The sequence below is a fragment of the Globicephala melas genome, chromosome 19 (genome assembly GCF_963455315.2).
Source record: "Globicephala melas chromosome 19, mGloMel1.2, whole genome shotgun sequence".
Taxonomy (NCBI): Eukaryota; Metazoa; Chordata; class Mammalia; order Artiodactyla; family Delphinidae; genus Globicephala; species Globicephala melas.
This window is the reverse complement of record NC_083332.1, coordinates 27238230-27382408: the sequence shown is the minus strand read 5'-3', so window position 1 is coordinate 27382408 and position 144179 is coordinate 27238230. Positions and strand designations below refer to the sequence as shown.

Here is a 144179-nt window from a genome sequence, read left to right as displayed (position 1 = left end):
GCCCCCAAACAAGACTTGGGGGCTGCTGTCTGAAGAAGGAAGGAATACTGGGAAGGCACAAGAAAGACCATTCTTCAGAGTTCAATGTGCTTCTCTGGACCCGGTAATCCAGCTCTAACCATCCTTGGTCACTTGCTGTGTGGGGGGCAGACCACTCAATGGTCAAGGGTGCTTCTTGAACACTTCTCTCCCTCTCCTGAGGCAGGTTCAACCTGGACCCTTTTGACCACTGCACAGATGAGCAGATCTGGGATGCCTTGGAGAGGACGTCCTTGAGCGAGATGGTGAGTAGCGGCAAGTCTGAATTCTTGGTGTTAGCCTGATGGTCCTCTGGGCTCCGCTCATTCTGCGTGGATTAAATCATCTCACGGGAGGAGATGGTTTGGGATCCCTAGATAAAGCATAGAGGTTGATGACACCAGCAGTAAGCCAGGTATGTTCCAGCTCAGAGGGCATAGCAAGGGCAAGGTGGGTACGGCTTTGTCCTTCCGATGCTTGCATTCAGGAGAGACGCTTTCAGACAGAGGCAAGTGCTGTGTAGGTAGTGTTGAGACCTGCAGACTGCAGCGAGTGGCCAGGCAGGGCCTCTGTAAAGATGCACATTTAACTGAGACCAAATACTGAGGGGGCAGCTGGGCACCAATCTTTGAGGGAACATTCCAGGCACAGGAACTAGCAGATGCAAAGACCCTGAGAGGGGAGGGAGACAGGCACAGTTGAGGAAGAGAAAGGCCAGTGGCTGGAGTGTAGAGACAGACAGAGGGGGGTTTGGGGGAGTGTCAGAATGTGACAGGAGAGGTACGAGGAGATTGGTCAGGGCTCAGCCCACAGTGGTGCATGGGAATCTTCCCCAATATCACAGATCTCAAAGTTGCCGCAAGGCCTGCAGGCAGAAGTTGTGGAAAATGGCTCGAACTTCTCGGTGGGGTAGTGGCAGCTACTCTGCATCACCCGGGCCCTCCTCCGCAGCTCCAAGGTGAGAGCTGGCAAGGTGTGAGGGGTCCAGGGGATGCCTGGCATGGGAAACACACTGGCTCTTTCTCCCTCGGGCACATGGGACTCTGGGTGCCATGCTGGGTTCCGTCCACAAATCTGAGAAGGGTTTGCTGTGTCACTTTCTGCCATTCCATGCACACCTGCCTGGGGAGGGGGTAGCTTCCCCACCTGGGCCTCTGGATCCTGGCATCCCGACTGCCACAGCCAAGCCCCAACGCGCTTCTCCTACACGAAGCCACAAGGCTAGAAACGTATTCACTCAAAACTGCCCACTGTACTTTCCTTTTAAAACTTGGATGCAGGATACTCCCTCATCTTTATTAGAATTGAGAATCAGATGACAGCTGTTCTGGGGCAAAATGATATATATATTTAAAGTTTCATCTGACAGTGTTTCTTAAGGTTTCCCAAATATTTCACCTGTAATTTCAGGTACTACAGGGGCTAGTTAGGAGCCAACTTTCCCTGACAAGTGGGGTGATACGCACACACATACATACACACACTTCACACGCACACGTATGTACATACTTGCACACGTATACACATGCACATGCAACACACAACATGGTCAATTAATGAGCAATGCAAAAAATGTTGTTGCGGACTCTCAGAGCTGTGGGGAAGAGCAGGCAAAGCTCAACAGGGCCAGAAGCAGGGAGAAAGTTTCAGAGGAGGGAGGACTTGCCCCCTCTTGCTAAGACAGAGGGGTGACAGGACTTGCGGTATGTATGTAGCACTTTCTTCACCTCTCGGTTCCGTATTTCACAGTTACTTAGCCACTTGGCTTGAAAACTGCTTTCTCTATATAGTTTCCCAAATTTGAGTCATCACTTAATGGTTTTTGTCATATCTGCGTACCACCTACCCTATGATTTACTCGTGATGACTTCTTTTAAAAAACGGCCTCATCTCATACGGGAGCATTTGTAAAATCACACTTTCTGTGCCAGTTAGATTTTTCTAATGCATATTGTTAACGAAAGAAATACAAAAATGTTAAAGTAAAAAGTACCTTTATCCATATACTGGCTACACCATTTCCTGTGCCACCCAGAGTGTGTGCCTGGCCGCCCCCCACTTTGGGGAACATTGCTCTACGTTAATTCAGACAGACAGGAAGCTGGTTCATAAAACAAGAAGTTGCCACTGGCACATTTTCATTTTTAAGAACTTAATTTTCTGGTCACTAAAAAATAGTTAGCTCTTGGTTGAAACAACATTCTCTTCGTAATGTGATGATAACTTAGAACTCAAAGTCCGTTCTTTTTTTTTTTTTTTTTTTTTTTTTTGAGGTATGCGGGCCTCTCACTGTTGTGGCCTCTCCCGTTGCGGAGCACAGGCTCCGGACGTGCAGGCCCAACAGCTCCGCGGCATGTGGGATCTTCCCGGACCGGGGCACGCACCCGTGTCCCCTGCATGGGCAGGCGGACTCTCAACCACTGCGCCACCAGGGAAGCCCTCAAAGTGGGTTTTGAACCTAGTCCAAAGATCTCATTTTCCAGCTAAGGTACTTGGTGAACTAGTGGTAGACCCAGGACTAGACCCAGGTCTCGGCCAGAGGAGGCTGCCTTCACCCCCGTTTCGTACCATCACATCATCCTTATTGATGAGGCCCCAGCCTCCACTGACTTGGAGACGGACACCCTGATCCAGCGCACAACCCGTGAAGGCATCCGGGGCTGCACAGCGCTGACTATCGCACACCGCGTCACCACCATCCTCAACTGTGACCGCATCCTCGTCATGAGCAACGGGAAGGTGAGGGGACACCCCTGGGGCCACTGGGAGGGTGGCGCCCAGGCCGGTGCCACAAGAGGCCTTCAGGTCCCTCAGGACCAAGCTCAGCTGTGCCCCCGCCCCCTCCCCTCCTCTCTCCGCCTCCCAGGTGGTGGAGTTTGACAGGCCTGAGGTCCTGCAGAAGAAGCCCGGGTCCATGTCCGCAGCCCTGCTGGCAACAGCCAGTTCTTCGCTGAGCTCAGGAGAAGGGAGACCGCAGTGAAGGCTGGTAGCCGAACCCATCACGGTGCACAGGAGTTGCCTGGGAGGCTGCAGCCTGCGACCTCCTTGGCAGAGACAGCTGCTTCTCTGGAAAGCAGGGCTGGAACATGCTTGGGGTGCTGGTGATGGGAGGGAAAAGGACACTGAGGGAGCAAAGCCTAGAATAGGGTACCTTGTGGCTCCCCAAACCTGAGAACCCCTGCACCACTGAAGACCGTGGGGTCAAATGACCATGTGTCTCTTTTTAAGTGATACATTGAGGAATCTCGTAATAATGGTAAAGCTTATTAATAATAGTTTCCTGATCGGTGTTAAAAGTTTTGCAAATGATATACTGACGTTGTAAAAAAAATGAAAGAAAAAGTCACATTCTCAGTTCTGCTTTCTCTGTTAGCTGGTACTCATTCAGCTACAGGGAACAGAAACGCTCTTAAGTTTTCTGGTAAAAGGGACTTTATTAGCTCATGTAATGGAAAGTTCCAGAAAAAGTTCTGGGTTGAGTGCCAGTATCAAAATGATGTCTGCCTTGCAGACTCTGCCTTTCTTCTCTCAGCTCTACTTTTCTTTGCTTGGCTTCACTCTCTAGGCTTCTCTCCTCATGGTGACAGTATGGCTGCCAGCAGGTCTAGGCTCACGTCCCACCAGCTCAGTACTCCCGATCTTCTTTCTCCGGGGATTCCAGCAGAAGGTCCAGGGCTAAATCTCACTGGGCCAACTTGGGTCATGTACTAATCCCTGAACCAGTCACGTGCTAGGCTGCTGGAATACAGTGATGGGCCAGGCCTGAGTCACACGCTCACACCTGGGCCTGGGGATGGAGTCAGCTGCCCTGAATGAATCACATAGACAGAGAATGGAGGAGGTTGTTTCCCCAAAATAAAATTGGGGTGTTCTTACTACGGTAAGGGAGAATGGAAATAGATGCTGGACAGGCCCAAAACAGTAGCTGTCTACCATATGTTTGTTTACTAATTGGAGCATAGATGGGTGAAATAAAGAGTTAATTTATAACATATGCCAACTGGAAATAAGATTATTTGTCGCCCCTCCTGGTTATAGATATATATAACTAGAAAAGGTAATTATTTTCAATTTACTTCTAGAGAGGCCTCATTGTTCGGGGGGAGTATGTTTCAAAGCACTTTCCTTTTGTCTTCAGATTAGTGTCCGATTTTGCCATAAGAAAAATCAATTCCATAAACAAGTATTTCTGTTGCACTGGGGTGGGTGCTGGGGATGTAACGCCATGAGGTTCCTGCCCTCATATAACTTGCCCTCCAGAGAGTAAGTAAACAAGTAAACAGGAGGTTCCAGAACCAAGTGACAGGAGGCAAGGACAGGGTGCAGGAGATGGTGGCAGTCAGAGCAGGCTTCCTGGTGGAAGTGAGGTTGTGGTTTACTGAGACCTGAAAAATGAACAAACATTTGCTCAGATGAACGGGTTTAGGGCAAGGAGGACTGTCCCAGGCAGAGAGGACAGCAAACAAACCCCTGTGGGAATGAACTACCACAGGGCTGATGCAATCACTGGACCTGGAGCTAGTGACACGTGTGCATCACCTCTGTGCCCTTCCTGGTTCTTAGGCAGCACCCGCTTCTCTTCCCAGGGTGTTTCCCGGCTAAATGTCTTCTCTCTCTTAGGAATCCTTTTGTTTGGTTGATCCCCTCCCCCTTTGTCCTTGCATTTTCCTTCTTGGGCCATGAAGAGGGGCCCCTCCTGCTCCCAGCCTGGCTCAACTCTGCAGGCTTGCAGAGCCGCTCATCGGCAAGTTGAAGGTCACGCTACACTCCCTGCCCTGCCCCCTCCCAGAGCTGCCTTAGCGGCAGATGCCTGAGTCCTGTGTGAGAAAGTGGTCTGCACGCTCGCTCGGTGACCGATACTTGACTCCAGTGTCTTTCCTTAGGCCTAAGTTAGCTGCCTGTTTTCCTTCAGTGGACCAGCAGATGGCAGGCTCTTCCCAAAAATGTGGGGATGGCCTGCCGGCTCCAGATCTATTGGGTTGGCCAGAAAGTTCGTCCGGGGTTTTCAGTAAGTTAGTTGGCGTTTTTCCAGTAAGGTGTGATGGAACGACCGAACGAACTTTTTGGCCAACCCAGTAGATCCACTGAGAATCCCTTAGAGCAGGGGGTCCCCGACCCCCGGGGCCGGGGACTGGTACCGGTCCAATGGCCTGTAAGGCACTGGGCCGCACGGCAGGAGGTGAGCATGGCAACCAGCAAGAAGCTTCATCTGCCGCCCCCCATCGCTGGCATTAACGCCTGAACCGTCTCCCTGCCCCCCGCACCCCCCCCCCCCGCCCCGTCCAGGGAAAAATTGTCTTCCACGAAACTGGTCCCTGGTGCCAAAAAGGTCGGAGACCGCTGCCTTAGAGGACAAGAACTAGAGCCCATTTCCACTCGGGCTTCAGGGCCTCATCCCACCTTCCCCCCCAGCAGCCTCCCTTGGGGTGGGGGGAGGGAGTTCTCAGTCTTGGCAGCACGCTGGAGTCTCCCACAGTGTTTAAAACACCCTGATTGATGTCCACTCCTAGGTGCTTTGATTTCGTTGGTTTGGGGTAGAGACCATTGGGATTTTTAAAGGTGTAGGTGGATCTATTGTGCAGCAAAACTTGAGAACCATTGGCTCCAAGCAGCAATAAGGTAGAATTATTTGAAAAATCGTATATCGGGTTTTTTCAACAGTATTGGAAATATTTTATTCCTTAAGTTGAGTGATGACTATATATGAGTTTGGTTTCTTTAATTCTTTTTTTTTTTTTTTTTTTTTTTGCGGTACGTGGGCCTCTCACTGCTGTGGCCTCTCCCGTTGCGGAGCACAGGCTCCAGACGCGCAGGCTCAGCGGCCATGGCTCACCGGCCTAGCCGCTCCGCGGCATGTGGGATTTTCCCAGACCGGGGCACAAAGCCGTGTCCCCTGCATCGGCAGGCAGACTCTCAACCACTGCGCCACCAGGGAAGCCCTTCTTTAATTCTTTATATATTTGTGGGCATCTGAACTATGTTATAATAAAATTTTTAAAAATTGATATTTGATATTTCAAAAATAACATAAAAATAATTGTAATGAGAGAATGTAGCTCTACTTCCGTATACTTACTTAATGGTTTGCTATTACTCGTATTTTCAATTACATCCCTGTGGGGCTGGGGGAGTATTTTTAGTGTCCAGGGGTTCTAAAGGCTCCATCTGTCCTCAGGGCCTAGCCCCCCTCCTGGTTGAGTGCTGTGGGCAGACTTCAACACAAGCTATGTGATGCCGTGCAGTGACATCAGGCAGACGCAGACGTACAGATCAAAGGAGACAGTCGTCCTGCTGGCCCTGGCCCTGGCCTGCCCTCTGTCTCCAGCTCTGGACGCTATTTTAAGAGAAACACTATTAAATGGAGGCTCTTCAAAGGATGACCACTAGGGGTCCTGAGCCATAGTGTGAGAGGGACCAGGAAGGAAGAGGCAGTCTTCACTTTCCTGCAGGGCTTCTTCTAGAAGCAGCTCCAGAGGGCAGCCCCAGGCCAAGGGTCATGAACATTGTTGCATCAGAAATGTCTGGCTAGGGAGCTCCCCCTGGTCGGAAGCCTTTTCTGACTTGGACAGCTCTCCCCGTGTAGGGCGAGGGGCACTGTTGATATCCCCAGGCTAGGAGAGGGTTTCCGCAAGACTGAGTGCCGGCAGGGATTCTTTATGCCTGGGAAATCGGACTAGATAACTTCTAGGGGGTATATGACTCTGGGATGCCATGGTGAACGTAATAATGCCAATGGCAGGGGTTCTTAAGCTTGAATGAGCATCAGAATTGCCTGCAGGGCTAAACACAGCTTGCCAGGTCCCCTACCCCCCAATACCTTCTGATTCAGGAGGCCTGGGGTGGGCCTTGAGAATTTGCCTTTCTAACAAGTTCCCAGATGTTGCTGACGCTGGACCCAGCACCACACTCTTAGAACCCGGGGTTCAGCAAGATCACTCTGTCCCATATGCTCTAGACTGCAAAGGTTCAAACCCTCATTCTAATGTGTTCCCCAGAGTTTCTGTGCATTTCCAGAGCACTTTTATTTTTATGACCTTTTTTGGTTCAGACCTCTGGAGCAACTCACTGGGCCATACAGACTCTCCTTTTCTACACCACATTGACTCAGAAGGAGAACTCAGCACTTTCCCTTATTTCCTTTGTACGTGTAGATGACTTCAATGAAGGTTGGGCCAAAGGGGAGTTTCAATCCCAGTCTCCTCCGTGCTGCTCACCAGCACCCTCGGAGTTCTTTCTGCTTCCACCTCCCAGTCCCTGGCACGTGCTACACAGAGCAGTTTAGTTCTTGCTGTTGATGCCTTTTCCTCCCAAGCAAGTCCTCAGGGTGTCATAGCTTACCTCAAGAGACAGGTCAAGGCAGTTCTCTAAACAAAAATCAGTTTCCACCTTACAACAGGTGCCAGCTGTTAGGATAGTAACATTTCACCCCCATTATCTTAAACGTCCTATTCTATCCAAGTCTGTGGAATCCAGCTATTTCAGAGTCAGAAGCAACTTCAGAGATTGTCAGTTCAGATGTTCTTCGCCTGTGGTCCATGGAGTCCTTAGCTAGATTCAGGGGAGCCATGAATTTGGATGGGAGAAAAATGATGTCTTTATTTTTAATAACTGAAATTTTACTAACAGAAATTTCCGCTGATTATGAAGGAGGCAACAAACTATAACAGTGTCAGCACTACCTGTGACTCTTCGTCCTCAACGGAAATCACCTGTATTCTCAAATCTCATTTCCATTGTTTCAGATGCCTCAAAATATCATTCGTATGCATCACTGCTTTGAAATTATAGTAGTTATTCGACCCACTGCTAGATCTTGTTATTTAATGCATCAGTATAGAAGCATATATGTGACAATATCTGATTTTGACTTTTTACACGTAGTTTGATGACCATGTTTCAGTATAATTGCTTTTCACTGCACTCCTATGTATTTTAGTTTATACATTAGAAACACTATCCTGAGGGCACTAGAATGCCAAAGAGATCCATGGCACAAAAAGGGTTAAGAACCCTCATCTAGCTCCATGCTTGATTTTACAGAGGGAAACTGAGTCCAAGACAGAGAAGGTTTCTTGCCCACAAGTATGCCATTGGCTTTTAGCAGGCTGGCTTGGGACTCGAATCTAAAGTAGGGAGGAAAAGAAGGGACAGGAGAGCAGCAGGGGCTGGAGAGAAGGGTCTCACCCAATACCATGGCTGGGCACAGTCTGCTCAGAGCAGAGGGTGACCCATTCACACAAACTCTTGTGCTGCTGCCTAGCTGACCCTTCTCCAGTTCCTGCCATCATTGCAGCAGCTCTGAGCGGTATCAGGGCAAAACCATTTCTCATTACAGCAAAGAGGAGTATAATTTTCTGACTTAATAACAATGTTCCCTGGCCAGTCCTTGGGTCCTGGATGCTGTGCCATCTGTGCCGTGCTCTAGCAACAACTGACTGATCCAGAAGCTTCTCTTCCAATAGGAGAGTCCCAGTCTCACTCGGCATTCACTGGGATGTTCCCCACCCCTTCTGCCTACACCCATCAACATACTTCATGGTTCTGGGCTTTTGCCTGATTCATGATTTAGAGCTTACAGAGCACGTCCACACATATCAGTTCACACAAAATGCACACCATAAGATTGTGCACCATTGCTAGAGTGGGCTAAGAGTTTTCACTTTGAGTTCCTTAACAGTTAGCACGAAGAAGGAAGTACGATGTGTTACCAGATCTTCATGACCCAACCTTTTAAAGAAAAAATGTGGTTGTTCACAATAAGCAGAGGTTTCCTGGTCTTGAGAATGGAGGGTCATCTTTTCTACATGTGGGGCAACTTGGTATTCTCAGGTTCATCTCTCTAAAGATGTGCTCAGATCTTTAAGCTCTGAGTGGTAGAGCTGAGCCAGAACACAGGTTTTCTGTCCAAGAACTTGTTTTGTGCTTTCCTAGAGGTTTGCTCTCTAATTGCTATATGCATGCATTTCTGGTTCACTCATTTATGTTTCTTCAACTTCCTGTTTTAAAAGCCCATCCAAATTCCAAAGTAGTTTCCAAAATCATTTGACATCAACTTTGTTTGCTCTTCCCCCGTATCTCTCTCCATAGTTCACAGGCAAAAAAACAAAAATGAGAACCCCAAACCCCTTCCTTTAGCAGATATTTTGTGTCCTTCCAACAGCAGCCCAGGAGGTGGAATTCTTATTTCCTGTAAGATCCTGCTAATTAAAAAATTATTGTTCACAAATAATAGCTACTGTTTATTGAGTGTTTGCCATGTGTAAGACACTGTGTTAAGCACCTACATTATCTAATCCCCAATTAATTTACAATGTCTGGAAGTTAGTATTCTCATTTTGTAGCTGGAGAAATTGAAATTTAGAGACTTTGAGCTCAGATCTGATTCCAGAGTTCCTATTCTTAACTGCTACATGCTGTTGATTCTGTGCAACTCCACTCGCTGATCTCCGTGTGCTTCCTGGGGCATTCGAGCCAGGTCTCTCTGTCTGTCTGCCTCTGTTTCTGTGTCTCTCTATGTCTCTATCTCTTTCTCCCTCTATTATATCTCCCCCCTCCCTTCTTTCTTTCCTTCCTTCTTTCCTTCCTCTCTCTCTCCTCAAACACACATACATGTTTTTAAAAAATTATTAAACAATTTTTTGAGGTTGATTGAGTTCATGCCTTTTATGCTTTACTGCTGAAGGGCAGGAATAGGGAGGATTTCAGAGACTGACTTTGGAATAAAGGCCTCACACAACCTCAGAACTGGAAGATCCTCCAGAGGAGTGGTCCTGAAACTTTGCACCAAGCACGGCATCACAGACTCCTAATACAGGCATGTACGTTTATTTACAATGATGTACGGCATATATGTGTATGTCGCTGGACTAACATATCTGTACACACAGAAAGTAGAATTTTTATAAGGATGAGGACAAATTTAGAAAGGATTTCTAATATTTTTATTAGAAACAATAAAATTATTATTAATTTTATATAAATAATATTTATATATTATTACTCCCCCACCTTCCATGAGTGTACGCACCGCCTGGACAGGAGCTTGTCTACCCTTCTCCTAAGGTGGAGTTTCCCTTGGGTGGAGACTGCACAAGCCCTCTCCATCATCCCATGCCACAGTCTTCTGCTCAATAGGCCAAATGATCTTCTTGATGTAGTACGCAAAACTGTCTTGGTAGAAATCCACCGCTGCCAGACCTTCGGCGGACATGGAAGAAAGCTGCCCATTGATCTTCCATAAACCCGACAGCTTTTGAATCCGTTTGGAACTTGTGAACCTGAGTCTGTGCTGTGGTTCTGAGACCTCCCGGGGTTGTTGTGAAGATCAAGTGATAAAAGGATGCAGAAGTTCCTGATACACAAAGGGCCCTGCAAATGTCAAGTAATATTATTAGCTGTGATTTGCATTTATGGAGGAAGGAATGGAGCAAGTAAAACAAGACCCCTTAGACTCGCATAGCGAAAGCCTCTGGGGGCCCAGCCCACCCTGAGGCCAGGGAAGCTTCCTCACGGGAAGGTTTTCCTATAGGGCACCCGTCTACAGACCCTCCCCATTTCCCACCTCCCTTTCAGGCATGAAGAGTGAGGGCAGCCTCCTCTGTGAATTTTTTAAAATTTATTTTACTGAAGTGTAATTGATTTACAATGTTGTGTTAATTTCTGCTGTATAGCAAAGTGATTCAGTTATACATATATACCTACATTCTTTTTCATATTCTTTTCCATTATGGTTTATGACAGGATATCAAATATAGTTCTCTGCACTCTGCAGTAGGACCTTGCTGTTTGTCCAACCTACATACAACTGTTTGCATCTGCTAATCCCACACTCCCAATCCATCCCTCCCACCCCCCACCCTCCTTGGCAACCTCAAGTCTTTTCTCTCTGTCTGTGCCTCCTCTGTGAATTATACCCCCAGGACATGGAGAAGTCAGCCAGCAGGGGGGGAAATTGACCAGGGCAAGACTAGGAAGAGGCCTTGGCAGGCTTGAAATACTACAGTGAAATTTGTCATAAAATCCATGTGAGTCAGATGAAGAAGGTCTTCTAAGGTGTGTAAATAATTCTTAAAAATGAATCAAGATTTGCTATTTATGGATTTAGAGATGTGGCTCCCTCCCAACCATTCACTGGCCACTGTGGAATCCTTGAGCCACCTGTGGGCTTGGCACGTGTTCTGAGCAAGGCACTGAGGCCAGTCATGAGGACTCAAGAAATTGGAAAAGACCTGTGTCACAGAGTTTGCAAGCATGAAGTGAGATAAACAGGAACATTTTATATGCAAGAGTGCCAGTGCCAGACTTACCTTTCGTTTAATTCAGGAAGAAAAATTAAGCTCAAATGGCATTTTATTTTTGGTTAAATAAATGGGGAATGAATGAATGAAATTTTCTCTGTTTTGAAGATTGGATTCCCTCCATCCCTTGACCTCAGAGTTGCTTCATCTTTGTAGGAACATAGAGGGAGAAATGCTTGCCTTCTGAGAGTCAGGCGACTTGTCTACTGGTCTGAGCCTTGCCCCAAGCCAGTCATGGAAAGCCCTCTGTGCTATGGTCTCCTCGTCTGTGGAATGGGACCTGGGGGAGGATTTTCTCATCTTATATCAAGCAGTGATGTGATGGACTGGGGAGGGGGTGGCTGTGTAAGCACATCCCATGAGCTTGGACTGTCACCGAAGGAGTGGGACCGTGTCAAAGGCCCGTCCTGGGAGGGGGCAGTGCCCTTTAATGTGGGCAGAGGGAATGTTGGTCCCCCAGGGTTCCCCCCACAAGTGTAGTGGGAGCAGCAGTTGAATGGGGCAGTTGGAGAGGGGGGCTCCAGGCAGGAGGGACAGGAAGCCCAACCTGAGGCCCGAGGACAGAAGGAGACCCAGGCAACAGCAGGGCCACCCTCTGAGCCCCATGACTTCTGACCCCGCCTCCTCTCCTTCCTGTCCTCAGGACGACAGCGTTGCCTGCCCAGGTAAAGCTCCTCTCTAGAGGGATCAGCCGCCAGTTAGTGTTGGGGGCCCTTGTCTCCACCCTGGAGACAGGCTGTGATGGGAAACACTGCGTCAAACGTGGCTGCCCACGTGGGAGGGAGCAGAGACCTGGGGCCCCCAGAGCACAAGGGCAGCCTGGGGTAGTGCCATTTGGCAGTCCCCTGGTGTTGCTGAAAAAAAAGAGTAGAAATGCCAAGACAGGATCTCCAAATCTGATACACAAAAGCCTACAAGAATAAATGAAGCCCTTTAACACACACACACACACACACACACACACACACAGAGTACTGTTCGCAATTTAGTCACGGGGTTTATTTTTTAAAAGACCTCGAATTCATGGTACCCTTTGTGTGGTTCACACAGGTGTATGGGAGTTCTCATCTCTCTTCAGTCTCATCAGAGCATCTCTGTAACTGAGCAGACGCCCTCACCTGGAGCCCCATCACAGGTGACCTTTTAGGGCCATCTGGGAATGAGAGGATGTGAGCAAAGCCCCTCCCCTTCCTGCACCCCAGGCTATGTGTTCTCTCACCTGCCCGTGCTTCCTTTTGCCCTCTCTTCCCCTCCATCCTCCCTCTCCAACACCAGCCCTAGGTCTGGCTGACCCCATGGATACTAGGGACACCTGGACTGGACAGACAGGAGAGCGGAGGGGAAGGGGCTGAGGAAAGCTTCCCAGATCTTCTCCTCTGAGCTGAAAGATAGTTAGGGGCTGGAGGAAGGGGCTGTGGGATTTGCAGGGGAGGGCATGAGACCATCAGATGTTGGTAATTTTGATGGCTTTAAATTAAGAATGGAGTTGTTAAGAGAGGGACAGGGGCCATAATCTCATATCTGGGAAGGATTTTATGATTAAAAGTGTATCTGCATTTGACTGATGCAGGGGAGTCCGAAGGAAGGATTTCCAATATGGGCACCAAGGGAAACTGAGAATCCAGTTCTCAATCAAGATATCGTTAATTGTTAATTTTCTGGGTTAGAGAGGCAGAAATGGATCATAATGGAGTAAAATGGGTAGGTGCGGAAAATGTTTCTTCTTGAAATGCAGGTATCTTTTGGCTTCCGTCTTTGGAGAGAGATAAGGATAGAGAAAAATGAATCCACTGTAAGGAGAATGGCAGTGCAAATGTGATGATAAATGATAAGTCACCCAGACCCCAGAGTCAGGGAGACATTAAGGAGTGGTGGAGACTGTGGCAAACTAAAGCACGTGTGCCCTGCCAAAAAAGGATTGACGCTGCTCTGTGTGAGTTGACTATAGCTCATGAGTATACAGAGCTCCTCATTTTTTGACAAAAGACAGAGGTCTTTTTTCTCTTAATGAGATTATCTGTTAATTTTTAAATGTTTTCCACAAGTTCAAAAAATTTTAAAAACTGTGCAGGCCAAATAAAACAGACTTGCAAGTTGTATGCAGTCCATGATCTATGAGTTTGTGTCCTCTGCTCTAAAATGAGAACTTCCTGCTTCTGCCTCTTCTGGTCTATTGAAGTCAGGTTAGGAATACCCCACCAGCAAGCAAAGGGATACACCAGGAACACTTTTCCATCTCCTGCCATCTCGCAGATGCTCTGAGTGGAAAATGGCAAGCCAGGGACAGAGTCACGATGGTCGCAGGCGCCCTGGCTTGTGGGTGAGGCTCATCAGCGCCCCCCACCCAACCCACCCCCCACCCCATGACTGCCAGCAAGCAGATTTCTTGCTCCAGGCAGCTCCTCACTCCTGGCAGAGGATGGCACGACAGATGGGGATAGAGACGTTAGCCAAAGCAGCCTTCCTGATTTTAAAAGTCTCATTTTCCCCCTGGGGCTGCCAAATTTAGCAAAGTGCCATTCCAGCTGCAGTGTTTCCAAGTGGTCTTAGGTAATAATAACTCTGCCTTCCCTGTGCAGCGCTCAAGGAGGTTACCTCCCAGCCCTAATTTCCTACACACCCTGATTACCCAAACCCAGCCAGGGAGGCCTGGTGTCCTGCGTTTGGCATCTTGGAGTCCAGACCCCTTAAGACAAGCTGATGACAGCTTGCTGCCAGGCCTCTTTGCCATTAGAGAAGTGAGGACAATAATAGAAGTGATAGGAGGGTTCTCCACAGATGGGGAGGCCCAGCCTCTCAGAAGGAGGATCAGAATTGGAGGCACTGGGGACGTTTAGCCTGCACAAGAGAGGAATCGCACATGGGTTGCTGGGGGTGAGCAGAGGGACACGGCTATTGTCTTCACGTATGTGAGGGCACATAAAGAGGGCATAAATGTGATCTGCATGGACCCTGAGGGCAGAGCAACTGTGGCACGCAAATCGCTTTCAGTTCCACAGAAGGAAAACAATTCATCCCCTGTAGGGCTATTTCTTTAAAAAAGGTTTAACTTTTTATTTTGAAATGATTTCAAATGTATAAAAAGTAATAAGAATGATGCTAAGAAATCCTAACTACTCTTCACTCTGATTTGCAAATTAACATTTTGCCACATTTGCCTTAACATTCTCTCTACGCATAATCATTATTTTTCTGAAAAATGTGAGAGTAAATTGCAGACATTTTGCTCTATTACCTCTAAATACTTCAATATGTATTTCCTCAGAATAAGGATGTTCTCTTACATAATCATAATCATCAAAATTATCAATTATAAAATTGTACAATTATCAACATCAGGAAATTTTACTCTGACATAATAATCTTAGGTAACCTACGGTCCATCTTCAAATTTCAATTGTCCCAATAACATCCTAACTTTTTTCCTGGTCCAATACAAGACTGCATATTGCTTTTAGCTGTCATGTCTCTTGAGTTGCCTTTATCCTAGAATGTCTCCTTGCCTTTCTATGTCTTTCATGTTGCTGACAGCTTCAAAAAGCACAGCCAGTGGTTTCGGTTTTGTAGAACGTCCCTTTGGATTTGTCTGATATGTCCTCGTGACCAGATTCAGGTTATCCATTGTTTGCAGAAATACTGCATGAAGGCCGTCTTGAAAAGAATGACTGGGGTCTGTTGCCAAGCTTGTTGAACCACAGTCTGCTTGGCCAGAAGGAAATTCTCACTCAGGACACTGAGTTTGTCATGTCTGATGTCTTCTTGAATTTTTAAAATTCTCGGATTCTGTGATTCTCTCTCCCCCAAACATTTTCAGAACTTGTAGTGAGCTCTTTCTTCATCAGCTGATCGGCTTTCCTACCTCTGCTCTGCTCACTCTAAACTTCTGTGCAGACCTCAGGGCACTGCAGGCAGGGAAGTGGCCCAGAGGCCATGGGAAGCTGTGGGCAGGTGTCTGGGCCCACAGCGTGGCTGTTCATGACCCATGCTGTGGCAGGAACAGGGAGGATGGGGATTCTCTGCATACAAGAGCATCCCGAGAAACTCTGCATCCAAGGCTGTGCCTGTGAGCCGATTTCCCTCCTCCAGCTTCTCTGGCCAGACATGGATTGCACGTATTCAGGGAGCCAATGAGCCATCCAAGGGTGAGAGGCCAATTTCTTTACTTTTTTCAGTCGGAGCGTCCCTGCAGAAGCAGGTATCAGCCCCCCTGGCCCTCCCCCCACTGTCTTCCTGCAGCAAAGCCCGAGAAGCCAGGAGAGCATGGTGCTTTGGTTACAGAAGCTGTGAAGGGCTTTCTGGTAAACAGACAATCAAAGTCTTGTGGGAGAGGCTCCTGGGGGACTTTGACCCACGGTTGGGCCTGTGCAGGGGTCAGCAGGCTGCTGTCCACATAAGCAGGAGCAGATCTAAAGCCCTTCACTGCTGTTCCCAGCCTTGTCGCTCTTGACTCTTGCCCAAACCTCATGCACGTGGTTCCCTTAAGAGTCTCACTACGCCCACACCACGCACCCAATCTCAGCAGAACGTCCCACCTGGGCTTTCCCTCAAACTCTCCTTCTCTTCTCTCCTCCGCTTCTAACCACCCAGCTCTAGCCTCACTTCCAATTAGAAGTCCTCCCTAAACCCATCCTCTTCCCAGACCGTCCTGATCATTCCTTTCGCAGAACTTGGGTAGCACAGGGGATCTGTATTACTCTGTGATGCTGAGTACAGACAGCCCAGTCCCAGGGTTTATATTCTTAAATACATGATTAAATATCACAATGTCATGGGATAATCCCCGCATGACCTCTTGGTCCCATTCCTTTACCTCCCATAGGTAACCAGCATCTTGAAATCGGTGTGTATCTTTCTAATTCATTTTTAAAAAAATAAACTTTATTTTTAAAAACAGTATTGTATTTACAGGAAAATTGCAGAAATAGTACAGAGTGTTCCCCCTCTTATTAACATCTTATATTAGTATGGTGTATGTGTTATGATTCCATATATGTTACTATTCAACAGTAAAAATGAATGAACTAAGTCCACACATCAACCTATGTGAATATCGTAAATCAAGAGAGAAAAAAAGCAGGTTGCAGGAAAATTTATTTACTCTGATAACCATATGTTAAAGTTCACATACTTGCAAAACAGTAATATATTCGTTTACTGTTAAATATGTTTGTAGTAAAATCCCATTTCTCCAAATAGCCCTGATTCCTTTTACTGGGGAATGGTATTAGAAACCAAGATCTGGGCACCGGGTGTGTTCTGTGTTACTGGGATATATGTATCTTGCTTTTCTCACTTATCAATAAATTGTGGAAACTCAAAAAAAAAAATTAAGATCAAGAAGAGAAGCAACATGCTGGTATAAATGTGATTCATTTAACTACAAAGAATTAGTATACAGAGTTTACAAAGAATGTGCAAATAAGTCAATAACAAAAACACAGTCAATTAGGAAAGTGGACAAAAGATATAGGCAAGCAATTAATTCACAGTTGAGCCAAATAAACACATACAAAAATGCTCAACCTTTGAGTATCAGGGAAGTGTGAATTAAAACCACAATCACAAAAAGCTATTTCTCATTCTTCAGATTGGCAATATTAAAAAGCCTGGAAATTGTCTGTCTTAGCATATACGTAGAGCACCATATATAAAAATAAATTCAGAGCTCTTAAACTCTGCTGGTGGGAGTATAATTTGTCCGAAGCAATTTGGTGTTATCTGGTCAAGTTGAACAGTACCTTACTAACATTGCCAGCAATTCTCCCCCTTAGGTATATACGTGCTGTGAACAAATTCTGCCTGTGGAAGGGGTCACCTACAGAGTGGCCACCAACTTTGCCTGCTCCCTCCCACCGTCCTCGCAAGTTCTCACTACCTCTGCTAGCCTCTCTTCTCTCATATTCACGGATGTCAACAAAGTTCAATTTAGAAACAAACAATCCACAGAGGATAGACTCTCATGCACAAAATATCCCTGTGGCCCCTCTTCAGAAATATTTGTAGCAGCTCTGTTTGTAACATCCTAAAACACCCATCAGTAGGAAAATGGATGAATTGTGTAATATGGATACAGTATGTTACTCCATGACTCATTTACTTTGTAACTAGAAGTTTGTACCTCTTAATCTCCCTCACTATTTCGCTCACCCTTGCCTCCCTCTGGCAAGCATCTGTTTGTTCTCTGTATCTGTGAGTCTGTTGCTATTTTGTTATGTTTGTTCATTTGTTTTGTTTTTTAGATTCCACGTATAAGTGAAATCACATGGTATTTGTCTTTCTCTGTCAACTTATTTCACTTAGCATAATACCCTCTAGGCCCACCCATGTTGTCACAGATGGCAAGATTTCATTAAGTGAAATAGCTGGATGGTATGGTAGCTCTATGTTTAATTTCTTGAGGAAACTTCATACTGTTTTTCGCAGTGGCTGCACCAATGTATATTCTCCCCAACGGTGCACGAGGGCTCCCTTTGCTCCACATCTTCATCAACACTTGTTATTTGTTGTCTTTCTTATGATGGTCATTCTGACAGGTGTGAGGTGATATCACATTGTGGTTTTGTTTGCATTTCCCTGATGGTTAGTGATGTTGAGCATCTTTCCATGTGCCTGTTGGCCATCTGTATGTCTTCTTTGGAAAAATGTCTATTCAGGTTCTCTGCCCATTTTTTAATTGAGTTGTTAGATTGTTTGATGTTGAGTTGTAAGAATTCTTTGTTTATTTTAGACATAAACCCCTTACCAGTTATATTGTTTGCAAATATCTTCTCCCATTCAATAGGGGGCCTTTTCATTTTGTTGATAGTTTCTTTTGCTGTGCAAAAGATTTAGTTTGATGTAGTCCCACTTGTTTATTTTTTTATTTTGTTTCACTTGCCTGAGGAGACATAACCAAAAAAAATATTGCTAAGGCCAGTGTCAAAGAGAATACTGCCCTTGTTCTCATCTAGGAGTTTTATGGTTTCAGGTCCTATATTTATGTAAGTCTTTAATCTATTCTGAATTTATTTTTATATATGGCGTGAGAAAGTAGTCCAGTTTGATTCTTTTGCATGTTGCAGGCTACTTTTCCCAACACTATTATTTTATTGAAGAGGCTTTCTTTCCCCCATTGTATGTTCTTGCCTCCTTTGTTGTGGATTAATTGACCATGTAAGTGTGGGTTTATTTCTAGGCTCTCTATTCTGTTCCACTGATCTATGCATCTGTTTTTGTGCCAGTATCATACTGTTTTGATTCCTGTCTCTCTGTGGTATAGCGTGAAATCTGAGAGTGTGATGCTTCCAACTTTGTTCTTCTTTCTCAAGATTGTTTTGACTGTTTGGGGTCTTTTGTGTTTCCATACAAATTTTATAATTCTTTATTCTAGTTCTGTGAAAAATGTCATTGGTATTTCGATAAGGATTCTGTTGAATCTGCAGATTGCCTTAGATAGTATGGTCATTTCAATGATGGTAATTCTTCCAATCCATGAGCACATATATCTTTCCATTTGTTTGTGTCATCTTTCATTTCTTTCATTAATTTCTTGTAGTTTTCTGAGTACAGGTCTTTTAGCTCCTTGGTTAGATTTATTCCTAGGTATTTTATTCTTTTTGATGTAACTGTGAATGGGATTGTTTTCTTAATTTCACTTTCCGATAGTTTGTAGTTAGTGTATAGACGTGCAACAGATTTCTGTATATTAATTTTGTATCCTGCAACTTTACTAAATTCATCGATGAGTTCTAATAGTTTCTTAGTGGCATCTTTAGGAGTCTATGTATATAGTACCATGTCATCTGCAAAGTGAGAGTTTTACTTCTTCCTTTCCAGTTTGGATTCTTTTATTTCTTTTTCTGGTCTGATTACTGTAGCTAGGATTTCCAAGGCTATAATGAATAAAAGTGGCAAGAGTGGGCATCCTTGTCTTGCTCCTGATGTTACTGGAAATGCTTTCAGTTTTACGCCATTGAGTATGATGTTAGCTGTGGGCTTTTCACATATGGCCTTTATTTTATTGAGGTATGTTTCCTCACTTTGTTGGAAGTTTTTATCATAAATGGATGTTGAGTTTTGTCAGAAGTTTTTTCTGTATCCATTGAGATGATCATATGATTTTTATTTTTAAATTTGTTAACATGGTGTATCACATTGATTGATATGTGGATACTGATCCACACTTGCATCCCTGAGATTAAATCCCCCTTGATCATGGTGTATGATCCTTTTAATGTATTGTTGAATTCGGTTTGCTAATATGTTGTTGAGGATTTTTGCATCTATATTCATTAGTAATATTGATCTATAATTTTCTTTTTTTTTTTTGCGGTGTGCGGGCCTCTCACTGTCGCAGCCTCTCCCGTTGCGGAGCACAGGCTCCGGATGCGCAGGCTCAGCGGCCATGGCTCACAGGCTCAGCCGCTCCGCGGCATGTGGGGTCTTCCCGGACAGGGGCACGAACCCGTGTCCCCTGCATCGGCAGGCGGACTCTCAACTACTGCGCCACCAGGGAAGCCCTATAATTTTCTTTTTTTATGGTGTTTTTCTTGTTTTGGTATCAAGATGATCCTGGCCTCATAAAGCATTCCTCCCTCTTCAATTTTTTAGAAGAGATTGAGATTGTTGTTAACTCTTCTTCAAATGTTTGGTAGAATTCACCTGTGAAGTCATCTGGTCTTGGACTTTTGTTTGTTGGGAGTTTTTTGATTACTGAGTCAATTTCATTACTGGCAACTGGTCTGTTCATATTGTCTGTTTCTTCCTGATTCAGTCTTGGGAGATTATACATTTCTAAGAATTTGTCAATTTCTTCTAGGTTGTCCATTTTATTGGTGGAAATTTGCTCATAGTAGTCTCTTACGTCTGTTTGTATTTCTGTGCTGTCAGTTGTAACTTCTCCCTTTTCATTTCTGATTTTATTTATTTGGGCCCCCTTTTTTTCTTGATGAGTTTGGCTCAAGGTTTATCAATTTGTTTCTTTTCAAAGAACCAGCTTTTAGTTTCACTGATCTTTTTTTCTGTTCTGATCTTTATTATTTCTTTCCCTTTACTAACTTTGGGTTTGTTTGTTCTTTTTCTAGTTCCTCTGGGTGTAAGGTTAGGTTGTTTATTTGTGATTTTTCTTGTTTCCTGAGGTAGGCTTTTATTGTTATAAATTTCCTTCTTTGAAGTGCTTTTGCTGTGTACCATACATTTCAGATCATTTCATTTTCATTTGTTTCCAGGTATTTTTTATTTCCTCTCTGATTTCTTCAGTGGTCCATTGGTTGTTTAGTAGCATATTGTTTAGCCTCCAAGGGTTTATGTTTTTTTGCAGTTTTTTTCTTGTAGTTTATATCTAGTCTCATAACTTATGGTCAGAAAAGATGCTTGATATGACTTCAATCTTCTAAATTTATTTGGACTTGTTTTGAGACCTAGCATGTGATCTATCCTAGAGAATTGTTCTATATGCACTTCAGAAGAATGTGATCTGCTGCTTTTGAATGAAATGTTCTGTATGTATACCTATTAAGTCCCTCTGGTGTAATGTATTATTTAAGGCCAGTGTTTCCTTGTTGATTTTCTGTCTGTATGATCTGTCCATTGTTGTAGGTGGAGCGTTAAAGTCCCCTAATGTTATTGTGTTACTGTCAATTTTCCCTTTTATGTTTGTTAATATTTGCTTTATGTATTTAGGTGCTCCTATGTTGCTTGCATATATGTCTACACTTTTTATATCTTCTTGTTGGATTGATCCCTTGATCCCATGTAATGTCTTTCTTTGTCTCTTGTTACAGGCTTTGTTTTAAAGTCTATTTTTCTGATATATGTATTTCTACTCCAGATTTCTTTTCATTTCCATTTGTGTGGAATACCTTTTGCCCCTCACCTTGTGTGATCACCTTGCCCCTCACCTCAATCACCTTGTGTGTGTGTAGATCTGAATTAGGCAGCATGTATATAGGTCTTATTTATGTATCCACACTCTATGTCTCTCTCTTTTTTTTTTTTTTTTTGTGGTACGCGGGCCTCTCACTGTCACGGCCTCTTCCGTTGCAGAACACAGGCTCCGGACGCGCAGGCTCAGTGGCCATGGCTCACGGGCCCAGCCGCTCCGCGGTATGTGGAATCTTCACGGACCGGGGCACGAACCCGTGTCCCCTGCATCGGCAGGCGGACTCTCAACCACTGCGCCACCAGGGAAGCCCTACTATTTCTTTTTTTATGGTGAGAACATTTAATATTTACTGTTTTAGCAACTTTCAAGTGTATAATACAGTATTATTAACTATAATCACCAAAATGTACATTAGACCCCCCCAGATCTTATTCATCTTATAACTGGAAGTTTGTATCCTTTGACCAATGTTTCCCTATTTCTCCCCCCACCCCCAGTCCCATGCCCTGACAACCAGTATTCTACTCTCTGTTTCTATGAGTTAGGCATTTTTAGCTTTTCCATATAAGTGATACCAAACAGTATTTGTCTTTCTCTGACTTATTTCACTTAGCATAATGTCCTCAAGTTCTATCCATGTTGTCACATATGGCAGGATTTTCTTCTTTCTCATGGTTGAATAATATTCCATTGTATACACAGTTGACCCTCGAACAAAGCAGGGGTGGGTGGCACTGACACCCCATGCAGTGTAAACTCATGTACAGTTGTCCGTTGGTATCCAAGGGCATTGGTTCCAGGACCTGGCACAAATATCCAAATCTGCAGATGCTGAAGTCCCATAGTCAGCCCTCTGTATCTGTGGTTCTGCATCAGTGGATTCAACCAACCCTGGATCATGTAATACTGTAGTTAAAGAAAAGAACTGTATATAAGTGGGCCCACACAGTTCAAACTGATGTTGTTCAAGGGTAAACCATATATACACTGCATCTTCTTTATCCATTTGTCCATAGACAGATACTTAGGTTGTTTCCATATCTTCATTATTGTAAAGAAAGCTGCCATGAACGTGAGGGAGGGTGCGGATATTTCTTTGAGGTCCTGATTTCATTTCCTTTGGATATATACCCAGCAGTGGGATTGCTGGATCATACGGTAGTTCTATTTTTAATTTATGAGGAACCTCCATACTGTTTTTATAGTGGCTGTACAAATTTACATTCCCACTAACCATGCTCAAAGTTCCCTTTTTTGTATATCTTTGCCAACACTTGTTATGTCTTGTCTTTTTGATGATAGTCATTCTCACAGGTGTGAGTTCTTATGTCCTCATGATTTTGATTTGAATTTCTCTGATGATTAGTTATGTTAGTACTTTTCTTTGTACTTTATGTCCATTTGTGTGTCTTCTTTGGAAAAATGTCTATTCAGTTCCTCTACCAATTTTAAAATTAATATTTTTTTGTTTTGTTACTGAGTTCCTTATATATTTTGGATATTAACCACTTAGCCATATGATTTTAAATTTTTTTCTCCTTTTCCATAGGTTACCTTTTCATTTTGTTGATTGTTTATTTTGCTGTGCAGAAGCTTTCTAGTTTGATGTAGCCCTACTTAATTATTTTTGCTTTTTATTTTGCTTGTGCTTTTGGTGTCATTAAAAAAAATAGTTGCTAAGACCAATATTAAGGAAATTTTTCCCTTTGTTTTTTTCTAGGAGTTTTATGGTTTCAGGTCTTATGTTTTAAGTCTTTAATCCATTTTGAGTTAAAATTGTGGGTGGTGTAAGATAGGAGAACAATTTTATTCGGTATGTGATTATGCGGTTTTATCAACAGTATTTATTGAAGAGATTATTCTTTCCCCCTTGAGTATTCTTGACTCTCTTGTCAAATTTTAGTTGACAGTATATGTGAAGGTTTATTTCTGGGCTCTCAATTATGTTCTATTGGTCTGAGTCTATTCTTATGCCAGCACCATACTGTTTTGATTAATAAAACTTTGCAGCATACTTTGAAATCAGGAAGTGTCATACCTCCAATTTTGTTCTTCTTTCTTAGGATTGCTTTGGCTATTTAGGGTCTTTTGTGGTTTCATACAAATTTTAGGATTGTTTTTTCTATTTCTGTGAAAAATTCCATTGGAATTTTGATAGGGTTTGCATTGAATCTATAGATGGCTTTGGGTAGTACGGACATTTTAACAACATTAATTTTTCAGATCCATGAACACAGGATATCTTTCCATTTGTGTCTTCTTCAATTTCTTTCCTCCAAGTCTTGATTAAATTTATTCTTAAGTATTTTTATTGTTTTTGATGCTATTGTGAATAGGATTATTTTCTTTATTTCTTTTTCAGATTTTTTTTATGTATAGAAACACAACTGGTTTTTATATGCTAATTTTTTTTATCCTACAATGTTACTAAATTTGTTGATTAGTGCTAATGGTTCTTTTGGTGGAGTCTTTAGAATTTTCTATATATAAGGTCATATCGTCTACAGAGACAATTTTACTTACCAATTTGGATGCCTTTTATTTCCTTTTCTTGCCTAATTGGTATGGCTAGGACTTCCAATACTACATTGAATAGAAATGGTGAGAGTGGGCATCTTTGTCTTTCTGATCTTAGATGAAAAGCTTTCAAATTTTCTCCACTGAGTGTGATGTTAGGGGTGGGCTTGTCATATATGGCCTTTATTATGTTCAGGTACTTTTCTCCTATAGCTAATTTGTTGAAAGTTTTTATCATGAAAGAATGCTGTATTTTGTTAAATGTTTTTTCTACATCTATTGAAATGATCATATGATTTTATCTTTTATTCTATAAATGTGGTGTATTAATTTATTGATTTGTGTGTGTTGAACCATCCTTGCATCCCAGGGATAAATCCCACTTGATAATGACATATAATCCTTTTAATGTGTTGTTGAATTCAGCTTGCTTATATTTTATTGATATTATTTGCATCTATATTTATTAGGGAAATTTGCCTGTAGTTCTTTTTTTTCCCTTCTTTTTTTTTTTTCTTTTTTGCCGTACGCGGGCCTCTCACTGTTGTGGCCTCTCCCTTTGCGGAGCACAGGTTCCAGACGTGCAGGCTCAGCAGCCATGGCTCACGGGCCCAGCCACTCCGCAGCATGTGGGATCCTCCCGGACCAGGGCACGCACCCGTGTCCCCTGCATTGGCAGGTGGACTCAACCACTGCACCACCAGGGAAGCCCTTTTTTCCTTTCTTGTAGCATCCTTATCTGGCATTTGGGAGTGTTTCCTCCTCTCTAGTTTTTTGGAAGAGTTTGAGAAAAACTGTCATTAACTCTTCTTTAAATGTTTGGTAGAATTCACTAGTGAAGCCACCTGGTTCTGGGTTTTCTTTGTTGGGAGATTTGTGATTACTGGTTCAATCGCCTTACTCATAATTGGTTTGTTCAGATTTTCTATTTCTTCATGATTCAGTCTTAATAAGTTGTTTGTTTCTATGAATTTACCCATGTTCTCTGTCATACAATTTGTTGGTATATAATTGTTCATAGTCTCTTATGATCCTTTGTATTTCTGAGGTATCAGTCCTAAGGCCTACTCTTTCTTCCCTCATTTCTTCTTTTCTTAGACTAGTTAAAGGTTTTTCAATTTTATCTTAAGAAAAAAAAACTCAGCCTTTGGTTTCACTGGTCCTTTCTATTGTTTTTCAATATTGTATTTCATTTATTTCTGCTCTGATACTTATTATTTCCTTCATTCTGCTAAATTTATTAGGCTTAGTTTGTTCTTTTGTTAGTTCCTTGAGGTGTAAATTTAGATTGTTTATTTGAGATCTTTCTTTTTTCTTAATGTAGACATTTATCACTATAAACTTTTACCTTGGAACTGTTTCTGCTGCATCCCATAGGTTTTGGTACGTTTTGTTTCCAATTTCATTTGTTTCAAGATATTTTTTATTTCCCTTTTGATTTCTTCTTTGACCCACTGGTTGTTCAACAGTGTATTGTTTAATTTCCACATATTTGTGATTATTTTCAGCTTTCCTTCTGCTATTGATTTCTACTTTCACACCATTGTGGTCAGAAAAGATACTTGATATGATGTTAATCTTCTCAAATTTCCTAAGTCTTGTTTTGTGACCTATCATGATCTGTCCTGGAGAATGATCCATGTGTACTTGAGAAGAGTGTGTGTTCTACTGCTGTTAGTTGAAATGTTCTATATATGTTTGTTAGGTCCATTTGATCTAAAAGATAGTTCAAGTCCAATGTTTCCTTATTGATGTTTTGTCTGGATGATTTATTTAATGTTGAAAGTGGGGTACTGAAGTCCCCTACTAATACTATATTATTATTCATTTCTCTCTTCACATCTGTTAGTATTAACTTATATATTTAGGTGCTCCAATATTAAGGATATATATATCCCCAGTATAATTATTATATCTTCTTAGTAAATTGACACTTTTATCATTATGTAATAACCTTTATCTCTTCATATATTTTTTGGCCAAAAATCTATTTTTTCTGATATTAGTATAACTACCCAGCTTTTTTGGTTTCTACTCTCACGGAATATCATTTTACATTCCTTCACTTTGAGCCTACGTGTGTCCTTAAAGCTGAAATGAGTCTCTTGTAGGCAGCATATAGTTGGGTCTTGTTTTTTCAAGTCCATCCAGCCACTCTATGCTTTTTGATCGGAGAATTTAATCCATTTACATTTAGAGTAGCTATTAATACATAAGGACTTTCTAGTGACATCTTATTGTCCTTTGGCTGTTTTTTAGTTCCCTTGTTCCTTTCTTCCTTTCTTGCTGCCTTCTTTTGTGTGAACTGATGATTTTTTGTAATGTTATGATGTGATTCCTTTCTCTTTATCTTTTGTGAATCTACCGTAGGTTTTTGCTTTGTGGTTACCATGAGCTTACATAAGACATCTTATAGATATAATAGTCTACTTTATGCTGATAACAACTTAAGTTTTTGCATACAAAAAACATACCATTTTATTTCCCCCCTTGTGTTTTTGGTATCATAATTTACCTCTTTTATATTGTGTATTCATTAACAAATTATTTCAGCTATAGCTTTTTTTAATACTCTTGTCCTTTAGCTTTTACACTAGAATTGAATGGTTAACACATTACCATATTATATTAGTAGCACATTCTGAATTTGATTATATACTTTTTACCAGTATGCTGTATATTTTCATATGTTTTCAGAATACTAATTGGTATCCTTTAATTTTAGCCTGAAGAACTCCTTTTAACATTTCTTGTAACGTAGGTCTAGTGGTGATGAAGTCCTTCAGCTTTTGTCTGGAAAAAATGTATCTCTCCTTTATTTGTGAATAGTATCTTTGCCAGATAGAGTATTCTTTGTTGGCATTTTTTTCTTTCAGTGCTTTGAATATACCATCCTACCCTCTCCTGACCTATAAGGTTTCTGCTGAGAAATCTGCTAATACCTTTATGGGGATTTCCTTGTACATAACAAGCTTCTTTCCTCCTGCTGCTTTTTAGATTCTCTCTGTATTTGATTTTTGACAGTTTTATTAAAATGTGTCTTGGAAAGGATCTCTTTAAATTCAATTTGTTTGGTGACCTATTAGCTTCATGAAATGGGATATCAAAATCTCTAGGATTTGAGAAGTTCTCAGTATTATTTCTTTAAATTAGTTAAATTAGTTTTCTAGCCCCTTTTCCCTCTCTTTTCCTTCTGGAACTCCAATAATTTGCAAATTGTTTCCTTTGGTGGTATTCCATATATTATGTATGTTTTCTTCACTCTTTTTCCTTTGTTCTCCTCTGTCTGGATAATTTCAAAGTTCTTGTCTTCTAACTTACAGGTTCTTCCTCCTGTTGATACTCTCTATTACAGTTTTCATTTTATTTGTTGTATTCTTCAGCATGATTTTTTGGTTCTTTTTAATGATTTCTCTTTGTTAGACTTCTCATATGCATTTGAAGTAGTAGTCACCTCCTCCAGTCTTTACTAACTGCCTTTGGGAGAGAAATACCTTCTGTCAGCCCTGCTAGGGACACCAAGGTTTTCTCAGACATTCTGTGGATTCCCCTGCAAAATTGCTCTTGTTAGACAGGGGCCAGGGAAGCACAAATGATGTATGTCTTAGCCATGAATCTGATGTCACTACTACATATACTCTTGAGTAAGTCCCTTTGCCTCTCTGGGCCTTTGTTTCCTCTTCTGTTCAATGAGGAGTTTATAAAAGATTGCATTTGAGGATACTTCTAATTCTGACATGCCATAGGTTTATCAGCCATTAAAACTTCAATGGGAATGGGTTTATTTTATGTTTATAGCCATGAAAAATTCCAGAGAGAATTCATAAGATGGGGACCCATGTATTTATAATAGTGAGGCTTCTGGTTGCAAGTGACAGAAACCAACTTGGTATATTTAGGTTAAAAAAGATAATTTATTGATAGGATATGGGGAGCAGAATGTCATAGAACTCTAGGGCAAGAATAGAGCTGTGTATTGGGAAGAACTGGAACTAGAAATAGAAAACCTTCAGGAATCATTCTCTTTTCTTTTCATTTAGGTGATTGGTGAATAGGGTGGTTGGTTTGTGGACTGGATGGGCACTCCCAAAAGGGTCCTCTCTACCTGGATTGTTGGTTTCCCTTTGGGGTAGTGGTTACAAAAGTGGGGGGATTGTGGGCTTGTTCAGATATGCCTGGTCCTGAGAGGTGGTCTCGTTGAAATTCTCTGATCCTTGGGTGTGAGGACATGGGAACGTGGATGCACAAGCTTGGGTATCTGAAAGAATCAGAGAGAAAAAAGGGTTTGTATGTGTGACAAACTTCATTCTGGGTCACAATAAGGCAGAAAATCCACCATCTTGGGGTTCTTTTGCCAGGCTGGGACTCAGTCTTGGTCATGGGCTGGCTCCTGGTAGAAAACTTGTAACAGGCTTTTCTGCTCCCAGTCAACCCAAAATGGGAAAGAAGAGGAACAGAATGTCTTTGCTAATAAGGAAGGCTCTTAGTGGAGTTGAGGGAGTTGTGGGGTCTCTGGCCACGCTCTCCCATGAATGTGGAGGGTTGATTGGTGAAACCAGGTCTGAGTGGTCAGAGAAAAGGAGCTGGTCTGGGTGGAGTAGGGGCTGCCTAATCTCATTCCAGAGTATCTTCTCATCTCCTCATCTCTCTGCTGTAGAGTGAAGGTCCCAAAGCCAGGAACCCAGGGCTCTAGACTGCCATCAAGATGGTGGGTGATGGCCCCTGCCTTATCTCTGATCTGGACTGGCGAGGCCAGCAGAGATCATTTTCAGAGAGATATGACCCCAGCTTGAAGACCATGATTCCAGTGAGACTCTATGCAAGGTAAGCCAGGAGGAGGATTGGAGGGAGGTCCTGGGCAGAACTTCTAGGAATCATTTACAGCCCATCAGGAGAGTGGACCCTGACCCTGTTCCCCATGTTGCTGCTCTATATGCTTGTCCTTTTGTCTTTCCATCCATCTATCCATCCATCCATTTCTTTCATTTATTGACCATTCACTTCATGAATCCTCCTGTCCTTTGGTGAAAGGGAGACAATAGCAAATGTTTAAGAGAGCTTTCCATGTGCCAGGACCTGTTCAGGTGCTTTACAAACATCTTCTCATTCACTCTTCACAACCACCCTGGAGGTGTTGTGATTATCTTTATCTGATGGGTGAGTAAGTGAGACACAGCAAGGTTAAATAACTTAAACAAATTTAATCAGGTAGATTTTGCTTTGTAACAAACTGCCTCTACATTTAGTAGCCTGAGACAATCCCATTTATTTAGCTTACAATTTTATGGGTGGGTCAGCAACTTGGGCTAAGCCTAGTTGGGTGATTCATCTGGTCTTGACCAGGCTTTCTTATGCATCTGCTGGTCAACAAGATGGTTATGCTTCTGGGGGTTGACTGGCTGGGGGAAGGTGGGCCACATGGGCTATGAACCTCGAGCAAGCTAACCTGCCCTCGATCACATAGTAATGCAGTAGGTGGCCAAGAGGATGAGACGAAGCATATAGGCCTTCTTGAGACTCAGGCTCAGAACCGGTACACCATTTCTTTCACTGCATTCTATTGGCCAAAGCAAGTCACAAGTCAGTACAGATTCAAGGTGTGGAGAAATGTCTTGAAGGAAGGAGCTCCAAGGGTCTGGGATACAGGTGAGGAGAGAGAATTGGGTCAGTTTTGAACCATAGAATAAGAACTGTCTTGAAGGAAGGAGCTCCAAGGGTCTGGGATACAGGTGAGGAGAGAGAATTGGGTCAGTTTTGAACCATAGAATAAGAACCCAGGCAGGCTGATTTCCAAGCTCACATGCTTAACTATAGCATCATATTATAATATATATGTATTCTTAACATTACATTAACTATAACATTATAGAAAGCTGCCTTTTCTACATGAGAAGTGCCCTATAGCCTGCCCTCTGAGCAACAGAAGGCCAAGTAGCATCTTTATAATGAGGTGATACAGCACTGCTCTCTCCTAGAATCCATGGACCAAAGATACACCTGTGAGCCCTCTAAGGTGAGAGGTGAAGGTTGAAAAGTGAGGGCTTGGTGTACCATCCTTAGCTCCATGCAGAAGAGCTCTAACTACCCACCGTTTTGGCTCAATTTACAATTTCTTTGTGGAGAGGAAATGTGGGATAGTGCTTAAGAGGATGATGGGACCCTGGAGTCAGCAAGCATTGGGTTTGAATCCCTACTTCACCACTGACCAGCTGTAAGATTTTGGGCAAGTACCCTAACCTCTTTGTGCCTTAATGTTCTTGTCTATGAAATGGGATCATAATATTTCTCAACTACTTATCTCACTGAGCTGTTGTTAGGATTACATGAGGTAATGCATGACTTCATCATTAAAGTTACCCTTTAGGAAATATTTACTATGCACCAGGCACATAGTACCTTATTAATATTATCTTAGCTTGGGTTCTCCCAAAAGCAGAGGCTGAATGAAAAACTTGGATGCAGGTAGCTTCTTTGGGAGGTGATTTCAAGAAGCAGGAGGGAAGATTTACGGAGAGTGAGGCAGGGAAGGAGAACATGGGGTGTGTCATCAGTGTCACTGCTGTAGACATGGGGACTGGATTCTACTAGGTCCCCCCAAGAAGTGTACAATTTTCCACCCATAGGATGGGCAGTGGGGGCATTTGTCTGTGGGCTCCTGTACTCCATTAGTTAGGTTTTCTTCTTGGGGACATTAGCCCCTCGCAATTCTGGGCTGCACTTATGCTCTGAGAAGACCCCAAACCCAGTAGTGAAAAGAGGTACAGGATACCTGTGAGATGGGATGCTGTCAGCATGAGCCTGAGCTGCACAGCGCTGTCCTCCACATCTGAGATCGGAGGTGGATGTGACAAAGATTCTTGACCACTGCGCCACCAGGGACTGCGACTCAGGACATCTTGACAGCATCTGCTACAAATACCAAGCTCTTTCAGGGCCTGGAATATAACAAACACTCAGCAATTAGTAGATACCACTCTTGTGTCTCTGACTCTCATTCCATCTTAGATGGCTAGTTCCTCAAGGGCAGAAACATATCTCTTCCTCCTTCTTCATTGTTTCTTCCTTTTCTTCTTCCTCCTCTACTTCCCTTTCTCCTTTCTCCCTCCCCTGTCCTCCTTATTTATCTGCTAGCTAATATTTATGTAGCAGCTTACATGTATTAATCCTCACAATAAACCATGAGTTTGCCTCTAGCTCTTGCCTCCTTGGACAGCCTCACCTCTACTTTGGCACACTGTGCTCTGACCCTCCGCATTCTCCTGAGAGCAAAAGCCAGCCGTCCAACTCCTCTGATGATCAGCTACTGGGTCTCCATTTCCTCATGCCAAATGGAGCAGGTACCCTCTTTCCCATGGGGTGGTCACTGGTAAATATTCAACAACTGGCTCACTAAAAAATTCCCTGGTTCATAGCATTTGTCACTCTTTTGATGTAAATTCTCCTACCATGGCTGATTTCAATGTGATGTCACTGAGCGCAAAGTTGGGAACAGATGTATGGTGATAGAGCCCTATCCTGTGTGGTATTTCCACCACAGACACCACAGACTTATATAATCTAAAGAACAAATACGAGTAAAATCTAGTAAAATAATCTTGGAAGCTATGAGTTTTGAGTATTGATTGCCTTTGTCTTTAAGATAATTTACTTACATTTATGTAATTTAATTTTTAATATAGGCTGTGTTTAAGAACTGACTTGCAGAATTCCTGAAAATCGAACAATCAGCTCTTGCAAGCTGGTAGGAGCTGGCCCAGCACACCGCTGCTCATGGGGCTGATGATGTGAGTCACAGGTCTGAGCGTGGCTGTGGTTATCACTGTAGTTAAGAATTCCAGCCAGGGACTCAAGGCAATGACCCCAACAACCTGGAACACCGAGTGTTTCGCTTGTTTTAGGCTGGCACCCAACCCTGTGGATGACGCAGGGCTGCTCTCCTTTGCCACATTCTCTTGGCTCACGCCAGTGATGATGAGAGGCTACAAGCACACGCTGACTGTGGACACCCTGCCCGCACTGTCACCGTATGACTCATTCGACACCAATGCCAAAAGGTACCAGGATTTGTCTGGGTCACATCTAGAGAGGAGCCCGCTTTGGGAAGGGACCCGTGAGTCCTTGTGTGTGCTCCCATTTCCCTTTGCGGAAATCAGCGCCCACTGGTTTGGTGGCTGTTCTCATGGCTTATCTCTGAGATGAGGGCTGGGCTGACTGACCTTCTTGGCCTAGTCTCTGGGGAGGTGAGTACTGGGGAGGTTGGGTAGGGAGAATGAACTTCTTGAGAGCCTGAGGCTTCAGGCTTCTGGCAGGGCCATCAGCTATTTTGTAGGATCACCACATCAGGGCAAGAGTGGCCGGAATCTCACTTCGCTCTGTGTTGGCTGGACACCACCTGGGCTGCTTCCAGGCATGGTGTTGTATTTCCCTTTAAAAATTGTCATTGGACTTTTAAAGAAATTTTTTATTTTATATTGGAGTATAGTTGATTAACAATGTTGTGTTAGTTTCAGGTGTTACAGCAAAGTGATTCAGTTACACATATACATGTATCTATTCTCTTTCAAATTCTTTTCCCATTTAGGTTATTACAGAATATTGTGAGCTTTTATATTACAAAATATGTTTAGGTTGAACCAAATGAAAACTTCCAATATTTGACAATTTTGGCTTGCAAAAACATGTATTTCATTGATTCAACCTAATTCAGATTCATTATAGAAATGTTAAAGTAACAGAAGTTCAAGCAGTGGAAGTATCCCCACCGTACTCCAGCCCCACTCCCCAGAGGTCAGCACTGTTAAATGCTGGTGTGCATTTGTCCTGGATTTTTTCTACTCAGGTTAAACACACCCTGTGCTACCATCTTCTGCAGATCAATACCTCTTCTTCTTCCTCCTTACTCACAGGTCATCTTTTTTTCTTTGAACAAAAACTGAAGCATACTATCTCATGGTTAACCATTTTGCTATTTTCAGTGAAGAGTTTATAAAGATTTTTCCACAGCCCAGAACCTCAACTTCATTCTTTCTAACAGCTGCATTGAACTTCAAGGTTCATGTCTTAAACAATGGGGAAGATCTCATCGCCCTCTCTCTGCATTTCTTTCTTCTGGAATTCTCTTTCTCTTTGGCCTCATATGCTTGAAGGGCTGGGAGTTATAATCATGCTCTTGCAATTGCTCCTACAATTGTGCATCCCCTCATCTGTGTCCTGCAGAAATCTCTGTCAGTAGTAGTTTCCAAAATCTATAGTCTGGAGAAAGTTGCCAGGGAGCACGGAGAGAAAGGGGCTGGACCAGTGCCTGTGGACCAGGTTTTCCTTCTACCTCTCTGTCGGTTTTTAATGTTGCCTTCCATCTACCCAACATCAACTTAGATCCTCTTCCCTTCTGTGCTAATGTTCTCCTCCAAAGGCTGACCCACCAAACACATGTTGACAACCTTAATAACACATTGTCTTCAGTCCATGCCTCTCTTCCAGACTCTGAGTTCATACACCCAGCATCCGACTGGACTTGGATGATTCACAAGCATCCTATATCTAAAGCTGCATTCTTTTTTTTGTTGTTTTGTTTTTGTTTTGTTTTTTTGTGGTACGCGGGCCTCTCACTGTTGTGGCCTCTCCCGTTGTGGAGCACAGGCTCCGGACGTGCAGGCTCAGCAGCCATGGCTCACGGGCCCAGCCGCTCCGCGGCATGTGGGATCTTCCCGGACCAGGGCACGAACCTGTGTCCCCTGCATCGGCAGGCGGACTCTCAACCACTGAGCCACGAGGGAAGCCCTAAAGCTGCATTCTTGATCTTCAGCCCCACCTGACGATGTTCCCTCTTCCCCCTTTCCCCATCTCTGTGAACTGTATTCCCACAGTTGGTCAAGTCAGAAAACTGGGGCCCCTGATCCCCCTTCTCCTTTTCTCCCACATCTAATTCATCAGTAAGCCCTGTTGTCTCCCCTGACCACCTTTCCCTAAATCCAGTGTCAAGCCGCTGCCACCTCCCACCTGGATGCCGATAGTCTCCCACTGTGGTCTCTCTGCTTCCGTCTTTGCTCCCCACCCCCATAACCCACTACTCTCACAACAGCCAGATGTTCTTTTAGACATGTAAAATGATCTTGTCATGTTGGTTTAAAAGCCTGCAGTGGCTTCCTTGGCAATCTAATCTCCTTCGTGAGGACTGTGAGATCCCATGAGATCTGGCCCTGCCTTGCCTCCCCGTGTCCCCACACGCCTGTCACACTGGCCTCCTTTCAGATCTTTGAAATGGACAAACTCCTCCCTGCCCTGGAGAAGATTTTTTTCTTGGTTTCTCTGTTGCCTCAGTGTTTTTATCACAACCGGTATTGTGCCAGAGACAGGCAGGAGGAGGAAATCAAGGCCCGGAAAGAGCCCAAATGCCAGATACCAGCTTGTGCTGTGTCAGGGCTCTGCCCGCTGCCTCGCTCATGTCCCATCCACCCTCCAGAAAAAGAAGGGAGAACAAATGCTATTCTTCTGAAGCCACCACTGCCAGGGATGGGGGTTGTGCTAAGAATTCTTGCAAAGTTTTTTCCATCAGAGTAGCTTTGAGCAGCAAGTGGGAATGTAAATCTTTTTCCTTCTTCCTGTTCTTTCATCACAGATTTCGAATCCTTTGGGATGAAGAGGTAGAAAGGATGGGTCCCGAGAAAGCCTCTCTGGGCCGAGCGGTCTGGAAATTCCAGAGGACGCATGTTTTGATGGATCTCGTGGCCAATATCCTGTGCATTATCACGGCAGCCGTAGGGCCGGTGGGCGCACTGGCCCTTCTTCTGCCTTGTCTCCCAGGTTCCCAGACTGGCAAAGAATGTCATTAGTTATTTTCTCTATGATCTTGTGGGTCTAGTACGTTGTTGTTATCTTTGCGCTCCTTGGGGGCGAATTTTCATAAAGCTAATCCTTTGTCAAGCACAGCAGCAGCCACTGAAATTAATTAAAAAGTTTGCCTCATAAAGTCAGCTTGCTGACATTAGCTGAGGCCTCCTGTACCTACCGTGACCCCCAGCAGCACACTTCTCTCTTCACCGCGCTGTTTTACAGATGATTCTCATTCCCCAAATCCTCCAGCAGACCCAGAGCACCTCCAGGAAGGTCTGGGTTGGCGTCAGCCTGTGCACAGCCCTTTTCACCACCGAGTTTACCAAAGTTCTCTTTTGGGCCCCTGCCTGGGCCATAAATTACCGCATGGCGATCCGGTTGAAGGTGGCCACCTCCACCCTGGTTTTCGAAAACCTGGTGTCGTTCAAGACGCTGACACACATCTCTGTTGGTAAGTTGGTCCAGAAGGAGTTTAACTTTAGGAAACTAAATTCCGAGTTTTCTGAATATGTGTGAGATGTGCTTCCTGGATGGAATATCTGCCCCCCTTTTGGTTGTCAATATCCTGCCCATCATGTCCCATCTCCTTGCTTAGTAAAGTGGTGGAGACTCAAAACACCAGAAGAATTGAGAGAAAGGAGAGCTCCATTCAAGCTGGAGAATTTGGAAAGGCTTCCCCGTTCCACTTGGAACAGGGCTTAGGGGTGACCTCATCCAATCCCTTTGACCGTCAGTGAGGACACTGAAGCAGTACAGAGAACACTACAGCATTTAATAAAATTGATTGACTAACGGATCTGATGATTCCAACTGTGTAGTATTTGGGATGCCAAGTCCCAACAAAGACCATGCCTGTTGGACTTCAGAGTTGACATTTTCTTAAGCCCTTAATCCTTAGCAATAAAATCTTCGCCCTTTACACAAGAACATTTCCCTGGCCAAGGGAAACCTGGGTGGTGTGAGGTAAGGGAAAAGACTTGTTTCTTTCTTACACTTGCTCTTTCAGTTTGTTCAAAATATCCTGTATCAATTATGATTAGATTCAGTTGCATATAACCGAAAACCTCCCAAAACAGTAGATTAAACAGGATGGATTTATTTCACTCTGTGTAAAAGGAGTCTGGAAGAGGATGATCTGGGGCTGGAGTGGGGACTTCCAGGCTTTTCTATTTTTCTTCATCACTACCTTAGCATGTGGCTCCCATAATGGTTCAGGATGGAAGCTGCAGGTCCAACCATCCCAACCATGTTTCAGAGAGCCGGTAGGAGGAAAGAGACTTCCAAGTTGAGTTGGCTCCCTCTAAGAATTCATCCCCAAAGTTCCATTCAGCACTTTGGTTTATACCTCATTGCCCTTAACATAATTACATGGTCACCATGCTTCCACAAAGGAGGCTGGGAAATGTGGTCATTTTGCTGGGCCCATGGATGCCCTGATTAAGCAGGGTTGTACTAATAAGGAAGAAGGAGATAGAGCTATCAGGTAGGCAGCTGGCAACCTCGCCGTCATGTTCCCAGGTGATACTTAAGCCTTTCTTCATTGGGATTCTCAGTTCTAAAAGACAGGCCTCTCCAAAGTCACACTAAAATGAGACCCACGAAACTCACCCTGTTGGTCCTCTGACAATTCTCTCCCCCTATAAGTCAGTTTTTCTCTTCCTTCCTCAGACCCCCTCAGCCATTCCAAAAGCCTTCAGTTGAGGAAATGTTTAGGTGGCCCTTCCAAAGGCTGAACCCATGTGCTTTCTTTCCAGGTGCTCAATATACTATCAAGTGATAGTTATTCTTTGTTTGAAGCTGCCTTGTTTTGTCCCTTGCTAGCCACCATCCTTATCCTAATGGCTGTCTGTGTGGTGTACGCCTTTTTCATCGTGGGGCCCACAGATCTCATCGGGATATCCGTGTGTGTGCTATTCATCCCCATCCAGGTAATGGCAGGTCTCTGCTGTTGTACTTCACACACACTCTCACTGAAGTGGACTTTGTGTCCAGGGCCTGGCCCTGAAGCCTGGGCCCTTACTTTGAGCTCACAAACAGTACAGTTCTTTTACAACTTGAATTTGAATACCCTGGGGAAGGGGAGCATGCTTCTTCAGTTTGGCAAAGTCCCCAGCACTTTCCTTGCATCCTGGCAATTCATGCATTGGCCTCATCTGCCCTGACCCCAGTCGTGTCCCCCAGAGCACGTCAGCCACAACTCAAGGGAAGGATTCAGCTGAGAATCTCGGGCCTGACACACTCCAGTCCCTGGATTTTTAGGCCAACTGCAACTCAGCAATTCTCTGAACACACTGTTTGTACCTCGATTTCAGATGTTTATGGCTAAGCTCAATTCAGCTTTTCTATGATCAGCAATTTTAGTGACAGATCAGCGAGTTCAGATGATGAATGAGTTTCTGACCTGCATCAAGCTGATTTAAATGTACACCTGGGAGAAATCTTTTACGAACGCCATCCCAGGTAGGATGAGCAGTTGCTGAAAGAACCACTTACCCTGTAGAATGTGCTCTTCTAAGGGGTTCTTAAGGGTCCTGGGGCCGGGCATTCTGGAAGTTGGCTGAAGCGACCCCCGAGCTGATCTGTAGGCTTTTCAAAAAATTACAGAGATTTTAGAATAGACCCAAGGGCTCAGCAGGTGAGTGACATATGGTTTAGCCATACTGAGGTCAGTGAATCCTTGTACTGGCCAGTTACCTTTCACAAAAATAGTCCACTAAAACATTACGAGCAGGAGAAGAGCTGGCTCAGCCTATTTCCTTGACTGGGAAGATGTCCACACGGACACACGCACACACTAACACTTACACACATGTCCCCTCCTTGCCGGCAGCAGCCTCATCAGGATCGGATGTCTCACTGACTTGACATGCTTTGGGCAGATAAGAGAATGCATATATAGCTGTTTTGTTTTAAAGACGATATGAAGACTATTTCAATCAAATAAAAATGCAAATCTAATTGCAGGAATAGTTACATAATTGCTGACATAGACTCAGGTGGTTGACCGGTTAATGATTTGAACCACCGTTACAACTAACTCTCTAGATCCACAATTACACTTTTAGACCAGCATGTAATTGGGCCCGAAGCTGTGTATCCACATTTTAGGAAGCAGCTTTAGAGAATCTGCTTTTGAGACTGCCAAAGGAAGTGCCCCAGGTTGGGATGCTGGCAGCCCTATTGTACCCTCTTTGAAGACACAGAAATACTTCCTCACACTCTGAACTCACTTTAATACAATTTATTTGATGTGATTAAATTTGATTCCATTTGACATCATTCAATTTAAAACTCAATTTAATTCAAGTCAGTTTAACTCAATAAATATGTACCAAGTTCCTACTATGTGCAAGGCCATGGGAGTCACACAAAATAATTAGGAAAAGGGTCCCTAGTTTTAAAATTGAGGGAGGATGAGTTAACTAAGCTCAAAAATAGCTATTAGTTTGCTGGCTCTACTTCTAGAATATATCTGGAATCTTTCTGCTTCTCTTCATTCTACTGTCACCCTAGTCCAAGCAATGTCCTCTCCCTTCCAGCCTATGGCAAGAACTTCTAGATGCAACCCCTGCTTTCCTCCTTCCCCCTAAAACCCATGATGCACTCAGCAGCCAGAGTGACCTTTTAAAAATGTCAGTCAGATCTTGTCTCTCCCCTGCTGAACAAGCTTTAGTGGCCTCTTATCACACTTAGGTTTTTTCACGTTTAGGTCTTTTGGATGAAGTCCAGATTCCTTCCTATGGGCTATTAGATCCAGCACAGTCGGGCCCCTGCTGACCTCCTGACCTCATCACATCTTATCCCAGGCCTTGATACCTCAGCTTGAGCCACAGAAACCTTCTGTTTTTAGAACAAGATCCACACCCGTTCATGCCTCAGGATCTCTGCCGTTGCTGTTCCCTCTGCCTGGAATGTCTTCTGCTAGATGTTCATGCTGACTTTGTCTTGACTTTGGGTCTCCTGAAGTCAATGTCACTGACTCAAGAGGGCTTCTTTTTTTTTTTTGCGGTACGCGGGCCTCTCACTGCTGTGGCCTCTCCCGTCGCGGAGCACAGGCTCCGGACGCGCAGGCTCAGCGGCCATGGCTCACGGGCCCAGCCGCTCCGCGGCATGTGGGATCTTCCCGGACCGGGGCACGAACCCGTGTCCCGTGCATCGGCAGGCGGACTCTCAACCACTGCGCCACCCGGGAAGCCCTCAAGAGGCCTTCTTGACCACAGTCTCAAGCAGGTCCAGTCCCCATTCACCTCTCAATCACTTCATCCTGTTCATTTCTCTCATATCACCCAACACAGTTTGTAATTATCTTATTTACTTATTTGTTTCTTTATTGTCTATCGCCCCTACTGGAAAAGCTGAGACCCTGTTTGTCCCTATATTCCCCAGCACCCAGCACAGCCCCTGGCATATAGCAGACATCAGGTTAAAATGTGCTGAATGAGTGAACATGTGAATTAATTATAGGATAAAATGGGTAAAATGCCACAAAAGAAACTGAGAGGAGCTCCATGGGTGTGAGAGATGAGCCTCCTGGCAGAGGTAGCGTTTTAGACAGGCCCTGAAGGATATAGCAGGGATGTGGAAACAGATGGAGCTGGGGAAGCCCCCTGGGCAGGAGCAAAGGCCTGGAGGCTTTGCGTGGGGAGAAGGAGGTGGCTGGTGTTCTTGAGGGGAAGGGCGTGTGGACAGCATGCTTTGGATCCCAGCCTCTTAAGAGGCAAGTCACTTAACCTGCTAAGCCTTTCCTCTACTGTCAGAAGGGCATAATGATGGCTTCTGCCGTGTCACACTGTGGTGAGAGCAGCCGAGGGAGAGCGTGCCTGTGCAGGGTTCAGCCCAGCACCTGGTCTGTAGGCAGCCCTCAGCGAGAAGGGCTGTGACACCATGTTGCTAATGTGAAAGGGTTTTTGCAGAGGACGCTGGGATTGCCATTAAGGACTCTTTAAACAGCAGGGGAGGGAAGCTTGAATTTTATGTGTGAGTGGTGCGGAGTCATGGCCTCATCTGGACTTACGGAAGGGAGATGTGCTCTTGGGTTTTTGCAGCTGTTCCTGAGACAAAGGGCAGGGGCCTCAATCTGGCAGTCTTCAGGCTGTCATATGTGTTTTGTTTGGCCCCTACAGTACTTTAACTTTTTCAATTAGTTCCCAACATTTAAGAGTAGGGAGATGTCTCATAAAATTCCACATTTCAGACTTCAAAACAGTCTGGTGAGCCTGGGACATCCTCGCTCTGGTATTGCTCTCTGCCCACTCCCTTCATTTACCTTACTTGCCTGACCCCTGTAGGCATCTGAGTGTATGACTCCTGACACACAGAGAGTCAGATCAGGAGGGACCTTGGAAACCATCCAGCAATGGCAGCTGACATGTACTGAACCCCCAGTACATGCTGGCATTGTGCTCCGGGCTGTCTGTGCTTCCTCCCATTTAAACTTCACAACAAGAGCCCTTAACACTCATTTGCAGGAGAACAGGGCAGGAGTAATATGTTTCTTTTTTTAAAAATTGAAGTATAGTTGGTTTACAATGTTGTATTAGTTTCAGGTGTACAGTAAGTGATTCAGTTATACATATATATATTATATATGTATGTATATAATATATATATGTTCTTTTTCAGATTCTTTTCCATTATAGGTTACAACGTATTGAGTATAGTTCCCTGTGCTCTACAGTAAATCCTTGTTGTTTATCTATTTTATATATAGTAGTGTGTATCTGTTAATCCTAGACTCCTAATTTATCCCTCCCCCTTCCCCTTCCCCTTCGGTATCTATACTTTGTTCTCTATGTCTGTGAGTCTCTTTCTGTTTCCTAGATAAGTTCATTTGTATTACTTTTTTAGATTCCACATATAAGTGCTATCATATGATATTTGTCTTTCTCTGTCGGACTTACTTCACTTAGTATGATAATCTCTAGGTCCACCCTTGTTGCTGCAAATGGCAATATTTCATTCATTTTTATGGCTGAGGAATATTCCATTGAGTAATACGTTTCTTAATGCTGGTGCTTGACAAGCAAAATAAGACCACCGTGGACTGCTTCTATTTCACAGATATAAGGAAGAGGGAAAGGAGATTACTGGAAAAAGCTGGATTTGTCCAAAGTGGAAACTCAGTGCTGGCCCCCATTGCATCCACCATAGCCATTGTACTGACATTCACCTGCCACATCCTCCTGAGATGAAAGCTCGCTGCCCCAGTGGTAAGCACCTCTTTAGAGCTGGCCTCTTCTGTACCCAACTCTGCAAGTGCCAGGTGGGTAGCTCCTCTGGCACTGGCATCAGATCACCCAATCACGGTGAGCCAGAAGACAGCAGAATTCCACCCTGACTTCTAAGACAAGTACTTGAGCTGACTGGGAGCCGAGGAGAGCTTAGTAGCAACTCTTATTCAGTCTACAGCAGGGCAGGGGTAGTAGTTAATGCTGGAACACAATTTTTCATTTGGACATTGAAACCAAAGGAGCCCTTGGCTATTTTATTCTTATTTATCCATATATACGCCAAGAAAAGAGTTGGTGAAAGTTCTCCGGGTGGGAGGGGTGTCAGTATTGGGAGAGGCAGTGTGGTGTCCAGATCAGGGTCCCCCTTGTTTAAAGCCTGACTCCACACTTGCTAGCTATGACTTACAATTCACGGAACCTCTCTTGTCTCGGTTTTATTATCTGTAAATGGGGTGATGACAGTCCCTATCGTAGTGAGGATGGAAGTTGTCTTCCACAAAGCACTCGGTCAGCACCTCGAATGCGGTAAATGCTGCGTAAGTTGTTGCTGTTCTCATTAGCCTTATGCTCACCCAGGCCAGGCATATTCGGGTTGAAAACCTCAGAAGGAGAATTGGAGTGAACGTGAGGGGCTCAGGACCTGAGCTAGAGAGGAAATGGCCCCTGACTGAAATAAAGAAACAAACATTTCAGATATTAAAGCAGCGTCTGAAGGGCAAGTTGGAAGAAAGAACGTAAAGGCAAGAAAAAGAGAGAGAGAGAATGAAATAAAAAAGGAGAGGTATGCTCACCAGAAAAGAATTGCACCAAAAATCAGGGATCTGGAGGGGAGGGACGTTTGAGAAGGCAGGATCCTCTTCTGGGGCATTCACTGTGGCGCTGTCAATCCAATTACTGCCCCGTGTTTCTTTGGGAGATACCTTAATTTTCTTAGTTTCTTCACACACATTTTTCTCTCACACACTCTGGGGGCTTGAACATAGCCATGAACTGAAAGCCAAAACGAACAGCAATGGTTGATGTACAGAATGAATGTTACTGGATTATAGTGGCTGCTGTCTACCATCCCAAACCAAAAAATTTTTTTTTCCCAGAACACACCAAGCAAATTAATTTGAAACCAAATTGAGTGCACATGTTAATATTTTTTAAAACAATGATTTAGAAGAAATCTAGACCAAGAACAAATTCCCTGAATGCGAGGCTCGTATTTCTTTGGCCTAAGAATCCCTTTCAGTCTCCTCCCCTGCCAGAGCCACATGAGTAGGAGGTCAGCCCTGAGGAGCTGTCACATCAGGCAGCCCGGGGACTCTGCTAGCCAGGGCCTGGGCTTCCTGAGCCAAGATAGTGCTCTAGGACCTGGGGGAGCTGAATTCTCTTTGGGGATGTATTTAGGACCAGATGTGATGAAGGGAGCATCTTTCATCATCCTCTTAATGAACTAACTAGGATTAGTTGAAGCCTGGGGGCCCTGTCCATGGGGCCCATTCAACAGCAGGAAGGATCACTCCAGATTTGTCGATGGAAGTTGTGTTTTTAATTTCTTAGATGGGTGGTTAGGGAGAGGCTGCTAATTACAAGGACAGATGAGAAGATGAAAGCTGAGAGATGAGATCATGCCCCCTGTGGGGCACCCACAGAGCAAGGAAACTTGTCTTCATTGAGGCTATATGTTATTATCCACCCACCATGCAGGGCTCAGTGGGGAAGGCCCTAGTGAAGGGGGGTCATTTTTCATTGTTTTGGAAATGACAGTGGAACCAAGGCTCTCAAATTGGTCCCTTATGTGTGTGTGGAGGCAGGGCATGGAGGCCAGACCCTGAGGGCAGGAGAACCAGCAACCAGCCTGGGCCAGGCACATAATTCTAGGGAGCTTCCACCTTCAACACTGGTCTCTGTGTGGTATGTAAAAGGATGCTCTATCTCTGAAGGGTCAGATGCCTCTGAAGCAACCGAGAGAAGGGGATAATTTAGGAAAAATCTGCATAGGTTTTTTTTGTTGTTTTTTTTTTCACGGTACGCGGGCATCTCACTGTGTGGCCTCTCCCGTTGCAGAGCACAGGCTCCGGACACTCAGGCTCAGCGGCCATGGCTCACGGGCCCAGCTGCTCCGTGGCATGTGGGATCTTCCCGGACCAGGGCACGAACCCGTGTCCCCCGCATCGGCAGGCGGACTCTCAACCACTGCACCACCAGGGAAGCCCTGCATAGGTTTTTGAAAGAATGGTCTAGGCCAAATAAGGATATGGTATGGATGGAGATTTCCAAAGGTCCTCAATTAGAGGCCCTTTTCAGACCTTATCCTCTGGATTGACAGAGATAAGGGGATAAGTTTCCCACCATTTTGGTGAAAATCCAAACGCAAAATAGTTTAAGATGTTAATACCTTCAATTTGCCAACCCATGATTTCTGAGCCATGAAATGAGAAAATTTTTCCTCTGAGAATCCCAACTGTGCTACTGGTTCTCATCTCAGGAAGTTTAATCCCCATGGACTTAATGGTTCAAAGCCAAGGCAACATCCCATCCTGAATTCTATACCTCTCTTTTGTTCTTCAGGCATTTAGTGTGATTACCATGTTTAATGTAATGGAGTTTTCAATTGCAATCTTACCTTTCTCGGTCAAAGCAGCAGCTGAAGTCAATGTCTCTCTAAGGAGAATGAAGGTATAACTAACACTGGGTGAGCAGGGAAGAAAGTTCTCATTTGGGGGCAGGAAAATTCCCAGATAAGGGGAGGCTATGTCAACCCATTGGAGGGCTGGTTCACTGGTTTGGTGGGTGTTGGGAGAAGAGCCTCCATTCAGTGTTGGATACACAAATATGCATCAAGCAGGATATAGGCAGAGTATTATAGGTGGCCTGCCCTTTTAGTAAAACTGAGATGGAGTCTCCACCCAGGGAGATGATGTTCCTGACCCTCTACTCTTTCTCCAAGCCATGACTCTTAACTTGTTCCAGGAGTGGAGCTCAGTTTGCACTGAGCCATCTCCCCTTTGCCTACCTAGTTTGTCCCAGGATGTGTGTGGTGACAGAAGTGATGAAGACGGTGGCGGGGGGAGACACCATATTTATACACTCATTTAGTCATTTTATTTATTAATTTATTCATTCATCAAAGATTTACTGTGTGAGTCCCAAACAGGATCAACACAAAGAGAACCACATAAAGACACATTGTAATTAAAATGGTAGGAAGTAAATTGGTAGGAAGGTTAAAAGACAAAAGTAGTAAAATCATCTAAATCCACAATATATAGTTAAGGGATAACAAAACAAATTGATGTAAAATATGGAAAAACAGTACTTGTGGGGGAAGAGAGTAAAAACTCAGGGTTGTTAAAATGCATTTGAAATTAGGAGATCAGCAACTTAAAATAATCGTGTATATATATGTATAGATTGCTATATATAAACCTCATGGTAACCACAAACCATACATTTATAATAGATAAACACACACACAAAAAAGAAAGGAATCCAAACATAACACTAAAGATAGTCATCAAATCACAAAGGAAGAGAGCAAAAGAAGAAAAGAACAAAAAAGAACTACAAAAACAACCCCAAGACAATTAACAAAATGACAATAACTACCCATTATTACTTTAAATGTAAATAGACTAAATGCTCCAACCAAAAGACATAGAGTGGCTGAATGGATATGAAAACAAAACCGATATACATGCTGCCTGCAAGAGACTCACTTCAGATCTAAAGACACACACAGATTGAAAGTGAGGGGATGGAAAAGGCATTCCATGCAGATGGAAATCGAAAGAAAGCTGGAGTAGCAATACTTATATCAGAAAAAATAGACTTTAAAACAAAGACTGTTACAAGAAACAAAGGCATTACGTAATGATCAAAGGATCGATTCAAGAAGAAAATATAACAATTATAAATACATATGCACTCAACATAGGACCCACTTAAATATATAAAGCCAATATTAACAGATATAGAGAAATTGACAGTAGCACAGCAAAGGAAAGCATTGGCAAAATGAAAAGACAACCTACTGAATGGGAGAAAATATTTGCAAATGATATGACTGATAAGGGGTTAATATCCAACATATATAAACAGCTCATACAACTCAACATCAAAAACCCAAACAACCCAATTAGAAATGGGCAAAAGAACTGAATAGAAATTTTTCCAAAGAGGAAATGCAGATGCCAACAGGCACATGAAAAGATGCTCAACATCGCTAATCATCAGGGAAATACAAATCAAAACCACAATGAGATATCACCTCACACCTGCCAGAATGTTTATCATCAAAAAGAACACAAATTACAAATGTTGAGGAGGATGTGGAAAAAAGAGAACCCTCGTATACTGTTGGTAGAAGGTAAATTTGTGCAGTCACTATGGAAAACAACACTGTGGAGGTTCCTCAAAAAACTAAAAATAGAACTACCATATGACCCAACAATTACTCTCTGGGGTGTATATCTGAAGAAAACAGAACACTAATTTGAAAAGATACATGCACCACAATGTTCATAGCAGCATTATTTACAAAAGCCAAGATACGGAAGGAACCTAAGTGTCCATTGAGAGATGAATGGATAAGGAAGATGGTGGTACATATACACAATAGAATATTACTCAGCCATAAAAAGAATGAAATTTTGCCATTTGTATGAATGTGGATGGACTTGGAGGGCATTATGCTAAGTGAAATAAGTCAGACAAAGAAAGACAAATACTAAATGATATCATGTAAATGTGAAGTCTAAAAAAGTAAAGCAAAATACCCTGAATATAACAAAAAGGAAACAAACTCACAGATATAAAGAACAAACTAGTGGTTACCAGTGGGGAGAGGGAAGGGGAAGGGGCACGATAGGAACAGGGGATTAAGCGGTACAAACTGTTATGTATAAAATAAATAAGCTACAAGGATATATTGTACAGCACAGGAATATAGCCAATATTTTATAATAACTTTAAATGGAGTATAATCTATAAAAACTTTGAATCACTATGTTGTGTATGTGAGACTAATATTGTAAATCAACTATATCTCAATTAAAAAAAAGATTTACTGTATGCTTCCTATATGCAAGGCACTGTGGAAAATGCAAATATAAGGAAGAGAGTCTTTACTCTTAAGAGCCTCCAGTCTAGTACAGGACCAGGTATCCCAGTAATTGCTATATATAGTAAGGGTGAAAGTGATGTGTAGGAAGGGCAGATAAAGTGGTTTTGAAGTTGAGGCAAGGAAAGGAAAAGGAGAAGCACATTTCAGTCAAGAGAACAGTGCGTTCAGACCTCTGTGAATTGATTGGAAGATCTTATTTACTCACGTCTGAAATGTGGATGTCATTTTAAGCATCCTAGGTGCCTGTATCCCTCTTCTCCCTTACCATCCACATTTAACCAATCAAGAATCCTGTTGGGACTTCCCTGGTGGTGCAGTAGTTAAGAATCCTCCTGCCAATGCAGGGGACACGGGTTCGAGCCCTAGTCCAGGAAGATCCCACATGCCGCAGAGCAACTAAGCCCGTGCACCACAGTTACTGAGCCTGCACTCTAGAGCCCTTGAGCCACAACTTCTGAGCCAGTGTGCCACAACTACTGAAGCCCATGTGCCTAGAGCCTGTGCTCCGCAACAAGAGAAACCACTACAATGAGAAGCCTGCACACTGCAACGAAGAGTGGACCCCCACTCGACACAACTAGAGAAAGCCCGCACACAGCAACGAAGACCCAATGTGGCCAAAATTTAAAAAAACAAAAAAAGAATGACACAAATAATAGTTAAAAAAAAAAAAAGAATCCTGTTGACTCATCTCCTGATCACTGCATTCCTTCAATTTTAAGAGGCACCGTTTATGAGATTGGATTGGAAGGTGCACTGTTGAGTTATTACATTTTGAACAAAACACAGAGTTAACCTCATGACATTAATTGTGTAATGATACCCAATATCTTAGACTAGAGGAACAATGCTATTTCTTGACTCCACAACCTCCACTCTGTCCCTAGTGTCATCACCTTCATTCAAGACTTCATAGTCTCTCATCTGAACTATCACAGTGACTGAAGAACCAATTGTCTTTTTCCAATGTTGTCCTTTTCAAATACATATTGCACTGTTAATTGAGCTTTAAAATATTTGTCTGATCACTGACATTAACCTGCTTGAAATCCTTGTCCTTCACTCTCCAGGACTGAGCCTGAGTCCTCCATCAGCACGTCCTCAGTTATGTCTCCACTTCATTTCTTATCCCCTTCCTACCTTGAGCTCTGGCCCTCGGTTATACTGAACTTCTCGTCTTATACCTCTCATCCCCCCAAACCATGCTATTGCCTGTTTTTGCTCATGCTGTGCCCTCTACTAGAAAGCTCTCCTCCCCTAACCCCTCCCTCATCTTTGCCTGTACAGCACTGTACAGACTCAGCTCAGGCATCAATTACATGGGCCTCCAGGATGCGGAGCCAAGTGTCCCATCCCTGGCAGTTACAGGGCTTTGTCCCTGTCACATTTCACTGAAATGATCTGTGCATGTTCCCATCTCCGCCTGGACTGCAGTCTCTTCAAGGACAGGAAGCATGCCTTATTACTAATATTTGCATTTCTGTCGTTACCCCAGAATCTGGTACAGAGTAGGCACTTGGCAGGTGTTTTGTTGAACTGAGCTGAGTGGGGACTTAGGAAGAAGACACAGCAGAGACAGAACATGTGACCTTGGTTTCATAAGCATTAGTGTCAAGCAGTGAAGCCAACCACCCAAAGACTGGCAAAAGCTGGCCATCTTGGGCATAAGGGTAAACTGTAGCTGGGATCAGCATTCTCCAATGTGGGTGACCCAGATAGGCCTTGTGCTTAAAAAGGCAACCGTTCTACATAGTATGAGCTAATAGACTATTTTTGCTGCAGCTTCTCCTGGGGGAATATCTTCAGAATACCTTTCCTGGATGTCCCAGGTAGAATTCCCAAGATTATGATTTGGGGTCATTAGAAGATATACTGGGATGATTCTTGCAAATGGATGACGTCTGCCAAGTTAATTTTGTTTCTTTACTCTTAGAAAATTCTCATAGCTAAAAGTCCCCCATCTTACATCACCCAACCAGAAGAGCCAGATACAGTCTTACTTTTAGCAAATGCCACCTTGACACGGGAGCAAGAAACCAGGGGGAAAAGTGACCTAAAGAAGTGCAGAATCAGAAGAAGCATCTTCTTAAGAAACAGAGGCCAGAGGCATACAGTTTGAGTCCATCGGGTCAGGGAGTCACCAGTGCCCAGGAGCAACGTGGCAACCCCAAATCGGTTCTGCACAATATAAGCTTTGTGGTGAGAAAGATGGGTACGTGTTCCAAAGGTGTGACCTCCATCCTTCTTCCCTGTGTCACAGGACCATGGCCTTCTCAAGGCTGAATATAATTCAGTTTGAGCAGGAGGTCATGGTGGGATGTCTCCATTTCTCCCCAAATTTTAAAGCTATGCAAATGAAGCCTGGAGACATCTCTTCAAGCTGAGAGAATACTGTTGTCTTAGTGGTTGTATTAGTGCCGATCTTCAAATTCCACAGGAGTTGAGAGCCAGTTGCAGTGTTTAATGGACAATCCATTTCAGGTGGCTAGACTCAAACTGACTAGCTTTCTTAAGTCTTTTCAGATTTGTTCTTAAATTCACGTTGAAGTCCAATAATAGATTATAATTGCTGACAGTTATGAGCAATTTCTATTTACGAGGCACCTAATTAACTCATTTAGCTACCCCAAAACCTTACGAGGTGGGTGTATAGCTGCCCCACTTTATGACTGAGGAACCAGAGACACAGCAGGTTAAATAACTCGTCCAAGTCATACAGCTCGAAAGTGGCAGAAGAGGGCTTCACACCCAGGGTGCCTGGTGCCACCACCTGCTCTTAACCACCAAGCGACACTGCTCTTGTAAAAAGCAAAATGAGTGCCACAAGCAGCCTAGGAACAGAAGCCGGCCAGATTCTGCTGATTGCCTCCCTCCCCTCGGGATTCGGGGGTGGAGTCCTTAGAGCAGCTCTGCATTTGGGGAATGTTTGATCTTCTCTTGCATGTGGTTTTCTTGCCCTGGGTACTCGTCAGCCCACAGCCCGATGGCAGTGTTGATTTTGCTGCAAAGGGCTCAGCATTAATCTTGTGCCTAATATTTTAATCTCCCGTCTTGTTGACTCACCCTTTCCCCATGTGAGCACTATAGAGGGAGAGGTTCTTATGTATTATGTGACGCTAGGCTCAGTAACCGGTGTAGAGTGATACCTCGTAGCTAACAAGGCTCTCTGCACATATTCATTGGAAATGATATTTGGTTGGCTGAGTGCAATTGAGCTTGGCTCTCAGTGAAGTCTTGCTGTGTGCAGCCCACTTGCTTTCTCATCACTCTTCCCCGCCTCTGACGTGCAGCACCCAGATTACTTCAACCATGCCTTCAGCGTTGCTCCAGAGAGGACTCAGTGAACAGCTCTCGTGTTGTAAAGAAGCCTCCTCAGCCCTTCAATCGCTTTCCTCCTTTTCAGTACGTTGGTGGCTCATGACTTGTCGTCAAGGACATGGTCAAATATTTTGTGAAATAAGGTGAAGACAAAGGGTGCAACACAATATCTTGGGGATTAGGGCTATGCCTCTCTAGCCTGGTGGACCCGGGCTCCAGTCCCAGCCACTCGCCAGCTGCATGGCCTTAAGCATATTGCCTAACTTCTTCAAGCCAGTTTCTTTACCTGCTCCATGGGTATTTTAATAATAGTACCCACTTCACAAGGTGGATGGGAGGATGGAAAGACACATCACGCACAAATGCTAAGTCCCCACGGACGGGAGCTATTGCTGTTGCCTTTTTCCTCTAACAATCATGTCCAGCTTAAGTGCTGCCCTTAAATGTCCTAAACTCAAGGCATCTATGTTTTTCCAAATTTAGTTCTAAGATTCTATTAGACCATAGCCTCCTTGAGGTCAGGGTACGTATCTGTGAACTTGTTCACAGTCGTGTGGCCTTACACTGAGCCCAGAGCCTGGCACAGAGTAGGTTTCCAATAATGTTTTCCAAATAATCAGAAACTCAGGGGTGCAGGCCTCATGGATTTCCTGCTGAAGACAAGGATGAATCTAGAAGGCTTAGATCTGGCCACAAGTAGTGGACAGGACTCAACTAAGAGCCAAGTGTCTAGGGAAGCTGGATCCATCCCTGTGTCTCTTTGTCCCAAAGTTTTCATAATGCCTTAGTTCCTTGTAGTCCTTTTGGTGGAATTAAAATGGATCCGCTTCACTTACCTGCAGCGCCAGTGACAGTAAAGGTAGGGACTGCGTCTACCTTGATCACTGCTTTATTGCCAGTGCCTAGTGCAGTATCTGGTGTTCAGTAAAGACTTATCCAAGGGCTGAATGATGACAGGCAACAACCCTCTTGTGCTGGGGGTAGCAGGCAGGCGAGGGGCCCTCTGGTCTAGCTCAGGTGGGAAAGAAGCCACATTTGGCCCCGTGCTGGGCATCTTTGCTCTGAGGCATCACTGGGAGCAGGTCTCAGTGAGAATGTTCTAGATGTTCCAACTGCTGCATTGCAATATCTGCTTGAACACAAGAGTGGTCTCACCTCAGAGTCTCCACATGGATTCCTATTCTGCCAGCCGTGCCCCCCCCCCACCGCCATAACTACGCGGCTCACTCCCTTGCCCCCTCCGGGTCTTACTCAGACATCACCTGTAGCAGGTACTGTCAGTGACCCATCCGTGTGGCCTGGCCATCTTCCAGCTGCCAGATCTGCATCTGTGTGCCTGAGGGCCCTCCCCACCACCCTCAGTAAGCCGAGGGAGCAGCTCTCAAACACTGACTGTTGGCTATTTAACCTGACTCCCTCAGCCACTGGGGGGACAAAGCCATGCTCAGTTTCCGCAATTCCTTGAGTTTCCCAGCAGCATTGAGCTTCATTTGCCTCCTGTGGGAGCTGACCTAAGAGCACTCCCTTGATGGGCCACCTTCCTCCTCCTGTACCATCCCCCTCCCCCCAGCGGGTGTTTTCTGCACCTCCCCAGCAAGCTACCTTCACTCAATTCCTTGCTTTGGGGTCTCCTTCTGGGAGAGCTCAAGCTAAGAGGTCCACATGTCCAGTAAGGCTCCCCGCCCCCATCTCTTCGCTGCTTTATCTGCTCCCACGGCATGTATCTGACATACTCCATATTTTACTTATTTATCTTGTTTACTGTCTCCCCAACTAAAACATAAGCTCCGTGCGGGCAGACCCAAACTTTTGACTGTGATGTTCTCTGCTGTATTGTGCTATTGCTGGTGTTCAGAACAGCACCTGGCACAAAGCAGGCTTTAGCAATGATTTGTCAGCTGCATTGATAAATCTGCAGCTGTAGAAAAGGCCATGAAGCCAACACGCTGGAACAGCCTAACTGCTCAGTAATTTCAGACTGAGTTGTGATGGAGGAAGGATGCTTTAAGAGGACTTTTAAACAGCACCCGGCCTCCTGTACTTGCAGGCTGTCACTGTCCCTCTGGGCTATGCAGCCTTTGATGTCCATTAGATTTACTTTCCTGGAGTCGGCACAGGACCACCCTCCTGTTCAGGGCCTGTGTATCCCAGAGCAGCGCAAGGCTGTTCTGCATCGGTGCTTATACATGATTTCTAGAAGCCCTCCGGGTGCTGGGCTGGGGTGTGCAGAGGAGGCTCTTAATTAAGACTGAGGCTTCTGCCTCCTATGAGGCCGTGTATCAGGGTTGGGGGTGAGGCTGCAACTGCCACCTCACAGAGCCAGCAGTGTCCCACTGGTCCCTGCCTGGCCTGGCCAGTGCAGTTTGGTGGTGACTCTCTAAGAACTCAGAGAATGACTGTCTTTTTTCTGTTTCTCTGGTAGGGGAAGGTCTTGGGCATCTGTGGGAATGTTGGAAGTGGAAAGAGCTGCCTCCTTGCAGCTCTCCTAGGACAGGTAAGCTGTGTGCTGAGTGTTGTGATGATGGAGTGGCTCCCTGACGGCCACGTGTGGGGCCCTGGACTCGGCCGCACTGGACTCTGTGCTCATAGTTAACGGTGATGCCCAGGAGGTCAATGCACTTGGCAGTTCCAGGCCCATGGCAGGCGGGGCCGGGCCTTCCACGCACTGTCCCCGGTTTGCCTCCCGAGGACATGAGTTAAGCAGCGATAGCTTCCTTGCCTGGAGCTCCATCTTGGTCAAAGGAAGCAATGGGTCATTAAATCCATGGTTTTCTCATGACATGCTTGGCCTGTGCCAAATAGAAAGGCCGGCCAGGCAGCTTGGCGGGGAAAATCCCAGGAACCTGCGACTCTCGGTGACTTTAGATCCATCTCCATTTCCCCAGCGTCTGCCCTGAGCAGCTGTTCCTCAATGGAGGAGGGGCTGAATGAATGTGTGAACCAAAGTACACCTCGTGGTAGCAAGGGAGGGCGGGTGCACTCTCCTCCTTTGTCTGCTACTTCTAGCTGCTTGACCCCAGGGAAATGGCCAAGCCATTCACTGTATCCACAGTAAATGAATAGTTCACAGTTGCCAAGGCTTCTCATTCCAAATGAATGAGAAACTTTCTGGGGAAAGAAATTAAGTTCTCTTTCTCTCCACTCTGTGTTCCTAAAGGGAAGTTTGGACACCTGGGTTTGCCTTTGCCTGCCATAGAGAGAGGGGGATGCTAGGCTCAGAAGAGCCCCTCCAGACCAGGGTGACTCATTCTGGCCTCAGCTGACTCATTTGTAGAAAGAGTGAGAACTCCTTCCCTGCTTGAAGGCGGAGGCAGGGGCTGAGTTAGGTGAGCTGTGGCGGTCCCTCAGTCTCCGGGATTCAGCGTGAGTGCCTTTGATAACCCTAGAGTCGGTAGGGGCATTACAGGTGACCCAGCCCAATTCTCCACCTAATAACATGAGTCCTTTCCACTGAATCCTATAAGAGATGAGTCAACCTCTACTCAGATGCCTCCAGTGATGGGGAACTCATTATCTCTTTAGAGAGATTTGAGGTATATGGGAGTGAAATTTGCCTCATTTTAACTTCTACCCTATGGTCTGCTCCTGTGGAATGTCCCAGAGAAAACAGAATCCATCTCCCATGTGACAGTGGTGGGATCAGGCCCCTCACGTGGTCACTTGGGAGGCCCCTCACATGGTCACTGGGTTAAATGAGTGGGCTCTGGACGGCATGGTTTCACCAGCTATCTCAGTTTCATGAGCATGGATAAGTCACTTAACCTCTCTGAGCCCTGGTTGGCTCATCTGTAAAATGGGGCTAAGGATGTTGTGATGAAGACTAAATGAGATAACTGATATAATAGTAGTTACAGGACAATTCCCAGCGCCAGCCACAGTGATTAGCATTTTATATGTACTTAACACAGTGCCTGGCATACACCCTATTCATTTTCATTTATTATTATTATAGTTGTTGTTGTTATTGTTATTATCATTCTCTCTTCTCCAAGTCTAATGTTCTCTATCCCTTAGACCATTCCTGAGGAGGAATGGGGTCACATCCCTCGGCCACCTTGGCTATCGTCCTTGGCTGTGCCCAACACACTGCCGCTGGCCCATGAGCACCAGTCCTGAGCACAACGGCCTGCCTCATACACCCTTTCCTGACAGCTACAAGCTGTCACCACCACTAGCCTCTCCCGTTATCTGCTGAGGCTCACCCTGGAGGGCCATCTTAAATGAATGTGGGTACTCAGGGTCACAGGCCGGAGCCCATGCATGTTTCTTAATTGGATTCCTCATTGTTTTGAAAGTTCAGAAGTTCTACATGAAACTAGACTTTGCAACTCCTCTTGAAAAATTAGAAACTCGCCACAGCAGGCTTGCATCCTTGCTTGGCACCAACTGTGCAATGGAGTCAAGGTTGCTTCCTTAGGATGGGGCATGCCAGGGCCACCATCCACAGCAGTGCAGGCTGTGCCCTCTCCCTGGGGGCCTGGCTGAGGAGGGTGGGGTCTAGCCAGTGCACCTGGGGGAAGAGGGAGCCTTTGTGATGGGTCTGCTCAGAAAGCATCTCATCCTAGCTACACAAAGGTGCACATGTGCTAGCAGCAGCCTTGCAGCCTGTGCTCTCCAGAGCACAGGGCTCACCTCTGCCCCTTCTGGAACATGCCCACCTGGGCTCTCGCAGATGTTTGACTTTGAGACCCTTGGTCGGCACAGCCGGGCTTTGCAGTGTGTGGCAAGACAGCTTGTCACCCTCTTGCACCTTCCGAATTAATGCTCATACATTAAGTGGGTGGCGAGCGTGCAACAGGCCCCACCCCCACCCCCGCCGAGGAGAAGGTGGCGAGGCCTGGCTCACGAAGGTTCTCTGGTGTTGTTGCTCCAGATGCAGTTACAACAAGGAATCTGGGACTCTGGCCTACGTTTCCCAGCAAGCATGGATCTTTCAGGGAAATGGGAGAGAAAACATATTATTTGGAGAAAAGTATGATCACCAAAGGTAATATTAACTTTGAAAGCATGAGGCATTTTAGTATTTGGTATAATCTGCTACAGATGCTGATGCCATTGGTAATGATTGCTAACTGGGTTTCTTTAACGAGTTCTGATTAAACATTTGTCAGATCCAAATGGATGTTGCTTTTTCTCTTCCTGATCCAAGAGTTCTGGAGAGGTGCCTTCTGCAGACCTTTTTCTCTTCCTGATCCAAGAGTTCAAGAGAGGTGCCTTCTGCAGACCTGTGATCACGCTCTCAGAAACGTACGGAATCGCCACTCAATCCCAGTGCAGAGTAGCATATGTTCTGAGGTTCTCTGTAACAGTGCATATGGTGTCTGACTGGAGGAAGAGGAATCTGGCAAGTTTGCTTTAGGCCAAGTAACAAGAACTTTCCTTGAAATTGAGTGCAGCAGGTATGCAATTAGTCAGCCCTGAAACTATTAATTGACACCAGTTTTCAGGATATATCACTGCTGATGTCCCCAAAATGACCTAATGGAATGAAAACAAAGTTTAAGTCATAATTTTTGAATTCACTTTGGACCATTATATTTAAGCTCTGGAAATAGCTTCCTAAGGTTCTTTGCCGAGTTTGGTGTGCTGCCATGTACATTCTCTCGTTAGAGCCCCATAATCACCCATTTAAGGGAGGACCTGGCATCATATCCCCATTTTACAGATGAAGAGGTTGAGGCCCAGAGAGGAGAGCTGACCTGCCAAAGGTCAAAGCTATTAAATGTCAGAGGAACTGCAGGTCAGCATCATTTGTTCCCACTGGAACTGCCTGACAGCCCCCTCAAGTGCCACGATGCTGAAGGAAAGACAAATGGAGTTGGTTTTACAAATCTGGCTGTCAGCTCTTTAACTGTGGTCTGGACTTTCACATCTTATTGCCTGAACCCACAAACTCTATCCTTACTGACGCCATCGGCCAGCATGTGGGTTCTCAGCAAGAGATCTGTTACTTCCCCTCCTTTTTCCTGGCCACGACATCCTGTCATCAAGAGGCTCAGTCAGGGAGTCCTTGGCACCAGCCGAACTGCTCTGCTCAGCATCTCCTGGACTGCCTTTGCCTGTGCCTCCTCCCAGCCCCGCCTGGAATGGCTTCTCTTTCGCCAGAAGCAGACTAGAGGGAGGGATTCCTGTCTTTTATTATTAGGACACCAGAGAGCAAATATTTACCAAATACCTGCAAGACACAGGACTATGCAGGACCATGTGGGCCAGCAGGGTGGCTCAGGTGTAACTTTGCCCTTGAGGTGCTCAAGTCTGTAAAGGGTTGTAGGAGATGCATAATGGGCCAAGGAGGAACGTGCCAAGGGCAGGAGACTGTGGTGGACTGTTCAGAGGCAGCGGAGATCACAAGAGGGAAGAGAGGGTGGCGCTTGAATTGGGCTTGAAGGATGGACTGAGCGCCTTCCTATGTGGCATCTCTAGCAGGGGTTCTCCTCCTGGGGTGGATATTGAGACTCTCAGGACCACAGGAAGCAGGAGGGTGGGAGGAAGTTTAAGATGGGGGTGGAGCTGGCAAGAAGATGAAGATGCGCTGAGCAGTCTGAATCTCACAGTCAAAGATTGGCAAGGTGATAACATTCATTATAACTACCGCTGATGGAAAACTTGCGCACGACAGCATGCTCTTGGCTTGATATGTGTTCCCACTTCTCACAACCCAATGAGAGTTAGTAGCCTATTGTGTAGAGTAGAGAGTGAGGATCAGGGAGGTACAGTCATTTGTTCAAGGTTACCCAGATGGATTCAAGCCCAGGTTGTTCTGATTCCAAAGCTGCTGGCTTAACCACCAGGCACACCAGCCCTGAAGTTGACACATGGGCACAATGCTCAGGGCGTCAAGAGCTGCCAGGACGTAGTGCGTCACCTGCTGGGTAGCTACCTGTGACCTGCCTGCTCACTCTAAGCTGGCACCGCCCACACGCTTCTCCTCGTCTACTAGTGGTCTTGCGGCCTCTGGGAGGCCTCCTCCAGCGACCTCAGCCCTCATTGGTGACTCCCTGCTCTGACTCCCACGAGCAATTTTCCCTTCAGCTGTTTCATGTGCACTGATTTCATCTTTCTCGAATGGTGGGAAGCCTGTGAGCAGAGGGGCCCTCCCAAGTCAACTCTGCATCAGGTAAGCGGGGCAGAGGTCAAGGGGAAGCTGCCCTTGGACATCAAAGACCAAGCAATCAGCCACCTCCTCGCCTGCCCATGGCACCAGCGCACCTTTGGAGCAACCTAGGGCTGCATGGACGTGGGGTCTTTCTCACCGTGCTGACTTCTAGCTTTCCACCCACAGGTATCAGCACACGGTTCGTGTCTGTGCCCTTCAGGTGGACCTGAGCACCCCACCTTACGAAGACCTGACTGAGGTGAGTCAAACCCAGAGCTCAGCCCCACAACGGCTCATGGCAGCTCAACCGCCAGGTCCTATGGGCTGAAGCTCTGCAGGCACCAGCTCCTTCATATCCGTGTGCCCCAGAGGACAGAAAGATCCCAGGAAATGTGGGGAAAGTCAGGTTCTACCGTTCTGCGTTCTCCACCTGGCTCCTTTCTTGGGAGATACCACAATGGATGTGACACCAACTCCACTTGTGCTGGGCTCAGCCTGGTCACTCTTGGGGTCACTTCCAATTTGCCTGTCATCTCAGGGAAGGTTTCTGGTGAAAGGTGCTTCCTCACCTCCTGGGCCAGCTCTGTCATCCTAAGACAGAGGTCATGGGTACAGCATTGTGGCTGGAGGCCCAAGGGCCCCTTCCTGCCTCACTGGCCCTGCCCGCCCAGGAGTATAAGGATCATCTCCAACCATTGCCCCCCAGGGTTTTGTTTAAAGGGCTGGCTGGGTCCTGGGCTGAGCCTGCCAACTCAGGTGACCCAGGGGAGTCACCGGGCCACCTTCTGTCTTCCCATCCCAGTGTACCCTCTGCACAGTCTTCCCACTCTGCCCAGGAGCCCAAAGAATGAGGCATCCTGAAGAAAGCCCAGTTCAGAGCACATTGTCATTCTCTGCTGGTACCTCCGTGTACCTGCATCAAAGAAATGGCCGTCACAGCCACTGCAGCCCTGGCCTTCCTGCCAGCGTTTGCTTCCACCCACCCCTACCTGCCTGCCTAGGTGTGCGCTCGCCTTCCAGGCTCTAGACCTCTGCTTCTGCCAGTTGCCACCCTTCAAGTTCCCACCCCAAATCCATACCCTTGAGGAAGACTTTCCCCAGACCCAGAGTCTAAAGTAATTTGCCCCAAAGTACTTAGTTTATGCTTCTCAGTTGGCACTTGTTAAATTCTTCTTTGTGCCATTATTATGTGTATAACTAGCAACCGCCCCCGCCCCCCCCCACACCGCTAAGATGCTAGTTCCCAGTAGACAGGGGAATTTTCTGGTCCCACTTCATGTGTCCAGCCCCAGTGCTCAGCACAACAACTGGCTGAACTCCTGGAGGCTCACTTTGTGTGGTGTGGTGCCAGGCCTTAGGGATGTAATGACGAAAAAGGCTGACATGTCTGTTATCTTCCTGGAGCTTAGACTTGCCTAGTGGGGGCGGGGAGTTGATCCACAGGTAAACAAAGAGAGACCCCTTGTCCCTCTTCTCCCAGACAGTTTTCCTTCCTGTTCACTTGTCCACTTGCCCAGAGCTTCCTGCTCAACAATGCCCTTTGGTGTTAGTGGTCAAGATGGAGCCCCTCCCTACAGGACTGCACTGGGATGGGACTGTTGTGAGCCAGGTGCCCCTCACTCAACACTGGAAGGAATTTTCCCTGTTTGCCACTGCCCACCAGGCTTCCTGCAGAAGTGGAGCTTTCCAGGGTAACTGGTGTGGCCAGGGGGTTCCTGTAAAGGGGTGATGAGCAGTCTGCAGAAGAATCTAGAGAAGCTTCAGGAAGTTCCTGGTCCCCAAGGACTGCAGGGTGGGGAATGGAGTCTGGTGGTGGACAGTAAGTAAGTAGCATTGCCCTTGTCTGCAGATCGGGGAGCAGGGCCTCAACCTCTCTGGGGGGCAGAGGCAGAGGATCAGCCTGGCCTGAGCCGTCTACTTGAACCATGAGATCTACCTGCTGGATGACCTGCTGTCGACCATGGACGCCCATGTCGGGAAGCACATCTTTGAGGAGTGCATTGAGAAGGTGCTCAGGGGGAAGACCGTCGTCCTGGTGACCCACCAGCTGCAGGTGACTGGGACCAGCAGGACCCATGAGGTCATGAAACGGGTGCGGTACTTGATGCTCACAGAGTCTCTTCCTCTGCCTAAACCTGTTGTCCTCACCTGGACCAGGTCAGGGAAGGGGAGAGGTGCACAGGAGACACCGTGACCGTCCCCGGCCATCCTGGCTCGCACCTGGCCCTGCCTGCTCCTCTCTGTGCATGGCTTCCATTGCCCTACCTTTGGGCTCAGTGGGGCCAAGACCTTTCCTCCATCAGAGGGAGATTCTCCAGCTCTGGACCACTGACCCCTACCTATGGGGTGGACATGGGGCATCTTCTCCAGCTCTGGACCACTGACGGTGGGGAGATGGGAAGTCGGGTAGGAACATTTAGACCAACCTTTCCTCCCGCAAGGGCTGGGCAGGCCTGAGGTGGCAGGGGATGACAGATCCCTTGATGAGAGGCCCAGATACCCCTGGCATCACTCCCCAGGGGAAAAAGGCTGGAGACCAGGACTTCACAACTAAGGCAAGAAGCTTCTCCCTGCCCAGAGCCACGCTCTCAGGCTTAGGAACATGAATATTGCCCAGGAAAGGGACTGACTGAATCCCCTGAATGAGCTTGGGAATTTGGCAGGGTGGGGACAGTTCTTACAGTGTCAGCCCCATGTAAAGGGTTCTGGATGCCTGGTGGGAATCCAGGACCCCTCTCTACCCTGAGATAAGCCAGGTGACCCCTGTCCTACAGTGACTCCCCAGAGATGTGCTCTGTGTGTGTGTGTACGTGTGCGTGCACATGCGTGTGCACGCACATGCGTGTGCGTCCCCTGCAGGAGAAGAGAGCCCACAGGACTGGCCTGTAATGAGAGGTCAATTGGAACAGAGGCAGCAGAAGTCCTGTCTTCTGACTCTCCTGTCACCTGTGGGGAAACGTTAAACTAGGGGTAAGAGGCAGGACTCTCAGCCTTTGCAAAGGTAAGTCAAGCTGGGATGAGAGCTGGCAGCAAATGAAGTTGCCATGGCTACAGGATGCTGTAGCCAGCATCTTTAGCCTCCTCTGTCAGTGGCCAGAAGGGCTGGCCAAAGAGGAAAAAGTTTCTTCAAGACCTAGGAAAACCAGGCCTTCCTATACCTGTGGCTTTGCCCCCAGCCTCTGCCTCTGTTTGCTGAGAGCTAGAGACCTCAGAATAAGCTCCAAGCATCTGAATTTTGTGTGGGGGGATTGCTCAGGTTTCCTCTGAGTGGCATCTGTCACCTCCAGGAAGCATCCAGCTGGGCTGGTGCAGACAAGACCTCCTCGTTCCTCTGCTGGGCAGGGACCAGGGTGAGGAGAAGGTTGGATTTCTTCTGGGACCCCATGAGGTGACTGGGAACGGGCTCTCGCCCATCTAGGGTGCTAAATATGGTGACCACAGTTCTGCAGTGCAAGGGTCCAGTCCCTGGAGACCATGTGTAGCAGGGAGGGCTGTCCTCCTGGAGTCCTGGGGGTGCACAGGGAGACTCCTGGCACCTGACGGATGTGGGTCAGAGCTGTCTTTGCAGGAGTCCTCAAGGGGGGAGAATGTGACCTTGGCCCTGGCCCAGTCTCTGACCCTCACTCACCAGCGGTATGAACTCAGGCAAGAACCCAGGAGGCCTCAGAGACTCTATTTCTCACCAAGGTCATTTCATCTTACTTTTTGTGTGTTGAAAAATACAGGCAGCCACCAGATGGCACTGGAGTCTCAGTCTGGCCATCAATTGTTGGGGAGGAGGCGCTCAGAGCCCGGACCTGGAGCCTGTGGGCTTTTCCAGAACACTTCTCGGGCTGCTTTTACTCTGGGGCCCGCAGGCAATCTGTATGCTTCCCGGTGCTCAGGCTGGACGATTGCCTTTCTATTACTTGAGGAAACAAATGAAATGAGGCCGCTGGCCTGCCACTGAAATCCAACCCAGGGCCAGATTTCGTGAGTTTGCAGAACAAAGCTGCTCAGATCACACCTAGTCTCACTGGAGAGAACTGGGAGCTTGCTGGCCAGAGGGGCTGCCCCAGGAACTTCAGGGGCTGGAATGTGTGTCCTTACATCTGTGCCTCAGTTTCCACATCTGAGAAATGGGCTGATAATAATGCTGCCTGCTTTCTTCACTGGGTTGTGGGAGACTGAGAGATAGGAGACGAGATCGGCCTTTGAAAGTTAGAAGATGCTGTGCAAAGGTGAGAGGTGATTTTCAGGAAAATGGCTCTGTCGGAAAGTGTCTCAACTGGACATTAAAAGCCAGACTGTCCCTCCTTGGGCTGTCTGGGAAAGTGGACAGGGCAGTTAGTACAAAGGACGCAGAAAGGCTGGAGCTGTCCAAAGCCAAGCGAAACTGCTGTCATTTGGCCTTTGGGGCACCACCCTCTTCCCCGCAAACCCAATCAGATGCACAATGACCGAATGCAGCTACTTCTTTCAGGGTTTCAATCAAGAGCATCAAAGGTAGATTTGACCTTGGACGAACCCCAAAGCACAGGGGAAAGACCTGTATTTCAAGGCCATGTTTTGGCCGAACCATCTTAGATCTCACAGCATCGTGTCCACCTCTAAGAGGGTCTTCCTGCCCCTAGATGGGCTGATCCTATGGGGAGAGCTTGGTCTCATTCCAAAATGAAAGGAAACTCCTCTTAGCAACTCTTTGATTTCAGGCGTGTTATGGAAATGAAGGGAACTCAAATTAGAAAAACAGAAGTGCTTTGGGCAAAATGTAGGATGCTATCATGAAATGCGGCTATATTTTTATTGTACAGATAAAGCTGGTGTAAACTCCTCAGGCCAGGTCGTGTGGCCTGGAGGCCGGAGACTGCACGGTAGGCTACATCACCTGTAGCCTAGATGAGGATGATGAGGTGGGCTTGTAATGTTACAACAGAGGGAAGCCATCTCTGAGGTCATATTTCCCCTCTCCACCAAACCTTGGCTGCAGGGACTTTGTCAATTTCATACTCCCAAGTCTCCATGATGAGATTTCTCAGCACAGCAGCTCACATAGGAAGCAATAACAAAGGAAGGCTCAGTATGCTTCACGGTGGCAACCAAAGGTCTCTTTTATACTCATGAGACCCATGGGCACTAAATCAGTGCTTCTCAACTGGGGGCCGTTTTGCCTCCTAGCCGGCACTGGGCAATGTCTGGAAACGCTTTTGCTTGTCACACCTGGGGGAGGAGGTGCTCCTGACATCTGGTGGGTAGAAGCCAGGGAGGCTGCTAAATATCCCACAATGCACAGGTCAGTCCCCACCCCACCCCACCCCCCAACCAAGAATTATATGGCCCTCAATGTCAGTGGTGCCAAGGTTGAGAACCCCTGGCCCAGATGAGCCTGGGACGCTGCTGAACGGGAGTCTGGCACGGCTCTCTTCTCTCTCTTCCAAGGCAGGAGCTCGTTGTAGATTGCTTTAATACCTCTGCAGTTCCTGGAGTGTCGTGACGAAGTCATCTTGTTGGAAGATGGAGAGATCTGTGAAAAGGGAACAGTTAATGGAGGAGAGAGGACTCTATGCAAAACTGATTCACAACCTCTGAGGGTTGAAATTCAAGGTAAAACTCTTCGGCCTTGGGTGCAAAAGATTGGGTGCCTTCCCTCATGATTTCTGGCCTGGAGAAGTTCTTTCATTTCATTTTCAGAGGAATTTCATTTTGTCTCCAGGATCCTGAGCACATTTAGGATGCAGCAGTGGTGGAAGCCCTTAAGGAGAGCCCTGCTGAGAGAGATGAAGAAACTGGTACAATCAGAGTTCCAATCACGCCTCTATTATCACCCATGGCTCACGAGTGGACACAGATCTCTCCTTATTTCTCACCCTAGTTTTGGCTCCAGAGATGAGAAACATGATGGAAAAGAACCTGAAACAGAATCAGAGTCTGTAGACATAAAAGGTATTTACTTTTCATTCCCTCAGTTACATACTCTTAACTATTTGCTGGGCACCTACCATTTGGGACAGAGAAGTGTAGGCACACTGTATGTCCTTTGGGGCAGCTAGAATTATGTGGTTTACTATAGTGTGAGCCTTGGGGCTCAACTGCCTGAGTCCAAATTCTGGCTCAACCACTTACTAGTTTTATGACTTTGAAGCAAGGTACTTGGCCACTCGGAACCTTAGTTCCTTAATCCATAAAATGGGGGAAATAAGAGTACCAGCTTCATAGGTTCTTGCAAAAATTACATTAGAAACTGTACATAGAATGAATAACACAGTGCCGACATATAGTAACCCTCAGTAGTTGTTGTTATGATGATGATGATGCTTAGTTGGAAAGATCAAAGCAATGCACAGAGATTAATTACACGCAAAAGTGCACACAGGAGATGTTTCCCAGTCTTTATGGGGAGCATTGAGAAAGAATTGTGCAACCGTGAAGAGACTGAGGTGGGATAAGGTTTTTCATTCTTTCCACAAAAGGACTCAACATTCTACTATGTGCCAGGCACTAAGCTAGGCTGGGGAGAGAAAGAAAATATGCCCCTGTCCTCGGAATCTTTTGGTCTGGTGGGAGCCACCTGCAAGAGGATAATCATGGGAAACTGTGATAAGAGTAATGGGGAGCTGGGGTGGGAGTGAGAAGTCAGGGAGGGCTTCACAGAGGAGGTGAACTTTGGACTGGTCCTTTAAGCATATGTAGGAGTTTGCCAGGGACACTCTGGTGACGAGGAGGGGAAAGGGGAGGACTTGGGCTCGAGGGCATCAGGCAATTCCAGGAAGGCAGAGAGGAGAGATGTGGGAGATAAACTTGGCGAGCTGTCTCTCCTCCTTAGACTCTGTTGCCTTCCATCCCTTTATCCAGTCAACATTTGTTGAGCACCTACTCTGTGCCCTGCCCCTCACTGGGCACTGAGAGGGCGGAGATCAAAATACCCCTAGCTCAAAGTGCCCACAGCAAGGTCCCTCAAAACTGTGTAGCTGAGAAAAACCCTTAGCATATTTGATCAAATTTAAGATGCCATCCATTTTGCGAGCACCATCGTTTTATGTAGCACTAAGAAAAGTCTCTGCCAGTTAGATGATGTGGCATACTACCGAATGGGACACATCCTGATTTCAGAGATGCTAAAATGCAGGGAAAAAATGTGAGTCTTCTTATCGATGAAAGTTGGCACCATTAATGGTGCTTGTGACAAATGCGTGCCCATTTGGAAAGACAATATATTTTTATCACTCTGGAGGCGGCCAAGGCTGAAGTGGGGGGGCCTGTAGTCTCTTCCACGCTTTCCCAGGGAAGCTCCAGCTCCAGGATTTGGGGTCCTGTGGGGAGAGTAAATCCTGCCCCTCTTCTCCTCCTCATGCCCCTTCTCTGGAGAGGAAAGGGAAAGTGTGAAATTAAATGCTCTGAGAGCTATAGGAAGGGAAGGGTTGAAGGTGACAGCCCACTGGGCTGGCACGAGGGCATTTTCCAAGGGCAGCGAAGGTGAGCAGAGCATCAGCAGCACGGCTGACTGGGCGGGGGCTGCGAGGGGATCTGACAGTTCCTTTTACGCTCTAGGGTGCCATTCGTTAGGCTCTGCCGACCCATCGAGGTGACCCCCTCATGCTGCAGCCCCAGAGGGAGACACAATGAGTGAAAGTCAGTCTGAACATTTCAAAGAAGCGTGAGGGTTCCCAGGCAGAGAGGATAATGGCAGCTCTATTCGTGGAGGCGCCTTTGAGATGGGACAGTTTTCCTGGCCAGCACAGGATGCAGAGAGCCCTGCGAAGGGGGGCCCCCTTGTCTGGCTTTATTTATCTCTGTTTACAAGAGCCATGCTCTTTACAGCATGCTGCTTTGGAGTGGACATTTTCATGCTCCTCTGTGTAGGAGAGGGAAGAGACGTGCATTCAACCCTGGCTTCTGGGAGCTCTTAGGCAGCCTCCCTGCACCTCTGAAAGCTGTTTCAATGAGAGCTTGACAGTCATTTGCCCTCACCCTTTGGGAAATGGAGAGGACTTGGGACAGCCACGTGGAGGGAATCAGGAATCCACCTGGGAGGATGCCCCAGGTTTCTTCTCATGGTGTGAGCTCCATGGTAGATGCCTTCTTGTTGGCCCTGTAGTAGATGGTGCGGGTGCCCTTAGCACTTCTGCGCACACAACCCAACACCCAGCTGCCATAACTGCATCCCTTTGCCTGGGGCTCTCTCGTAGCTGCCAGCTGCAGGTCAAGGTAGAAGTGCTGGGGCATTAGCCCCTGGGGAGAGCCCTCACCCAACAGCCAACGGGAGTTTGTGTAGAAACATCCCAGATCCCGCTGATCACGAGAAAGACCTCTGAGTTGTAGTTCTGTCCCAGCCTGAGATTTCTCTGTGCTGGGTTAAGCTCCCATCGCCCACGGGTGCTGCTGCCTTGATGAGACACCTTTTATTGTTGCCTTCCTTTCCCTGTACCCTTTAGCTCTGGAGTAAACTGCATGTGTTCACATCCTCTTCTTAGGATCTGCTTCTGCGGAACTAGATCAAGACAACCCCTGTCTCCCCAGGGCTGAGCACGTAGTTGGTGCTTAATAAATATATTTCTCAAAACACTGAAAATCACCTGCCTCACAGGGCTGTAATGAGGACCAAATAAAACAAAATGAGCAAAAGTACGTTGGAAATTTCAAAGCATAGGGCTAGTGGAAGAAAGGATGGCAGTTGGCCCTAGTGGTGGTCGGGAGTGGTCGGGAGGGGGCCTGCCCTGCCGGGAGCGCCGCAGGACTTGTGTTTGTCCCCACCGTTCCTCTGCACCAGCTCATCCAGACTGAGTCCCCCCGGGGAGGAACCGTGACCTGGAAAACTTATCACACGTACATTAAGGCTTCTGGAGGTTCGGTAGAAAACAACGGGTTTCTTGATTTAATTTGCATTAAAAAATTCTTTCTTAAACTGTTGGGTTCATGTTTTATGGTTTCTTTAACAATTACTCTCTTTATGCTAGGGTCATTTATCAGCGCTTTTATTCTTTCCTCCTAAAAATCTAAAGTCTGATAAAACAGCCTTTTAAATGGAATCATCCTTTATCTCCATTAAAGCTGCCAGACTCTCTTTATTGAAACTAAGTGAGCAGCAGCGTGACCCAGCTGTGGTTCTTGTAACCTCGCTCTCTAATCGCTGAGGACAGCAGCCGCCCACTCGTTGCCTGCCTTCAGTGCAAGAGTCATCTCCATGAGCAAAACATCCCTGAGCGTTTCGTTCCTTGTCTCCCCTCAGCAAGACTGGGATTTTGTTTGTTTTAAAATACTGAGTCATATCTATTAAAGTGAATAGTGGTGTTTTTTTTTAATATGTTGACAATTTGGACCCATGTTCCAACCAGGTGGAACAGATGTTCCCATTGGGGGTTCAGGGACCTAACACTCAGACTTGTCACATCAGCCTAGAAAGTGGTTCCTGGGGTAGAGGCCATTTTCCTACAGGCTTTGATTTTCCCACCAGGGTTGGACCCAAGGAAGAGGAGTCCCCGCCAGCCCCCTGGCCTCTGTAACCCCTGGCCCTCTATCCTCCCCTGCAGGGTACTTCCTCTCTCCGTGGTCTCTCTTCCTCGTGATGATCGGCAGCTCCATCTTCAGCGACGTGTGGCTGGGTGTCTGGTTAAACAAGGGCTCACCGCTGAGTTCCCTTTTGGCTTTGGGAAATGCTGAGTCAGTTGCTAATGGAGAGTCTGAACACCATACAAGGAGCCTTCCACAGCCCTCTCCACGAGGCTGAGGTCAGCTGCTTACACTACACAACTCAACTCCTGAAATCCCCTTTGATTTTTCAAGACAAGCAGGGCATCCAAATTTGTATGTGCCACGTTCAAATGTTAAAGGATTGGCTGAAAAGCTTGTGCCAGGCCAATGCAGCGTGGCTGGAGCTGTGCACATGCAGGATAGGGTCAGTTCTGCGACCTCTGTTGTAAGGCACCTCTGAGGAGTGTCTGGGAAGGGCTCGGGAAGCCTAACACAGATTTCTGTCTTCTTGCCTCTGAAGAGAAACTGGCATCTTGTCACGGACACTGTCTGGTGTCAGAGAGTTCTACCTGGCTCTGCTCCCCTACAGGAATAAGACATTCAAAAGTCAGACGGGGTCCCTGGATTTGCTGTAGGGCCATTGGGGGGCCTCTCTCCGCCTCCCAAGCTCTCATCTAGGCCAAGCCCCTCCTGGGAAGGACGGATAAATCTGCTCTCCCTCAAGCTTGCTGGAAACTCTCCCAGATTTTGGCCTATGGTTTCAAAGCTTTCCTGGAGCCCCAGGAAATGCTGTGGGGTTGCCTGCCCATCCTCCAAGATTACATTTTGGTACAGTTCTGTTGCTATGACAACCAAAGGGAGGAGGTCCTGGGAAGACATGCGCAGGGGAGAGGATGCAATTGCCCTCCTGGAGTTTGGCATAGCTTCCTGAGACCAGTCCCAAGGGGAGAAGCCAAGGGGTGGCCTTCTCTGTGCAAAAAGAGAGCCATCTCTGGAATGCCCCCCAGATCCCTGCTTGCTCATGAAGAGCCCTTTCCTTGGAGAACCCAAGGGGTGAGTCGGAGCGGAGCCTCTCCCTACGCGTGGTGCCTCCCCAGTAGGCCAGTGCCATTCTAATTGGGCAGCAGCAATGATGGCTGACCCACGCATTGGCGCCACCACCAGACACTGGGGGCATAGCCCACAGCGCAGCGAAGCCTCCTCTTCAAGATGGTCCTTTGGTCAGTTAGCTCCCCAGGGATGCTTTTGCTTTTACGGATGTTCATCCATCAGCCTCTGGTTTACGTTTCCGCTATTGCTGTAAGAAGCAAAATGGCATTTAGAAGAAAGATGCTTGTTCGCTCCCCAAAGGCAGTCTTGACTTTTAGCACATGGCTCAGAGAAAAGCAAAACTGCCAGTTTTTCAGGAGGAGGAGATGGCCTCCCTCCAGAAATGCAGGCAAAAACACGTGTTCTCCTCGTGCAAGATGGAGCCAAGTGTGGTCTCCTTGAATCCTCCCAGAGCCCTTGGTTCATCAGGCTCCCTCCCCCCACCGCCGACTCCAGGGCAGTGGACCAGCGCCCTCCTAGGTGCACCCTGAGAAAAGGAAAGGCAGAGGGCCCTGGGGGGGCGCTGGCCCATCACACAGAGAAGCTCCTGAGTCTCCCCGAAGGCCTGGTGGTTTCTGCCATCAGGTTTCTGATTCCCTGGCCTGTTGGGCTGCCTGAGTGTGGCTCGGCCAGCGTATGGGACCCAGATATTGTTGCTTCTGTGATTTTCCTGGCCCAGCATCACCTCTGGTCTCCTGAGGTGCAGTTGGTTTCTGAGATGACTGCCCTGTACAAGTCTGGTTTGTCTGCTCCGCTTTTCTCACTGACTGTGCTGAGCCTCGTCAGCCAGGGGCCCTTGGGGGCCCAGCGGCCCAGCAGGAGGACCATGCGAAGCTCAGGAGTCCCCACAGGGAGCTGACTCATTCTTAACCATTATGCACTCCTTTTTAGCTTCTTCTCCCTGGAAAGATTCTCTGAAAAATTCCCATTCTTTTGACAGTTGATCAATTCCTGGTGCCTCTTGTTTTCCTCCCAAGATGACGTGTGGGCCTCACGGCATCATGAGCACGTGCGAGGTGGGCCCGGTGCAGGCGGACACCGGGCCGAGGGTGTACCAGTGGGCGTACGCAGGGAGCATGGTGTCCGTGCTGGTGTTTGGTATCAGCCAAGGCTTCACTTTCACCAAGACCACGCTGATGGCATCCTTCTCACAGCACGACCGAGTGTTTGACAAGGTACAGGCTCCCCCTCTTCCGCCCCAGGGGCTGCCTGTGCATCGGTACATCAGTCAGTGGGGTTTATTGATCACCTGCGATGTGCCAGACACTGTGCTCCGCTCTGGGGTGGACACTGCTCACGGATCTTATAGTCGAGTCTGGGAAGAGTCTCCCAGTATCTACTTACCAACTGCAAAGGCAAACTTCAGGGAGCTGTGGGTGTGTCATGGGCCCAGGCAGGGCTGGGGGTGAAGGTGTGAGTGGTCACGAAGGTCTCCCTGGGACACTGCCCTGGAGCAGACGCATGCAGGCCAGAGGGCATCTCCTGCTCCAAGGAGCTCTGAGGACAACAGGCCCCCTCTTCATTCCGCTGTTGCCATGGAGGGCCCTGGCCGGAGCACACAGGTGTGCCCCCCATCCCACCCCGCCACACACACACACAGGGGAACTTGGCCTTTTATTGCCCTGGGCAAAAAATCCCTCCCTCCTCCAAGGAGGCTGAACTCCTCCACGGTCACTCTCATCCACGGTGGTGGTGAGAAAGGGCCTCATTCTCGCTTTCCCAGGACGGCCTGGCACATTGTGTTGGCCCCCAGAAAAAACCTCAGGCCTGGCTCGCGATCCCAGCCCCAGGGAGCGCCGGACGGGGCAGGGGTGGGGGTCACCAAACAGGCACCTAGCCCCTGACCCTCCATCGTCGCCCACAGATCCTGGAGAGCCCGATGAGTCTCTTTGACAGGACTCCCTCCGGCTGGCTAATGAACCGTTTCTCCGAGGACACGAACGAGCTGGATGTGAGGCTGCCGTTTCATGCCGAGAACTTTCTGCAGCAGTTTTTTATGGTGCTGTTTATCCTCGTGGTACTGGCTGCTGTGTTTCCTGCTGTCCTTTTAGTCCTGGCCGGCCTGGCTGTAGGCTTCTTCATTCTTTTACGGTAGGTCAGTGCATGATTTAAAGAGGAGCACACGAAACCTATGCATATTTGGTTAACCCTGTGCAGTGACCCGGTAGTACCCGGTGGTACTGAGTCCTTGCTGTCTTCTCTGAATGGTGGAGCACGTTGAATTTTGGTGACGTGCTAAGTGCTCGGCATACCTCTGGCATTTGAGCCTCAGAGCAACGCTGAGGGGAGGATATGGCTGGGAGATTAAGTCACCGGTCCCAGGCCAGGAAATGAGCGACCGTGGTTGCTGTCTACCTGCTGTTATGTTCTTAACCGCTGGGCTTTGCCATTCCTGCTGCTGGAGGATAGAGGAGACCAGTCTCTCCGAGCTTTGAGAAACAGCCCCACCTGGCCACTGATGTGGTGAGAGAAAGGCCATGGCTGCTTGGCACTGAGGGGTCCCCGTGCCCACCTTCACACCCACCCTGGGGGAAAGCAGGAGGGCAGCATCGGTCCCAGCTTTCCAGGAAACCCAGCTCCTCAGGCCCTGCCTCGCCCTGGGCGAGCTGGAGTTCTCAGCAGGCAGCCTGCTGGGTATTGCGTGAGGGCTAAGGATTGGAAATCAGTTGAAATTTGCAACAGGGTCCCAGCTCTGCTGCCAAACTAGCTGGAGGACCTTGGAGAAGTCAGAGGAACGCTGCAGGCCTCAGTCTCCTTATCTCTAAAATGGTAATCATCGAAACATGCGCCTCGCCTGTTCTGCAAGGGTTCTCAGAGGATCAATAAGTGTCTTGTAAATTAGAAATGGGACACAATATTATACAAACTTTGAGTTTCTATAAAACTCAACGAAATGTTTATCACGTTCCTAAATGTGCCCAGCCCTGGTCTGGACACGGAGGGTCTTGAAGAGGGTGCCCAGATTGCAAGGATTCAGCCCACAAATCGTAGACCCACGTCCACCTGTAAGCAGGAACTTCACACTCAGAGCTGAGTTTTAGAAATATTGCTGTGGCCATTGCACAGTGTGGAGGGTGGATGCAGCTACAGAAAGATTGAGACAAAGCTATAGGATTGGAGACTCTTGCAGTATAGAATCTGAGTGAGAACTGAGACATAGGCAGCAGCAGTCAGGACAGAAAAGAGGTGGATTCGGGAGCCATTTCGCAGATAGTCCGTTGGGGTTGGGGGATGGGAGAGGCCAAGGATGAGTCCAAGATGGGGAGTGCTGTGAAGACAGATATGAGTGATACAGGAGGAGACGCAGTTGGGGGTGATCAAGATTACCGGTTTGATTTTGGATGGTTCAAGGTTGTGGATCAAGTCCACAGATGATGCCACAGACAGTGGGGAGTGTGCGTGTAGGGATGCATGGTCAGAGAGGCTGACTCCACATCCTTGGCCGAAGCTGGCGTCGCCATGGGAACTAGCACACGTGCCCTGGGAGTTGGGGGAGCCGGGCTCTCGCTTCAGTCTCCCACTGCCTCCTTCGTGACTCTGAGAAAGGACCCATGGGCCTCAGTGTCCAGATCAAGAGCTTATTGCAGCGACCAAATACAGATAATTTCTGCAAGTCCTTTACAAACCATAACAGGTCCTGGGTGCCACTTCTTAAAATGGATTCCTTGGGCTGGTGTTTGTTTTTGTAATCTGTGTGTTTGTCTGACCATTGTTCCTGTCTGTTCTCCCCTCTGTGCTGTTGACTTACTTAGTAAAAAGTTTTTCTCTGCCCTGCACCCCTACTTCTTGCTACAAGACAGGCCAGATCAGGCTGAGCCAGACTGAGTTACCCAATGTTTCCAACTAACTCACTTGAGCTCTGAATGAGGTTTCCCTTCCTCTCCCCTGGGTGAGTGTCAGCTGAGTCTGGAGTCCAGATCAGATTCGCTGTCCCGGGCCAGCTGCCAATGTGCGTGCCGAGGGCAGTGGTCTCGCACTCACCGGGGCCCTGGGGGAGTTACATCCCGTGGAGCATTTGGTTTTAAAATCAGCTCCTGAGGTGACAATGTTCAAATGTTGTTCAAAATTACCTTAGAAAATGTCTTCAGAAGATCGCATATTGGCAGTTGACACACCAGATCCAGATTTTCCTCCACGATTGGAACAGATCCCTTTTTCTTTGGTCGGGTACCCAGAAGTAGCTGGCTTGTATTTAGGGGCTGCACTGTGTGAAAAACACTAGTCTTCAAAGAAGAGAGTCACAGCTCGTGCAGCGAGACACATGCTGCAAGAAGCCTTCAGAACTGAGACCACAGGAAGGAGTGGCTCAAATTTCTGAGACCCCCACCCTCACACACAGGGATGGGCCCCCCCAAGAGGAGAATGGCGGGCTAGCCGCTCCTCCCTGGTTAGATAGCACCGTCCGTCTTAAATGTCTTGAGTGCCCAGTTGGATTTGTGTGAGCTGTGGGGAGTACTGGGAGACCCCATTTGGGGCCCTCTGGGCCACTCTTGGTTTTCCCAAAGCATTTTTTTTTTTTTTTTTGTACGCGGGCCTCTCACTGTTGTGGCCTCTCCCGTTGCGGAGCACAGGCTCCGGACGCGCAGGCTCAGCGGCCATGGCTCACGGGCCCAGCCGCTCCGCGGCACGTGGTATCTTCCCGGACCGCGGCACGAACCCGCGTCCCCTGCATTGGCAGGCGGACTCTCAAACCACTGCACCAGCAGGGAAGCCCCCGCAGCATATTTCACAGAGGAGTCCAGGAGCTCAAGAAGGTCGAGAGCGTCAGCTGGTCCCCCTGGTTCTCCCACGTAGCCTCGTCCATGCAGGGCCTGGGAACCATCCACGCCTACAACAAGAGGGAGGACTGCGTCAGCAAGTCAGTCCTGGGCAGCGCCTGCCCCAGGGCTTCTGCTCCCTGTCAGCCCCAGCGGGAGGCCCAGAAACGCCGGCTGCTCTGGCTCTGAGGAGGGAAGTCTGGGTGGCGCGGCCTGACTGTGGACGGAGAGCCAGTAGAACGGAGGAGGTGCCCCTCACACACTAGGCCTTTCTCCCCAGTGTCCGAGGCCCCCAAAGACTCGAGCTCATCCAATGACAACCTCAGTACAGGGCTTTACATGTTTTATTTGTTTCTCCCTAAAAGTAAAATGTGTTCAGTTCAGGAAAATAGGAGAAAACAGAAAAAAAAAAAATCACCCATGGACCCCCAACCCAAATCCTATTAATATTTTTGTGTATTTCCTTCCAGTCTTTTCTTTTTTTCTATTTCTGAAGTATTTATAATCATTTTTGTCTTGTTTTATTTTTAAATAGCATTTTTCATGTTCTTACATATTCCTTGTAAGAGTCATTTTTAAAGCCCACATTACATCTCACTTCGTAGATGGACCAGTTTTCTTCTTTTTAAAATGTTGGGACTAGATTAATAAATTTCTCTGGAGTCCTCCAGCTCCAAACTTCTAAAACACCGTATAATCACATATAATTAGTGTGTATCAATCACAGTAGGCTCACTGTGGTAACAAACAACTACAAATTTTAGGGGCTTGACACAATACGTATTTATTCTTCCTCAAGCCACACCTGAATGGGGTCCATGGGGCAGGGGTAGGGAATTCTGCTCCACACTCAGGTACACGACCTGTCTCCATCTGGGGCTTTTCCATCCTGAGGGCCTTGGGGACCTTTCCAGGATCCTCTGGTCTAACTGGAAAGTAAGAGGAGAGATGTGGGTGGAGGACCCCAATGAAGGCGCTCATCATTTCTGCACACTCATTGGCCAGAGTTCAGTCACATGGGTACACCTGACTGCAAAGGAGGCTGGGAAATGTAGTCCAGCTGTGGCCATAGGAGGAAAAGAAGATGGAGTTTGGTGAATCTATGGCTTCTCTGCCACATAGATGGTCTTTTTCCACCCCCATCCTTTCCCTCCTTAAAATCCTAACACACACTTTAAAGTTTGTGTCTCTCTCTCCCCACCACCCACAATCTCAGTGTGTACCTGGTACCCCGGCCTGTCTTTAGTTCAGTCAGCAGCTAGCCCCGTTAACTGGCGTGATCTGAACATCATCTATCAAGAGTCCTGCATCACACATCCACCCTTCCAGTGTCCTGGTCATGGGCCATTCATCAACTCACAACCAACTGAACAGATTCAATCCTTGTCTTCCTGCAGATTCTCCCCCAAGGTTTCCAAAATGATCCTATAGGAGAGCTGAGCCCTACGCCATTGATGGGCTCTCCCCTCTTTTAATCCTTTCGTTTCTTTCACGGAGTTTCCAGAGGGCTTGGGCTTCTCACTTGTACTGCTTCTGTGAACAGACAAAAATGCTACAGCACTAAAAAGAGGTCCGAGGTCAAATTCCAATTTGATCCCCGCCAGTGATTCTGTTTCTACACAACCTAACCAACCACACATGTAAGACTGCAGATGACTCCTAAGTCACTTAAGCTGTCAGTTGAATTTGTAGGCTTTATAGAGACATGGTAGAAAGACCAAAGTGTTTGGAAGAATATTTTAACTAAGCTCTGGGAAAAATTAGTTGGAGTGGAAACAGAGAGGAGGGTGCTACAGGGCCCAGCCTGGGTAGTCAGAGGGGCTTCCAGCCAGAATCCTTTGAGGAGGTTTAGAACAGGATGGAGCAGCAATGCCCGAGGACGTCATGACTGCACCAATGGAGGAATCTCAACTCTTTAGGGGTTTAAGCATGGAACGTTTTTATTTTTATTCTAATAATTTCTACCAGTTGTTCTGATGAAGCCCCTTTCCCAGTAAGTCAGGGGAACCTTCAGTGGCAATTGTGATTAATGTCCCTTCTGGTCAATGGTTAGCTCAGTCCAGTTAAAACTTCAATCTTGAAGGTACTCAGGTCACAGCCCCCCACCCTGCATCGCTCAGAGGCTTGGCGTGGGCATGCTGTGCTGCTCTATGTGTCGGGCAAGGGGGCAGGGTCACTGCTGGGAAGCACCCAGTCTTTTCTTTTAAACACTCTCTCCCTTTTCCCTGAGCCTGGTTCTCTGAGGCTGGTGCAGGGGGATGGAGGTGGGGAAGGACACATCCTCAGGTGACCACCCTGTCCAGGTCATTCTCCTTTCTGCTGCTGATTTCTTCTGGTCCAGCTCCCGGTGCAGATGAGGTGTGGCAGGGGAGAGCCCCCAACGGGACCCAGGTCCCCAGCCGCTCTGCTGGGCACTGCCGATGGGCAGGCTCTGGCGGGTCCTCCCATGAGCTCCGCCTGGCAGCCTCACACTGCTTTCCTTTTATGTGGGGCCTCTTGCCTCATGCCGATCCGTGTGGCATCAAGACTGCAGCCTCACATGCCATCTTCCCTCTGCACCCCAACTCTAGGAACTGCAGGAATGGGCAGGACCCACCTTCCGTACATCTGGGGACCGAGCAGCTCCGGGGCTGGGTCTCGCCTTCATCCCTCGGCGGTGTCACCTCTCTGTCGCTCTGCCCTGTGCTCCTTCTCCTCTTTGGCTCAGGGGACACGCAGCAGGTGTACAAGATGTCAGCTTTCTTTTTTTCCCTCCACCTTTATAAACAATTGCCTTGACTCTTCTTTCCCTGAACTGGGGAGGAGAACCAATCCAGCACCCTCTTTTCCTTCCTCTGCCATCACAAACATTGAGCTCTCCTCACCTCCCACCCTGTATAGATCAAAGGGGTCAACGGTCATTTCCACAGGGCCTTTGGGGGGTGGCTACCTCCAAGACAGCGGTCCTTTGGAGGTAGAGTGTGAGGTTCTCAGCCCCTTTTGTTCTCAGCTGTGGGTTCCAGTTGCCAGTTCTGTGAAAGACAGAAAGAGCCCACTCAGCACCATATGCTACTGCCATGTAGGATTTCTCAAAATACGTGCAAATCAAAGATGCCCATGGCAGCAGATTTTAAAGAGTATGAATATATGCTCATCTTTGTAAGAGATTCCTATATAAGAATGCATTGGGGGCTTCCCTGGTGGCGCAGTGGTTGACAGTCCGCCTGCCGATGCAGGGGATGCGGGTTCGTGCCCCGGTCCAGGAAGATCCTACATGCCGTGGAGCAGCTGGGCCCGTGAGCCATGGCCTCTGAGCCTGTGCGTCTGGAGCCTGTGCTGTGCAACGGGAGAGGCCACAACAGTGAGAAGCCCGCGTACCGCAAAAAAAAAAAAAGAATGCATTGGCCCTTGAGTAAAAATTCCTCTCGCCCTATTTCTCCAGTAGCCCTAACCCTAAGTCTGTGGAAGCACAGCCTGACCTCCTGTTTTGTCTGATTTCTTAATTTTAGGTTTCAGATGCTAAATGATGAAAACTGCAGCCATCTCCTGTACTTTAACTGTGCTGTCAGGTGGTTTGCTCTAAGGATGGACATCCTCATGAACATCATCACCTTCATTGTGACCTTGTTGGTGACCCTGAGTTTCTCCTCAATCAGTGCTTCATCCAAAGGCTTGTCATTGTCTTACCTCATCCAGGTAACACCTAGTGTAAGGCTGGGCCTGGCCTGGAGGCTCTGGCATAGAGTGTCTCAGGGAAGATGGACATAACAGAAAACCCAACTCAACGGGGTTAAACAATAAGGAGAGCTCCGTGGTGAAGTTCACATCATTAAAAGGTCTGGTGGCTGTATGGGCTTCAGGCACAGTTGGATCATGGCCCCTGAGTTTGTCCTCCTCCTGGGATGACTTTCTTCATTGCTGTGCAATGGTGACTGGCAGCCTCTGGGGGCTATAGCAGGAAGGAAGCAGGAGAAAAGCGTTTCCTGCCCCAGCCACTGAACAAAAGCCCTGTGTTTTACTTTCACTGGATGAATTGAGGCATCCCCAAACTAATTTGTGGCTCGATGGGATGCGGATGACTGGCTTAGGCCAAAGGATGGAGTCATACCCCATGCTGCTCTCATGTCACACACTGCTGCCCCACAATGGGGAGAGGGAAAGGAATGCTGGGGGGCAACCATGATGTCCATGACAAATAATCACCAACTTCTCTTTTTGGTTGCTTTGGTGTTTTTCTTTTGAAAAATAAGAATAACAGAGAAACAATAATAATAGGGAATAATAATGAAAATAGAGAAACACATGTCATTTTAGGCACTGTTGTAAGTTCTTTACATAAATTAACTCATTTATCCCCACAATAACCCATGAGGTAGGGATGCCATAATCCCGGTTTTACAGGTGAGGAGACTGAGGTCCAGAAAGACTTGTCAGAATCACACACCGGCATGTGTGAGAGCCAGGATTTGAACCCATGTCATCTGGGTCTGATACCAATCTGAGTCTGCATCTGCTCCTTGTTACATACCTCACACGTCTGTCTTTGGAAGCTGTTCCCATGCAGTCCTTATCCTCGGTGCTCTGACATTCCAGGACAGTGAGTCTGAGTGGGGGTCTGTTTCCACTTATTCTGTTCAAGACTGGGAACAGAATAAAGTCAAATCTCTCTTCAAGTGGAAAAATTTCTCCTTTTCCTCCTTTATTCCTTTTTCTCCTCTTGATAATTTCCTTGTCTCCCTTCCCTTTGTTTTCCTTTTCTGTCATTCATATTGGTTGAATATTGGTTTTCTTGCATCAGTCCTCTATGTTTCCTTTCTTTCATCTCAGTTTCCATGTTCTTGTTTTTTTATCTTTATTCTGGGAATTTTCCTTTGCTTTGTCATTAGGCCATTCTCTTGAATTTGAAGATCATATGTTCGTATACTTAATTTCCACAAACTCTTTCTTAGTCTCTGAGTTTTTAAGCAAATCATTTTAAAATGGGTGCAACATATTTTTAATCTCTCTGAGGATATTAATTGCAGCTCCTCACCTTTCTTTTTTCTTTTTTTTTTTTAAATTTTATTTATTTATTTATTTATGGCTGTGTTGGCTCTTCGTTTCTGTGCGAGGCTTTCTCCAGTTGCAGCAAGTGGGGGCCACTCCTCATCGCGGTGCGTGGGCCTCTCACTATCGCGGCCTCTCTTGTTGCGGAGCACAGGCTCCAGACGCGCAGGCTCAGTAATTATGGCTCACGGGGCTAGTTGCTCCACGGTATGTGAGATCTTCCCAGACCAGGGCTCGAACCCGTGTCCCCTGCATTGGCAGGCAGATTCTCAACCACTGCGCCACCAGGGAAGCCCAGCTCCTCACCTTTCTTAAACTCTCCTTTCTTATTTGACTGATACCTGTTTTTTCCAGGGTCAGTTTTTTTGTTTGTTTGTTCATCTGGTTCTTGCTCTTTCATGCCATTGGTTTTGTTCATATGTCTCTTGATCCATTTGTGGTTAAGGCTGAGAAACTTGGTTGGATTTTCATGTTTTCATCTGCCTTTGTATATGCCTTGGTAGGTCTCTCCTGATGGGACGTTTTATAACTATGGATAGGTTGGTTGGACTTTTCCACAGGCTGGCTTCACTTCAGGAAATCAGCCAGAGAGCTGGCCTTCAGACACCCAAAGGCTAGATTTAAAGAGATTTTATCTAGGATACTATTCTGGGAGCCCCATTTATCCCCAAGTCATTTATCCACTTTCTTTAGGGAAGTGTGTGTGTGTGTGTGTGTGTGCGCGCGCATGCGTGTGTGTGTGTGTGTGTGTATGTGTGTGTGTGTGTTTTGGCCTAGGGATAAATTGCCCAGCTACCTCTGGTTGGGAGGAAGAAGAGGAGGGGCAGGAAATGGGCCCAACGGGAGTAGCTGTCTATACGCCACCTCAGTCTGTCTCTTTGTGGACCCCTTCTCTTACCTGGAGCCTCTCTGACTTCTGCTGGAAGAAGGTTCTGGAAGCTCCTGCAGCACACTCTGCCTCCATCCTATCAAAAGGCTTTCATCCTCTTTCCATCTTCCAGAAATGTGTAACTCTCTCCTTCAATGATATCTCTTGATATCTCTTCCCAAGCCCCTTGCTGTTAACGGTCTATTCCTTTTTGCAATCTCTGTACTATCATTTTAATAATATTTTGGAAAGGAAGAGGAACAAATATATGCTCAGGACTCTATGTTAAGTGAGGGAAATGAGTTTTCCTTGGGTAGGCAGTTTCCCTCATTGATGGATGATTTTTTTTTTTTTGTGGTACGCGGGCCTCTCACTGTTGTGGCCTCTCCCGTTGCGGAGCACAGGCTCCGGACGCGCAGGCTTAGCGGCCATGGCTCACGGGCGCAGCCGCTCCGCGGCATGTGGGATCCTCCCGCACCGGGGCACGAACCCGCATCCCCTGCATCGGCAGGTGGACTCTCAACCCTGCGCCACCAGGGAAACCCTGATGGATGATTTTATTTGTTGTTACCTAGTAAAATATTAAACAGATGATGTTGAATAGATTCCCTTACTTGGTCCAAGTGAAACCGCTTTCCTCAACTGAGGTTATGCTCTTGGGATATATCACCAGCTTTCTATGAGATTGTTTTCAAACATTCCTGTGAGGCTGGAGAATTTGCACATCTCAAGATCTAGGGGGTGTCTCCCCTCCAGCTGGCTTTGGAGCTTTATTGAGCATTAGCCCCCCTTTGGAGAATACAGAAAATCCAGCTGACAGAGCTTCCCTTGAGAACAGAGGAGACTCCCTAGGTGGATGAGAAATTGGTGTGAAGTCCCACAGAGCAGAAAGTGAGTGCAAAGTAACATCACATAACATCACAGACGAGGATGAGCACTTCCTGGGGCCAGCACTGTGCTGATAAGGGATTTCTAACCCCATGGAGGGCTGCCCGGGGCCCTGAGAGGCTGATACCCTTGAACTTAACAAAATACTTATATGCCCTTCTCAAGAGCAGAGTTCATTCATTCACTCAGCAGATGTGTCCACTGAGCACCTGCCAGGAGCCGGAACCATGCCAGCTGCTGTGGGTTCAGCAGTGAACAAGCTGAACAGGTCTCTGCACTCATGGAGCTTACATGCTAGTGGGATATAAAGGGATATAAAGTGGGATGGAATAAATAAGTGTGCAAGTAAATAAATAAGGAGACTTCAGAAACTGTTGAACTGTTATGAAGATAATGAAGCAGGGTAATTGACTGTAAGTGGGGAAGCAGCATTAGACCCCCATATAGTCAGGGAAGGCCTCTGCCAGGAGGTGACTTGCAAGCTGACACCTGAATTTGATAAAGAAGGAGCCAAGGAAGTGCTTCAGTCTGAGGGGCCAGGGAAGGCTGGGGGTAGGCAGGAGACTGGTGCCTTTGGGGAACTCAGAGGCTCCTGTGGCCTGAGCAGGGTGGTGGAGAATACGATATGAGGGGTCGGTGGGGCTCCGTCAGCCGTGGGCAGGGGTGTCACCTGTCTTCTAAGAAAGACTTTCTCGCCTGCAGCACTGTGGACATTTGGGCCAGATAATCCTTTTTGACAGGGGCTGTTCTGTGTGTTGCAGGATGTCAGCAGTCTTTCTGATCTCTAACTAGGAGATGCCAGTAGAATCTCCCACCTCCAAGGTCGTGACAACCTAAAATGTCTCTAGACATTGCCAAATGTCCCAGGGACAGGGTTCCTAATCACCCCGGCTGAAAGCCAGTGCCCTAAGAGAAATGGGAAGCCAGTGGCATGTGTAAAGCTGGGAGGCAGCAAGGGAGGCCCACTGAGATGAGCTCTCGGAGGGTCTGGACCCACACTGCTCTCACCTCATCCACCTGCTCAGGACACACTGCCTCCTTCCTGTTAAGGCCACTTGCTGCTGCCCAGAGTTTGCTTGACAGACTCTTATCATGAATGCTTCAGCACACACCATCTTCTTAATCACCCCAACTAAGGTAACGCCCCAGCCCAGCCCTAGCCCCTCTTTCACATCTTACCATATAACTGACATTCTTAGGGTTCCTGGACATTGCCTGTGTCTCATCCCGCCGGCCCACTAGAATGCAAGCCCTGGGGCTTCAGTGGTCTTGTCTATCACGTTCACCCCTGGGAAACCAGCCCCAACTGTGCCGGCACCCAGTCACTGCTCACCTAGTGAAGACCTGGTCCTTCCTCCAGCCCACTAGCCCACCCTGCGACTGAGGCAGGTGCTGTTGGTGGCCCCCCTTCCAGGGCAGGCCAGCTGGCCTCCCACTGCTGCGGGAAGGTGCTCAGTTCAAGGCTGAGGCAGGTTGCACCTGCGGTATGGGGAGTCCTCCCAGCGCCTCAGCAATGCCTGCAGGGAGTTAGGGGAGATGGAGCCGCATCCTCGGGACAAGTCAGGTGAGTTCCGTGCGGACTCCCAGGACCCCCAGGGGCGTCAAGCTTCAGTTGCCCACAGTGAATCCTATCCGGACTCTCCTCCTCTGTGCCTCAGTTCTCCCAGCTCCTACTGGGACTTTTGGGGTCCACCTCCTGGAGGTGTTTCCTAGGGCTGCTGTAACAAATTATAAACTAGTGGCTTAAAACCAGAGAAATGTATTCTCTTGTGCTCCTGGAAGTTGGAAGTCTAGAATCAAGGTGTCTGTAGGGCCATGTTCCCTTGGAAAGCTCTAGGGGAGAATCTGTTCCTTGTCCCTCCCGGCATCTGGTGGCTGTTGGCTTCCTGGGCTTGTAGCTGCATCCCTCCAATCTCTGTCCTGTCTTCATGTCTCCTCCTCCTCTGTCTCTTATATGGACACTTGTTGGATTTAGGGTCCACCCAAGTAACCCAGCTTGATCTCAAGGTCCTTAATTACACCTGCAAAGACCCTTTTCCTAATGAGGTAGCATTCAAGGGTCCCAGGGATTTGGATGTGGAATATCTTTTGGGGGAACCTCCATTCAACCTGCTTGCCCTCAAATCTCAGGGTTGGCTTCTGGGGGATCCTGGCCTAAGGTGGGTGACCTTAGCAGGCCACCGTCTAAGCCTAGAGTTTCTCATGTCCGAAGCAAGCAGATGGGCTTAATGGTTTTCTTCCACTTCTGATACCTGTGGTGATTGGGTTTCAGGTGCTTCCAGGATGCAGGTGGGATAATCGGGGAGGGCACAAAGGTGCAGGACCCTACCAGGTGGCTGCAAGTGCTGGGTTTCCAGCAGTGCGGAGGCCCTGGGAGAATTCCTGCTCACAGCAGTTCCCCACCCCTCCAACCAAGAAGCTTGTGCCTGAGCAGTGCTGTGATGGGATGACTCTGCCCATCTGGAGTGCCAGGGAGAATATAATTACCATTTGTTTCTAAATACAAAGGAAGTGTTTAAAGGCAAAACACTCCAACAGGAGTGTCTTTACATCTGGACACTTGGCTGGGAACGCAGGCCTGCTTTTGGTGTGGTCCTGAGTAAGACGGAAGGGGTGACTCACAAGCCGGCCCTGAAGGCAGACAGGGCTCTGACTGTGGCTGCTTGTCGCCCCCTCCACAGCTGAGTGGGCTGCTCCAAGTGTGCCTGCGGACAGGGACGGAGACCCAGGCCAAGTTCACCTCCGTGGAGCTGCTCAGGGAGTACATTCGGTAAGAAATCAGTGCAAGAGGAGGAGCCAGTTAACTCTGGCAGAATTTAGGTATTTGATCTTTTTACATGTGAAAGGGATCTCTTTAAAAATTGAAATCGGACCACAACCCCTTTTCTTAACACCCATATTTACAATATAGTCTAAAGTCCTTGATGATGAGGGAGAGGTTCTTTTCAAAAAAATTTCCTCAAGGGCTGTTTCTGTACACAGAAGGAGAATTCAGTGGCTTACTTTAGTTTCTAAAAATTAATACTTATTTGACTAAAATTGTAAATTGAAAAAAACTGTCTTCTTCTTCTTTAAAAGCTTTTATGTTCCCCTTACAAATCCTGCTATTCTTTGAAAAGCAGTCTTGCCAATTCAAGCAATCACTTTTAAGGGCCTTTGAACAGCATTTGGCCCCTTTTAATTAAATACTTTAAAACATTTTAAGCTGCATTTTAAAATTTAATGCATCCCATTTCCTTTTTAAGTACCTCGATAATCTGATTTAACAAACAAACCTTCCTGAGGTTATATAAATCTAATAAATTAAACTTATAAATATGGTGAGCTTTAAGTTCTCATGACAATCCCAATGCTGTATATAAATAGTAAGTTTTTAAACTTAAAACCATGTTAAAATAAGTTATTCAATTTTACATTTTAAATTAGAATCACAAGCCTGAATGTTATTAACATTATGAATACTTAAAGCACCAAATATGCAGATTCCATAAACTAAAAATACTACTATTCCAATCATGCTTCTCTTAAATATTATTATTACTAATTCTAAATCTTCTAGGGATTAAAAATACTCAATTTCTAGGAATACAATTCTTTTTTCAGCTAATTGTGGTTGCCTTTCGACCAGCGATGTGGGTTGGTCAGCCACCCTAATGGGGAACACGGGAGCTCTATTTCTCCCGCTTAACAGGTACTTTATAATTCAGAGGAGGGGTTAGTCTTATAATGCAGTCAAGTTGCTCTCCTCCTTAATTGGAGGAAATTTGCATTTCTTGGGCTCTTATAAAACTTTAGTTCCTTTTCCATGTAACTCTGAACTTGACACCCGGTGCTACTGTCATCTTCCTGCTTCCAACACCACAGTGACTCTTGCAGATACTGAAATTGTATCTGATTGAATTCTGCAAATCTCAAGGCTTGGTCTGGATTTGTCACACAGCTTCAAGGGCACCCTGCTGACACTTGCCCAGGCTCACAAGGCCCAGTATGAGCTGCCACTTACAGTCATCCATTCTATTCACTAAGCTCTAGCCACACGACTTTTCTTTCTGTTCCTCAAAGTCCCCACACTCATTCTGGCCTCAGGGCTTTTGCACTAGCTGTCTACTCTGCCTGGAATGAATCTTTCTGTAGCTGACATCTTCTCAGCATTCCAGGTCTCAGCTCGAATGTCACATCCTCACAGATGCCTTCCTCAACACTTAAGTAACTTTTACCCCTCCTACCCTTCCACCCCACACATTGTGTGTTCTGTTACAATACTCTGTTTTATTGCCTTCATTTCTCATCTCTTTTCTTGTTTATTATCTGACTTCCCCACTGCAATGTGAGTTTCTGGAGTGCAGTGGCCTTATTGGTCTAGTTCACCAGCATGAATACCAGTACCTAGAATTGTGTGAATGAATGAATGAATGAAATGAATGGAAAAGCAAATGACTATTAACCCATCATTTGTTATTCTGTTTTTCAGACCTGTGTTCCTGAATGCACTCACCCCCTCAAAGTAGGGACCTGTTCCCTCGACTGGCCCAGCCGTGGGGAGATAACATTCAGAGACTATCAGATGAGATACAGAGACAACACTCCCCTTATTCTCAACGGGCTGAACTTGAACATCCAGAGCAGGCAGACAGTTGGGATTGTTGGAAGAACAGGTTCTGGTGAGGACAAGCTCTGATTGTGTTTCTTTCAGGTTGTTTTCTTTGCATTTCCACTGGGCATGCTAGTTAAATCACACCAGAGGGTGATGTGCATGCGTGGCGGATTGGTTGTTTTTTCCCTGACATCTCTTTACTATAAATTAGGATTTCAGGTTGGATGGATGTGTGGAGTTAGAAGTAAACACACATCAGTTTTTGACTTAATTAAATGAGAATCATTCTGGTGAGATGAGGCCCAGAGGATGAGTCATGTGTTAATAGCCCCTGCAGGGATGGACCGGTTAACTGTATTAGGGTGGCTGAGTGCCCCTGCAGAGTGGGATTTCTGTCTGCACAAGGCCATTTTCATTGCATTAAAAATTCCCTTGATTAGATAGATACTCAGGTATGATGAAATACAAACTGATGTTTGATTTGCTGCTGTTGCATTTATCGTTCCCAGGCAAGTCGTCCTTAGGAATGGCCTTGTTTCGTCTGCTGGAGCCCGCCAGTGGCACAATCCTCATTGATGGCATGGATATCTGTACTGCTGGTTTGGAAGACCTCAGAACCAAGCTGACTGTGATCCCCCAGGATCCTGTCCTGTTTGTAGGTACAGTAAGGTAGCTGTTTTTGATCGTTGTGCATCCGTATTTTTGGATAGTGAAATCAGACCAGCAAGAGCTTTGTGAAGCGCCCGCGCTGTGGCTGGCCTGGGGCTGTCCTATCCTGAGATTCTCACAAGCCTTGGGAGGAGCTGAGGACTAGGGGCCTGAACATTACTTGTGTTTTATAAGCTACATCACAAATACGCAAGATGCTTATGTGCAGGGTGAGCAGACATCCCAGTTGGCCCTGGAGAGCCCTGATTTATGCCTGTTTCAGCATCCTATCAGGTTTAGCAGTGGCCACTCCCTGAATTACTCCAGTTTGCACAATCAAATAAATGGTTATTCTACGTATGTAGCTATCCTTTCGGAAGTACGTCAATTCATTCCCACTAAGAAGCGAACAGAAACTGCTCAAGTCCAAGAACAGTAGGGTTGCAACTTTTGCAGGGCTCAAGATCTGTTGTCAAGGCACAAGGAGAAAACCACAGTTACTCACTTACCCCAGTGTAGTGGCTGCCCCTCTAACAAGAGGGACATTTCCCCCATTGAGCACCAAATGAAGTAGGGGGCTGTATTGAGTGTTGAATGAAAAGGACCTTCCGCGTCTTGAAATGCTAGACTCACACCCTGCATGTAAGGTGCTCACCCTCTGCAAGGCCCGGGAGCTGCAGATACAGCTCTTGCCTCTGAAGGCAGAGTGAACACACCGGGAGGTGGAATTGCTCGCTGCCTCTCTCTCTGCCAAGAATTTGCATGAGGTCAGATCCGCTCTGCTGCACACGGCCATGGAGAGGACCAAATGTGTCCCCCGGTGCCTCGCTTGGGGCTATCTCTTGGCAGGGTTGGTGGTCTGCCCGCCTTGGTGGTTTCTGCTGCATCCCAGAGTCATGGGTCCTCGGTCTCTTGGCCTGAGGTTGGTATTTCATGAACCACTGCCCTGGACTAAGCACTGCTCTTGTTGCTGTGGCGTCATCACACACCACCTCCCGCTCTCCCCCTCATGCTGTGGAAAACATGCTCTCCCATCCTCTCATCCTCAGAAATTCAGCTTCCTCTCCTTTCCTTCATTGCAGGTACAACTTGGATCCCTTTGCGAGTCACAGCGATGAGATACTCTGGCAGGTTCTGGAGAGAACATTCATGAGAGACACAGTAGGTCTCTGGGGCTGGCCGGGATGAGTCCGTTTCCCAGCACCAGTGCCCCAGACGCCTGGCTCAGGTTTAGATTTGGCCAGTTGTTTGTTGGCACCACATATGTCAATCCTAATTGCTCCTTGTTAAAAGCAACAATAGACAGTATTTATTAGGCCACTGCAATGATTCAGTCAAGAGCGCTACGTGCATTGTCTCAGTTGGTCCTGACTACAACCCTCTGAGGTTGGTACTCCTGCCCCTACTTTTAGAGATGCAGAAACTAAGACTCAGGGTAGTCAGGTGTGAGTAGCAGAATGGAGACTTGACCCCAAGCCCATCTGACTCTAGACCAGAGGAAGTGCCCTACTGCTCTGCCAATAGCCTCATTTGCTTATTGAAGCAGATAAACTCTGGGAAGGTGAGAGGGCATGGCATGGAATGAACCATTTGTGAGATGGAACCCTGTCCTATAAGAGCTGCAGCTGGGGTCAGCGGGTGAGCGTGGCCACCTCTGCAGCCCAGAGGGAATTTTTTTTCCCAGGACTTGGTACCAAGGTGAGCATCGCCCAAAGCCACTCTGACTTGTCCTGCTAGATAAATCAGACCCTGTCTTTACCTTTCCTCGATGACCAGAAAACTCCATCCCATCTCCATTTTATGCATAGAAATAAGGATCCTGAAAGCCATTTACACTTGTTTGTGTTTCTCTGGAGCCATATGTGCATCATTTGTCCTCTTTTGGCAAGGTGTCTACGGGGTTCGATGAATCGCACTGTGATTTTAAATTATGAATGACTGCCTACTCCTTGGTCTTTCCCTGGTGCCTGTTCACAATATTGAAATGATTGTTGTTTTGCACTTTCTTTTCTGCAGTAAAATAAAGCCAGCCGATAAATGCAAGAGAAGGGGGCAATCAATATGGAGGATACAGGACAATTTTATAGATCATCAGCACAATATGGCATTCTCTGTGTTCTATAGGTAATGAAACTCCCAGAAAAATTATAGGCAGAAGTCACAGAAAATGGAGAAAACTTCTCAGTAGGGGAACGTCAGCTGCTTTGTATGGCCCGAGCGCTTCTCCATAATTCAAAAGTAAGGAAACAACGTGGAAAATGGATTGGTCCAATTTTGGATATTTCCTGCAGCGCCACTCAAGCCAGGAGGTAGAGCCAGGCGTTTGTCTTTCAATAAAGAGAGAGCAATTGGGCCATTTAAAAACCGATCACTTTTTCTTAAGACAAAGTTGTGAGGGGAAAAAATTGAAAAATAACCGCCATTTACAGCAATAGCACCTGCCTCCCCTGGGCCTTTCCCCGGGAGGTCTTGCTTAGGTATTATCTCTGTCCTCCTAAGTCGTTTGGGTTTGAGAAATCTGCCTCTCAACTTTTCCCCTTTGTCCCTGAATGATTCTGAGGCCTGATAAACAGTACTCAAGATACTAAAGAAGGCCTTCAGAATGCCAGGATATAAGGTCTGTAAAATTTATACTCATTTTTCTTAGTGACTTAGCCATCTTTGCTTACTGATTTCAGAGAAGGGATTGCTGTTGCTTTAGAAATCCCATTCTCTGAACCCGGATCAAAGTGTAACCCATCGTGTGTGCTCTCTACATGTGCTAATGACAGGGAAGGGAGCAAGCATGCATTCAGTCCTGACTGTGGCACTACACAGTACTGAGTGGTTGATTTGTTGTCTTTGCATTTCGTGTTCATGATAAGGTGTAACCCCCTTTTACAGACAAAGAAATGGAGCCTTGGGAAGTCAAGTAATTTAGCCAAAGTCAAGCAGAGTTAGAGCTGAACTCAAGCCCTCTGAATGGCAAACCAGTACTGTGGCAGGCAGAATAATGGCCCCCCCAATGATGCCCATGTCCTGATACCCGGAATCTGTGAACATGTTACCTTACCTGGGAAAAAGGGGCTTTGCAGATGTGATTAAGTCAAGGATCTTGAGATGGGGAGATTATCCTGGATTACCTTGGTGGGCCCAGTGTAATTACACAAGTCTTTATAAGGGGAGGAAAGAGAGTCAGAAAGAAAGAAGAAATGCAACAATGGAAGTAAAGGTTAGACTGATGCCAGAAAGAGGCCACGAGCCAAGGAATGCAGGCAGTCTCCAGAAGCTGGAAAAGGCAAGAAAACCATTTCTTCTCTTGAGCCTGCAAAAGAAATGCAGTCCTGACAGGACTTTGGCTTTAGGACTTCTGACCTCCAGAACTGTAAGATAATAAATTTGTTTTGTTTTGAGCCTCTAATTTGTGCTAATTTGTTATAGCAGCAGTAGGAAACATAACAAGTACTGTTATTATATCTCATGCTAACTCATGTAGTACAGTAGATAAAGACCATGGGGCATTTCTTCTCTGGTTTGTAGGGTTAGAATAAACAATTCACAAAAAGGGGAGCAAAGAATATACAACCTTTTTTCTCCAGCAAGTCCCTCTGAGGAAGATGAAGGTGGTGTGATACGACTTCTATTCTCTTGTTCTTTTTCTAACTTTCTGAGATGGATACTTAGCTCATTACTTTTCAGCCCTTCTTTTTTAATAAATTGAGGTAAGACTATAAGTTTCCCTCTAGGTATAGCTTTGGCTTGGTGTGACTTTCACAATGCTCCTTCCTCAACAGATCATTCTCCTTGATGAAGCCACTGCCTCCATGGACTCTAAGACTGGTACTCTTGTTCAGAGCACCATCAAAGATGCCTTCAAAGACTGCACTGTGTTGACCATTGCCCACCGCCTCAACACGGTCCTCAACTGTGACCGCGTCCTGGTCCTGGAAAACGGGAAGGTGCAGGAAGTTGGCGTCACCTCTCCAGAGGCTTCAGTGGTTTGGGCTCTGTGGTGGGTGGATATTTTCTGACAATTTCAGCTCTCCTTCTCTGACTTTCAGGTGGTCGAGTTTGATAAGGCTGAAGTTCTTGCTGAGAAGCCAGATTCTGCGTTTGCGATGTTACTAGCAGCAGAGAACAAAGTCTGACTATAAAGGTCCCCATAGGGGCCACATCAGCTGATTTTAGAGGAAGAGGAGGCTGTGTGAGATGAGTCAGCTGTGCCTGCAGGGAGAGGGGCCGTTATCTCAGGGGGCAGCTCTGCTCCACCATCCCTCCCACGCCTGGAGCACAGGCAGAGCTGGGGTGGAGGTTGTTTCCTTGCCTCGCCCAGCACATGCCTCCTGACCTCACTTGGAGGGCATGGGTCTGGTCCTAGATGATGAACAGAGGCAGAAGAAGCTTGTGGGTTAAAAAACTGCCCCTCACCTTCTAAAACCCTAACCATCCCTCATGTGTCCTTATCATTACCACCTCAGTGCCTGGGAGTGGAAGCATTGTAACTTTCAGTTAAAAACTGGTCAAACAGAATGGAAAAATGCCTAAGGATGGACTTTGTAAAGGTTTCCTGCCTTGTTATCAGAAGGGAAAAGAGCAGAGTTTTCTTCCTGCTTAACTCCTATTCACATCTATTTGGAGTGTGTGACAAGCAGTAACTACACAGATCTGTAGCATGAAAGATTGATTACAGTGTTTGGTGAAATTTTTTTAAAAAAAATCATATCGTATGTCCCATTTGCTCTATTAGAATAAACAGGGAAACAAAATGTTGGAGTTTTTCTGTAAATTACATTTTTATATCTTCTATATTGGTCATTAAAATGCAGTAGGAAATTAAACTACCCTGAAAGGTTGCCTTGCAATTATTTTGCTGAAGATATTCCAGTTTCTGTACTATTTACTCTCGCAGACCCTCTTTGCTTTCTCCATTGACTCAGTAACAAACCTCCACAGCATTTCCCAAATAAAACCTTTCTTTCCAGCCTCAAAGTTTGCTATGACGGAGGCAGTAAAGACATAGTCCCAGCAGCCCAGGAGTGAGTGGCATGGGGCAGCCGTGGCCAGTGAAGCCCCCGCCCCACCCCTTCTTAGTCTTGGTCCCATCCTTCACCCTATCCATCCAAACATGGAGGAAGGCAAGCCTGGCACATAGTACTCAAGAATGAGTGACATGAGTGCATGACACCATGATGAACTCATCCTGGCAGGTACCTGCCGTCTCCCTACTCCCAGGGTATATTTACATGTTAAGGGTTTAATCTGGAGAGGCTGAGATTTAGGGCACACAAGCCATCCACTAGCATCTCAAAGGCTGGGTTTGTGGCGTGTGCTTCCAACAAATCAGTCTCCAGCTCTCCTCTGGCCAGGCCTGGGCAGGTGTCTGCAGGACCAGAGGTGAAGCAGGCACAGCTGGCTGCAAGTAGAGCTCCCCGTCTGGTGACCGTTAAGGCCCTGGCTAAGGTAGCTGGGCAGCAATTCTGCCATCAGCAGAGGGCACAGAGCAAGAAGGATGTGGTTGAAAGGCCACGAGTGAGGGGGCTCTGTTCACGGCAGCTCCATGCCAAGTTCAGATCTCCCTGTGAAGGGACACAGTGCATCTTAGGACGGTTCACTGTCCTGACCTGATTCTTGCCTTATCACAGTATGTGAGGCTGATCTGAGGTCTTCAAATCCGCATGCACTGGGCTCTGGAGCAGCTACTCCAGGCTGAGTGTGGCCTTCACTTTGATGGATGGATGTCCAGTGACTCCGTGTGGCAAGCAGACCAGGCAGTCTGTGCTGCTCGTGGAAATCCATGCCAGCTGTGTGATGGAGGAGGATGCTCTGTTTTCTACCAACTCAGCACCAGCCAGACAATCAGTCTATGATTTCAGGAAGGTGTTTCCAGGAGGGCAGGAGGGCGCCAAGGCTACGAAGATCCCTGTGGCTCATTCAGACGCACTAAAGTATGAATCATCTCCTGCTGCTTGTTTTTGCCCATGCTCCCCTTGGCTTGTACTGTCCAGAAGAGAATACCAATCCTGACTCACCCCTGTGATGTGCCAGGCACCGTGATAAGCATTTTTACATGAGTAATTTCATTGACTCTCCACCTCACAGCAGGAGATGGACGCTTCTATTATTCCCATCTTCCAGAGGTAGAAACTGAGGCTCACTGAGGTTAGTAGCTTAGCTATAGATGTACAAAAGGAAAAAACAGAGGCAGGATGTGAACCCTAACCAGTCTGACTCTAGCACCCTGCTCCTAACCCCTCCACAAGAGCCCCTCACGCCCATCCCGCTCATCCTGTAGCAGGGACAGTGATGGTTGTCAGGATGGCACCCAGCAAAGAGTGACTTCCGGAAGAATGACTGTTGCTTGCATGTGCAATGACATGCATTGGTCTCAGGGAGCCCTCCCCTCCCACCCCTATTGTCACTGAAATGTTGGCCAGGGAGAAAGTATGTTGAATAATAATAACCAATGTTTAGCCAGTACAGGCAGACCTCGGAGATTCTGCAGGTTTGGTTCCAGACCATGGCAATAAAGCAAGTATTGCAATAAAGTGAGTCACACTTTTTTTTTGGTTTCCCAGCGCACATTAAATTTATATTTGCACTACACTGTAGTCCACCAAATGTGCAAGAGCATTATGTCTAAAACAAAGTACATGTCTTAATGAAAAAATATTTTATTACTAAAAAATGCTAGCCCTCATACAAGCCTTCAGTGAATCATAGTAACATTAAAGGTCACTGATCACAGATCACTATAACAAATACAGTAATAATGAAAAATTTGAAATATGGTGAGAATTACCAAAGTGTGACAGAGAGACAAGAAGTGAGCAAATGCCGTTGGACAAATGGCACTGAGAGACTTGCTCGAGGCAGGGCTGCCACAGACCTTGGATTTGTAAAAAACGCAGTATCTGTCAAGTGCAATAAGGCAAAGAGCAATGAAGTGCGGTGTGCCTGTAGTCCTCAAAACACAGACTGAGTTCATCGAATCCTCACCATATTGCTGTGGGGAAGGTACCAGTGTTACCTTCATATTACGGATGATGACACTGGGGCACTGAGAGCCCCTGGACCAACGTCACACAGAGAGTGAAATCTGAATCCAGGCAGACTGGTGCTGGAATGTGTACTCTGCTGGAAACCTGACACTCTCCAGGTGAGAAAGAGCCCAGTGTTCAGAGCTGTAAAGCCTGTGTCAGGATTAGGCTCAGTTATGCCGTGGTAACAAACAGCCTCACAGCTCAGTGGTTTATTTCCCGTTCACATGACATGTCCACCATGGGTCGTCTGTGCCTGTGCTGTTTATCTTCTCCATTCTGCAGCCCAGACTGGCAGAGCAATCAGAAGTGCCACGTGCCACTTCACCACATTTCATGGGCAACAAGTCACATGGCCATTCCTGAGTTCAACAGGGAGGTGAGGCATGTACTCCACCTGGGGGGGTTGGGGGGCATGACAAGGCACATGGTCAAGCTTGTCCCTGCAGGGGGTTGTATAATCCACCTCTTGGGAGGGACAGCAGATATTTTGAACAACATTACAACCTACCACAGCCTGGGTTTGGGTGTTAATTTTGGCACTGAGTGGCTGTGTGATCTGGGGAAAGTAGCTTGCTCTCTCTGAGCCTCCATTCCCTTATCTGTAAAATTTGGGGGTTTGGACTGAGTTCTTTTCAGTCTTGACTTTCAATACAGGGGAATAAAAAGGAGATATGGGGGCTTCCCTGGTGGCGCAGTGGTTGAGTGTCCGCCTGCCGATGCAGGGGACACGGGTTCGTGCCCCGGTCCGGGAGGATCTCACATGCCGCGGAGCAGCTGGGCCCGTGAGCCATGGCCGCTGAGCCTGCACGTCCGGAGCCTGTGCTCCACAACGGGAGAGGCCACAACAGTGAGAGGCCCGCGTACCGTAAAACTGGAATTTGGACTTCCAAGGGGATTATAGTGAACCCTAAATGTAATTAAACATTTTTGTAAATGTTAACTTTGTAAAGTAACTTGAACAAGGTTTAACTGAGTTCTGACTCTTCCTTTAGTGTCTACTTTGATGCTCATTAGGACATTAGAAGGACTTGGAAATTTTTATTCTCACTTTATTTGGTGCCCCGGTTTTGCTGTCTTCTCTTAATCTGCCTGTCTATTAGGTGATCATACGTTCAATGTTATGACTTAGAACTTCTCAAATATCCTTTATTAGGTGCCAGCAAAGAATAGAATAAGCCACCAATAAGCATTGTTATTATAAATTAATAACAAATTGCCCGTGACATGCTTCAGAACGGCTGATCTAGAGTGGGGATGGCAAACTACAGCCCATATGCCAAATCCAGCCTGCCTGTTTTTATAAATAAATTTTTATTGGAATGCAGCCATCCTCCTTTGTTAATGTATTACCTCTGTCTACTTTTTGGCAGAGCTGAGTAGTTGCAACCAAATGCATGTCCTCAAAGCTAGAAATATTTACTCTCCTGGCCCTTTACAGAAAAAGTTTAGGCATTGCTGTGTAATGCAATTCAGGTCAATGAGACGTAAGAGGGAAGTCAGCTGAGGGTTGGAGGGTGGCTTCTGGAAAGCGTTCTCTCCCGTGGCCTGGTGTGTGTGCGTGGTGTCTGAAGCTGCGGCAGCCACCTTGTGCCCACGGAGGAAGTAGAGAGATGGACGGAGCATAAGTTCCTGCTTAAGACATTGAGCTGCTGTTTTGCCGACCCTGAAGTCACCCCACCTCTTGTCATGTGAGAGGCTGCATTTTCTTTATGGTTTAGACCAGCTGGAGTTGACTTACTGTTACTTATGGCCAAAAACATCATGAACGATGCAGAAGACAGTGACATCCTCCTTCCTGGGAAGATGCTGAGCCTGACCCGAGGAAAAGCAAACCTGGGTCCCTGCCCTGGAGTCACACCCATTTTCTCTACCTTAGAAGTGGCCCAAATGGGCACTAGTTCACATCCAAGCAAGAAGGACTTTCTAATTCTCATCTCCTGCCAAAGCTTCATGCCACATATGAATATTTCCCTCACCTTCCCTCCCTGCTGCTTGAGATCAGAAGGACCCAGAAAGGACTCACAGGTTTTATTCTTGCTATTCAAGTGAACAGATCTGAAATCAGCCAAGAATTGTTGGTCAAAATGCGAAATATTCTTTGCTAGGAGTTGGAGTCACTTTGGCCAGAAAGCATGATTTAAAATGAATTAAAAAGCACAGGAGGTCAGTTTGGGGTCAGATGGACGATCAAAGAAACCACTTTTCTTTTGGCCCTTTGTAGAAGGTCACCTCCGAGTGAGGCTAAATCGGGCACTAAAACCTTCAAATACATGCTGATTTCCATGGAGAGGGTCTGCCTGCCGGACTTCCCGATGTGCATGTTCATGGCTTCTGCTGAAAGCCTTTCCCTCTGGTGGGACTGGCATTAAAGGGCCAGACCCAGGCTGTTTCTACAGTTTCAGCAAGAAACACGGAGACAGCCAGGCTGATCTTTACCCTCAGCTCCAGGAGTCTCTGGCAAAACTCACACCCAAAGGAACCTCAATTTGGTTTGCGGCTATTGTTTATATTTATTTAAAACATTTTTTATTTTGTTAAAAGACATGTAACATAAAATTTACCACTTTAACCACTTTCAAGTGTACAATTCAGTGGCATTAAGTACATTTGCATTGTTGTGCAACCATCCCCATCACCCATCTCCAGATCCTTCTCATCATTCCAAACTGAAACTCCATAGCCAGTGAAAAATAACTCCCAGTTCCACCCTCCCCCCAGCCCCTGGTAATCACCATTCCACTTTCTGTTTCTGTGAATATGACTACCCTTGGCAACTCATATAAGTAGATTTATACAGTGTTTTTCTTTTCGTGACTGGATAATTTCTCTTAGCATAATGTCTTCAAGGCATGTGTCAGAATTTCATTCCTTTTTAAGGCCATCCTAATAAGCGTGAAGTGGTATCTCACTGCGGTTTTGATTTGTCCCTGATGTTTAGTGACATAGAGCATCTTTTCATGTGCTTATTGGCCTTGCATTTCTTTTAAAGAGAAATTTGCATAGCATGTAAGAATCTTAACAGAAGAAACAGTCTTCTACCACCTTGCAAATTCCTTCTCTGATATAGTGTCTTGAACGAATATTCTCATTGTTTCAGAATAGGAACAGGAATTTAGAGACTGTAATTATCAGCTGTGGGCTAAACACCTAACATGTGGCATATCATTAAGTATTTAAAGCAACTCATTAAGTCTTCCTGTTTGTTCAAGGAGGTTACAGGATCCACCCAAATGATAGACAGAGGAAACAGGATTTGTACTCAAGAGCCCACTCAGTTCAATCCCTCCGCTCTAAAGACTAGGGAGCTAAAGCCCAGAAAGTCTAAAACTGGTCTGAGTTCATCTGAAGAGTAGGTGGGAGGGGGGGGCTAGGATCCTGAATTCCAACTTGATGCTGCGTCCATGACGCCACACTGATTGATGCACAGACTGTGCTCAAAAAGATCGACGGTGGCCCAGTTCTGTGACCTGAACCATAAAAGAAATAAAAAATAATAGTTCTTTCCTCCAGGAAGCTTATAATATTACTGGGGAAGTGACTTAAAAGTGCGCGCCTGCCGATGCAGGGGATGCGGGTTCGTGCCCTGGTCCAGGAAGATCCTACATGCCGTGGAGCGGCTAGGCCCGTGAGCCATGGCCGCTGAGCCTGCACGTCCGGAGCCTGTGCTCCGCAACGGGAGAGGCCACAGCAGTGAGAGGCCCGCGTACCGGAAAAAAAAAAAAAAAGTGCCAAAGAGCGTACAGTAAAATGCCGGAGGATGGAGTGTAACATTAGACGTGAGCTCATTCATCCATTCTTTCATTTATTTATTTATTCATTCTTTAAGTATTTTATGTGATCATTCACTCTTTTGATCCTTCCTTCCATTTAAAAAAGGGGAAAGTGAATGAAGTTTGGAAGCGGTGAGAACGATTCTGAAAACAACCGACAGTCCCTGTAGGACAAGTAGGGGCCGCTAAGGCAGGAGACTGGGAAGGGTGATCCTGGTTGGGGAAATCATCCAAAGACCTCGGGTGAGGATGAGGCCTGGTTGAGGGAGACAGCAGGTGACTGCCTAGCTAGCACTGAGAACTGTTTGGAAAATTGTCAGGGGCTTCAATGTCTGCATCTATAAACACAGGTGGAGACCACAAATGGCTTGGATGTAACTGGATATAGTTTGTTGTGGAACCAATTAGGGCAGGTGCTGGGAAAAGCCCATTAGCAATCCAGGGAGTCTGGCTAAGGAAAGCAGGGCCTCGGACAATCCCACTGCCACAGAGCCAGTGGAGCCAACAAACGATGGGAGGACAGAGATGGGTTGGTTCCGCCACATCACCCCCCATCCCCAGGGCAGGATGCATGTCCTGAGGACAAACTGCCAGGGACATGCAAGGGTCACATTCACCAGCCTGTATCGTGCATGCTGCCCGCCAGCGGGAAGCTCTCTTCCGGGCGCTCCGTGGAAGGGAAGCCAAGTTCCCTCTGACGCATCCGTTTCCTCGGCATGTCTCTTTGTTTCTGGAATAGGTAAGTCTGAGATGATCTGCACAGCAGGACCATTTAGGAAATGATGAGGCCACCCTGTGCAGAAAGCACATTTGGCTTGGCAACCAAAGGGCTTCTTTGGTAAGTGGTGATAACGGTGCTACAGCACTAATCTAATTCCTCAGTTTTCTCTGACGTGGGGATTTTAGAGCCAGGTATCCTCACTCTAAGTGGAGGCAACATGTTAATATCAGGATAGACAAACTGAAGGACAAGGCCTGTGCGGGAGAGAAGCAAGCCTGGGCCCCGGTCTTCTAGGAAACGCTGTTGGTGCTCTGCCCGGATCCCTCTGGGCAGTGGGATGTGTCAGCCTGCTCTCGCTTCCAGAGGGCTCTACCGTTACCTCTTCTTCCCAGGACCACCTTGGGCTACTGGAGCCACTCAGCTCACACAAGGAAAGGCAGAAGAGCCTAGAAGTTTACGTTCTTCCAGGGCAGCTCTGAGCTGATAGGCCAGCTCCCGAGTCTCAGGGTGGACTCTTCAGAAGTGTAACACACACTTGCAAGTTCCCCTGCGGGATTAGGTTGAAGGGAGTCTGTACAGGACTTGGTCAGAATCTGGACCTCTCCCCTTCCTTGCCCTGCTTTCCCTCAGCCTTTACAGATTTTCCCTGGGAGCACTTCCTTGATAAATTACTAGCATATAAATCCTTATCTCTGGGTCTATTTCTGGGAAAGCCTACCTAAGACAGAAGGTCAAAGAAATCTCAGCTGAAACCCAAACCCATCATTTTCAAGATCTCAGCACCTCTTGGGGGACCATGACCCACTCTATTCTTAGCCCAGGACCTAGGCAGTTTAGATGATGCTGACTCACCAGCTATCTCCTGGGGTGGGCCTGGGATAAGAAGAGGCCAATCAGAGAGTCACACCTCTGTGGTGCTGTGAGAGGTGTGTGGTGGGCACGTGACCCAGGCTGGGTCAGTCAGAGTCAAGCCCAAGACTTTAGCTGGAACTAAGGGGGAAACAGGGAATTCTCCTGCCTGGATGGGGGGAGGGAACCACAGACCTCTTTAGCTTCCAGCTTCCAGATGCCATTTTTGATATCTCAAGGAGAGCATCTGCCTGAGAAAGAAGCCAACACAGAAGAAAGCAGAACTGAGAGATGGGGAAGATGTTACCATGTGCCCTGGGCATTCCTCATCTCTTTTGGGTAGCTTGGTCTCTGTTGGGGATTTGTTGCTGATGGGGTACTGACTCCTGGTGGCCCCGGAGCTTCCCAGCCCCCAAACTACCTGCCGTGCCAGAGCTATACTGTGTTGTGCCCTGAATGGGGAGAAGGCCCCTCACCAGAAGGCTAGGCTAGGAGCCAGATGCTCTTTCAGGCCCAGGCCTCCGCTGCACGAAGCCTCCTCCTACAAGTCAGTCCCAGGGGGTCTCCTGCTCTGTTACACTCTCCTACCAGAATCTTGAAGCACAGAAACAAGAACACATTTATTTAGTGCTTGCCACATGCCAGACATTGTTTTATGAGTTTTGCAGGATGACCTCACTCACTTCTCACAAGAGCACAGCTGGGATCCACGTTTCACTGAGGCCCAGGCAAGTAAAGTTACTTGCTCAAGGACCCTGCATTTTAAAAGTGTCACTGAGTTTTTTCCAATGATTTTACATCTTTAATCTCCTTTTATTGTCACAACAGTTTCCTGAATTAAAAAAAAAAAAAAGCATAAAAAGTTGAAATAAATTGCCTATGGTCAGACAAGGACTCTCAAGTCAGAGTTCACTCACAAAAACATGGAAGTTCAGGGGCTTCCCTGGTGGCGCAGTGGTTGAGAGTCCGCCTGCCGATGCAGGGGACACGGGATCGTGCCCCGGTCTGGGAGGATCCCACATGCCGCAGAGCGGCTGGGCCTGTGAGCCATGGCCGCTGGGCCTGCATGTCCGGAGGCTGTGCTCCGCAACGGGAGAGGCCACAACAGTGAGAGGCCCGTGTACCACAAAAAACCAAAAAACCAAAAAACAAAAAAAAACATGGAAGCTCAGAGTTGGAGGGAATTTCGGAAACCATGCAATTCCAGCTGCTCATCTAACTGTGGGGGAGACGGAGAGTCAAAGGAGAGAGAGGTCTGCCTGAAAGCAGGTTGGGGTCTGGAGTCTTAATCTTCTCAGCTCTTTTATTCTACCGTGCTCCTCAGAGGGGTGTGCCTCTCTCTCTCTCTCTCTCTGTCTTTGTCTCTCTGCAACTCTCTCTCCCTTTCTCTCTCTCTCTCTCTCACACACACACACACACTGCGCCTGCCCACTGTCTCAGAAACTGCTCATCTCCACCCTCACCCTCCAACCCCCTAACCTGGACGACCTCCCTCTAAGTTCAGAAAGAGCAGGTGGTCTGTGCTAGCCACGGTCCCTCTGATAAGCTAGGTAGAGTTTCAGCTCAAACCCGGATGGCTTTATTTCCCCCCAGAAAGTGTCCTCAGTGTCCAAGGGAGTTTAAGGTATAAGTTTTTGTGAGCTGAGGTGGGAGGCAAGTATATTATGGAGGGACCACCATCCCGGGGGATGGTCAGAGCTCCTGTGTGCGACAGGGCTGCTGTGAGGACTCTGGTCTTCCTCTGCCCCAGACCATGAGTGTCTGGGAGAGCGAATGGGAGGAAGATGGGAGTGGAGTGCTTGAGCAGCCAGCCAGCCAGGCCCATGGGCTGCCACTAATGCAGAAAAACATGGAAGGAGGCCACAGCCGAGGGGAGTTCATAGTCAGAAAGAGAAACCCATGCAAATGAAAAGTATCACCTGAACTTGGGAGGTAATGAAGAAAGCGAGTCAGCAGAGGCAATGCAAACTCCGACCACTAAGCCAAGCCTCTCCCCTCTCTCTTCTGAAAAGCTACCACGTGTGCATTGATGTATATCTCCTGAGTCGAAGTCGGCAGCACAAATAAGATTAATGAGGGCAATAGCACGGAAATGCATTATATTAATAGACTCAAGCAGAAAACAAATGAAAATGACTTTCATGAATGAGTCCAAGCTAGGAACAAAAAGAAGATGCAGAGGACAATAGGAGGTGTTGGGGGGCAGGGGTGTAGGGGAGGGGAGGAAAGACATGGAAAATGATTGCCAAAAATTATTTCTTTGAAGCCATTGGTGACAGCAGCCCCAGAGATGTGCTATCTGATTAAACTGAAACATTAAAACATAGTAGGATTCAAGGGATTGGCACCAGAAAGGAGAATGAGGGTGAGAGAAGAGGAAAAGTTGAAAATCGAGAAAGTGAAGAGCATGATGCTACAAAATTGGGTTTTGCACCTGTGTGCACAGTAGAGTACCTGGGGGCAGAGTTCCTGGAGGAAGGCGGGGATGTTGGTAGATGCAGTGGAGAAGCACTGCTCCGTGGACTCCAGGCACCTGCCTGAAGATGGAGATCTCCTGTATGTTGGTAACCACACTGCAGAAGAAGGCCAGGGACCAGTGAGATCTGGGCAGTGAGTAGCATTTCCGAGGAAAGATGGACATAACAAGAGTGTTTGGAAGGCTTCATGCTTAACAATTTCCTGTGTGTTACTGGGAGCCAGGGCATGGGATCTCAGGCTGGGCAGTGTGAGTTGGTGACTTCCCCCCAGTTGTGCCCATCTTCCTCATCTGGTGAAGAAAAGCCAGTGGCAACTTTAGCTCCTACCTGTAGCAGAGTCAGTGGTCTCACCAAACATTCTATTGGCTCCTTCCCCACCCCCACCATTCCCTTGCTATTACAAGGGGAGTTTTGCAATTCTCTTGCAATGTTGGTTAATAGGCTTAAATGGAAAGGATACAAGTCAACATGGACTCATCATGGAAAAACCAGTGCAAAGCCCTCCAGTTGTCTCTTCCACTGTTTTGGCCACATTCGAGATGCCATTCCATATGGTGGAGGCTCCAACATCCTGGGTTCCTAAGTAACTATGTGAAGAAGAATCCTCCTTCTCTCCCTACTCCTATCACCAGCTGACCTGAATGGAACACGTGGTATGAGCAGTATGAGAAAGAAATAAGTTTCTGGGATGTTAAATAAGAAGATGCAGTAGAAGAAGTCTTATTGCATTGGGTTCAAAAGAACCATGAGAAAAGCAAACAGCTGAAGTCCAGAAGCTGAGGTGTGTGTGTATGTCAGGGGGCGGTGATCAGGAAGACCCTGCAAAGGTGGTAGCCCTTTGAACGGGGCTTTGGAGGAAGTGTACAGATGTATCAGGTAAAAAAGGCCTCAAGAGAATGCAAGTCAAAGACTTGAAGAAGATTAGAATACCTTCTGTTGGCTTCTCTATTGGACTAACTTATCTGCTACAAATCTTTTAAAGTTTTCTCAGGCATTGCTCTTTCCTGAAAGCCTTTCTCACCTCTACTCCCCTTCGTCATCACCCTGCACCACACACAGAGGCACACAGAGAGGAGACGCAGGCCCTCCTCTCTGCCTCTGCAACATGCCAGCCCCATCACAACAGCGTTTTTAAATTTCTTGCCTGTATTCCCCATTGTGTTGGAACCTCTTAATGTTGGGACTGCACTGTATTCCCAGAGCTCTGCAGAGGGCTTGACCCATAGCAGATACTCAAAATATTTTGAAAAAAGTAAACAAAAACAGGAAAAATAAACAATCATCTAATCAGAAAAAACTCAAGACTCCAACACAGACCTACAGAAATCTGGGTTCTATCTGGTTCCAGATTCTAGAACCAGAGGAGGAGGAGGGAGGGGAGGGCTACACAAGGCAGGAGTCTAGGGGCCTAGGAAAAGTGCAGTCCAGCCGGGAAAAATCAGTTGAACCAGGAGAGGACTGATCTTTAAAAGCAAAAGGAAGGCAACGATTCAATGTGGGAAAGTCATGGAGGAGCCGTGAGCTACTGACTTTGTTAAATCATTAATGATTGGTATTGGCCAGAAAATAGCATATCTCTTTCCTGTGATTTCTAATTTATCCAGGAGCCTCTCTGGCATTCTAAAATTTCTGTTAACTCATGTGTCTTCATGGTAAATTCCAAGTGTCACCATTCTTATTGATGTTTCTCCCAGTCTAAGACCTAATGCTGATTCCGTGACTGGGAATCAGTAAATACTTGCTGAGTCCTTGCTCTGGACAAGATGCAGGGTTAGGAGTGGGAAGGATACCATGTAAACACGACATAACTGGGCTCTGGAGTAGTTACAGTCTAGGGGAAACAAACATGTTCTCCACCATCAAATGACCCTCAAGGTGACAGTGGGCTGCAGAGCAAGCCCAGCTAACATGAGACATCAAGGTGGTCCAGGGACTGGAGGCAGGCTGGGCTGGTGCTCATGCTAGGGGGTTAGGACAGGAGAGAACCAGAATGAGAAAAAAGCTGTTTCCTAAGGAAAACAAGGATCAATACCAGGGACATCAACTTCTACACTCAAGTTCAAGGAGGATGCACAGAGCCAAAATGGGAGAACTATTGAAAAGTCAGAAGTCAAGAAGAGACTGGAGTAAACAGTGAGGAACAAGATGGGAAGAGAGAGAAGATCCCAATCACATTGCTGTGACTGGGCTGGAGGTCCCAATGCTTATTTTCATTGGTCATTAGCCATACCTTTTGTAGGTGGGTGGATTTGTTTAAAAGCTCAGGAACTGGATATTCATCTATGTAGTGCTTTAAGCCATGACCCACAAAGCCCAGTCCCAAGGTGGTTTTGAGGTCAAGACTCAACAATCAAGATTAATTTCAAAACAGGCACTCCTATGCTTGGCTTATATTTTTCAGACGCCAAGGAGGGCACATATAGACCTCAGCCATTCTTATCACATTCCTGTTTTCTCTCTCATCCTCTTTGCTCATGTACTACAGCAGCTCTGATTTCCCAAAACACACTGAAGAACTTTTTCCTCTAAGCCCCACCTCCCAGACCTCTTGTATTTCTCTCCCCCTTCCTTTCTCCAGGTTCTCTGCTACCAAGTCAGAAGAGCTGCTCTGCTGAGCAGTGCCCTTCTCAGAGGGTAGAGAACAGGCCCAGCCAGAATGTTCACAAGTGGGGAGGGGATCAAGAATGACTGGGACCATTCACCTTCTAAAATTATATCCCATCACATGTATAACAGATCACAAAATGCTGAACTGTGCAGCACGTGCCAAGCGGAGGCCTAAGGATCTGTGTGCAGGCTCAGACAGAATTTCCTGTCTGTTGTGGAACATCACAGAGATTTCCTGGGCCAGTGCTGTGGGGTGTCCCAGAGAGAACATTCCATGTCCTTTCAGGGCAAATAAAGTTTCCCAGTCCATGTCGAAACTTGGAGGATGTCTCCCTGTACCTTTGTGATGCTCTGGACTCCAAACATAGGTTTGACCCAGCATTTCATGGTTGATTTCCCCCCTCACTGCTTCTGCATCTTCAACCAACATCATTAAAGGCCTGTGCTTTGATGGAAGGGCACACCTTAGATTTCCCAACTATAAAATGATCCTGTTTTATAACACTGCAGGCTCTGTGTCACTTGAATGCCTCTCAGTCCCGGAATCAATCCTGCTCAAGCCAAGTTGTTGGAAAAAAATCCTCCCCAGCCATTTTCCGTTCATTTCAAATGTTGAGTTTCCTGACATAATTGCCTGGTCCTGGGGTGTCGCTGACGCTCCATCTCACAGCTGGAGGAGATTGGTAGCATTTCCTTATAGGTAGGAGCAGGGCAGGATGCTTTGTTCCCTCACAGGCAGCAAAATATTCTTTGTTTGTGAAGTGTGAATCCTCTAGGACTTAGCTTAATCCACACACTGCCCTTGAAATGGGAGAACAGGAATTCAAAGTAGGCCCCGTGACAGCCAATTAACCAGTTTAATGTCCACTTCAGCCCACAGCCTGGGCCTTTGGGAGGGCTGTCCCTGAGGAGTCCTAACCACGGATATTTCTAGGTGGCCGAATATTCCCTCGCCAACATCCCTCCTGCCTAACATCCTGGTCATCCATCCCATCCCCGACTTCTTCCCTGGACACAACTCTGTGACAGGTGTGTATCCTGCCCAGGAGTTAGAACAGTACTTCCCAAAGAGTGTTCTCTGGAACCCTAGCCCTTCAAGATGAACTGTGAGAAAAGTGTTCCTCGGTCAAATATATTTGGGAAGGCCTCAGACTATGGCCCTTGGCTGGAGATTTACGGTGTAAGTTGGCTGTGTCTTCATTTGGGTTTTCCGAGAGCATTGACTGAGATAAAGTTTCCTGATTCCTGAAAGATGGAGAATGAAGGTGGGGAAGTGAGACAGGGAAGGATGAGTAATAGGGCCAGTGACCCCTGTGAACTGAAACTTGATTCCACTGGGGAATTTTGCAGCAGTGAGAATACTGGCCTGCTGTCTGCCCAAAAGGGCAGGGTGGGAGAGCTGGGTGGACACACACCACCTCTGTGGATCTTTGTCTGAAGGCTGCTCCTAAGGAGTGCTCATGCCTTGGTACTTCCTGCTGGTCCTGTGTTGTCAGGGTGGGCTCCAAGGGTCCAACAAAGACTTCAAGAACAGAAATGCAGGATCTGACCGTGGAACTAGGGTCAGTCGCCTGCGCTGAAGAGGCAAGGGTGTCTCTGACAGCGACTGCCGAAGTTTATTAACCCAGAATTTTTAAAACTTATTTGACCACAGAACTTTTTTTTTCCTCCAAGGAGTATCAATTCTTACACTGTGACACATTTTGGATAAACCTAGCTCAGATAGTTAGCAGGCAGATGTATAAAACCAAAAGCTGAATGAGTCGCTTCTGTTATAAGAATAACAGGCTCTCCATCCAGGACAGAGGATACCTGAGAGACGGGGGAGGCCTGAGGGGTTGTCAAGCGGGGCAGACTGAGCCCTCTTCCCTTGGGCGCAACGAAGAAGTGGCGATCTCGGGTCAGCGGCCAAGGGGATGGAGGGACAGCGAGCTTCCCGGCGCCGTGCGCATCCTAACAGCATTGGGGTTCTGTGTGCGTGTGTTGTGGGGTGGGGGGTATTGAGGGAGGAGACATTTGTCAGAAGGCTGAAGTTCTAGCTCTGAGACTGTGTCATTTTCATATCTTCACCATGATGCTAGCTCCAGGATTGGAGGGCAGGAAGAGGAGAAAGCCGGGGTACTCCTTCCCAATCTCTCTGCTTATTTGGTGTCTCTGGGTCTCTCGGCACCCCTTGGGCAGCCTCTGCCATGATTTAGTTTCTGCCAGAAGCCCCAGCTTGTGAACTTCTGATCAAAGATGGAAGACTCATTTCTGCTCACAGCAGAACCCTCTCCCCCATTATGCATTTACTCACGGGCTCAGGGGAAACCTGCCCTTTTCACACAACTGGGGTGGAAGGAGGTTAAGGGAGAGCAGTGCCCAGGGTCCTAAAGTCTTTGCCTGGTGTGGCAAAAGCCATCCTCTTTCTTCCTTCCTTTCCCACTATGTTAAAAATCCCACAAGAAACTCAGCCTGTGCTGAGATTGTCAACCAAGTCTCAAGCCTCCAGATTGCCAAGGAGGCAGGGAACTTCTTGGGCTTTTAACTCAAAGAGCTATGCTTTTCTGTTGATAAGAAATAATAATTGTCCTTTGTTCAAAGAGTCAGAAAAATGGATTAGCCCTACAGATTTGGTTTAAATTGATCTTCCAAAGATATATGGAGAACATGAAAGAAAAATCCCAGATTAATAATAAAAAGAACTAAGGCACTTGCCAGAAAAAATTTAAAGAAAACAAGCAAATGTAACTCCCCCAATCCCAGCAGCATTTCCCTTCCTGCTATCTATAGTATTCCTTATCCTAACAGAGCAGCCCTGGGTATGTAGTGTGGTTCCAGGACCCTTCTAACCAGTTTACCCAGCACCTTCTGATACTTCCCAGATGAGATATGCTCTTTTGCATTTTAATTCCCTCAAGAGACAAAATTCTGTGCCGGCTCCAGGGGAGACAAGTGCCTTAGGAACTGGGAAAGGAGGCTATGCTTGTCAACTACCCGTCTCTCTCAGATTCATTGCCTGCATTCTCTATCTCACTTGGTGTCGTAGGAAACTATATTTCCCAGACTCCCTTGCTCACTGGATGGGATGAGAGGAAGAGAAAAGCCAGGGTGTTTCTTCCCATCTCCCTCTGCTTACTGTGCTGTCTCTGGCAGTGGCTCTGTCTCCTCCATGGCTTTAGCTTCCACCAAACAGTCCCTCCCTCCAATGTCCCAGGTACTTCCTATCAGCCCCATATGGCCTTAGCTCCTACCTGGACCCTGCAAACCCATATTTTCCCATTGTCCTTCCAGCCCTCAGATGGTAATGACTTTTTGCCATTGCCAATTTCTGGCTCACCTCACTGTCCTTTGCTTGGCTTCTTGGCTCTTGCCTTACCTGTGTCACCAATTCCCCATAGTAAACTGCTTCTGTTTGGAAGACCTGGAGTGATTTCTGTGCTTTTGACTGGATCTTGGTTAAAATATTGGTCTGTCCTATGGGTTGGAGACCAGAAAGACCTCTATTGGCCTATGCTTTGAGAAGCTGATTCCCTTAACTGAGGACTGTGCTAAACAGAAGCCAGGCTGCAAGGAGCAAGGATTTGGGTCAACGTCACTATCGCACAGCAGCCACAGGGGCCCCTCAATGCCATAGTTCCCACAATTTCCCTCTACCCTCACCCAGAACATTCCAGGATTGTTACCATTACTTACTATTATTATCCTATTTTACAAATATGGAAATTAAAGCCTAGAGCGGTGAAGTCAATTGCCTAAGGGCAGTGTGGGGTTTGAACACAGGTAGGCTGACTCCAGAGCTTGTGTTCCTGACCGCTATACTACTCTGATCCCCTGACCTATTCTCCATATGGTCCCCCAAGTAAGCATTGCCCAAGGCCCCCTGTTTCTGATCCGCTCAGACCTGCCTTGGTTTCTTTTGACTTTAAATGGAAGTTGGACTAAAGAGAAAGAAAACATATGCCTGGTTTTTGCATCTTAGATGTCATTTGAATTCTAACCAAGATAAGTCCTTAATCAATTATTCTATGAAACAGCAGAAACAGCCCCCAGGTCCTGAATGCTTAGCTATAACTGTGAGGTCTGCCTCGTGGATAAAGATGGCCCCTCCAATCCAGCAGTAATGAGCCATCCTCCACGCCCTCTCACCATCTATATGAATGCTCTGAGGACATTTGCAAGATGCTGGGTGACATTAGGCGTGGACTCCACTCACAGAACAAGCAAACCTTGTTATTCCATGTGGGGATGGAGCCCTGACACTAGCCTCATTAGCAAATAATCTCTAAACAGCTGGCGACAACCATTGATGCAAACTCCTTTTCTTTCAAGAAGATTTTAGGTCATAGACAAAAGTCTGTGTCCCTGTCCATTCCCTGGGAACCAGGCTTTATTAAGAAAAGAGATAGTTGTGCCCAAAATTTCCTCAGATGACAAATTAACTAAGCTTTTAATAAACTGTGGCCTTGGGGATGAGGAGGAACTGGGTTATTCCCAGTGAGTCTGCTCCACTAATATTGTCTTGCAAAGAGTCCTGTGTGGAGTGACCAGGAACGCACAAGGCACCTATGAGAGAAGAAAAGAATTTTCAGAGCTCAAACTGGGGCTGACCTGATTTCTTCCTGGGAGCTGTTGCCTAGTGCTGAGACTAGAAACACAAGAGTGAATATGTTTCAGGTTTTTATCACTGCCACCACCATCATCATCATCATCATCATCAATGACATTATCATCCTCAGTCCCAGACAACATTTATTAAGTCTGCTGTGTTAGGTACCTTGTGATAGTAGCCAAAAAACCTGGAACAATTAATTATGAAATTTGGTCCCACATCTGAACTCTTCAATCAATCAAATATCTATTGACCATTTTCTGAGTACCTGTGAGGTGCTGAACCACTAGTTCTCAAGCCTGGCTGTGCAGTAGAATCACCTGGAAAGCTTTATAATAGAACCTGGGCCTGGGCCTCACATCAGACCAGTTAAATCCAAATCTCTGGTCGTGGGACCTGGCATTTATTTATATTTTTTGCAAAGTTCTAGTGGAGACTTTAAAGTATAACCAAGGTTGAGAAGAGGTGTAAAAAGGAATGTGCTAGAAACTGTGGCAAGGTTAAAAAAAAAACCCTGACCTCTAAGTACTTACTGCCTAGTTAGAGAAATAAGATGCAGTTAAAAAATAATGAACGCGGGGACTTTCCTGGTGGTGCAGTGGTTAAGAATCAGCCTGCAAATGCAGGGGACACAGGTTCGATCCCTCGTCCAGGAAGATCCCACGTGCTGCAGAGCAACTAAGCCTGTGCACCACAACTACTGAGCCTGCACTCTGGAGCCGGCAAGCCACAACTACTGAAGCCCACATGCCACAACTACTGAAGCCCGTGTGCCTGGAGTCCATGCTCTGCAACAAGAGAAGCCACTGCAATGAGAAGCCCATGCACCTCAACGAAGAGTAGCCCCCGCTCACCACAACTAGAGAAAGCCCACATGCAGCAATGAAGATCCAATGCAGCCATAAATTAATTAATTTTATTTATTTATTAAAAAATAATGAATGTGTTAACTAATGAACCAAGACAAGACTCAAAAGAAAAGATGTTTCAAACTAGCACAAAACTGAGAGAGAGAGAACTTTCCAGATGAGTGGAAAGAAAAAAAAATTTCAGGAGGTGTGGAGATGAGAGTAATTTCAAGTATTCAGGAGTGCTTTGTGGGAGAATTGGAGCCTGAGAAGGGATTTAAGGAGAGTTAGCTAGCAGATGGATCATTACAAGCTGAAGTGATCTCAACAGTTCTAGAAAAGCAGGTTAAACTTGCTATTTTCTGGAAGTAGTGTCTAGATCAAGAATATATTAAATGGTGGGCCAGAGAGAAGATTAAAAAGGTAGGTCATGGGTTGGATTGAAATAGTCTTGATTATGTTACACAGCAGATTTCTAGAACTTATTTGTTGTGTATAACTGAAACTTTTTACCAATTGAACATAGTGGCTGTAGTTAACAGTACTGTATTGTGCACTTAAATTTTTTTAATTTGTTAATAGGGTAGATCTCATGTTAGATGTTTTTACCCACACATACGAAAGGACACAAGAAAAATTTTGGAGGTGATGGAGATGTCTGTTACCTTAATCGTGGTGATGGTTTCATGTGTATATGCATATACCCAAACTCATCAAATTGTGTATATTAAATGTGTATGTTTTTTGTATATAAGTTATATCTCAATAAAACTGCTTAAAAAAAATGAAAAGAAAGAAAATGGCCTTGACTGCAAGCTAAGGTGCTTGGCTTTTATCCCATAGATAATGGAGTAATTGTTGATTTCTGAGCAGAGTATCAAGATGCAGAGATTTTTAAATTTTTGTTCTTTGAGGTTTGGCTTTATATTTTATGTAATGTAATATAGTATGGACTGGAGTGGAAGGGAAAGAGAGGGCATTTAGAAGACTGTGTTTCCTCAGGAATGAGAACTTGGACCAAGACAACGTCTGTTTAGAGAGAGGAAGATAGAAGAGATGCGTAGAAGAAGACTCAGTGGGCCCTAGTGACTGAAAGGATATTGGAGTTGCTGACTTGCACGACTCATTGGACGGTGGTGCTCTTAACCAAACAGGAGGACAGCCAACCTGGCATAGTGGAGTCAAAGGCAGCCAGCAAGGATTGGGAACAGTTGGCCTGAAGTTAAACTGTGGCTCAGTTACTTACAAATCAAATGAGCTTAGACTCTTTGAGCTTTAGTTTCCTCATCTGTATAGTTGGACTTATACTATCTGCCTTGCATGTTAGTTGGGAAGATTACAAATAATGCATATATATACTGCCTACTATAGGGCTTTGCACAGAGTAATAACTTATTTGTTGTTATTATTTTCAGTAGTATTATGAGACATAGAAGAAGATATCTGGAGGGTTGAGGCTGCATAATAAGTTGAGTTTTATTTTTTTATTTTTTGTAATTTTATTCTTTTTTTTTTAACATCTTTATTGGAGTATAATTGCTTTACAATGGTGTGTTAGTTTCTGCTTTATAACAAAGTGGATCAGTTATACATATACGTATGTTCCCATATCTCTTCCCTCTTGCGTTGAGTTTTAGATGTTATACTTGCAGGATCTCTCGGTAGAAACGTTTCAGTAGTCAGTAGATAATATGAGCCCAGTGTTAAAGTTAGGGCCTGAAATAAAGATAGGAAGGTCATCTACATACAGATAACAGCAGAATCTCATGGAGGTAGATGAGATTGCCCAGAGAAATATATAGAATAAAGAGAAAGGGTATTCAAGAATGGGTTTGGGTTTTGTATCAGTCAGGACTCTGGTTACAAATGACAGAACCCCAACTCAACTGGATTAGGGAAAAAAATGGAGACAGGAGGAATGTTTATTGACTCCAGTAACCAAAGGCACAAGGAGAGGTACATATGGCTTCACACGTGGTTGCATGGTTGATTCTGGGTGCTCAAAGATGTCAGGAGGATGCTTCCTTCTACCTTCCTTCTGGATAGCTTCATTCTCAGGCATGTTGTCCCTGTGTTGTGGCAAAGGTGACCCTGAGGACTTACTCTGTTTGCTTAGTAATCCCAACAGAAAGGGAGTATGTCTTTCTCAACACTTACAGAAAAAGGAGCAAGGCTGCTTCTCATCAGTTCACTGGCCTTGTGCCCATCCCTGAGGCAATCACTATGACTTTGTCTGAGCCTGGGTCACACGACCACCCTTAGGTCTGAGGAGTGGGCTCAGACATGAACTGAAAGTCGAGAAGGGTGTTTGCCCAAAGAAAAATTGGGGGTGTTGTTAATCCACTAAAACTGAGGTCCACGGGCCAAATCCCTCCCCTTACAAGCCATTTTGTAAATAAAGTTTTATTGGAACCCAGCCATGTGTGTTTATGCATTGCCTATGGCTGCTTTTGAGCTACAGCAACAGAGCTGAGTCATCCAGAGACCTCCAGAGACCATCTGGCCTGCAAAACCTGAAATATTTACTGTCTTGTCCTTTACAGAAAAAGTTAGCCAACCCCTGCACGAAAATCTAAGCCCCAGGGACTTTTGTCTGTTATATCCACCTGTTGCATCCCCTGGGTTGGAGGAGTGCCTGACAGATGGTAGGCACTTAATGAATATGGTGGAATGAATGGATAAAGGGGAAGCGAGGACTGGATTGGTATAAAGACTGGATGCCCACTACCAAACCACAGAGAGCATCACCAAGGTCGGCTTGAGGGGCAAGAGGAAGAACAGAGAAGGAGAGGAGACCTCCTTGTGTGCCTGTCTCAGGAGCTCCATGAGGAGAACGGCTCAGAGAGGCAGGTCACCTGCAGGAAGGCCTGGGAAGAGGTCTGTGGATCTGGATGGGAAGAGGGAGCTCAACATGGTGCCCTTCCCCAAAGTTGTTTTAGTGATGCAGCCAATTAAATGTGGATGGACAGGTGGAAACTGTTCATGTGTAACACATTTTGAGATTTGGGAGGAGAAAATAAATGCTCAGCAGCCCCAGGTCACCCACAGAAGGGTGAGGGCAGGTCTTGACAGGGAGGAGGCTCAGGTTCTTAAACAGCCTTCGGCCCTTGGGAGGGTCTCTTTCTCTCCTGGTCTCGGCTTAAGTTAACCCCTGAGTGCCCAGCCTGCCTGCTCTGACGTCCATCTTTCAAACTGCTGAGAAGCAGGCCACACCAGGTCCAAGATCACACATGGCTGGAAGGATCTGCTGTCCCCTTACAGACTAACTCACATTCCTCTCCAAGATCCAGAGCTCCAGGCTTTTCCTCATGGGTTAAACATCTTCTGAGACTTTGATATAAGCCCTGAGGGAATTGCCCTGTATGCGGTTTTAATTTCAAGCAGAAAGTACAAGAGCTGTTTATTCTTGTCTTTTTTTTCTTGAGCTTAATTCAAAGACCCCTTCTACTAACTTTATTGGTGTATATTAACTGATGTCCAAATCACCCAACTCAGTTTCAGTTGTATTTGAATCCATTTTAACATGTACAGGGTCCATTAAAGGCAGGAACAAGAGTTCCATTCCCCCAAGTGTCAGTTCCCTCCCAGAGGAATTCTTCCCATGCTGGTTTCTCTGTGCAGAGTCTGAAGTGAGCTAAGGTTAGTGAAGGAAGCATCCCGTCAGTAGGCGTCCACAAATCCAATTCCCCTCCTTTCCCAGCCCTTCCAAAATGGGCCTGGGAGGACCCTGATGCTTCCACTGGCCTTTGATTCCAGGAAGGGGGGCTGTGAAGGGGCCCCCTATTTAGATTCCCTTAAGGGGAAGTAGTCTTTGCATCAATTCCTCACCCGGGTTAGGGATCCAAGGACACCCTTGGGACGCTGTTTGAAATAAGCTTTTGCATTTAGACTTTCTTTAAGAAGAGTTGTTTAGGCTGTCATCCAAGGTAGGAAGGAGTTTGAGGTTTTATGAAGTCATTCCCTGGGAAGAGAGAAGACATTCTGCTGCTTAATGAAGGGCTCTCTCTCAAGGGTGCCATTATGCTTTTCTCACCTTGGCTGCTGGCAGCCGCTCGTGGGGCTGTGAGGATAAAAGCAGGGATTGTCAGTCCCTGTGTGAGGCCTGGCTTGTCCACCCCTCACTCTTTGACAGCTGACTCTTCTGGACAAAAATCAAGTCAGAGCCAGGCCCCAGTTTCCCAGGCCACACTGGACCAGTAAACATGGGAATTTGTTGAGATCCCCTCCCTCTCCTCAGCAGTCTGCAGCCCTGCACTCCCTTCCACCTGAAAGGCTCCTTGACCCGGCTGGTCCCACCCCACACAGAGTCAGTGTGAACATTCATTCATCTGTGAACATTCATTTGTGTGCATTTGTGCGTATTGAAAAATCAAAAGGTTAACCTGAGCCCCCAAGAAATAAAAAGGAGCTCAGTGAAGGTGAGCACGAAGGGTGGGGTCTGGAGACCTGTCTGGAGCAGTCTCAACTCCGAGGATCCTTCCGCAGGCCTGCGTGCCTAGCTTGCTGCCACTAGGGGCTGCTGTGGGCAAGGAGTAGATGGAGAACAGAGCGCTATTTAAAAACAGGGAGAAAGAAAGACAAAGCCGGGATTATTTCAGCTTGTGAATATTCTTGCAATTTCCGAGGATATGGGTAGTATGCTTGCCCCCCCTGCCCCCATTTAGCAAGTACGTGACTCCTTTCTCACAGAGTGGCCCTACCGGGGCAGCCCCATCGGAAGATTCCGTCTGGCTGATCCGGGCTCCGGGGGCCTTGTGCTGATACGCACAGGCTGCTGTGGCTGACATGGGCTGGGCTGGGCTGGGCTCGGGGCTTCATCTCCAACACACTGATAAGGGAGTAAGAGCTCTTCTGAGGGTGCAAACCTCGAGTAATGAACACGGAAGAGAGCAGGGTAGATTGGGGAGGCAAAGTGTCTTTTCCCTGGATTCTGTAATTCTCCACTGGGCTGAGGCCAAGATAAGGACCTATTAGTCTTTCAATTTAATCCAGGGCAACATTTATTAAGTACCTACTACATGCAGGATACCTTACTCTAGTTTAACAATATTTATATAAATTCTTCTCAGAAGAGCCAAGTTAGATATTTGGAGGGAGGGGTAGGGGAAGAGTTGAGAGGCTTTCAAAAACAGAATTCACAGGAACAAGGAAAGTAAGAAAAGCCCGTAAATTGCACCTATTTAATTTACTAAGAAATAGACACTAGTGGGAGAAACAGTGAATTAAAGGGTAAGGTCCAATGCTTGCTTTATTTCCTGTGGCTGAAAACATGAAAGCTGGAAAAATGATTCCCTGCTGAAGAGAGATTTCCTCCATGTGCTAAAAGGGCATGGTGGCATTGTTATTATTGTGGTTGTTATTATCACTGTCGTTCTTACCTGGGATATTTTTTACCAGTGTGAGCAGCTGTCCATAAAGATACACACTGTTGCTTATTAATTTAGCCCCTTTCAACTGGGAAAAAACAAAAAAGACAAACCCATTCCTCCTCTATTGGAAATGGACCCGAAATCGACAGCATTGATAACAAGGTGTTTGTGCCACAACATTTTGGTCTGGGCTCTGGCACTCTATGGTTTGGCATTTCAGGCTCCAGGAGAGGATCCGTAATTTTTGTGAGTGCAGAATCTGGGCGGGACTTCTGCATTTGCTGTCTGCAGCCTCCCCTGGGAGCAGACAACACTGGGAGAAAATAACGACTTGTAGCCATCATTGCTAGATTCTCCCTGTGCAGCCAGGCAGCCTTGATCTGGGAATACTTTGGTGTCTGTCCTGGGCCCCCGGAGACGGTGGGAGAGTTCTGGACACAGTCAAAGTTGGGGCCTGTGTGTAGAGGGACAGGAGAGCAGTCGGGGAACTGTTGACTCACCTCTGATGCCCATACATAATCAGGAAACTTCTTTTTCTGTCCTTACCTTCCATTGCCCTCTAACGATAGTGCAATGAGCGTGAAGGAAAATGTGTGGAATGAGCCTGGTCCATTGTCTGGCATGTAGTCGGCGCACAGCAGTGTGATTCCTCCTCCGCTTCTCCCTTCCCTATCAACTTGCCACCCCCGCTCCCAACAGAAGCTGTCAATTCCGTGATCTCTGCTGAGGAAGGAATGGCCAGTGGTTCAAGAACGGCTGGTGTGGTAAGCTCAAGGGCCTGGAGGGCAATTTCCCAGGCTCTCCAGAGCCAAGTGGAGGAGCAGCATTAGGGTGAAAATCTGTATGAAAAGCTGATAACGCAGAGAAACAGACTCAATGGAGTCACTGTGGGTGTACGAGGGACCTCATTTTTGCTGAGAGCTTTAACCGCCTCATGGGTTCTGCATGAGTTATGCATTTTCTGTTTGTAAAGCATTTGACAGGTTTTAAATGCATCAAACTGAGCAGATTTGTTGTGAAGTGCAGTACATATGCTGAGTATTTTAGTAGAATCATAGCCACCAGGAATGCTTTTTCTTCTGGTGTGAAAATACAAAGACATCCTTTGATCACAGTTCCCAGCATAGAGATCTCTGGATTTACATAAATATAAAGATGAATTTGTATGTCTGGAAATCACACCATACCAGATTTCTCAACTTCGTCTTTTTTGTGAAAGGCTCAGCACTCAGGGACTCTTAAGAGAAGGAAGTGACCTAAAATGATGATTAACACTAACCTCGCTGAAGAGTTTCATCTATATCTTCCCTACCCCAAAGGTGGTCCCTGACCAGCAGCATCACCTGGAAGCTTGTTGGCAATGCAGAATCTCAGCTCCACCCAGACCTAATGAATCAGGATCTGCACTTTAATAAGAGCTCCATGTGATTTAGGAGCACACTGAAATTTGAGAATCACTGTTCTTCAGCTCTGACAGATGCCACCCACTTCCCCCAAAAGCTCTTCGAAACTTTTTCACTCATTAGCTATCATCAAGCTTTCTGAAGCAGCATGCAGCAAGTCATCCCCTTCTTTTCCAGGTAAAGCAATTAAATCACTCACCCAACAAATATTTATGGTGAGCCCACTCTGTGCTAAGGGTTTGCAGGGGAAGAGAGATGTATACGTGAAGATAGCAGCTCCCCATCCCATTGCTTTTCCTTCTCCAAACTCCCAGTGTATTCGGCTTGTTCTCAAACAATATGGCTCTCAGACCCCTTCGCCATTCTTCTTCAGCTCATCCAAGGTGTCAAAGTAATTCTTTCAAAAGAATTATCCCCCTTAAAATCTGGCACTTAACCAAGACCATATATATATTTTTTTCTTCTCTTCCTTTTAAACCATTTGATCCAGCAATCTCAATTTTGGGTATTCATGTACTAACCACTTGTTAAGATGAAATGAAGATGAGACATGGTAATCTCTATCTTATTAATTCAATCGAATATTCTATATTTAGGCTTAGAGAAGTATGTTCCCACAATTGGAAGCAGATTAAATAAAATGAAAAAATCCCCCCCCCAAATTTATTTACCCAAAAGAACAGAAATCAGGATCTTGAAGAGATACTATCAGTCTAATGTTCATTACAGTACTATTCACAACAGCCAAGATGTGGAAACAACCTAAGTATCCATTAGTGGGTGAATGGATAAAAAAGATGTAGTCTATACAAACAATAGAATATTATTCAACCTTAAAAAGGAGGGAAGTTCTACAACATGCAAAGTTCTATACCATGTCTCCGGCCAATACTGCATGATCCCACTTACATGAAGTTATCTAAAATAGTCAAACTCATAGAATCAAGGAGTGGAATGTTAGTTTCCAGGGGCTGGGGAGAGAGAGAACTGAGCAGTTACTTATCAACAGGCATAAAGTTTCAGTTAAGCAAGATGAATAAGTCCTAGAAATCTGCTGTACAACTTTGTAACTATCGTTAACAATATTGCATTGTACACTTAAAAAATCTTTGAGGGTAGATCTCATGTTAAATGTTAAATACAATTAGATTTTAAAAATCCTGTATTTCTAATGTAGCCTGAAAAAATAGTAATTTAGGGGGACTTCTACCTCTGTGGTCTGGATAGAATTGTCTCATTTGAGTCCCATCACTACCACTAACCGGCTGTGTGATTTGGTGGGTGGGGAGGGGGAAAATCCTTTTATTTCTTTGGGCATCTTCATCTAAACTGAGGCCATTGGGGCTTCCCTGGTGGCGCAGTGGTTGAGAGTCTGCCTGCCGATGCAGAGGACATGGGTTCGTGCCCCGGTCCAGGGAGATCCCACATGCCGCGGAGCGGCTGGGCCCGTGAGCCATGGCCGCTGAGTCTGCGCGTCTGGAGCCTGTGCTCTGCAACGGGAGAGGCCACAACAGTGAGAGGCCCGTGTACCGCAAAAAAAAATAATAAAAATAAAAAAAAATAAAATAAAATGAGGCCACTGGAGTCCATCACTAAGGTCCCTGTATGTTGTACATTATTATTCCAGGCTATGAAAGGAAGGGAAAAGACACCCTGCCACATGGCACCACTGGTGCTCCCCACTCCCCAGTCGCAGGCATGCTCCTTGGCCCTGGAGATGCAGCAGAGAGAGAGCACACAGCCTCTGCCTTCATGGAGCTTCCATTCTAGGAAGGAAAGACTGAAACGGAGGAGTTCATGAAGAGGCGCTGTCCAGCTGCTCTCCAGCCCTGCAGCTCAGATGGGGAAGCCAGGAGAGAAGGATTTGCTGCTTCTGCCACCGTAGGCATATCAGTTATTCCTCACCTCTGTTTTGTAAGCAGACTTCTTAAGAATGACGGAATGAATAAGGTAAAATAAACACTTTGGGGGGAGTTTAACAACTCTTTCATTTAACAGCTACTCCCACAAGGAGCAAGCATGTCACTTTTCCTGGGCAGCAAGAGGAGGAAACAGGAGAGAAGCAGAGGACCCACAGCACCAGGGAAGCAGCATTTTCCACCCCGAGGGCAGCAGGAAAGAGCCCGAAGGAGTGGGCTCCGAGATGTGATTTACAGAGGCTCTCGCGCCTGTCCACTCCCTGAGCGCTCTGGAAACAAAGCTCTGTTGTAAAATGGAAAATGTATGTTTCAGGGCAGCCAAGGGAGTGGACGCCTCCCCGGTGCAAGGTCAGGGGTGAGCACTCCAGACTTGACTCACTGACATTTCCTGGGCAGGCTCTTTCAAGCGTCTCTGCTACAAGCAGCAGCCAGAAGAGAGGATAGCCTTTCTGTAGAATGCCTGCCGTTCTGCTGGTGCAGGGAACCAGCTGCAGGAGGAAATGAAACTTCGAGCAGGCTTTGTGATGGAGAGGCACCCCTGGGATGTTCCTGTACAAAGCCTGTGCACAGGCAGCCCCAGCTCAGTTCAGCATTTAGTCCCAGGGTCCCCCGTGGGACACGAACTCCTGTGTTTGGCCAGGAACCCACCATCCAGCAGACTCCAGGAGTTTCTCACAGTGACTCAGGGATGCAGCTGACGATCCCCCAAACTCGGGATCTGCTCACCTGTAGCCGTGTGGCCTAAGGAGAACCCAGCCCTCTCTGCTCCCTTCCCAGTTCCTGGCTGTCCGCCGAGGGCCTCCGTGACCGAGGAGGGGGCTGGAACTTTGGAAAGATTTTAAGCCCTGCCAACACTTTGTGTCAGTTAGGGGTCAGGGCTGCCAGCAACAGCAAGCAACTTTGGCCTCTTTGTACAAACGGAGATTTATGGGATAGCTATAACAGACAGGAGCCGTTCCATCCGAAGCGTGGATGCCATGGCCTCCGCCATGGCCACGATGAATGACCTCCAACCGTTTACACTTGTCAGCATTTTTCAAGATTCAGGGTCTGGGGAGCGAACACATGCCCTCACTATCCTGGGGTGGGATTGGCTCCCTTAGTTTTTGTAGTGAAAGGTGGTCACCTGGTATTATTTTTCACCAAGACCATCTCCAATGGGAAGGGGCAGAAGATGATTCCCCAGCAGGAAAGTGGTGGGCCATCAGGGAAGGGATGTTGGCGGGTAGCCAAAGCTGATGGAAGTCTATTACATAGTTGGCCCAGCCTCCAGCTTGCAAAAGACAATGAAAAAATTACAGTGGAAAGCGTCTAAAGCTCCCGGTTTAATCCTCTTTGTCTTTTTCTTTCACTGTCTTTTGAATATACCAGAGGCAGCACATAGGAACCTCCACCTGGATTAGCACGTAAGGACCTAGTCTCAGCCCCGCCATCTCCCAGTTCGGTGTCCTTGCTGTAAAATGGGGCTAGAACTGTCAACCTTGCAGGAGTACTGAATGAGAAAATGAGCATGAATATTGTCGAAGAGCAGAGCTCATCCTGTAATTGAGAGAGATTCAGCTTGTCTGAATGAGCCAGCTGTGCCTGATCACCAGCTTTTCATTCCCTCCTATCCTCACTTCCCTTTCATTTGCTTTTGCTCTGATTGAGTTTGTTAGTTTCATTCTGCTTTTTCCTTAGAGGGTTCGGCTCTCAGGTGGCAGAATTCCTCCTTCGTTCCCTGGCAGGCTCACATCCAGTCCTCTGAGATTTCATGGGGGCTTCTGTCCTCCTCCTTTGGATTCCATGTGCAGCTGAAGGGAGAGCTGGAACAAGGGTGGGGGTCACCCTCCGATGGGCAGCCTTTCCTCGACACCCACAGGGGACCAGGGGACCTTCCCCTCATGCAGGCTCAAGCAGAATCTAATCATTCCAACCCCTGCCCCTCTAGCGCATTTTCCTCTTCCTCACCCCCCTTTTCCTTCTTCTTCTTCTAAGTATGACTACGTTGGGTCCACTGGAACCCAGCAGGCTGAGTGCAATGTTGCCTGCATCTCTGTCCAAGGCTCTGGATGGAACACACCTTCCTAATCTATTCTATTCCAACAAGATGTCATTTGGCTGTAACAGAGGCAGACCAAGATTCTCATTGGAAAGAACCATGTAAAAACAGCACCCTGAGTCCTCTTGAAAAGAACAATCAACAACACAACAAAGAAGCCATGGAAAAAGAGCAGGTTCTGGACAATAGAGTCACTTCAATATAAACCAGGACTAAATAAATTCGGAATCTTACTTATAGACTAACCTGCAGATGTCATAAACCTTGAAAAATCTTTTAAAAAAGCCAGCAAAATGGGGCTTCCCTGGTGGCGCAGTGGTTGAGAGTCCGCCTGCCAATGCAGGGGATGTGGGTTCGTGCCCCGGTCCAGGAAGATCCCACATGCCGCGGAGCGGCTGGGCCCATGAGCCATGGCCGCTGAGCCTGCGCGTCCGGAGCCTGTGCTCCGCAACGGGAGAAGCCACAACAGTGAGAGGCCCGCATACCGCTAAAAAAAAAAAAAAGCCAACAAAAGTAGGGGGAGGGTAGTGCTGATTTCCATATTTTGCATTGAATGGAGTAGATAAATATTATTTAAAATGGATATAGAAAGGTAAAAATGACATTTTCAAGTTTTAATTATTATTATTATCTTAATCTAAGAAGGCTTTTTTAGGAACTAATACCTCTTGTGGTGAACATATTCTCAGGGCAGGATAGAGACATAGACACAGAGAATGGACATGTGGACACAGGGTAGGAAGGGGAGGGTGGAATGAATTGGGAGATCAGGATGGACATATATACACTACCATGTGTAAAACAGATAGCTAGTGGGAACATACTATAAAACACAGAAAGCTCAGCTCAGTGCTGTGTCATGACCTAGGTGGATGGGATGGCGGGGGAGAGATCCGAGAGGGAGGGGATATAGGTATGCTTATAGCTGATTCACTTCATTGTACAGCAGAAACTAATACAACATTGTAAAGCAATTATACTCCAATAAAAAGTAAAATTAAAAATAATAAAAATTTAAGCAGAAAAAAAAATACCTCTAGTGGTACAGTAATTTTTTACTTCAAATTCATAAATTATTTTAGTTTAATGTCATTTTTTCCTACTAAATTTAAGTAAAATTAAATTAATTTTTAAAAAATAGCATGTATAGGGCTTCCCTGGTGGCGCAGTGGTTAAGAATCCACCTGCCAATGCAGGGGACATGGGTTCGAGCCCTGGCCGGGGAAGATCCCACATGCCGTGGAGCAACTAAGCCCGTGCACCACAACTACTGAGCCCGCATGCCACAACTACTGAAGCCCACATGCCTAGGCCCCGAACTCCGCAACAAGAGAAGACACTGCAGTGAGGAGCCTGCACACTTCAATGAAGCGTAGCCCCCACTCGCCACAACCAGAGAAAGCCCGCGCACAGCAACAAACACCCAATTCAACCAAAAATAAAAATAAATGAAGTAAATAAATTTATTTAAAAATAAAAATAAATAAAAATAGCATGTATAGTATCATCCAATTCATAGAAATATAGTTTACTTGATTTATCTGGCCTCCCATCTGTATATATGCAAAAGAGAAAGACATATTTGGAATAATATTTTTGTAATTTAAAAAATATTCACATTGTTTTAATATTTCTGGGGGTTAGATTTGGGATAATTCTTTTACTTTCTTCTCTATAGATTTGTCATTGCTTAAATTCTTTATAATAAACACAAACTGTTGAAAACAAAACAGCCCAATGCAATCATTACTCTCAAAAAAAAGCATCTTGAGAAAAAGGACCCTGGGTTAGTTGGAAAATCCACTGTAGAGATGAATAATTTAATGTGGATTCTGAGGATAACATAGGTGATTATTCATGTTTACCTGGACTATTTGAAGATGTCTATAAATCCTGGTGATTTATAACTCAGATACATATTTTTTAAATTTAAAGCCTTCCAATTTAGGAATTACTCTGTATGTTAATGTATGGCTATGCCGTTGTTGAAGTATGACACCCTGCTTTCTTCATCCATGTGGGAGTGCAGAGCTGGTGATAAGGTTGGGGCAGAGGGTGAGGAATGAGCTCTTGTGTTAAAGGCAAATGAATTTATTATGATCAGTCCTACCAGATCGAAGCAAAAAGTGAATATATAATAAGTAATGATGTGAAGGAAGAGCTGAAAGATTCCTGTCAGTGATAGCAAGCTTAGCCTTGGGCCTTAAGGCCCTGTTTTTATGCCTCCACCACCTCCAGTTTGGGCTTGATATCATGACAGCCCCACGCTTTTAGACTCTCTCTTCTTCAAGTTATTTTTTTGGGGGTGGCAACTTTTCTGCTCTCAATTCAGGGAGACTGAGCTGAGAGCAAGTGGGTTGATGGGAGGGGCTATAGCCTGAGCAGAGGGTGCTGATGGGCTGCACTTCCTAATCCCCAGCCTCTCCTGAGGAAACGCCTTGGGCAAAGTTGGTAGTGTCGTGAGTGCCCTCTGTAAAAGTGGGTGGTTTTGAATTTTAATCGATATGGGCAAATTTATGCCAGCCTTCTGACCCACGCCCAGACATTGCTGCCACCCAAAGCACTGGTGTTCAACCAGGATCTTCCAAATGTATGCTAAAAAACAAGGAATAAATGATGTACGTCCATTTCTACCGAAATTATGGGAACTCTTTGAAATTGCTTGCGATAAAGAAATCAGGGAATGCATGTACTTTTATTTATCCATGGAGAAATATGTGACATTATTTTGGGTGTATTTTAATATAAATATATATTAGATATAATAAAGTATAATATATATTAAATATACAGTATGATACGGTATAAATTGTATCATAATGTGTAGTTATATAAATGCATCTAAAAAGGTCTGCAACTCTCATCTCATAACAATGGTGGCCTTTAGGGAGAAGGGAAGGGACCAAGGCTGGGCAAGGGGAGCAAAGGGACATCTGCAATGTCCTCTCCTCTTTTCCTCTCCCTCCTTTCCGTCCTTTTGTTTTTCTTTTTAAGAAATAGGGTCATACTTTACTTCCACAACTAAAAATTACTTTTATGGATTTAGGAACAATACTCTCCAGTAAAGTCCAGTTATGTGCTTAATGATTGCCTAGTCAAAGTGCTTCTTTGGTTGTTTTAAAAACTGATGTCTGCATAGTACTTATGCTTTTTTTTTTTTGGCTGTGTTGGGTCTTTGTTGCTGCACGTGGGCATTCTCTAGTTGTGGTGAGTGGGGGCTACTCTTTCTTGTGGTGCCTAGGCTTCTCATTGCTGTGGCTTCTGTTGCTGCGGAGCACAGGCTCTAGGCGTGTGGACTTCAGTAGTTGCAGCACACAGGCCTAGAGCATGCAGCCTTCAGTAGCTGAGGTGCACGGGCTCTAGGGCACGCGAGCTTCAGTAGTTATGGCGCGCGGGCTCTAGAGTGCAGGTGCAGTAGTTAGCTGTGGCCCACAGGCTTAGTTGCTCCACAGCTTGTGGGATCCTCCCGGACCAGGGATTGAACCAATTTCCCCTGCATTGGCAGGCAGATTCTTAACCACTGAGCCACCAGGGAAGTCCAGTACCTATGATTCTTGATGTAGCTGATTCCATAACATCATTGGGATAAATTCAAATATAAAAAGATGGGTTTTTGATCTCGTGTTTATATCTGAATAAATATTATTTGCACCTGCTAAGAGCAAAGAACTCGTTCATGAGTGGCACACAGTATTCACTCAACAAAATGCTTGTTAAATGGCTGGGCAGATGGATGGATGGATGGATGGATGGATAAATGGATGACTAACCTGGTGTGAGAGATAATCACTTGTTAGATTAAGGATGAACTTGAACACGGGTTATAAATTCAAAAAAATGAAGTTAAAAACATTCTCATTTACTTTTCGCCAAAAGCTGAGTTTGATAAAGGCAGTATTTCTTGGCTTAAAAAAAATCAGCAAAATGGGGAGTTGGATAAGATGATTTAAGTCTAATAGTAAAGCTGAAGCTGAGACTTACTGGTGTGCAACTAGGGAGCAATAAACTGTTTCTTCTCTGTCTGTGAAAAGAGAGGAAAACATACAAATGAACACCAAAATCATTTAGGAATGTAGCAGGGTGATTACACAAGTTACAGGGAGGACAATAGTGCCCAGAGGTGCTGCAAAGCAGTCAGGAAAACCGAATCCACTGCACAAATATGAGTTTTATTCCAAAAGGGACAAGAGAAGGAGACAGTCACTGGTGGCCAAGTTTGCTCTCCATCCCAAATATGATAATGGAGCCAATCATTCCATCAAAGGAAGCAGGAGATGCATCTTCGTACAGGCACTCAGTGAGAGGAGACTAGGTCGAGTGCTTGACCAGTGTGATGTCATGTCTTTTCCAAAATGATCATCTCCTTCTCCCTCGTTTTCCACTTCCCAGATCAGGGTCGCTGCCCTCCCCTCCCAATATTTGTGCAGCTCCAGATGTGGAGAAAAATGAAGACTGAATGTGAAGCATGAAACTTTCATTCTATGTTTCCACTACCAGCCCACTCTGTCCCAGCCCATCAGGGAAAACAAAATCTTTTCTCTAAGCTCTAGAAGGCTTTCAAGCAGGCATCTTGCCAGAAAACACCTCTTGGTTTAGGCAGTGAAGAATCTCCTGAAACACATTTTGAAAAGCTAGGCGTTGTATGATGCCCTGGGGTCCATGGCTTTCCAGGAGCTGTTAGGCATCATCACAAAGGGAATGTCAAGGCAGACAGTACCTTGAAAATTAGTGGGAACGAGAGGGAAATGGGTTTGCCTATTCACACAAGCATCTAAAGAGAGCAGACTGAGGCCCTGGGTGGAAAGAAGAAAAGAGAGAGAAAAGAAGTCCCCCTCCCTCCCTCCTGCCACCTCACACACAGGCTGGCAGTGATGGACTTTGGAAGTGCCATATACGAATCTCTGCTTAAAACACACGCTGTCAAACTTGTTTTTCTGCGCCTTGAATAATTCTGTCAAATGCCATAAGCCATTCTGTCAAGAAAACTCTTGTTTTTAACTGCCAGATGCTTTGCCTTTCCTCTTTCTTCTTCAAAGCATTAACCTTCTTCACGGGCTGTTGGCCAAATATAATGGAGGAAATGGATGCTTTCATTGGTCATCCCAATGATTGAATGTGCTATATGGTGATACACTAAGCTACCTGCCTCCAACTCAAATGTCTACAGGGTCCAGGCAGGCCACATAAATGAGCAAAGCAGACCTGATGGCAGCTTTGGCAAAGTGGACTGTCCTCACCCTACCTGAGGACCTGGTCCTCAGCTCCAGCTGACTGTACACCTGCAAGTCTAGTGTTACCAGATCTGTTGATGTGTTCCAGCCACTTCAGGAGCAACAATAAAACTCAGGAACATAAAGGTTAAGATCAATTATTTTTCGTGGAGCTGTTTAGTTTGCAGTAATTATTCCAGTGGTAAAGCTGTGCTTTCTCCATTCTTTAGGGATTTGTTTCATTTTTCTCCTATTCCATGACTCTAAAATATGATTTACCAGAAGCTACTTTATCTCTCCCTCTGCAATAACTTCTCCAAGGATAGGCGCCTAACCCAGCCTGAATGATCCTGGTACCTCACCCTACTGGCCACAGTGATTGGGTCCTGGCCATGGGCATGTGACTCAAATTGGCCAATCATTATCCTTTCCTGTTTCTTCTCTCTCTCTCTCTCTTTTCTTTTTTAAACAATTGGAGCTGGGGGGCAAGAGCCTTCTTTTCATTGTGAAGCTAGGGGGGTGTCAGCTAAGAAATAAGACTCCAGTTTTGTGGAAGAAGCCAGCCTGAAGGAACTATGGAAACACCTGGATATCAGAGATAGAGAGTCCTGAGGGCAGTCAAATTCCCAGTCTCAGTTGTCTCAGTGAGCAGTTCCCTTCCTGTTCTTTTCAAGGATTGGTCTTGTGAGGAAACAAACTTTCCCTTTTTGCCTAGTTAATTTGAGTTGAGCTTCTGTCACTTATAACTCAAAAAACTCTGATGGATATGTGGACTCTGGGGTTAGACCACTTGGGTTCAATCCGTATCTGATACTTGCTAGCTGTGTGATCTTGAGAAAGTTCATTAACCTCTTTGCCTTAGTTTCCTCATCTGTAAAATGGGAACATAGGGTTATTGGAAGGATTAAAATAGTCAATACACATAAAGCACCCAGAACACAAGTGTTGTAATCAAGGGGCAAAAATAATTAAAAACCCCAGAGGGAGGGATCCAGTCTGTCTGCAGTCGGACCCAAACTATAGGTCTTCCCAAAGAAAAACTTGAAAGCTGAAAGCTGATTCTTCTTCTAGCAGCTTCTCACTCTTTAAAGAATGGTAACTGCATAAGAAAGATGTTTCTCTTTTCCTTTCCCAAAGAGAAGGAAAAAAGAACTTTATGAAATCAAATCCATGTTACATCAAGAAATTAGAAGACAAACTAGACAGGAACTCTAGGACAAGGTGAAATTCATTACTATTCTGAGAGGGATGGAAAATTGAAGAGGTAGTAGAGTCATTATAAGACATTTCAACACCCACCACAAAGAGAAGTTACTAATGGGTGAGTGTAGGTAAAACTTAATGCTTGCATTTATGAGAGAATCCAGGAAATGGCAGGCTTTTAATTTTGACTTCACTTGTAGAGGTAACGGAAATGCTATTTAGGCTTACAGCAGCAGAATGCTGTGAAAGTTATTATTTAATTAGAAACCGTAAGCACAGATTCAAACAAGGGAAGAACTCTCATTTTGCAAGCAGTATGTTCATTGGCATCCTGAAGAAATTGAAGAGACAGCAGAGAAGTGAACTACCACCTTCTCCAAGAGGACCTATCTGAAATGCATCCCAGAGTGAGCATCTGGGGTCGTGGGTGCAAGGAAACCTTCCCTGCAAGCTGCCTTTACCCTCGAGAGCCCTTGGTGCCATTCCCAACAGAAGCTGTGTCATCTGCAAGAATACGAAGGGGAAGAACAAAGTCAAGTGGTAATTTCCATGTTTTAGGGATCAAACTGAGAAAGGAAGAGATTAAATGGATGTTGAAGGGATTGCAGTTTTGATCAGAGAATCAGCTTTGTGCAAGTCTAATGGTAAAACATCAGGTTCAGCCTATGGAGTCAGGGCACGGAGGTGTCCCTTCTTGGAGATTTTCAGGAAGGGGTGTGATAGCTCTCTGAAGACAGTGCCAGAGAGGGAGTGAGACAGTTCTTTTTTGGGTGATTTCGTGGCTACTTTGCTCACCACCACTGCCTCCACAACACAACCTATCACCATGAGTTATATTGACATTTAAAGACTGTCGTGGAAAGTTCCAGCACCAAATCTCCTTTAAAGACAAATGAAGATTTCATGAGTTCATGATGCCTGGGAAGCCCTCTCTGAAAAACTGGTGGGGGAAGGCAGGTTAGCTGACTAAGGAAGCTCATGGCTATGCTTGACGTCACTATTTTTCCAAGGGTAGACAGTGGCCTTAAAAAAAAAAGGAGGATCAGGAAAAGGGTGGCTGATCAATCCCAACATTTATTTCACTCACTCTTATTTGAAAAGGTTAAAAAAGGAAGGAAATCAGAGACTGACTTGAAGAATCCATGGAGAGTGTATTCCAAGGTCGGTATAATTGACCCCAAGACAACATGGTCTGGTCACAAACCCCAAGGACCCATGACCAAAAGTATTTCTAGATTGTCTCAGAGGACACCAATCTCAATTCAGAGAGCATTGTGTCTCTTCTTAGTATCTGAAAGCTCACACTTTGTCAGTTTAATCTCCAGGTTATACCTACAGGAGGTGGCCAGGTACAGAGAAGCTACCTTATTTGAGCCAGATGACACAGATCCTTGTCTCAATGCCGACTCTCATTCTAGTGACGTTAGGCAAGTAAATTTGAGGCAGTGAAGAGTGATTGGCTTCTTATGTCCCTTTCAGCATTAAAGTTCTATAAGTAAGTTCATTCTGTGGTAGAAAAAGAAGGTATAGTGTGAATTATTGGGAAATGTGTTTTGGAAGAGGAAAATTTAATAACCAATGAAGTGTTGACTGAGAAGGCCAGACAGAGCAGGGCCAGCACCAGGATAGCTAGAAACCAGGAAGGAGAAGTAAAATACATTCTAGGGAACATGGTGGCTGAGAAAGGAAGTGAGGAGGCTTGAAAAGCAATGTGATAAGAAGGAATTAAGAAAAACAAGGAGCACAGTCAGTGCAGAAAGCAAGTGGATTCTATACCAAGTTCTGCTCTGAGGTTCATTCATCAAAGTCAGGTTTTAGATTCACCTCCTTGGAGCGTTCCAAGGCCGGTCCCTCCTACAGTCCTCTGGACAGGTCATGCTTCTCTTAGAACCATCAGTGGCTCTTCATGGCCTAAAAAGTCTAGTCTCCAAAATTTGTTTCCTACCTATCTTTCCAGACCTCTCTCTAAACTGCCTCTGGCAAGGGCTGAATACTTCATCGTTTCCAGAATGTTCCTGAACATTCTCCCACTGTTTCCTCTTTCTGGAAAGCCCTTCATCTCCCTCTCTGCTGGTGGAAATACTCTCTTCTTTCAAGATCTATACCATCATTCTTGACCTCAGGAGTATTTTATCCATCAGGCCCCAAAGGGTTTTCATGAGACTGTGACAATGTTGGAGACCTGCAGTGGAGGTTCATCTCAGAAAGAATGAACTCCAAAATACAAAAACTGCAAAATCAAAATAATATTTTAAAGATAAATTTAGACAACAAAATATTAAATTTAATATGAGAACTGGGTGCATTTTAATATGATTACCATGTCTTGGGTGGGGTCTTCAAAGGAAAGAATGCTTGAGTCTTACAGATGTCTCACAGGGAAGACTTCTGCTGAAACCCACGCTTGGAGGGCTCTCCCCCTCCTTCTTGCTTCTCTAGCACTTTGGGAATACATCTATCCCATCACTAATCTCACTCTGCTCTGTAGCAAGTGACCTGTGTCCACTGCTGCCTCCTGTTCTTGAGGACAGGAATCCTGTCTCCAACTGGGGATCCCAATTAGCAGCCATAGGCCAATAGACAGCATTTTCAAACCAGGACATTTCACTAAATGCCCAGGTTCATGGCTTCTTTTAAAAATTTAGATGATCTGGCCACTCCTCCTCCTCTTACCTTCGCATGAGGTGATGGGTGACTGGAGCTGAGTAGGCAGGGCATGTGGCCTCCCATTTGCTGACTCCCCATATGCCCACTTGGGCCATATATGTCAGCAGTGTGGCAACTGCAAGCACTGAGACTGGGGCCCTCTTGTCTTACTTTTTTGAATTACTATTCCTCCTCCTCTTCATACCCAGCACAATGTCTTGCATAGTATGTATTTGTTAAGCAAATATGTGATCACAAGGTTTGGGGCTTGATGTCCCCAAAATTCACTGTTAAAATCAGACTTTGAGTTGCACAAAACAAACTTTATCCATTTACTAATAAAGTGACACTATTTTCCCTTTTCCAGCTGGTTGAGGGAAGGAAGCTAATAATAAGCTATGCAGAGTATAATTGGATCATTTTACTGAAAATGATCACAGCAGTAGCAAATTATATCTGTATGATGGATCTCCAGCATTACTGAATTTTTTTGTCAAATTTACAGGCAAATTATTGTCTTAACTCCAAGATGATACATCCAAGGATTTGTTAACACAGGAGTGTCAGATGCAATGCAAATTCATAATGAAACATGAACTGAAAATGAGATGAATGCTTACCGTCTAGTGCTTCTATTTTTCTTTTATCAAATAAAATTAGTCTTCTCCCATAAACTGATAAAAATACCCTTGACGAGACAAGAAATTAAGCTGAAAGGAATGCCAGAGAAACCTAAGCATTGCTGATCAGAGATTTGAAACCATCATTTCAGAAAACTGAACTTTTTTCAAACTTTCATGTTTGCTTTTGAGATCCAAACTACGGAAGTCAGATTTGAGAACATGTTAAAAAACATGTGATTCCATGGCCTCACCTGGGGAATTTAAGGTGACATTTTCAGTGACGGTTTGATCTGAACAACACACACACTGTAGTACTGATATGGCTGGCTTGTGTCACTACGGAGAGTATATCATCTTCCCAACAAGACTCTACGCTCCTTGAGGGTAGGGACTCTCTTCTACTCAGTCTGCCTTTACTTACATAGATATGCCTACACATCTATGATTACTTGGCTGATAAACATACCCAACCCATCTGCCATTAAACACAGCAAACCTTCATGCAATGCTCTTAGAAAAGTAGCAAGCTCTAAAATCTGGAAAGGCCATGGAAAAGTGAGTAGATTTGTAAGGGGAGCTTTGGTCATTAATAATTCATGCACAGAGAAAACTGCAATTGGAGAACAGCGCTCACTCTCAATGCTAGGGGTAAGTTTCTATGTTATTGTAGTGGAAATGTTACCACCTTGGTAATGGAAAATGGGATTTGAATATTGGCCCATTACATCAAGTCAGATGTAGTTCAGTTTCAGAAATGGGATTTGACCTGTGAAATATTAAAATCAAGGAAATGATAAACCAGAATGTAATAGAAATCTGTTGTAGCATTATGTTACAAATCAAGAATATACCCAGGGGCTTCCCTGGTGGCGCAGTGATTGAGAGCCTGCCTGCCGATGCAGGGGACGCGGGTTCGTGACCCGGTCCGGGAGGATCCCACCTGCTGCAGAGCGGCTGGGCCCGTGAGCCATGGACGCTGAGACTGCGCGTCCGGAGCCTGTGCTCCACAATGGGAGAGGTCACAGCGGTGAGAGGCCCGCGTACCGCAAAAAAAAAAAAAAAAAAAAGAATACGCCCAGTATTCTTTTTTTTCTTTTTCATGTTTATTGGAGTATAATTGCTTTACAATGGTGTGGTAGTTTCTGCTTTATAACAAAGTGAATCAGTTATACATATGTTCCCATATCTCTTCCCTCTTGCATCTCCCTCCCTCCCACCCTCCCTATCCCACCCCTCCAGGCAGTCACAAAGCACTGAGCTGATCTCCCTGTGCTATGCAGCTGCTTCCCACTAGCTATCAGTTTTATATTTGATAGTGTATATATGTCCATGCCACTCTCTCACTTCGTCCCAGCTTCCCCTTCCCCTTCCCCGTGTCCTCAAGTTCATTCTCTACGTCTGCGTCTTTATTCCTGTCTTACCCCTAGGTTCTTCATGACATTTTTTCTCTTAAATTCCATATATATGTGTTAGCATACAGTATTTGTCTTTATTCTTGAAGCACAATGTGTGTTTCTATTCCTTGACCAAATAGTCATTGAAACCCAACTGTCTCTCTCTCTCTTTTTCCCTCTCCCTCTCTCCCTCTCTTTCAGTTTAGAGATGGAGGCAGTGTGGTGCAGTTGACAGTACACTGGATAAAGAGGCAAGAAAACTACATTCTGGTGCTGACTCTGCCACTGCCTCTCTGAGACTTTGGCTAAGTGACTTCACTTCCTGGAGCTTCATTTTCCTCATCAGTAAAGCAGAGCTGGTAATTCTACCTGCCTCACAGAGGCATTGAAGGGATTTATGAAATAACAGTTCTCAAGTGCTCACAATGGCATCTGGCTCAAGCTCTGCCTCTGGGGAGAGGCAGATAGCTCTTTCTTTTACAACTTCCTGCAGCAGAGAAGGTTACACATTGCTCTGTCAGGTGAAAATGTGCAGAGCTAGCACAAACGAGCCTCCTCCTGTCAAGAAAACTGGCACATGGCAACCTCCCTAGCCTGAGCAAAACAGGTCTCCAGGGTCCTGAGCTCCTTCTGTAAGAGTCCTGTGTCCTCTAGAACCCTCGAGTGAGCTATTCTTAGTAGAATAGTAACACCACATATTCTCCAATCTGTTGCTTTGCATTTACTTCCTTTATCACACATCAGGCCCCACCAGGTTTGGTTCCTGGAGCTGCAGTCACCTGAATGAAGGCACTCACCTTCATTCAGCAAACATGGGCTGTAGGCCACTCTTAGTCTACTTGAGATTTGGGTACACTCCCTACCTGCGAGGCAGACAGAGAGGCCCTGCCTTGTCCTCCAGCAGTTCATGATCCCTTAGGGGAAGACTTCTAGTGGGGAATGTTCCTTTGTCCAACAGGTATTTATTTATTTTTTCATTCTTTCTTTTTTATTGAAGTATAGTTGATTTACAATGTTGTGTTACTTTCAAGTGTACAGCAAAGTGATTGTTACACACACACACACAAACACACAGATATATTCTTTCTCAGATTCTTTTCCATTATAGGTTATTACAAGATATTGAATATAATTCCCTGTGCTATACAGTAAGACCTTGTTGTTTATTTCATATATAGTAGTGTGTATGTGTTAATCCCAAACTCCTCCCCCCTTTCCCCTTTGGTAAACATAAGTTTGTTTTCTATGTCCCAACAACAATTATTTATTGAGCATCTACTACTTGCCATGCTCTGTGCCAGGCCCTGGGAATGCTGCAGCAAATGAAATGGTGCTCATGGAGACATTTCATCTGGAGCAGCTCTGTCCAACAGAAATAGAATGTGAGCCACATATGTAATTTCAAATTTTCTAGTAGCTAGATTAAAAAACTGAAAATAGGTGACGTTAATTTTCATAACCCAATATACCCAATATGTTATTATTTACATGTAATCGAGATTTTTACTTTCTCTTATTCATACTAACTCTTTGAAATCTGGCATGTACTTTAAACTTAGTACATCTCAGTTTGACTGCCATGTTCAAGTGCTAGGTAGCCACACGTGGCTAATGGCTGCTACATAGGACAGCGCAGGTCTAGAGAAACTAGTGAGCAGTGGGAGGTGATGGGCACGTGCCTTCAAATAGGAATGGTGATAGTAGGAGGGCTGCAGACATCAGACAGCCCTTGGGAGGAGGCAGGTGGAGCTGGGCCTCAGGGGTGGGAGTGTGAGAGAGACGGCACATCACTGCTGCACTGGAAGTCAGCTCAGCCATGCTGATGAGGAATATGTGAGGTGAGGGTGGATCAGAGGTGCTGGAGAAATTCTAATACAAATCATCCCAGCCACAGAAGCATTCTGAAGGGAGAAAAACCAGCTGGGAGTACCATGGGCCCAAACATGTGTTTTGGCCTTTGAACATGGATTCACTTTTTGTTTATACACAAATATTTATGGAACACCTACTATGTGCCAGGGACTATGAATGTAGTGGTGAAAAAGATGGTCCCTTCTCCATGGAGATCACATTATGTCATGGGGTGGAGAGGTAGACTGTAAACAAGCAGTAAATAACAAGACAGTTTCAGGTAATGATTATGCATTATGGGGTGGGAAAGGAACAAGATGAAATGATGGACACAGTTTGGTTGGGGTTATATTCTCCATTGACCCCTAAAGACCCATTCTCTGCCCTGTCCTGTGTGCCAGGAGGCTAACCACTGCTGGGTGTAGCAGCAGACATGTCCTCTGGCTCCATATTGGGTCTGGCCAATGGAGAACACTGACAGGAGATTGGAGATTGGGAGGGAAAGGTAAATACACCCCGGGACCCACCCCTGACTCATCTGGGACCACAGCTTGGGCAGTGACTGAGTTCCTGTACCTGTGGCCCCAGCTCTTGCCAAGCACTGTTAACATTGTTTCCTCCTCTTGCCCCTCCAAGCTGGGGATTGGTAATGTTCCCCATCTGGCTTGTCCCCAATGCTTTACTCTTCCTTCTTGGTTCCTGTAAGCCCATGCATACTTCTGTAAACTGTGCCATCATTAAACTCTCTTCAGTCACTCCTCTGAGTGTTCCTACCACTTCGCTTGTGGTCAGGGAGGCCACTTTGAGCTTTGGCTTGAATGACAAGAAGCTAGCCAAGGTGACATCTGGGCAAGGATACTCCAGGCAGAGGGGACCTAGGAGCAAAGGGCTTGCAGATAACAAATTAGGTGTGTCAAAGGTATAAGAAGAAAGCCAGAGGGATCCAAGGTCAGCAAGAGACAAGAGAGCAGGAAAAGTGAAGTCAGATCACACAGGGACTTTTGTGCTGGGGGAGAACTCTGAGTTTATTCTAAGTCCAATGGGAACCAATAGAAGGTTTGGAGCTGAAGACTAACATGTCTAAGTGATGCTTTAAATATATGCAGCTAAAAAAAAATAATAAGATAAACAGTAAAGAGATTTCTGTTTGGGAGGGGAAAATTACTTGGTCTCTACCAAAAAAAAGAGAAACAAAACAGCAAAACCAAACCACAAAAGGATGGAGACATATTAAAAAGTCACAGAGACCAACCTGAAAGAGCTCCCAATGGACAAACTAAATGATTTTCAGCAACAAAATATATAATAATGGTGTTGAATTTTAACCCAAAGAGTACAATACAGATTCATGAGTCCATACTGATATAAATAAATGATTGAATAAATAAATAAATGGAGGGGAAAGCCTAACTCTTCCTTACAGAAGAATTCCAATTAATAAATGGAGAAGGAATGAGGGAAATAGAAAATCACCACGAGAGCACCACAATAATCATTGCTGCAGGCAAAATCCACTCATGAATGTTAAAATTCGTTGGGAAAGTTTAAGAAGAAATAGGATATTTGCATAGCCTCAAAGTATCTCCCTTCAAATATTAATTAATTGCTGTGGTGGCTTTAACATATACCTGCAAATTCTTTGACAGGCCTTCCTCCAGGAGGGTGGGCTTATCTCCTGTCCTCTTAAGTGTGGGCTGGATTCTGTGAGTCAATTCTAATGCATAGAGTATGGAAAGGGGGAAATAGTGACTTTATAGGGAGAAAAACAATCGACACCACTTTCGCCAAGCAATGAAAATTAGCATCATCAGCAATAAGACGTGTTGGTCTCACCTACCCCCTGACATGATAGGATGAGAAGGGCTCCTCTTCTTTGTGGTGCACTTCCCCAAATCTACCACCTAGGTCTAATCATTAAGAAATCACCAGCCAAATTCATACAGCCTACAAAATACCCAACTGGTATTCTTCAAAAGTGTCAAGGTCAGCAGGACAAGAAAAGATTGAGGAGCTGTCACAGATTAGAGAAGATTAAGGAGACGGTGACTAGATTGGTTCAAGATGGTGGAGTAGAAGGGCGTGCTCTCACTCCCTCTGCGAGAGCACCGGAATCACAACTAACTGCTGAACAATCATCAACAGGAAGACACTGGAACTCACCAAAAAAGACACCCCACATCCAAAGACAAAGGAGAAGTCACAATGAGACGGTAAGAGGGGCAAAATCACAATAAAATCAAATCCCATAAATGCTGGGTGGGTGACTCACTAACTGGTGAACATTTATACTACAGAAGTCCACCCACTGAAATGAAGGTTCTGAGCCCCATGTCAGGCTTCCCAACCTGGGGTTCTGGCAACAGGAGGAGGAATTCCAAGAGAATCAGGCTTTGAAGCCTAGCGGAATTTGATTGAAAGACATCAACAGGCCTGGGGGAAACAGAGACTCCACTCTTGGAGACACACACAAAGTAGTGTGCACATCGGGACCAAGGGGAAGGAGCAGACCCCACAGGAGACTGAACCAGACATACCTGCTAGTGTTGAAGGGTCTCCTAAAGAGGCAGGGTGTGGCTGTGCCTCACCGTGGGGACAAGGACACTGGCAGCAGAAGTTCTGGGAAGTACTCCTTGGTGTGAGCCCTCCCAGAGTCTGCCATTTACCTCACCAAAGAGCCCAGGTAGGCTCCAGTGTTGGGTTACCTCAGGCCAAACAACCAACAGGGAGGGAACCAGTGCCACCCATCAGCAGACAAGCAGATTAAAGTTTTACTGAGCTCTGCCCACCAGAGCAACAGCCAGCTCTACCCACCACCAGTCCCTCCCATCAGGAAACTTGCACAAGTCTCTTAGAAAGCCTCATCCAACAGAGGGCAGACAGCAGAAGCAAGAAGAACTACAATCCTGCAGCCTATGGAACAAAAACCACATTCACAGAAAGATAGGCAAGATAAAAAGGCAGGGGGCTATGTACCAGATTAAGGAACAAGATAAAACCCCAGAAAAACAACTAAATGAAGTGGAGATAGACAACTTTCCAGAAAAGGAATTCAGAATAACGATAGTGAAAATGATCCAGGACCTCAGAAAAAGAATGGAGGCAAAGATCGAGAGGATGCAAGAAATGTTTAACAAAGACTTAGAAGAATTAAAGAACAAACAAACAGAGATGAACAATACAATAACTGAAACAAAAAATACACTAGAAGGAATCAGTAGCAGAATAACTGAGGGAGAAGAACGGATAAGGGACCTGGAAGACAGAATGGTGGAATTCACTGCTGTGGAACAGAATAAAGAAAAAAGAATAAAAAGAAATGAAGACAGCCTAAGAGACCTCTGGGACAACATTAAACATAATAACATTCGCATTATGGGGTCTCAGACGGAGGAGAGAGAAAGGACCCGAGAAAATATTTGAAGAGATTATAGTCAAAAACTTCCCTAACATGGGAAAAGAAATAGCCACCCAAGTCCAGGAAATGCAGAGAGTCCCAGGCAGGATAAACCCAAGGAGAAACATGCTGAGACACATAGTAATCAAATTGGCAAAAATTAAAGACAAAGAAAAATTATTGAAAGCAGCAAGGGAAAAGCAACAAATAACATACAAGGGAACTCCCATAAGGTTAACAGCTGATTTCTCAACAGAAACTCTACAAGCCAGAAGGGAGTGGCATGACATATTTCAAGCAATGAAAGAGAAGAACCTACAACCAAGATTAATCTACCCGGCAAGTATCTCATTCAGATTCAATGGAGAAATCAAAAGTTTTACAGACAAGCAAAAGCTAAAAGAATTCAGCACCACCAAACCAGCTCTACAACAAATGCTAAAGGAACTTCTCCAAGTGGGAAACACAAGAGAAGAAAAAGACCTACAAAAACAAGCTCAAAACAATTAAGAAAATGATAATAGGAAGATACATTTTGGTAATTGCCTTAAACGTGAATGAATTAAATGCTCCAACCAAAAGACACAGGCTTGCTGAATGGATACAAAAACAAGACCCATATAGATGTTGTCTACAAGAGACCCACTTCAGACCTAGGGACACATACAGACTGTAAGTGAGGGGATGGAAAAAGATATCCCATGCAAATGGAAATCACAAGAAAGCTGGAGTAGCAATATTCATATCAGATAAAATAGACTTTAAAATAAAGAATGTTACAATAGACAAGGAAGGGCACTACATAATGATCAAGGGATCAATTCAAGAAGAAAATATAAAAATTATAAATATATATGCACCCAACATAGGAGCATCTCAATACATAAGGCGAATGCTAACAGCTGTAAAATAGGAAATCGACACTAACACAAAAATAGTGGGGCACTTTAATGCCTCACTTATTCCAGTGGACAGATCATCCAAACAGAAAATTAATAAGGAAATAGAATCTTTAAATGACACAGTAGACCAGATAGATTTAATTGGTATTTATAGGACATTCCATCCCAAAGCAGCAGATTACACTTTCTTCTCAAGTGCGCACAGAACATCCTCCAGGATAGATCACATCTTGGGTCACAAATCAAGCCTCAGTAAATTTAAGAAAATTGAAATCATATCAAGCCTCTTTTCTGACCACAACGCTATGAAATTAGAAATCAATTACAAGGAAAAACCATAAAAAACCCAAACACATGGAGGCTAAACTATACACTACTAAATAACCAAGAGATCACTGAAGAAATTAGAGAGGAAATCAAAAAATACCTAGAGACAAATGACAATGAAGACACGATGATACAAAGCCTATGGGATGCAGCAAAAGCAGTTCTAAGAGGGAAGTTTACAGCAATACAAGCCTACCTCAAGAAACAAGAAAAATTTCAAATAAACAATCTAACCTTACACCTAAAGGAAGTAGAGAAAGAAGAACAAACAAAACCCAAAATTAGTACAAGGAAAGAAATCATAAAAATCAGAGCAGAAATAAATGAAATAGAAGCAAGGAAAACAATAGCACAGATCAATAAAACTAAAAGCTGTTGCTTTGAGAAGATAAACAAAATTGATAAACCATTAGCCAGACTCACCAAGAAAAGAGGGAGATGACTCAAATCAATAAAATTAGAAACAAAAAAGAAGAAGTTACAAGAGACACCGCAGAAATACAAAGCATCCTAAAAGACTACTACAAGCAACTCTATGCCAAAAAAATGGACAACCTGGAAGAAATGGACAAATTGTTAGAAAGGTATAACCTTCCAAGACTGAACCAGGAAGAAATAGAGAGCATGAACAGACCAATCACAAGGAATGAGATTGAAACTGTGATTAAAAATCTTCGTACAAACAAAAATCCAGCACCAGATGGCTTCACAGGTGAATTCTATCAAACATTTAGAGAAGGGCTAACACCCATCCTTCTCAAACTCTTCCAAAAATTTGCAGATGAAGGAACACTCCCAAACTCATTCTATGAGGCCACCATCACCCTGATACCAAAACCAGACAAAGATACTACAAAAAATAAAAATTACAGACCAATATCACTCATGAATATAGATGCAAAAATCCTCATCAAAATACTAACAAACAGACTGTAACAACACATTAAAAGGATCATACACCAAGATCAAGTGGGATTTATCCCAGGGATGCAAGTATTTTTCTATATACACAAATCAATCAATGTGATACACCATATTAAAAAATTGAAGGAGAAAAACCATATGATCATCTCAATAGATGCAGAAAAAGCTTTTAACAAAATTCAACACTCATTTATCATAAAAACTCTCCAGAAAGTGGGCATAGAGGGAACCTACCTTAACATAATAAAGGCCATATACGACAAACCCACAGCAAACATCATTCTCAATGGTGGAAAACTGAAAGCCTTTCCTCTAAGATCAGGAACAAGACAAGGATGTCCACTCTCACCACTATTATTCAACATAGTTTTGGAAGTACTAGCCATGGCAATCAGAGAAGAAAAAGAAATAAAAGAAATACAAATTGGAAAAGAAGTAAAACTGTCACTGTTTGCAGATGTCATGATACTATACATAGAGAATCCTAAAGATGCCACCAGAAAACTACTAGAACTAATCAATGAATTTGGTAAAGTTGCAGGATACAAAATTAATACACAGAAATCTCTTGCATTCCTATACTCTAATGATGAAAAACCTGAAAGAAATTAAGGAAACACTCCTACTTATCACTGCACAAAAAGAATAAAATACCTAGGAATAAACCTACCTAGGGAGACAATAGATCTGCATGCAGAAAACTATAAGACACTGATGAAAGAAATTATAGATGATACCAACAGATGGAGAAATATACCATGTTCTTGGATTGGAAGAATCAATATTGTGAAAATGACTATACTACCCAAAGCAATCTACAGATTCAGTGCAATCCCTATCAAATTACCAATGACATTTTTTACAGAATTAGAACAAAAAATCTTAAAATTTGTGTGGAGACACAAAAGACCCTGAATAGCCAAAGTGGTATTGAAGGAAAAAAACAGAGCTGGAGGAATCAGACTCCCTGACCTCAGACTATACTACAAAGCTACAGTAATCAACACAATACGGTACTGGCACAAAAACAGAAACAGATCAATGGAAAAGGATAGAAAGCCCAGAGGTAAGCCCACACACCTATGGTCAACTAATCTATGACAAAGGAAGCAAGGATATACAATGGAGAAAAGACAGTCTATTCAATAAGTGGTGCTGGGAAAGCTGGACAGCTACATGTAAAAGAATGAAATTAGAACACTCCCTAACACCATACACAAAAATAAGCTCAAAATGATTTGAGGCCTAAATGTAAGACTGGACACTATAAAACTCTTAGAGGAAAACATAGGAAGAACACTCTTTTACATAAATTACAGCAAGATCTTTTTTGATCCACTTCCTAGAGTAATGGAAATAAAAACAAAGATAAACAAATGGGACCTAATGAAACTTCAAAGTTTTTGCACAGCAAAGGAAACTACAAACGAGACAAAAAGACAGCCCTCAGAATGGGAGAAAATATTTGTAAATGAATCAATGGACAAAGGATTAGCCTCCAAAATATATAAACAGCTCATGCAGCTCAATATTAAAAAAAACAAAAAACCCAATCCAAAACTGGGCAGAAGACCTAAATAAACATTTCTCCAAAGAAGACATACACATGGCCAAGAAGCACATGAAAATCTGCTCAACATCACTAATTATTAGAGAAATGCAAATCAAAACTACAATGAGGTATCACCTCACATCAGTTAGAATGGTGCATCATCAGAAAATCTACAAACATCAAATGCTGGAGAGGGTGTGGAGAAAAAGAAACCCTCTTGCACTGTTGTTCGGAAAGTAAATTGGTACAGCCTCTATGGAGGATAGTATGGAGGTTCCTTAAAAAACTAAAAATAGAATTACCATATGACTCAGCAATCCCACTACTGGGCATATACCCAGAGAAAACCATAATTCAAAAAGACACATGCACCCGAATGTTCATTGCATCAGTATTTACAATGGCCAGGACATGGAAGCACCCTAAATGCCCATCAACAGACAAATGGATAAAGATGATGTGGTACATATATACAATGGAATATTACTCAGCCAGAAAAAGGAACAAAATTGGGTCATTTGTAGAGATGTGGATGGATCTAGAGACTGTCATACAGAGTGAAGTAAGTCTGAAAGAGAAAAACAAATATCATATATTAACGCATATATGTGGAACCTATAAAAATGGTACAGATGAACCGGATTGCAGGGCAGTAATTGAGACACGGATGTAGAGAACAAACATATGGACACCAAGGGGGGAAAAGTGGTGGGGGGGTGTGATGAACTGGGAGATTGGGATTGACATGTATACACTAATATGTATAAAATGGATAGCTAATAAGAACATGCTGTATAAAAAAATAAATTAAATTAAATTTTTAAAAAAAGGAGATGATGACTAAATGCCATGTGATGGCCTGGATTGGTTTCTGGAACAGAAAAAGAGCATCCAAATAGAGTCTGTAGTTTCGTTAACAGTGCTGCACCTATATTAATTTCTTAGTTTTGATAACTGTACTATGATTATATAAGACATTATCATTGGGGGAGGCTGGATGACAATTATGTGGAAACATTGTGCTATCTTTGTAATTCTTCTGTAAGTCTAAAATTTTTTGAAAATAAAAAGTTAAAAGATACATGGTTGTATAAATATATACATAAACACACAGATATAGATTGGCTACATATGACTCACACAATTATGAGGCTGAACCGTCCCATGATCTGCTGTTTGTAAACCAGAAACCTAGGAAATTTTTGATGTAATTCAGTTTGAGTCAGAAAGCCTGAGAACCAAGGTAGCTGTATAATTCTCAGTCCAAAGGCATGAGAAGACCAAAGTCTCAGCTCAGGCAGTCAGTCAGAGAAGGGAAAAATTCTCCTTTTCTCCTCCTTTTGTTCTGCTCAAGCCCTCAGTGGATGGGGTGTCACCCACCCACATTGGGAAGGGCCATCTACTTTACTGAGACTACCAATTCAAATACTAGTCTCCTCTGGAAACACTCTAACAAAAGTATTCAGAAATAATATTTAGCCAAATATCTGGGTACCCTGTGATCCGCTCAAGTTGGCACATAAAATTAACTGTGACAGTGGTCCAAGATGAAAATACACATAGCAGCAAGAAATTTATATTTAGTCATATCCACAAGAGAATCACAGGGAAATTTAAGTAGCATCGTTTTTTTAAATATCTTTATTGGAGTATAATTGCTTTACAATGGTGTTTTAGTTTCTACCGTACAACAAAGTGAATCAGCTATATGTATACGTATATCCCCATATCCCCTCCCTCTTGAGCCTCCCTCCCACCCTCCATATCCCACCCCTCTAAGTCATCACAAAGCACCAAGCTGATCTCCCTGTGCCATGCAGCAGCTTCCCACTAGCCATCCATTTTACATTTGGTAGTGTATATATGTCAATAGTACTCTCTGCCTTCGTCCCATCTTCCCCTTCCCCCGTGTGTCCTCAAGTCCGTTCTCTACATCTGTGTCTTTATTTCTGCCCTGCCACTAGGTTCATCAGTACCGTTTTTTAGAGACCATATATGTGCATTAGCATACAGTATTTGTTTTTCTCTTTCTGACTTACTTCACTCTGTATGACAGACTCTAGGTCCATCCACCTCATTACAAATAACTCAATTTCATTCCTTTTTATAAGTAGCATCATTTTATACTACAATTCATGGTAGAAATCAAATTAGCACACCCTCAGAGCTCTCCTTTCTGCCTACACACTCTTTAACACAGGGGCAGAGGGATGAATCCATACCCCCAATGAGTTGCAGGAACTGAGGTTTGGCCTCTCTGGGCCTCAGTGACTCCATCTCTAAACTAGGAGGTTGGGTTGTGGATTTCTAAGGCCTTCTGAGTTTGACATATTCAACTCTGAGGGTAGTTGAACTGGATGATAATCATATCTCAAGCCACTGGGGCCAAGTAAAAACTTGCTCTACTTGTTGCATGGTAAGATCACCATGGTAGAAGGCAATCATAACAACAACTATAAAATAACTAACACGGAACTCTTACTGTGTGCTGGGTGCTATTCTAAGCACTTCACATGTATTAACTTACTAAACCCTCAGCATATTCATTATCAGAACCTCAGAATACTATCATTATCATCATCTCCCCTTTATAGATGAGAAAGCTGAGTCAGAGAGAGGTAGAGGGAGTTGCCTGGGGTTACACTTCTCAGGAGTGATACAGCTAGCACTTGAGCTCTGTATAATTATATGAGGGGCCTGGGTTGTCCTATGCTGTAAAGAGCAGGATGGGGACCCTGGAGAAGATGATGAAGTCCTGGTGAAGGCAGGGACAGACCTGCCTCCTCTCCCGAAAAGGGAACAGCACATGCTGGCTGGTGTCTGCCCCTTCTGTACCCAGGACCACGAGGGGCCATATTCTCAGGCCAGGCCTGGGTCCTGGCACAGGAGCACTGAGGTAGGAAACACGTAGAGCAATTTTCTGACTCCAAAAGCAATTTCCTTTCAGCTGCCTCCCTGGGGACAGAGGAAGATCTCTCTCTCTCACATGGATTCTCCCTAATCCCCTCTATCTCCTCCCAGCCTGGCTCTTTACAGATGGTGTGGGCTCAAGGGTGCATGCAGCTCATTTATTTTGCTTCCTCTATTGTTGTTGGGTTTTTTTTTAACATCTTTATTGGAGTATAATTGCTTTACAATGGTGTGTTAGTTTCTGCTGTATAACAAAGTGAATCAGCTATACATATACATATACATGTATCCCCTCCCTCTTGCGTCTCCCTCCCACCCTCCCTATCTCACCCCTCTAGATGGTCACAAAGCACCGAGCTGATCTCCCTGTGCTATGCAGCTGCTTCCCACTAGCTATCAGTTTTATATTTGGTAGTGTATATATGTCCATGCCACTCTCTCACTTCGTCCCAGCTTCCCCTTCCCCTTCCCCGTGTCCTCAAGTTCATTCTCTACGTCTGCGTCTTTATTCCTGTCCTTCCCCTAGGTTCTTCAGAACCATTTTTTTCTTTTTTTTAGATTCTATATATATATGTTAGCATACGGTATTTGTTTTTCGCTCTCTGACTTACTTCACTCTGTATGACAAACTCTAGGTCCATCCACCTCATTACAAATAACTCAATTTCGTTTCTTTTTATGGCTCATTATACATATGTGCCACATCTTCTTTATCCATTCATCTGTCGATGGACATTTAGGTTGCTTCCATGTCCTGGCTATTGTAAATAGTGCTGCAATGAATATTGTGGTACATGACTCTTTTTGAATTATGGTTTTCTCAGGGTATATGCCCAATAGTGGGATTGCTGTGTCATATGGTAATTCTATTTACAGTTTTTTAAGGAACCTCCATACTGTTCTCCACAGTGGTTGTATCAATTTACATTCCCACCAACAGTGCAAGAGGGTCCCTTTTCTCCATACCCTCTCCAGCATTTATTGCTTGTAGATTTTTTGATGATGGCCATTCTGACCGGTGTGAGGTGATACCTCATTGTGGTTTTGATTTCCATTTCTCTAATGATTAGTGATGTGGAGCATCCTTTCATGTATTTGTTGGCAATCTGTATATCTTCTTGTGAGAAATGTCTATTTAGGTCTTCTGCCCATTTTTGGATTGGGTTGTCTGTTTTATGGATATTGAGCTACATGAGCTGCTTGTATATTTTGGAGCTTAATCCTTTGTCAGTTGGTTTGTTGGAAAATATTTTCTCCCATTCTGAGGGTTGTCTTTTAGTCTTGTTTATGGTTTCCTTTGCTGTGCAAAAGCTTTTAAGCTTCATTAGGTCCCATTTGTTTATTTTTGTTTTTATTTCCATTTCTCTAGGAGGTGAGTCAAAAAGGATCTTGCTGTGATTTATGTCATAGTGTTCTGCCTATGTTTTCCTCTAATAGTTTTACAGTGTCTGGCCTTACATTTAGGTTTTTGATCCATTTTGAGTTTATTTTTGTGTGTGGTGTTAGGAAGTGTTCTAATTTCATTCTTTTACATGTAGCTGTCCAGTTTTCCCAGCACCACTTATTGGAGAGGCTGTCTTTTCTCCATTGTATATTCTTGCCTCCTTTATCAAAGATAAGGTGACGTTATGTGTGTGGGTTTATCTCCGGGCTTTCTATCCTGTTCCATTGATCTATATTTCTGTTTTTGTGCCAGTTCCATACTGTCTTGATTACAGTAGCTTTGTAGTATAGTCTGAAGTCAGGGAGTCTGATTCCTCCAGCTCCGTTTTTCTTTCTCAAGATTGCTTTGGCTATTCAGGGTATTTTGTGTTTCCATACAAATTGTGAAGGTTTTTGTTCTAGTTCTGTGAAAGATGCCATTGATAATTTGATAGGGATTGCACTGAATCTGTAGATTGCTTTGGGTAGTATAGTCATTTTCACAATGTTGATTCTTCCAATCCAAGAACATAGTATATCTCTCCATCTCTTTGTATCATCTTTAATTTCTTTCATCAGTGTCTTATAGTTTTCTGCATACAGGTCTTTTGTCTCCTTAGGTAGGTTATTTCTAGGTATTTTATTCTTTTTGTTGCAGTGGTAAATGGGAGTGTTTCCTTAATTTCTCCTTCAGATTTTTCATCATTAGTATAGGAATGTAAGAGATTTCTGTGCAAGAATTTTATATCCTGCTACTTTACCAGATTCATTGATTACTTCTAGTAGTTTTCTGGTAGCCTCTTTAGGATTCTCTATCATGCAAACAGTGACAGTTTTACTTCTTTTTTTCTGATTTGGATTCCTTTTATTTCTTTTTCTTCTCTGATTTCTGTGGCTAAAACTTCCAAAACTATGTTGAATAACAGTTGTGAAAGTGAGCAACCTTTATTTGTTCCTGATTTTAGTGGAAATGGTTTCAGTTTTTCACCATTGAGAACAATGTTGGCTGTGGGTTTGTCATATATGGCCTTTATTATTTTGAGGAAAGTTCCCTCTATGCCTACTTTCTGGAGAGGTTTTATCATAAATGGGTATTGAATTTTGTTGAAAGCTTTTTCTGCATCTATTGAGATTATCATATCATTTTTATCCTTCAGTTTGTTAATATGGTGTATCACATTGACTGATTTGTGCATATTTAAGAATCCTTGCATTCCTGGGATAAACCCCACTTGATCATGGTGTATGATCCTTTTAATGTGCTGCTGGACTCTGCTAGTATTTTGTTGAGGATTTTAGCATCTATGTTCATCAGTGGTATTGGCCTGCAGTTTTCTTTTTTTGAGACATCTTTGTTTTGGGTATCAGGGCGCTGGTGGCCTCATAGAATGAATTTGGGAGTTTTCCTCCCTCTGCTATACTTTGGAAGAGTTTGAGAAGGATAGGTGTTAGCTCTTGCTAAATGTTTGATAGAATTCGCCTGTGAATCCATCTGGTCCTGGGCTTTTCTTTGTTGGAAGATTTTTAATCACAGATTCAATTTCAGTGCTTGTTATTGGCCTGTTTATATTTTCTATTTCTTCCTGGTTCGGTCTCAGAAGGTTGTGCTTTTCTAAGAATTTGTCCATTTCTTCCAGGTTCTCCATTTTATTGGCATATAGTTGCTTGTAGTAATCTCTTGTGATTTTTGTTTTTCTACAGTGTCACTTGTTACTTCTTTTTCATTTCTAATTCTGTTGATTTGAGCCTTCTCCCTTTCTTTCTTGTTAAGTCTGGCTAATGGTGTATCAATTTTGTTTATTTTCTCAAGGAAGAAGCTTTTAGTTTTATTTACCTTTGCTATCGCTTCCTTCATTTCTTTATCATGTATTTCTGACCTAATCTTTATGATTTCTTTCCTTCTGCTAACTTTGGCTTTTTTATTTTTGTTCTCCTTTCTGTAATTGCTTTAGGTTTAAGGTTAGGTTGTTTATTTGAGATTTTTCTTGTTTCTTGAGGTAGGATTGTATTTCTATAAACTTCCCTCTTAGAACTGCTTTTGCTGCATCCCACAGGTTTTGGCTGTCATGTTTTCATTGTCATTTGTTTCTAGGTATTTTTTGATTTCCTCTTTGATTTCTTCAGTGATCTCTTGGTTATTTTAGTAGGGTATTGTGTAGCATCCATGTGTTTGCATTTTAACAGTATTTTTCCTGTAATTGATATCTAATCTCATAGCATTGTGGTCGGAAAAGATACTTAATAAAATTTCAGTTTTCTTAAATTTACCAGGGCTTTATTTGTGACCCAGGATATGGTCTATACTAGAGAATGTTCTATGAGCACTTGAGAAGAAAGTGTATTCTGTTGTTTTGGATGGAATGTCCTGTAAGTATCAATTAAGTCCATCTTGTTTAATGTATCATTTAAAGCTTGTATTTCCTTATTTATTTTCATTTTTGTTGATCTGTCCATTGGTGAAAGTGCGGTGTTAAAGTCTCCTACTATTGTGTTACTGATTTCCCCTTTTATGGCTGTTAGCATTTGCCTTATGTATTGAGGTGCTCCTATGTTGGGTGCATAAATATTTACAATTGTTATATCTTCTTCTTGGATTGATCCCCTGAT

At 45.5% G+C, this 144179-nt stretch overlaps 1 protein-coding gene across 1 annotated transcript; it reads left to right on the top strand.

Moving 5' to 3' along the window:
• The first annotated feature begins 28399 nt into the window (after positions 1 to 28399).
• LOC115840277 (ATP-binding cassette sub-family C member 12) lies at positions 28400 to 87727 on the top strand. The gene is given in 32 exon segments (XM_060289007.1): positions 28400 to 28518; positions 31593 to 31748; positions 34313 to 34460; positions 34750 to 34986; positions 36282 to 36455; positions 36840 to 36987; positions 40588 to 40736; positions 43317 to 43424; positions 47804 to 47918; positions 47921 to 48099; positions 51611 to 51682; positions 54062 to 54081; positions 54083 to 54175; positions 56471 to 56543; positions 58134 to 58337; positions 61741 to 61802; positions 61804 to 61867; positions 61977 to 62052; positions 62150 to 62200; positions 65011 to 65106; positions 65791 to 65886; positions 67796 to 67995; positions 68685 to 68911; positions 71541 to 71678; positions 75066 to 75252; positions 81040 to 81141; positions 82830 to 83019; positions 83462 to 83621; positions 84683 to 84761; positions 85725 to 85838; positions 87374 to 87538; positions 87641 to 87727. Coding segments are annotated over 32 exon segments (4089 nt in total).
• The last annotated feature ends 56452 nt before the right edge of the window (positions 87728 to 144179 follow it).